Genomic DNA, 144,179 nt, shown 5'->3' with positions numbered 1-144,179 from the left:
ATGAATCAAATCTCCGTGTATCTGGCACTGATGAATTTGCGCACAAAACTAATACAATATCGCTCCATGGTGAGCCAATAATAACCTGCTCGGAGAATTTTCTTTGCCAACACATATCCGCTCATATGTGGTCCGCAGACTCCTGAATGTACTTCGAACATGACAGACGTAGTTTGTCTAGCATCTATACATCTTAACAATCCCAGGTCTGGTGTTCTTTTATACAAAACTCCTCCACTAAAGAAAAATCTGCTTGCCAACCGTCGAATTGTTCTCTTTTGATCCCCCGTGGCTTGCACTGGGTATATCCCCATTCTGATGTATTCCTTGATATCATGGAACCACGGTTCGCCATCAAATTCTTCTTCAATCATGTTGCAGTAAGCATGCTGATCTCGTACTTGAATGTGCAAAGGATCGACATAGGCTTTGTCCGGATGGTGCAGCATTGACGCTCGGGTAGCCAAAGTATCGGTGACCTCATTATGGACCCTTGGAATATGGCTGAACTCCACTGATCTAAACCGTTGACAAAGATCATGCAAGCATTGTCGATATGGTATGAGCTTCAGATCTCGCATTTCCCATTCTTCTTGAATTTGGTGCACCAGAAGATCTGAGTCTCCCAAGACCAGAACTTCCCGGACATTCATGTCTGCAGCTAGCCTCAAACCCAAAATGCATGCCTCGTATTCAGCCATATTGTTGGTGCAATAAAACCGAAGATGAGCCGTAATAGGATAGTGATGCCCTGTTTCAGAAATAAGCACAGCTCCTATTCCGACTCCTTTCATGTTAGCAGCCCCATCAAAGAAAAGTTTCCAGCCTGGTTTTTCGGCCTGTTCTAGCTCGTCAATATGCATCACCTCTTCATCGGGAAAATAAGTCCTCAGCGGTTCATACTCTTCATCGACTGGGTTTTCAGCCAAATGATCGGCCAATGCTTGGGCTTTCATCGCAGTCCGAGTCACATAGATGATGTCAAATTCTGTGAGCAAAATCTGCCACTTCACAAGTCTTCCTGTTGGCATAGGTTTTTGAAAGATATACTTCAATGGATCTAAGCGTGAAATGAGGTAAGTAGTGTAGGATGACAAATAATATTTCAACTTCTGTGCCACCCAAGTTAGGGCGCAACATGTCCTTTCCAGATGAGTATACTTAACCTCATAAGCCGTGAACTTCTTGCTAAGATAGTAGATGGCTTGTTCTTTCCTGTCGGTGGCGTCATGCTGCCCCAGTACACAGCCAAATGAATTTTCCAGGACAGTCAAGTAAAGAATCAAAGGTCTCCCTGGTTCTGGAGGTACTAGCACAGGCGGGTTAGACAAGTATCCCTTTATCTCGTCGAATGCTTCTTGACACTCATCAGTCCACTTGACCGCAACGTCCTTCTTCAGCAACTTGAAAATAGGCTCGCAAGTCGTCGTGAGCTGAGCGATAAACCTGCTGATATAGTTCAACCTTCCTAACAGACTCATCACTTCAGTCTTATTCCTCGGAGGTGGCAATTCTTGTATGGTTTTGATATTTGATGGGTCCAACTCGATGCCTCACCGGCTGACTATGAATCCCAATAGTTTTTCGGATGGAACACCAAATGCACACTTGGCGGGGTTAAGCTTGAGGTTGTACCTGCGAAGCCTCTGGAAGAATTTCCTCAAATCCCCGACGTGGTCGGCCTGATGCTTTGATTTTATGATTACATCATCTATGTATACCTCAATCTCCTTGTGTATCATATCATGAAATATAGTAGTCATCCCCCTCATATAAGTTTCCCCAGTATTCTTCAAACCAAATGGCATTACCCGGTAGCAATAAGTTCCCCATGGCATGATGAACGTCGTTTTTTCTGCATCTTCTTCATCCATTAGAATCTGATGATACCCGGCATAACAATCCACAAAAGATCCAATCTCACACTTGGCACAATTATCGATCAAAATATGGATATTGGGTAATGGGAAGTTATCCTTCGGACTTGGTTTGTTGAGATTGCGGTAATCGACGCATACTCTGATCTTGCCATCCTTCTTCGGTACAGGCACGACATTATCCAACCAAACAGGATATCGGGTGACCCGAATAACCTTTGCATCCAACTGCTTGGTAACTTCTTCTTTAATCTGCACACTCATATCAGTTTTGAATTTCCTCAGCTTTTGCTTAACGGGGGGAACGCCGGATCAGTGGGCAATCTGTGGACCACTAAATCAGTGCTTAAACCCGGCATGTCGTCATATGACCACGCAAAAACATCTTTGTACTTGATGAGTGCTTTGATTAACTCCTCCTGGATTTTTGGCTCGAGGTGGACACTTATTTTAGTCTCTCGGACATTGTCTATGTCCCCTAAATTGACGGCTTTTGTGTCATTCAGGTTGGGTTTGGGTTTTTCTTCAAAGTGAATCAACTCCTTACTAATTTCTTCGAAGGCTTCATCCTCATCATCATATTCTGATTCGTAATCACAATTTACTTCTTGAACTAATATTTCGGAATCAGATTGATTTTTAAAACTAGGCTGAGGATTCCTTATGCATGCCATGTCATTAGAACCAGCGTAAAAAGAACTGTATAGAGAAGAAAACAAAAGCAAAAAGGAAAACCATCAGGAATGATGAAGAAAGGGAAATTGTATTTCATTGAATGATAAAAGATAACAAGGTTTGCACACTCAAACAGACTGAAAAAATGAAATGTGGATTACAACCTGGAATAATCCGTACAAACTTAAAGGAAAATCAAAGCAAACTACCAAGACTCCTTCCGAGTAGGGAGAGGAGTAGCCTTCCAATTATTAAGCTTTGTTTTTGGCACGACAAATTGCACTTCCGCGTTGCTAGAACCCTCTCCAATTTCCACCATGTTCACACTGTCGAACAACTTCTCAAATCTTTCAATCAACTCCTTGTCAGGATTAATCACAGAACCGGGAATTGCTGTCACTGGGCAACTCCTTGTACCGGACTTGACAAATGATCTGGAAAGACGTGGGACCGGCTTTGGAAGGACCCATGTCCTCTGTTTCAATTTCCTGGCTCTTTTTATGTCTGCGGCTGTGGGCTTGAATCCCAGACCAAATGTTCCCAAGTTTTCAGGAAGAGACACGGGCTGTATGATGCCTTGCAACGCTGATCCCAAACCCTTTCCTGGTACAAAACCATTCTTCAACATTTCATACGCTACCATGACTGATGCGGCGTTTATCTTCGGATTCGGGATACATTTCCCCTCTGGAACTTTCTCGACTGACATTGCGTCAGAAACTTGGTAGACCCATGGTCCCTTATCATCTTCCACTTCAATGAATGGTGTAAGCACGTGATTTTTTCCCTATATGAGAATTACTCCCAAAAAATTCAAAAATAAAATAATTTTCCTTGGTGTGCAATTTTGTGATATTTTGTGATATTTTTGAATAATTATTTGTATTTGTCTGTGCATGTTTATTTGTTAAATTATTAAAAATACAAAAATATGTCGCATTTTGCATGTAGAATTTAATTATACAATTGTTAGTAATTAAATTTGTTTTACAAAAAATAAAAATTACAAAAATAGGCATCGTTTGCATTTTTAGCATTTAACGTCCAAATATACAATTTTATGCTTAATTATTACTTAATTGTGCATTAATTGTTATTGGGAGTTAATTTGCGCTTTTATAACTTAATTTAGTTCTTAATAATAATTTAAGCATTTTTAGAATTTAGTTTTAGAAAAAATAAAAGAAGAAAAAGAGCAAAAAATAAAGAAAGTCGGAATTGGGCCTCTTCTTCAAATTCAAGCCACAAGCCCAAAAAATACCCAATCTTCCAAAAACGACCCAGTCCATTTCAAACTGGGTCGACCCGGTCCATAACCCAATACCCTTATTATCTTGCATTTCAAAAATAAAACAAAAACAAAAAGAAAAACAAAATCAAAAAAACCTAACCTAAACACTAAACTTCCCGCCCCCCCTATCATTCTCTTCTTCTTTTCTTCATCTTCCCAAAAGCTCAAAACCTTCCAACCATGGCTGCCCAACATCGACCACCCTCCACCACGACCACCCCATCACACTCACACACACACGCACCAACAACTCCATAGCTGCCCTCCTCCATCGAGCTTCGTCATCCATGGCGAGCTCAAAGCTCGTCCATGGCTGCCCTCAACTTCACGTCCAAGTAGACCAGTCCGACGAGGTAGAACTCGACGTCCATGGCTGCTCGAGTTGGAGCTCGACGAACTGCTGTTGCTGCTCACGCAGCTGTTTCAGCTTCCTTCGTCCCCGTCGGCTTCGTCGCCGCAACTTCTCCTCCTTCCTCCGAGCTGCTGCTGCCGCGATGCTGCTCATTTTCCTCCTTCCAGTCACGACGAGGTCGAGCTGCTGCTGTTTTGAGTCGGCATCTGCTGCTTCACTTCATCGTTCCAACTGCTGCTACTATTTTGACGTTACTTCTTAAAGTCGAGTTCAAGCTTTTGTTCGAGCTTTGGTCGATATTTGTCAAAAACAGTCCATACATGGTTCGAGTTCGTCGTTGTTTATCTCCGGTTAGTTGTTCTAAGTTTTATTTTTGTCCATATTTTTGTTTGATATTTTCCGGATCCAAAATCGTTAAATGATTCAATTCTTGTTTTGTTTGTTCGTCGTTGAAATAATTTTTTAGTTTGTTCATGTGTTTTGTTGAATTAATTTTCAGATTTTAAATGGAAATTTAATTAGTGGTTTTTCATGTTTGTTTTATTGTTTAGGTAAAATTTGTTAGTCTAATGTTGGTGAGATACAAATTGAAGTTTAATTAATTGTTTCTTCAATTTGTTTCATGTGTTTATGTATTTTTAGAAATTGTTAATATTGTTAAGTTCAAGTTTAGGTTCATAATTATTTCTTCGTCGATCTTGTTATTTGTCTAAAAGAATTTAGTTGTGTTAGGGAAACATGTTGGTTTAATCGTTTGAATCCATCATGTTTGTTGTTTAAAATAGATTTCATTCATGTTCATACTTTGTTTGTTTGTTCTTGAATCCGAAATTTGTATAGCTTGATTTCTTGTTTACCATTTATGATAATTTCTTGAATTGGTCTCATAATCTTGTTTAAAGTTTAATATAGGAATTGTTTGTTGTAATGTTGTTAGAATTGATTTTAAGTTCAATATTATTGAATTTAGAAATCTAAATATACTTGTTTGATTGTTGTTGTTGAATCTGAAAATAGGTTTGTTTGTTGCTAAAAATATTGTTCAATCAAATTTTAGTTGTTCTTTGTTGTTCAATCATGTTCATGTGATTTGTTGTTGAAATGTTGAAGAAATCATGTTCATGAGATTTGTTGTTTGAATTTATGTAGAAATTGGTCATATTGACTATATTTTGGTTGAGTTTGATTAATTGATTTGTTATAGCTGATGGGGTAATTCGGTAAATCGCAGTACGTTTGGGGGTAAAGTAGTAATTGCAATAAGGTCGGAGGGGTATTTTAGGAATTGTACATTTTTAATTTTTTATATGAAGCATGGGGACAAAATGTAATGGGATGGATTGTGATATAGTTGTTTAATATAAAGGGAGGACAAGACAAAATTTAGTGGGAAGGAATCTTGTATTTATTTAGTGAAGCATGGGGGACAAAAGATAATGGGGTGGTGATGATATATTTATTTAATATAATGGGGATGAGTGGGAAGATAATGGGTTTGGTAGAGAAAATGGGTTGATTTTAATTGATTAAAAGATTTATGAGATGGGATATATATAGAAGTCTTGGACACAGATAGAGAGAAGAAGAGAATAGAGAGGAATCTTGAATATAGAGAAGAACGAGAGAGAGAAACGAATCTGAAAATAAGAGAGGGAAAAAGGGCTAAACATTTAAGAGAGAGAAAATTCCGAAAAATATTTAAACTTTCAAAATAAAAAAAAACTAAAAAAATCTTCTGCTTTCTTTCATTGTTTGAAATCAGAATTAATTATTGTTTAATCAAAGCTTGAAGCTTTTGTTTTTTGGATTACTGCTCCACTGGTTTGAAAACTCTGTTCCTGGGTTGTTACTGCTGCTGGACTATTGTTGTTGTGCTGTATTGTTATTACTGCTGCTGATTCTCATCTTCATTTTCTTTTGCTTCCGATATCAGGTACACAACTGACACGCTGGTTATTGTAATCCGAATATGAAGCATGAATACAAAAAATGAAGAGTTGAAATTCTGAATTAGCTTTAATTATATTCTGAATTTTATTTGTATGTATAATTTATTTAGTTTGCAAAAAATCCGAATCGTGTAGCTATTTAATACATATAGTGGAATATCCGACGATAGCTTAATGATTGAACTACCTATATATTGCCAAAAATAAATAAATGGTGTAGTAACTTCGTCAAGTAAAAATCAAACGAATAGGCCATCTAGTAAGAACTTGATAGAAATATTGTTTAGTTAAATAATATTGGTTAATTTCAGCATGTAAATGGTCTAGAATTTAAAATTAGATTGCCATATTTTTTTTTAATTTGACAAACTGAGAACATGCCTAGTATAATGTAACTAGGTAATAACATATAAATAAATTAAGATATTTTCTTTTTTTTATTTTGTAGAGACAAATTTAATAGGAAAAAATGTAGGCACTTTAGGATTATCCTTTTATAATAAATGAGATGGGCCTTGCCAAATAAAACACACAAATTGCGGGGCCCTCGATAAAAATTTAATTGATTACTTAGACTTCGGGATGGGCCGTTTAGCAAATTTCACGGCCTTCCCCAAAGTAATAAAGCGCTAATTGCTTTAGGCGCGAAATAATAATAATACATCCTTAAACACGGGTACGCATTTATGCGACCCAAATCCAAATCCCAAAACATTGAATAAAAATACGTTCCGGATCGTGGATGCATTTTATGTGACCCAATCCAAAGACATGTTTTTAAACGATGTTCACATTCTTTAAAAAATATAATAATAAAAGCGGCCAAAGGATAAAACTTGCACATAAGTTCTTAATTGTTTAAAAATCAGATAAGTGAGCCAAATATGACAATTGAGCGACCGTGCTAGAACCACGGAATTTGGGAATGCCTAATACCTTCTCCCGGGTTAACATAATTCCTTATCCGGATTTCTGGTTCGCGGACTGTAATACAGAGTCATTCTTTTCCTCGATTCGGGATTAAAATTGGTGACTTGGGACACCCTAAATCTCCCAAGTGGCGACTCTGAAATAAATAAATAAATCTCGTTTCGACTGTCCTTTAATTGGAAAAACTCCCTACGCCCCCGCGGGCGCAAAAAAAGGAGGTGTGACAGCTCTGGCGACTCTGCTGGGGACTAATAACCCAGAACCACTGGTTCAGGGTTCAAGAATTCGAGCTTAAAATAATTGTTATAGTTGGCTTTATTTATTATCTGATTTTTACATGATATATGCCTAATGTGCTAAATGATGTTTTTACCGCTTTAAAATTATCTGAATTGTGTATATAAAATGCTACGAAACCCTTCTTCTTTCTGAGTCTTCTGAATTTATGGTGTACACGTGCGCGTGGCCCACCTTTTTGTTAGAAGTCATACCAAATAAGACGAAGTTGAGACAAGTAACTAGGCCGGGCAGACTTTCGTGCTCCCGGTACGTTGCCCCCACTTCGGCTCAAGCTGTCCACTTGGGTAAGCCAGGGCTAGAACAATATGCCTCAAGTTTTTCACTTAGAATAACTCAGCTTCATGCCGGATCCCTAGTAGGAACGTTTGTTTGCATCACGTGCATTTGACTTTGGAGGCTCAACACAGGGGTTGGGTCTGTCTAGGACAGGTGTACCAAAAAATGAAAATGACCATCCTGATGCATCTTACTTGCTGCTACTTGCGCATTTATTTGATTCGGATTTGTGTGTTGACTGACTTTTGAATATCAGGAATAATATTTTAAAATTGAAAAAAAGAAATAGCGGTTAGGGAATTGACTGTTTATTTTTGAAAAAAAAAACCAATGCTCAAATACTGTCAAAACTCTGCCGAAATTTTGAGAAAATGAAAAAAATTTTATTAGTTTGTTTTATTAAAAGCAAAGAAAAAATAGAAAGAAAAAAAATCGTTGTTCTGTCTTATTTTTCAAAATATATATATATATATATAAAAAAGAAAATAGTTTGTCTTTCCCTGAAAATGACAATGAAAAAGAGTCTTACTTTTAAAATAGTTTTTTTTTATTCGTTTCTGAAAAATTCAAAATGAAAATGAAAAGAGTCGTGCTTTGAAAGTGGTTTTGTTATTTGTTGCTGAAAAAGAAAAAAAATCCTGTTTTAAAATAGTTCGGTTAGTTGGCCCGAACTACGCGGGTTTGATTCTCACCGGATGTGAGATACGTAGGCAACCCTCATCGGGTTCAACCCCCCCATTTGCTAAAATAGCCAAAAACAAATAAATATAAATAAAAAAAATGTGTTAAAATTTTAATTTTGTCATAAATAAGTCGGGTGGTGTCCAACCTCCCCTTATGCTAAAACAAAAGCCAAAAAAATATGTCAAATTTTAATTTTGTCATAAAGAAGTCGGGTGACGCTGTTTTATCAAGACATAGCCGAATGTTCCCGAAAGGGACGCCGGAAGGCTGACTTTGCATAAACAGCCACCTTTGGGTCATTTTTTAAGATTTGGTCCAGTTGACCCACACAGCCTTAAAAATCTTCGTCCCCGAGGCGTTGAAAGGCCGTGTTTGCAATATTGAGTTTTCTAATTTGAAAAATGATAAAAAGAGTCATAAAGAAGTCGGGTGACGCTGTTTTATCAAGACATAGCCGAATGTTCCCGAAAGGGACGCCGGAAGGCTGACTTTGCATAAACAGCCACCTTTTGGGTCATGTTTAGGATTTTTGGTCTAGTTGACCCACACAGCCTTAAAAATCTTTGTCCCCGAGGTGCTGAAGGGCCGTGTTTGCAACACCACGATTTCATTGTAATTTGAAAAAAAAACAAAGAGTCAGCGGTCAGGTGAATACCGTTTGGATTTTTTGTCAAAATAAGCCGAGCCAGCTTCGTCCGCGTCTTAAACCGTTATTGCCGAAATAGCCATAGAATATCTTTCAGTTGTCGAAAGGATATTTTCATAAAAGAACGGACAAGTTTGTAAAGTGTCAAAATAATCCTCCCCGGCCTCAAAATTCATGTGAGATTTGGAAGGGGCCACATTTGCAAAAATAGACGTTTGGTTGCATTTGTCAAACGGGGAAAGGAAGCTGGCCATTTGTTTTTGGAGTTTGTAAATCTTTTGATTAGAATATGTGGGTTGTTTGATTTTCGAGTTTGTAGGTCACCTTCAAACCTTTGAAACCCAGTTTGTTTTAATATGAAAAAAAAAATGATTAGTATTGTTTATCTTTTATTGGTCCGAACTACGCAAGGTCTGATTCATGCGGGGTCATGATACGTAGGCAATCTCCATAAGATTCGACCACCACTAAAAAAGAAAAAAAAGGAAGAAAGAAAAATAAAGGAAAGCGCAAGTGCATCGCATCTCTAATAGAACGGTTTAACTGCTTAGGTGCATTGCATCTCTAATATATGATTATCTGTCAAATGCCCTGACACTAACGTGATGGCTTCCCTTTGCTGTGTTCATATATAGAAAAGTGGTTGGTTGTGGTAACTCCTCCCTGCAAAGCAAATGACACAGAACCTCAGAACAGGGTGGGTCGGTACTGATGACCGACAACAATTGGTCGAACAGAACAATGGGTTGGTAGAAGAAGTGAAAATGTTGAGACAACATGTGGCAGACATGTATCAGGCATGGATAACTGGGAAAGCACCACCCCCACCACCGCCAAGCTTTTCAAACTCTGGCATTACCCATCCCCCATACTCTCCATCCCAACCCACTTACCCGAGTAGCTCCATCACTCGTCCACGCTACTCCCCTCCCCAATGCTACTTCTCTCCACGAGATTCCCAAAGACGGGCTTCACTATCCAAATACCCAGCTCCCCAGAAGGCCTATCCACCCTCACAAGCCTACCGGAAGCCCCCTGGATCAGGTTTCCGGCCCAATCAAGCATTTAGGAACGAAAGGTTGCTGAAACGAGGAAAGGCTCTCACCCCTATCGGAGTATCTTATGCAAGTCTGTTTGAAAGGCTAAAGCATGCTGGCTTGATTGAGCCGCTCCCCGCATATACTCCAGATCCACATGCAAGAAACTTTGATCCGGCAGCGCGATGCGCGTACCACTCCAATGTCATAGGGCACAACATTGAGAGCTGTCGTAATTTGAAAAAGGAAGTATAGAAAATGATCCAAGAAGGGCGGATTGTGATCAATAACAGTGACATGGAGCACTCGAACCCTATCGAGAACTTGTTGATGGAGGTTGATGATGTTGAAGCTGATAATGGTCTTGGCAATACTAATGCAAAGCTTAGTGGCTAAGATGTCAATTTTGATAAAGTGGGAGGACGCTCCGTTCCTTGGTTAGCAAGAGAGAAGCTGTTGGTGGTTTATTTTGTTGTCATTTCTATTGTCCGGATTATTCTTAGGGTTGTAATCCGAATATTGTCTTCTGTCAAACCTTCTTATCTTTCCGGTTTGTCATATCAGTTTGTTTAAGTTTTGTCAAGGCTGTGTTAGGATTTTATTCTGGTTGTTTTGTTTGTTTTATTATTCAAACCATTTCGCCGGTAGTCTAATACAAAAACCGGTCTTTTATTGTTTCCAGTCATCTTTTTGTTTAGTCCTTTTATCATTTTTGTTCAGCGCCGATTCTTGTGACATGACATGCGCTCACAGTTTGGGCCTAATCTTAAAAGTTAATCATAAAACCCTCGGAAGGTAATCAAATCATTTAAAGGAAATAAGAACGGTTTGAGATTACTTGAAGCCCGAGTCATGTGGAACTGGGGCAAGTAAAACATAAAGAAAACCGTTTAAAAGCAAGATTCACCAAATTGGCATGAGGGTTGTTCATGATAATAAGAGTGTCGCCCGGCAGTTCTTTAGAAATGACAAATGAAAAAGTAAGTGTTTAACATAATTGTCAAGTCCAGCACCATCGGAAGAGACTATAAATCTATGTTCAATTGTGTTGTTTGCACTTGGCATGTTTTGAAGACTGGAATGACGAAGGCATTTTGTTCTGCTACCTAAACACTTTATCCTTCGTTACCCCCTTTTGATCCTTATTTATTTTCTTTCATACCCCTCGTTCGGAATCAATAGCAACGACTAGGAAATACGAGCCTGGAAGGTAAAGAAAAAATCAAAAAAAAAACGAAAAAAAAGAAAAGAAAAGAAAAATGATAACAAAAAGCAAAGGAAAGTCAAATGAAAACAGAGGAATTGGGAACTACGTTTGACCTGATTCCTCAAAGAGGATACGTAGGCGCTTCACGGCTCGGTCATAAGGTGCATAATGGCCACAATGGTCACAGTGTGCCTGGTGTAATAAAAAATTTTAAAAAAAATAAAAAAAAATTAATAATAAATAAATAATCCCCAAACAAGAAACTGGGGCAAGAGTTGTGCTCGTTGTAAGCAAAATTGGTTCCGAAGGTTGTAATGTTAAACCCCAAATTTATTTTGTTTTTGAGCCTTTTATACCCTTTCTTTCTAAACCTATCCAAAAAACCACATTACGGTCCAAAGAAAGACCTTCTGACCAGTCTGCAAAAGATGTCAAGTCAGACAAACAAGAGTCTTACCGGTGAACATAACACTCTGTTCCACAACAGAAAGGACTCCAATCTCCAGCAGAGAGAGTCATACCGGCAACACTCCAAATCCCCAGCTGGAAAGTGATACAAATGAGAGAGTCTTATTGGTGAAAATCTTTACGGACACCATAAGGCGATGAAAGCTGAGAGAAAAACCCAAAATGAGAGAGGCTTGATAGTTAAAACCCTTCGGGCACTACAAGTCGAATAAGATTGGGAATCAGATGGGGAATTGCCAATTGAAGGTCTTGAAAGACGATTGACGGCAGAGGATAGGCCACAGGTGCATGTCATGACCATTAGAGTCGGTATTTGCGTTTGATAGGTTTTTATTTATAGTTTCTTTTGTTAAAGAGTCATCTTTTTCCGTTGTCTTTTATTCTGTTCCTTTTATCTTTTCCTTTCATAGAAATTTTCCCAGTAGAGTCTGTTTGGTCAGAACCAGTGGGAAATGACTTCAAAATAGGCCATCAGCTTTCCAAGATAAGATCTGACTAGTACATCCAAGTGGTATAGTCAGAAAGAAACAAGCGCGAGGCTAGTGTCAAGAAAGATATCCCCAACAAAAGGATTGACGAGTGTCAAGAGGGATATCCTTGCCAAAATCAAAGGTTATAAACCTCAAGGCCAAGGCCTGTGGACAAATCAAGGAGAGCAATGAGCATGATTTGGGAAATTCATGTAAGACTAAAAGGTCGGGAAAATGCAAGTTTCCAAGCCATGCCACGAAAGAAGAGGGATATCCCCAGCAGAAAGGGATTATCCCTAGCAAATAATATCATCCCCAACAAGTTGTGGAACGCAGAGCAAGGAAGGAGAAAGGGAAAAGCCATCCCAGTGGAGTATCACAACCAACTACCACGCTTTAAGCTAACAAATTTTGTTTAATTTGAAACAGGTAAAGGAAATGGCATCGATGTCGGAAATGCATGCCATAAGGGAGATTGTCAAACTGGGGCAGAAAATGTTCTTTTCAGTTAGAAAATTTTCTGGAAAATCAGGTACCCATTTGGGGAAGAATAAAGATAGCACCAAGGAAGTGGTCTTTGAACCAGGGTTGCCCCCAACATAATAAGTTTCCAATGGAGGAAGTTGTTCCCCAGCAGACAGAACCAAAGAGATGAAATTGGTGTTTAGAAAAAGCAAAAGCCATTGTCATCCCCATCAGCTTCCAGAAGAATGAAGCATCGATTTGAAGGGATAAAATTCCCAAAGCAGCGTTATCCTCAACAACGTTATCCCAAGAATATAACACTTTTATCCCCAGCAGTGTTAAGAGAAAATTAAAAAAAAAAAAAAAACCAAAAAAAATTTTTGAATTTGAAGGAGGGGAAGAAAGGAGACTCCCACAGTGGTATTATCCCCAGCAAGCAAGAACAAAGCATCGCGAAGGAAGGAGAAAAGAAAAGAAGAAATTACGAAGGTAAGTTTCTCAAATCATTGATCTTTACATTTTTCTCCTAGGATAAAAAGTCCTAGTCTGATGAATTTCCCTCCCAATACAATCTTGGTCCGATGAAATTTTCTCCCAAGATAAGATATCAAATCTTAGTCCGATGAAATTTTCTCCTAAGATACCAAATCTTAGTCCGATGAATCTTTCTCCTAAGACAGAAATCTTAGTCCGATGAAATTTTCTCCTAAGATAACAAATCTTAGTCCAATGAATCTTTCTCCTAAGATCACAAAAAAATAGACCTAGTTTGACGATTTATCTCCTAGAGTCACAATCTTAGTCCGATGAAATTTTCTCCTAAGATACCAAATCTTAGTCCAATGAAATTTTCTCCTAAGATATCAAATCTTAGTCCGATGAATCTTTCTCCTAAGATCACAACAAAATGGACCTAGTTTGACGATTTATCTCCTAGAGTCAAAATCTTGGTCCGATGGAATCTTTCTCCCAAGATAATATAATAAAATCTTAGTCGGATGAATCTTCTCCTAGGATCAAAATCTAGTCTGATGAAGTTTCTCCTAGGATAATTTGAAAAAAAAGAAGAAGAAGTTTGAATTTGAAAAAAAAAATATTGTTGAAGTCAGGAGCCCCCTGAAGAATAGAATGGCGATTTATTGGTTAAAGTCAGGAGCCCCCCTGGAGAACAGAATAGCGATGTATTGGTTGAAGTCAGGAGCCCCCCTGGAGAACAGAATGGCGATGTATTGGTTGAAGTCAGGAGCCCCCCTGAAGAATAGAATGGTGATTTATTGATGGAAGTCAGGAGCCCGCCTGAAGAAAGGAAAGGCGTTTTATTTTTAAAAAAGTTGTTGAAATCTCGCCAACCTAAAGAAAGGAATGGCATTTTTAAAGTTATTGGTTGAAGTCAGGAGCCTCTCTGGAGAACAGAATGGCGATTTATTGGTTGAAGTCAGGAGCCCCCCTGAAGAACAAAATGGCAATTTATTGGTTGAAGTCAGGAGTCCGCCTGAAGAAAGGAAAGGCGTTTTTAAAAAAGGGTTGTTGAAATCTCGCCATCCAAAGAAAGGAATGGCATTTTTTGAAAAGTTGTTGAAGTCAAGAGCCCCCTGAAGAATAGAATGGCGATTTATTGGTTGAAGTCAGGAGCCCCCCTGAAGAACAGAATGGCGATTTATTGGTTGAAGTCAGGACCCCCCTGAAGAACAGAATGGCGATTTATTGGTTGAAATTAGGAGCCCGCCTGAAGAAAAGAAAGGCGTTTTTAAAAAAAGGGTTGTTGAAATCTCGCCATCCAAAGAAAGGAATGGCATTTTTTGAAAAGTTGTTGAAGTCAGGAGCCCCCCTGAAGAATAGAATGGCGATTTATTGGTTGAAGTCAGGAGCCCCCCTGAAGAACAGAATGGCGATTTATTGGTTGAAGTCAGGAGCCCGCCTGAAGAAAGGAAAGGCGTTTTTAAAAAAGGGTTGTTGAAATCTCGCCATCCAAAGAAAGGAATGACATTTTTTGAAAAGTTGTTGAAGTCAGGAGCCCCCCTGAAGAATAGAATGACGATTTATTAGTTGAAGTCAGGAGCCCCCTGAAGAACAGAATGGTGATTTATTGGTTGAAGTCAGGAGCCCCCTGAAGAACAGAATGGCGATTTATTGGTTGAAATCAGGATCCCGCCTGAAGAAAGGAAGGCGTTTTTAAAAAAGGGTTGTTGAAATCTCGCCATCCAAAGAAAGGAATGGCATTTTTTGAAAAGTTGTTGAAGTCAGAAGCCCCCTTGAAGAATAGAATGGCGATTTATTGGTTGAAGTCAGGAGCCCCCCTGGAGAACAGAATGGCGATGTATTGGTTGAAGTCAGGATCCCCCCTGAAGAATAGAATGACGATTTATTGGTTGAAGTCAGGAGCCCCCTTGAAGAACAGAATGACGATTTATTGGTTGAAGTCAGGAGCCCGCCTGAAGAAAGGAAAGGCGTTTTTAAAAAAAGGTTGTTGAAATCTCGCCATCCAAAGAAAGGAATGGCATTTTTTGAAAAGTTGTTGAAGTCAGGAGCCCCCCTGAAGAATAGAATGGCGATTTATTGGTTGAAGTCAGGAGCCCCCTGAAGAACAGAATGGCGATTTATTGGTTGAAATCAGGAGCCCGTCTGAAGAAAGGAAAGGCGTTTTTAAAAAAGAAAAGGTTGTTGAAATCTCGCCATCCAAAGAAAGGAATGGCATTTTTTGAAAAGTTGTTGAAGTCAGAACCCCCCCTGAAGAACAGAATGGCGATTTATTGGTTGAAGTCAGGAGCCCCCTGAAGAACAGAATGGCGATTTATTGGTTGAAGTCAGGAGCCCGCCTGAAGAAAGGAAAGGCATTTTATTTTAGAAGTTGTTGTTGAAGTCAGGAGCCCGCCAAAGAAAGGAATGGCATTTTTTGAAAAGTTGTTGAAGTCAGGAGCCCCCCTGAAGAATAGAATGGCAATTTATTGGTTGAAGTTAGGAGCCCGCCTGAAGAGAGGAATGGCGATTATTTTCAAAGTTGTTGTTGAAATCAGGAGCCCGCCTGAAGAGAGGAAAGGCATTTTATTTTAGAAGTTGTTGTTGAAGTCAGGAGCCCGCCTGAAGAGAGGAATGGCGATTATTTTCAAAGTTGTTGTTGAAATCAGGAGCCCGCCTGAAGAGAGGAAAGGCATTTTATTTTAGAAGTTGTTGTTGAAGTCAGGAGCCCGCCTGAAGAGAGGAATGGCGTTTATTTCAAAAGTTGTTTATTTGAAGTTGGGAGCCCGCCCAGATAACAGAGGCATACATTTCAGTCTTTACATTTCAAGCATTGAAGTTGGGAGCCCGCCCAGATAACAGAGGCATACATTTCAGTCTTTACATTTCAAGCATTGAAGTTGGGAGCCCGCCCAGATAACAGAGGCATACATTTCAGTCTTTATATTTCGAGCATTGAAGTTGGGAGCCCGCCCAAATAACAGAGGCATACATTTCAGTCTTTACATTTCAAGCATTGAAGTTGGGAGCCCGCCCAGATAACAGAGGCATACATTTCAGTCTTTATATTTCGAGCATTGAAGTTGGGAGCCCGCCCAGATAACAGAGGCATACATTTCAGTCTTTACATTTCAAGCGTTGAAGTTGGGAGCCCGCCCAGATAACAGAGGCATACATTTCAGTCTTTAATTTTCAAGTATTGAAGTTGGGAGCCCGCCCATACAACAGAGGCATACATTTCAAGATCAAGTCATAGGACAATAAAACAGAGGGTTACAATAGGAATCCCCAGCAGGAAACAATAAAATTCCCCGACACTGGGAAGCAGAAGGTTGCAATAAGAGGTCCCAGCAAAAACTCAAATGCATGTGTCGAAAGAAAGAAAAGCATCGGAAGAAAAGCACCGGAAAAAAAATGCAAGCAGACAAGAAAGCAAGGCAACAAAAACAAATTGCAGTCTAGCCTAGCTTCTTGTTTTCTTTTAAGCACGGTGTAACAAGGAGATCGGTAAGCAGTAGCAATAGCATGCAACAATAGTAACATTGCAGTCCCACGGTAGTCCCAGCTACCAAAACTTCCCGAACTACATTGACCTGATTCCGGTTTAGCCCAGGATATGTAGGAAACCTTTGAAGCAAAGGTTCGGTCAAATCTTTTTCAAAAAAATGCTTCACACGGAGTACTCGGATGGACAAAAATCGCTCGCTTTATCTTTGCACGAAAACCCTTCGTGTCTTCGGGCAAAGAGGGGCAGCTGTAAGCACGTGATTTTTGCCCTATATGAGAATTACTCCCAAAAAATTCAAAAATAAAATAATTTTCCTTGGTGTGCAATTTTGTGATATTTTGTGATATTTTTGAATAATTATTTGTATTTGTCTGTGCATGTTTATTTGTTAAATTATTAAAAATACAAAAATATGTCGCATTTTGCATGTAGGATTTAATTCTACAATTTTTAGTAATTAAATTTGTTTTACAAAAAATAAAAATTACAAAAATAGGTATCGTTTGCATTTTTAGCATTTAACGTCCAAATATACAATTTTATGCTTAATTATTACTTAATTGTGCATTAATTGTTATTGGGAGTTAATTTGCGCTTTTATAACTTAATTTAGTTCTTAATAATAATTTAAGCATTTTTAGAATTTAGTTTTAGAAAAAATAAAAGAAGAAAAAGAGCAAAAAATAAAGAAAGTCGGAATTGGGCCTCTTCTTCAAATTCAAGCCACAAGCCCAAAAAATACCCAATCTTCCAAAAACGACCCAGTCCATTTCAAACTGGGTCGACCCGGTCCATAACCCAATACCCTTATTATCTTGCATTTCAAAAATAAAACAAAAACAAAAAGAAAAACAAAATCAAAAAAACCTAACCTAAACACTAAACTTCCCGCCCCCCCCCTATCATTCTTCTTCTTCTTTTCTTCATCTTCCCAAAAGCTCAAAACCTTCCAACCATGGCTGCCCAACGTCGACCACCCTCCACCACGACCACCCCATCACACTCACACACACACGCACCAACAACTTCATAGCTGCCCTCCTCCATCGAGCTTCGTCATCCATGGCGAGCTCAAAGCTCGTCCATGGCTGCCCTCAACTTCACGTCCAAGTAGACCAGTCCGACGAGGTGGAGCTCGACGTCCATGGCTGCTCGAGTTGGAGCTCGACGAACTGCTACTGCTGCTCACGCAGCTGCTTCAGCTTCCTTCGTCCCCGTCGGCTTCGTCGCCGCTACTTCTCCTCCTTCCTCCGAGTTGCTGCTGCCGCGATGCTGCTCATTTTCCTCCTTCCAGTCACGACGAGGTCGAGCTGCTGCTGTTTTGAGTCGGCATCTGCTGCTTCACTTCATCGTTCCAGCTGCTGCTACTATTTTGACGTTACTTCTTAAAGTCGTGTTCAAGCTTTTGTTCGAGCTTTGGTCGATATTTGTCAAAAACAGTCCATACATGGTTCGAGTTCGTCGATGTTCATCTCCGGTTAGTTGTTCTAAGTTTTATTTTTGTCCATATTTTTGTTTGATATTTTCCGGATCCAAAATCGTTAAATGATTCAATTCTTGTTTTGTTTGTTCGTCGTTGAAATAATTTTTTAGTTTGTTCATGTGTTTTGTTGAATTAATTTTTAGATTTTAAATGGAAATTTAATTAGTGGTTTTTCATGTTTATTTCATGTTTGTTTTATTGTTTAGGTAAAAGTTGTTAGTCTAATGTTGGTGAGATACAAATTGAAGTTTAATTAATTGTTTCTTCAATTTGTTTCATGTGTTTATGTATTTTTAGAAATTGTTAATATTGTTAAGTTCAAGTTTAGGTTCATAATTGTTTCTTAGTTGATCTTGTTATTTGTCTAAAAGAATTTAGTTGTGTTAGGGAAATATGTTGGTTTAATCGTTTGAATTCATCATGTTTGTTGTTTAAAATAGATTTCATTCATGTTCATACTTTGTTTGTTTGTTCTTGAATCCGAAATTTGTATAGCTTGATTTCTTGTTTACCATTTATGATAATTTCTTGAATTGGTCTCATAATCTTGTTTAAAAATTAATATAGGAATTGTTTGTTGTAATGTTGTTAGAATTGATTTTAAGTTCAATATTATTGAATTTAGAAATCTAAATATACTTGTTTGATTGTTGTTGTTGAATCTGAAAATAGGTTTGTTTGTTGTTAAAAATATTGTTCAATCAAATTTTAGTTGTTCTTTGTTGTTCAATCATGTTCATGTGATTTGTTATTGAAATGTTGAAGAAATCATGTTCATGAGATTTGTTGTTGAATTTATGTAGAAATTGGTCATATTGACTATATTTTGGTTGAGTTTGATTAATTGATTTGTTATAGCTGATGGGGTAATTCGGTAAATCGCAGTACGTTTGGGGGTAAAATAGTAATTGCAATAAGATCGGAGGGGTATTTTAGGAATTTTACATTTTGTATTTTTTATATGAAGCATGGGGGATAAAATGTAATGGGATGGGTTGTGATATAGTTGTTTAATATAAAGGGGGGACAAGACAAAATTTAGTGGGAAGGAATCTTGTATTTATTTAGTGAAGCATGGGGGTCAAAAGATAATGGGGTGGTGATGATATATTTATTTAATGTAATGGGGATGAGTGGGAAGATAATGGATTTGGTAGAGAAAATGGGTTGATTTTAATTGATTAAAAGATTTATGAGATGGGATATATATAGAAGTCTTGGACACAGATAGAGAGAAGAAGAGAATAGAGAGGAATCTTGAATATAGAGAAGAACGAGAGAGAGAAACGAATCTGAAAATAAGAGAGAGAAAAAGGGCTAAACATTTAAGAGAGAGAAAATTCCGAAAAATATTTAAACTTTCAAAATAAAAAAAAAACTAAAAAAATCTTCTGCTTTCTTTCATTGTTTGAAATCAGAATTAATTGTTGTTTAATCAAAGCTTGAAGCTTTTGTTTTTTGGATTACTGCTCCACTGGTTTGCAAACTCTGTTCCTGGGTTGTTACTGCTGCTGGACTATTGTTGTTGTGCTGTATTGTTATTACTGCTGCTGATTCTCATCTTCATTTTCTTTTGCTTCCGATATCAGATACACAACTGACACGCTGGTTATTGTAATCCGAATATGAAGCATGAATACAAAAAAATGAAGAGTTGAAATTCTGAATTAGTTTTAATTATATTCTGAATTTTATTTGTATGTATAATTTATTTAGTTTGCAAAAAATCCGAATCGTGTAGCTATTTAATACATATAGTGGAATATCCGACGATAGCTTAACGATTGAACTATCTATATATTGCCAAAAATAAATAAATGGTGTAGTAACTTCGTCAAGTAAAAATCAAACGAATAGGCCATCTAGTAAGAACTTGATAGAAATATTGTTTAGTTAAATAATATTGGTTAATTTCAGCATGTAAATGGTCTAGGATTTAAAATTAGATTGCCATATTTTTTTTTAATTTGACAAATTGAGAACATGACTAGTATAATGTAACTAGGTAATAACATATAAATAAATTAAGATATTTTCTTTTTTTTATTTTGTAGAGACAAATTTAATAGGAAAAAATGTAGGCACTTTAGGATTATCCTTTTATAATAAATGAGATGGCCTTGCCAAATAAAACACACAAATTGCGGGGCCCTCGATAAAAATTTAATTGATTACTTAGACTTCGGGATGGGCCATTAAGCAAATTTCACGGCCTTCCCCAAAGTAATAAAGCGCTAATTGCTTTAGGCGCAAAATAATAATAATACATCCTTAAACACGGGTATGCTTTTATGCGACCCAAATCCAAATCCCAAAACATTGAATAAAAATACGTTCCGGATCGTGGACGCATTTTATGTGACCCAATCCAAAGACATGTTTTTAAACGATGTTCACATTCTTTAAAAAAAATATAATAATAAAAGCGGCCAAAGGATAAAACTTGCACATAAGTTCTTAATTGTTTAAAAATCAGATAAGTGAGCCAAATATGACAATTGAGCGACCGTGCTAGAACCACGGAATTTGGGAATGCCTAATACCTTCTCCCGGGTTAACAGAATTCTTTATCCGGATTTTTGGTTCGCGGACTGTAATACAGAGTCATTCTTTTTCTCGATTCGGGATTAAAATTGGTGACTTGGGACACCCTAAATCTCCCAAGTGGCGACTCTGAAATAAATAAATAAATCCCGTTTCGACTGTCCGTTAATTGGAAAAACTCCCTACGCCCCCGCGGGCGCGGAAAAAGGAGGTGTGACAAATGGCACAATGGTGTTGTTGTGAGCGCACAAATTATCTTCGTCGTGCACCACTATTTCCTGTCTGTCCCATTCAAACTTGACCATCTAATGGAGTGTTGATGGCATCGCTTTAGCGGCGTGAATCCATGGTCGCCCTAATAGCAAATTGTAGGAAACAGCTATATCCAGCACTTGGAATTCCATTGTGAATTCTACTGGACCTATGGTTAGTTCCAGCATTATGTCCCCGACTGAGTCTTTGCCTCCGCCGTCAAATCCCTGCACACAGATAATGTTCTTATGGATCCTCTCATCTTCTACTTTCATCTTGATTAGAGTGGAGAGAGGACAGATATTCGTGCTTGAACCATTGTCAACCAATACCCGGGTAACCACAGCATCCTCGCATTTCACTGTCAGGTAAAGGGCTTTGTTATGCTCAGTACCCTCTACCTGCAATTCATCATCGGAAAAAGTGACTCTGTTTACTTCAAAAATCTTGTTGGCTATCTTTTCCAGATGGTTTACCGAGATCTTGTCAGGAAAATGGGCCTCATTCAGGATTTTCATCAGTGACTGATGGTGCTCATCTGAATGGATTAGCAACGAGAGTAATAAGATCTGAGTGGGCATTTTCCTCAACTGTTCTACAACAGAATAGTCATGCACTTTCATTTTCCTCAAAAATTCCTCTGCCTCTTCTTTAGTTACAGCTTTCTTTACCGATGTTGAATTATCTTTAGCTCTTCTTAACTCCTCGGGAGTAAAACACCTTCCTGAGCGAGTCAAACCTTGCGCTTCACAAACTTCTTCTTTGACTTCTTTCCCCTTCTAAATCACCGTCACCCGTTCACCATTCCAAGGAACAGCCTTGCTGTTGATTACTGGAAGCTGTGGTTTTATAATAACAGGCTCTGTGCGAGCACCCTTCACGAGCACAACAGGTTTACTTGCAACCCATGGCACTACCACTTTAGCTTTCTCTGGTTTCACTGCAACAATGCTTGACGACCCTCTCTCGGCTACCACAGCTGGCTTATCATCTACCCCTCTCAACTGGGCCACTGATTTCCCACTGGTTACTTTTTCCTTTGAGCTGGTTTCGCTAGAACGGATCATCATTACCGTCTGTGAGGGCTTCCTGGGCTCCCCCTCTTTGTGTATCAACTCAATCATGTGTGTCTCATGGTGAGCTGGCAGTGGATTCTGATTGATATTTGGCGTTTCTGGGGCTTGAACCTCGATCTGATGAGTATCAATAAGCTCTTGCACATCTATTTTTTGTTTCCAACACTTCTCTGTATCATGCCCAGGGGCCCCTGAACAGTACTCACAACTCACCGAGTGGTCAAGATTTCTGTGGGGAGGATTTGGCATTTTAGGCTCAATTGGATTCAACATGCCCAACTGCCTCAACCTGTGGAAAAGACTGGTATATGATTCCCCCAGTGGAGTGAAAGTCTTTTGCTTCTGTGACCTCTCATTCTTGAGGGCTTGGTTTGGTCAGAAACCTGTCCCGGGGGGATTTTTGTAGGCCGTTGGGGGTGGATATGTGTTTTGTGGAGCTGGGTATGGATTTTGTGGAATCGGCGCACGTCATTGTGCGTGTGCCGGGGTTTGGGTATAGGCTTGTGCATGATGGACGGAAAAATGGGGATCTGGTAGTGGGTAGTAGTGTTGTGGACAGCTATATGAAGTGTGGGGGTAATTTTGGTGGTAGGGTCGTGATTGGCTATAGTAGGGGGACGGGTCTCTAGATCCGAACTAGGCTCTGGACTCAACAGTCGTGACATCTTCTTTCTTCTTTTTCCCAAGTACACCCCCAGTGCCGCTTTGAATGGCCTGGGTGGTTGCCTTGATCGCTGAATAACTCATGATCTTGTTGGACTTAAGCCCCTCCTCGACCATGTCTCCCATTTTTACAACCTCATTAAAAGATTTTCCAATTGCGGACACTAGATGACCAAAGTAGGTCAACTCCAAAGACTGCAAAAAGTAATCAACCATCTCGCTCTCTTTCATTGGGGTATCTACCCTTGCTGCTTGCTCCCTCCACCGGAAACCATATTCTCTAAAGCTTTCACTGTGCTTCTTTTCCAGTTTGGTCCGGGATAGTCGGTCCGGAATGATCTCAAGATTATATTAAAAGTGACAAGCGAATGCTTGGGCCAAATCATCCCATGTGTACCACCTGCTATGATCTTGTCTGGTGTACCAATCTAACGCCGATCCACTCAAACTTTGGCTGAAATACGCCATCAGTAATTCATCTCTTCCGCCTGCTCCCCTCATCTTGCTACAAAAACCTCTCAGATGAGCCACCGGATCACAGTGTCTGTTGTACAAGTCGAATTTGGGCATTTTGAACCCCACCAGTAGTTGTACATTTGGGAACAAACACAAGTCTTTGTATGCTACACTTGTCTGACCTCCTAACCCTCTCATATCCCTGAAGGATTGTTCTATGCTTTTCATTTTTCTGAACATCTCTTCCTGTTCAGAATTTCTGGCCGATTTTTCTGCTTTCCCCGGTAGGTCAGAATGTGGATCATATGGATAGGTTTCGGGCGCTTTGAAGGTAAGCTCCGGGGGATAATACTGGTTGTCCTGAGCTTGGAACACAGGTTCACTCGGGGATTTATGAAGTGCAGCTAGTGGAGATGCCACAAAGACAGGGGTGATTGGCGGAAGAGGGTATGGAATTGATTTTGGTGGTGGAGCTTGTGGCGTATGAGAAGTAGTGTCATGGTAGTGTTGATAAATAGGAAAACCTAGATCGGTGGCGGGATGATCCTGAGACTGAGCTAATTGTGGGGTAAAAGCAGGGTTAGCAGGGTAAGCTGGCGGTGATTGCCCTTTGGACCAGGCCTGGTACATTTCGGCCATCTGTTGCTTAAGCTTGAGCATCTCCTCTTTCATTTTATTGACGTCCAACTCCTCTACCTCAACACTAGTGTCGACATCTGGGATAGACATGATTTCTGGTATTGGTCCCTTCGATCTGGTTTGGTAATGATAATGTGCCAGTATCCTCTAATTAAACTAACTGCTTGAATTCTCTGGAAAACAACAAACTTGTTAGTTTTTAGAGTTTAACACATATGCAATTACACGTTGGGATGCAATGCACCTAGGCAATTAACCATTTCTATCATGCATTTGCTTCGGTTGTGTGCGTCATTCCGGCCTCTCACAATTGTGCCTCTTCTTTTAAACTTTCTTTATTTTATCCTTCTTTATTTTTCCTTTTCCCTTTTAGTGGTGGTCGAATCCTATAGAGATTGCCTACGTATCATGTCCCCGCATGAATCAGACCGTGCGTAGTTCTGTCAGATAAGTGCGCAAGTAAATAAAACATTTTTGGGATTTTTAGTTTTTTATAAAAACAGATGCTTCGATTATAGAGACTCAATATTAACAAATTTCAAAAGACCAACAGACTCTGATGCAAAGACGAAGAACAGACTCCGAAATTAAGCTATCATATTCTGAAGAAATACAGACTCAAAACATAAAGAAAATACAAGCCCAACATGACTTCACAAACTCTGACAGAAAAGAACATACAGACTCAACGAAACTCATGAGTACATCAATGCTCCTAGTGCCCGCGGGACATCATTCAGTCTCGCCGCGGGCCTATATGCAAGATCCCTTTGAAGTCGGTCCAAGTCACTCATTATCTGCTTAACAAATGTCATCACTGCTGCGAAGAAGGTAGTACGGGTCATATCCTCACAGATCTGACATTTCATGACGATGTAGTTGGCGATATTCCTAATTCTCTCTCTTATGACGCCTTTCTCTCGTAACAAACGCCCAATCTGCTGGGCCCTGGCTTCCAAAGTTTGCTCGGCCGCATGATTTTTCTCCTGAAGTCATTGCAAATCTATTTCTAATTGTGCCAAGGCCGTGTAACAATGTTCCCTTTCAACCCTGAAGTCTTTTGCTTGCTTGATCATTTTGTTTTCTGTGACGATGACCCTCTTCTTTAGTCCTGCAACCTCGTTGTCATACTTTTCTCTCAGTTGCTTTATCAGATGTGCTCGTTCTGTCGAGTTTTCAGCCAATTGTTTTCGAGCCCTGGTTAATTCACTTTCTGCTTTCTTCAGATCAAAATTATATTTGCCCACTTTCTGCCTCAGGTTATCTATAATTTTTTCATCTTTGGCACTTCGGGCGGGACTTTCTGCCGCTATTTTCATTTTTCGAATCTGGGCCCGAAGGGCCTCATTTTCATTAGCTAGCCTCTTTTTCTTGCCCTCATCTGCAGCGATATGCAAATCTTTCTCAAATTTCAAATCCATAACTTGCTTCTCCAACTTGCCTATTGTAACCATGTACTCATGTTCTTTAGCCAACCAATCCCACTGTTCTTGCGACGCCTTGACGAACTCCTGGATATGGGGTGTTTTGGCCAGTCTCCCAAACTCGATTTCTTTCCTATACCAAGCAAGGTATCCCGGCAAAGCTTCACCTTTGGACCGATCATGTACACATGTATTTGCTATTAAGTATTGACACTCGCTCCAAATTTATCGGACTGCTACTTCATGAAATTGTCCGTTGGCCCGATCTTGACTACTTGGCCACTAAGATCTTCATCTTTCGGAACTATTTGACATCTCCCCAACTGCCTCAAAACTCGATAAGGGGCATAGGGCTGGATACTCCTGAGCCCCATCAAAAGGAAATGGGGTCCAGTGGCTGGCATATATATGATTTCATCCACAGGTAGCCATCCAAATGTCCACTCTATTTGGCTTGCAGTGACGGAACGGAGGCGTGCTATCCATTCTGTGACCCCTTCTGGTAAGCTGATTCCGTCAATCCTTGTAGAAAAGTCATCTATGCATGTTTTCTCTGTCGACCCATAACTCATAAATTGAGGACAACGACATAGGTATTCAATCATCCACATCTGCAGCAACACATTGCACCCCTCAAAAAAGTTTCACCCGGCTTTGCAGGCTGTGAGAGCGCAGAAGATTTCAGCTACTATCATGGGTGCGAGGGTGCTGTTGGCCTGAGTAAGTAAAGTGCTGACAACCCCAGATACTCGTATGTCAATGTTCCCGTCTTTTCTAGGAAACACTAGGAGTCCCAAAAAGGCTACCATGAATGCAAAACACCTATGTTCTTCCCACTTAAGGCGGTTTCCTTTGCTACAGGTTTTGTAATCTGGCTTGTTGAACCCCCTATGTGGCCATATCTGTTGTATATAAACCGCAAAGTACAAAAACCAGCTGTCAAGTCTGGGTTGTGGACCCTCCTACTTATTTTCAAAGAGTCTAGGAACCTGTGTACGGCTATGGCCCTTGGAGCAATCAGGTACTGGTGTCTTAGAGGAACCTTGGGACCCCCAATATATCCGGCTATCTCTTCCAATGTTGGGGTAAGTTCAAAATCTGAGAAATGAAATACATTGTGAGCCGGGTCCCAGAACACGACCAAAGCCTTTATGATATCCCCCCTAGGATTAATCTTCAGCAACCCAGTGAGGCCTCCCAGGTATAGCTTGACCGTGTCGCGCCCTGATTCACCCAAGTCATCCCACCACATCTGCAACTCCAAAGGGATCTTGTTCACTATTGTTACGTGTAAATTCTGACTTGTGCTCATTCTGCATATTTATTAGGGTGGTTAAGCAAAAATCACGATTCAATTGACTCAAGGATAACATGGACACTTTTCTATTTAAAATAAAACCCGGTTTTGCCAATACGGCCTTTCAACACCTCGGAGGCGAAGATTTTAAGGCTGTGTCGGCTAACCGGTGAAAGCCTTGAAAAAATGACCACAGGAGGCTGTTCTTGCAAAAATAGCCTTCTGGCGCCCTTTTAGGGACATTCGGCTATTCCTAACAAGAATGGCATCACCCTTATTATTTTCAAGTAAAAATTTTGTTCTTTTGGCTATTTTCACAAAAAGTGAAGTTGGACCTGATGGGGGTTGCCTACGTATCTCACACCCTGTGAGAATCAAACTGGCATAGTTCGGGCTGATAAAACAAACTTCTTTTGAAAACAAGACTCTTTTTCATTGGCAAATAAAACTATTTTTCATAAACAAAACTTTTTTTTCTTTTTCTCCTTTTTTTTCTTTTTCATTTTCTCAAAAATTCGGCAGAGTTTCGACACTATTTGGACATTGATTTTTTTCAAAACAGGCGATTAACTCTCTTTAACCCTCATACCTCTATCTCTCTTTCCTCGAAATATTCAAAAGCCGGTCAGCATGCCAGTCTGAAGCAAACAAATGCACAAGTAGCAAGTAAGATGCATCAGGATGGTCTTTTGTCATTTTTGGTACACCTGTCCTAGACAGACCCAACCCCTGTGTTGAGCCTCCAAATTTAAATGTACGTGATGCAAACAAACGTTCCTACTCGGGATCCGGCATGAAGCTGAGTTATTCTAGGTTCATAACCTGGGTATTTGTTCTAGACTGTGTACCCGAGTGGACAACTCGAGTCGAGGAGGGGGCTACGTACCGGGAACCAAAAGGTCATCCGGCTTAGTAACTTGTCTGAGTCTCTTTCTTATTTCAAGGTATGACACTAACAGAATAGGGAGTCCCGACCAGCGAGCACATCCCCAAAGATGAGAAGAGAAGGGTTTCGTAACAGTTTATATACAGTTTAGATAATATCAAAGCGGTAAAAGCATCACTTAGCACATTAGGTCCAAACATGTAACAAAATCAGATAAAGCCAAATAAAACAATTTATCTAAGCTCGAATTCTGAACGCTGAACCAGAGATTCTGGGTTCGTTCCCCAGTAGAGTCGCCAGAGCTGTCACACCTCCTTTTTCCTACACCTGCAAGGGCGTAAGGGAAGTTTTTCCAATTAAAGGACAATCGAAACGGGATTTATTATTTAATTCAGAGTCGCCACTTGGGAGATTTATGGTGTCCCAAGTCACCGGTTGAATCCCGAATCGAGGAAAAGATTGACTCTGTATTACAGTTCGCGAACCAGAAATCCGGATAAGGAATTCTGTTAACCCGGGAGAAGGTGTTAGGCATTCCCGAGTTCGGTGGTTCTAGCACGGTCGCTCAACTGTCATATTCGGCTTATTTATCTGATTTTAATACATGTTGAACCTATGTGCAAATTTTAACTTCAACCGCTTTTATTTATTTTTAAAGGAAAATTGCAACGTCATTAAAACAAGTCTTGAACCACGTCACATAAATGCACCCGTGGTTTTTGACATATTTTAACATTGTTGAGATTCGGATTTGGGTCACATAAATGCGCACCCGAGTTTAGGAAGGTGACATTATTAAAATACGCGCCTAAAGAGACTAGCGCGTTATTACTTTGGGGAAAACCGTGAAATTCGCTAAACGGCCCATCCCGAAATCTAAGTATTTTTATATATACATTTAATGAGGGCCCCGTAATTTATTTGTTTGTTTAGCGAGGCTCATCTCATTTTTATCATTCAAAAGGCAAACCTAAAAGCTACAGTGATTTTTTTTTTGACTTGTCTCTCTAAAATAAAGCAAAATGGTGTAATTAATTAACATGACTTAAGAAACCCGTTTTAAACAATTAAGACCCAAATAAGCACAAGGGCAGGCCACTCACAGGCCTGGGCCCAGGTCCAAATGAATTTAATGTGAAACAAGACCTGGGCCACCTTGTTCACACATTGAAGCCCAAACCGCCTAAATATAGGCTCTCAGCCCCTTTTCGACAAAATGAACCACAACTCCAATTTAAACAAGACTAAACACTTTCTGGAATTTTAGTTTCCACTTTTAATAATTCGTACCCCAGACAAGATTAAACGCAAAGATGGATTGAGTAAAATGCTCATGAGGTAACCTCAAGTATATGAACTACCACCCTGATTACATAGTTTGGCTATTTATATCCTTTATGTTCCCTAGCACACTCAGCTAGTATTTTAATCAAACTTAACTACTACTGAAATAGCTTCTTAAAATGACTTTATTGCAACTATATTACTTACTAGAATAACTTCATGAAGCAACCTGAAATGACCACTGGAGTTAACCTTAGCTAGTTAAGACATTGCTCTACTGAACATAAGTATAACTGAATGCTTAGCTAAGAGTATTCACACAAGTCTGAGAAAACCAAATACTCCGGTCCAAATACGGTCCAGTAAAAATCAGCTGGTCTAAGTAGTTTAGAAATGGTTCTAATTATACAGTCCTTAATACAATACAAATTAGATTAACTAAATATGTATACTACTCAACAGATGATCAAATACAGCCATATGCATTCCAAACGAGCATGGCTCTGGAAATATGGTTTCATTTCATTTAAATCTGTAGTTACATCAAGGTGAGTTCAAATTGTGTACCTGGAAATCAGAAATCAACAGGAAGTAGAAGCAGTTAGCTCAGCAGGGCAGTCAACAACTATTAGGAATTTCACACAGCCACAACACAACTATTCTTCAACCCAGGAATGATTCAATGACCCAAAAACCAAACAGAAACCAAAAGATTGACCCACAGTAGTACCCAAACAAACCAAATGAACTCAAAGAGACGACCAGAACCACTTGAAACTTTCAATAGGCTAAAGTTCAATCAGAAACCACTTCAGCTGGACTCAAAGTCACTCAAGATCAGTCTAGTGTATTTGAATTAGGAAAATGAAATCACTGAAGCAGGAAAAGAATTTCAATGAAACAGTGAGACTTCTCAGTATTTCTCTCTGTTCTTTTCAAGCTTAAAACTCTCCAAACTGATGCCTAAGAGACTGACTAACTCTCTAGTATTTTAAGTGTTTTCAAACTCTCAGATTGCTTAAAGAAGAACTGGCTTAAAATGTTTTCTCACCAGCTGATTTCTTCAGGACTGGTGAAAGTCCCAAGAACTCTCTCTATTTCTCTAATACTAACCCAAAAAACTGATCTCCCCCTTCTTCTCTTAGGTCCTCCCCTTTTAAAGACCAATGTTTAAACTCTTTTTATTCAAATTTTGCACTTTTCAGCCTGTTTATTCCCTCCCATGTGCGCCCATTTAACTTTTTATCATTACCCCTCATACCAATATGTTGTGTTCCCCACTAATTATTAAACAAATGCATTATTTTAATGGTACATTAGTACTTAGTGGACAGAACACTCAAACTACCCATTTCTTCAAGTTTTCAATTCCCAAATTACCCCCTGGAACCCCTGTGATTACTATCCTAACTTAACCCCTTTAATCTGTGCTACATCTTTCAACTATAACCAATTCTTAAAGAAGAAACCTAATCACTGATTAACTAAAGCTGAATTTAACCATAAGTTCAATTCCATCGGACTCCAAACTCAAACAGAACCACAGTCAGATTCAAACCACTAAACTCACACAACAATTGAACTCAGATCAGAACGAACAGTATTGCAACCAAGATGAAGGGTTTAAGGATTCAGGGAATAGACTAACACAATTCTACACTATACCTAAATACGAGCAGATGAAACTGTAAATACATTGAATGAACAACTAAATTCATACGCCAAGTCACGTCACAGAGTAGGGGACCAAACATCACATAAAAATGAAACAATTTGGCATAACAGCAAACGATTTGACCAGAACTACTGAACTACAATTAAACCGGATTAATCAACAAAACTATTTAACCATATGTTGACTGATAGAAGAAAACTGGACCAAGAAAGAGTCTGATGGAGAAGAAAGAAAGGAAAGTAATTGAAAAAGACAGAACTATAACGAAACTTAATCAGACAAACCATGAAACAACAAAAGAAAAAGTAAAGAAAAAATAAATACCTTAGAATTTCAGTCCCGGTTCCCATTTGTTTTAGTTGAAACTCCCACTTATGTTTGAAGCCGAGATGGACCTTAATCGAGTGTTCTCGACTGAGAACACACGACTAAGGTCGACAACGACCTCAATTCTTTCCCTTTAGGGTTCGCTCTTCCGTTTTGAGATTCGACCAACTCTGCTCTAATTCGCGCAAAACTAGTAGGGGACTTGGGACAAGGGTGGTCTAGTGGTCAAAAGGTGTGAGTTTGGTGGCCATTGAACGGATTAGGGTTTGGTTCGATTCTTCGATCTAAGATTCGAAGCGTCTGGAACTGATTCGAAGAAAACTGATTCGGGATTTGGAAAGAGGACGTCGTGGTGAGGTTGTGGTGTAATTTTGGGGCTGTTTGGACCACCGGAACCACCGTGAGGCGATTTCCGGTGGGCGGAGCACGGTGGTGAAGGGTGGCAGATGCATTTGGTCTCTGAGGTTTGGAGACGAAGAGGTGGGGAGTTTGGATTGGGGGGGCGGGGTATGGTTTTAGGAATATATAGTGGGGTGGGGATTTGATCTTGGCCATTGGATCATTCACGATCAACGGCCTGGATCACTTCACTAATGAGAAACGACGTCATTTGGTTTTAACAAGGGCTGGATCGGGTGGGGAACGGGTTTTGGGCTGATTTGGGGCGGGTATTGGGGTGGATTTTGCTTGGGCCTGGGTAAAATGAGAAATAGCCCAACAGATTTTGCCCCTCTTTTATTTAATCATTTCCATTTTCTTTTCTTCCAAAAATTAAAACTAAAACCCTAATTAAAATTTTTTTTAAAAAAATCCTAATTAACTTTAAAAAGATTAATTAACTTTAAATAATACCTATCACAAATAATTAAATACCAAATTAAATTAAAATTAAAAGAAAAATCACAAAATTTGACATTAAACACCAAAATGCACAAATACGTTATTTTTTGTGAAATTTTCATTTTTGTAAAACAACAATTTACTTAATTAATGTAAGAATGTAAAACTAAATTCTAAATGCAGATGCCATATTTTTTGTATTTTCAATGCATTAAAATGCATAAAATATGCAAACAATCTGCAAACAATCCGGAAAATTGCACAGTAATTCCTATAATAACACATAATTAAAGAAAAGGACCTAATTTTGAGAATTCTTTTGGAGTATTTCATGTGAGGCAAAAATCACGTGCTCACAACTTCAAATCGAACCCAGGAGTATTAGGGTTTCTTAACAAAAATGAATCGAGCAAAAAGGAAAGACTCGGGTGATGTTTAAACATGCTAAAAATCACAAAGTAATTGCTAAAAATCAGAAAGAAATCGTTTTTGCAAAGGGTTTTGAAACACTAGTCTGGAAAATGAGAAAATCGTTTGAAATCAAAGAAATCTTTTGAGGAAAACAGGTGAGAACCTTAAAAAACACATAGATCCATCACAGATCTAAAAAGATTGGAGGATTTAAAGCTAGGGTTTCCAGAGAAAACCCAAAGGAGGAGAAGAGAGCTTAAAATATCACCAGCCTTTGGCCGAAAAATGTAGAGATCTTACTCGAACGGCCATAGGTGGCCAAAAAACATGGCATGAGACCGGAGATGGGAGTGGACTGCCTCAGGGTCGCTTGAGAGCCTCCACTGGTGACACAGGTGTGAAACACGGATCCATAAGGTCGATGAGAGGTGGAAACTTCATGGTTTCCGACGAGGAGATGGTCGGAGAGGGGAGAGACAGAGCTTAGGAGACGAAGGTTCTAGAGAGAGTTGAGAGGATTCCGAGAGACAGGTGAGAAGTGAGACGAAGGGAAAAATGAGAAATGGGGTAGTCGTTTAGGGGTTAATATGGCAGTATTTATCTGGGCTGTTGATTTGAATTAATCACAGCTCAGATCGAACGAGGGTTGGGCTGGGTAAGATTTTAAGTTTGGGTTAGGTAACTGGCTAGTTTATTGAGTTAGGGGTCTGGGTTAATTAGGCTAGAATTGAAATTTATAAATGGCTAGTTGTTAAATACCCCATAAAAATAGATAAATAATTTATAAAAATGGATAATAATTATAAAAAATGAAATTGATGCTTAATAAACTAAATTAAAATGATTAATTAGTATTAAAAGTATAAATGACTAATTATTGAGTAAAAACATAGCACAAAATATATAATTAGGCCATAATTGCAAAGTCATTGCAATTATAACCAGATAGTGCCAATTTGGCTAATTTGTGAAATACATTTGGTCTTAATAGGACCAAAAATGATATATTAAATCAAGGAATGCTTTTGAAATCATCTGTAATGCAATTTATAATTAATTATTAGTGATAAAAATACTGGATAGATAAAAGAATGAATTAGTAAAATATGAGGAAAATTATAGAAAAATACCAATTGTTATGAAAACCTAATTTTGATGGCCTATATGCATATTTAAAATAATTTGAGAAAAAATTGGGTATCAACAGATTGGACCTGTTAAATACCTGCAGTTCTTTTACTGCTTCTGTTACCATCCCGGGGCTAAAGTCTGCCACAAAAACTGCTAAAACCTGTGATTTTATCGCAGTTTTAGGTTGATATGTGATGTCAAATTCACTTAGTTCTATGGCCTACTTGGGTAGCCTACCTGATAACTCTTGCTTATGCAATATATTTCGTAAGGGGTAGGCAGTCACCAGAGAAATAGGGTGACATTGAAAATAAGGCCTTACTTTTCTAGATGCCATAACTAGTGCTAAAGCAAATTTTTCTAAATGAGGATATCGAGTTTCAGCATCCAATAAAGAATTGCTAACATAATAAATAGGAGATTGTTTGTCTTTGTCCTCCTGAACTAATACGGCACTTACCGTCACTTCTGAAACAACAAGGTAGATGAGTAGTCTTTCTCCGTCCTTTGTTTTAGCCAGCAACGGCGGATTTGACAAGTATGCTTTTAGATTTCTGAGCACTTGTTGACATTCTTCAGTCCATTCAAATTGGCTTTGCTTTTTCAACACTAAAAAGAACTTAAAGCTTTTCTCTGAAGATTTAGAAATTGTATGCGGCGAAATCAGAAGACTTGATTTCTCGTTGTCGGGATATTTCGGAAGCATGCCTCGGGACCCCGAGGGCGAGAGGCCGCAACCAAGTTCCCGACCTTGGGGCTCGTTGGAGCCCGACTTGGAGCAAATGAAGACCGAAGCCAGGACGGAGGGGGAACCCCCAGGGCACATGGCTACATCTGACAGGACCGGCCTATCCAGAGCCTATGCTGAGGCGTCACGTCAAGCCATCCCATCTCCATACTTTGTAATTAACACCCATGTACTTGCAGCCGAGTTCCCCTCCTATATAAAGGGGACTCACGCTACCTTGTAACGGGCGGATGTTGCTCCATTTCTCCACTAAAGCAATAATATCTCTCTCTCTTTCTCCTATTTTTTTCGTTCTCACTGTCTCGAGGACGCTTTAACATCTATTGTCTTCTTACTTATTTCATGATATATTGCGCAACTTTGGCCGTAAAGAGCCTTGCTTGATCGTATCCTTAATTGTTATCATATTCCCAGTTAGCCCCGATAGCTCGAGCTCAATTCGAGTCCCGACCCTGAGGTCCTTATTGGCCGACTTTGCATCCGGGCAACAGGACCCTTCAGTTTGATTACTATCTTGTTTTAGCTCGCATTTGATCGTTAAGCTTCACGTTCTTGGAATCAACTGCTCTAACAACTAGCTCGGGAATAGATCACGTATTTTTAGAATCCCATTTCAAAATTTAATTGTTGTTACCATTTTCACGATAAACAATTTGGCGCCCACCGTGGGGCTAAAATAATAGTGATTATTTCTTGCTAGTTTCGTCACACAAACGCACATTATCTTTTAGACTTTTTCTTGCCCAAGATCTTTTGATTTCAAGTTAATGTCCGGCTCAGTAAGCAAAATCGAGAACGACTACCCTGAAAACCACGGCGAAAATAGTATGGCTGCCCTAGAGGTTAGCGCGACACCGCAGGACCTCGATAATGCATTTAGGTCAATTCAAGCGGATGCGGGCTTGCAAGGCGCACAACAGGTCGACAAAGCCTCGCGCACTGATGACAGCATATAGCGCATTGACCGACAAAAAGCTCAAAAAACCCTGACCCGGGTAGAACAGGAAAGTTAATCATCATGTTATTTTTGAAATGTTACAGGCATGGCAGTTGGTATCGCTCAGCTGCAAAGTCGCTCGGAGACTCCCAACGCAGTAGCGCCGGAGACACCTCCTTACGCCGAGCTGGTACCCGAGAGATCAAGTAACGATGGATCGGTAACCGACCCCGCCGCAGTGAGTATGCTTGGGAATCTCTTCGAAAGGATCAAATCAGGTTCGTGGAAGCTCTTATAGCAACCGTCTCCTAAGGAAACGGTCCCGGAACTCGGTTCACAAAAATCCAGAACGTTGAAACCCCCTAGTGCGACAGGACCTCAGGTCCCTATGGGCGCACCACCACTTATGCGAGCTCATTCAAAGGTAGCGACCTCCATGATGATGAGTTCGAGCCCGTCTCGTTGAGGAAGTTCGAAGAAACTCTCTCGAAAGAAACCATAACGCAGCGCCACCACCTGGCACCTAACCTCACAGACTTGCTTACCATACTAGCGTGGTCCTCCGCGGAAGCATGCGCCGACGCCATCAAAGCAGTACCGAGAGGGCCCGATACACCTGAGGCCAAACGAAGAAGAAATGAAATACCACGGGAAGCCGCACCCATTCCCTAATAGGACGAATGAGATCGCTCCCGATTTCGGATGATCGGGCAACACAGGCCTTCACCAGAGGCCTGAACGAAGCATGCCCGACGACTCCAGGACATTTCAAGAGAAGCCTGATCAAATACCCAGCCGAAGTCTAGTTGGATGCCCACACCCAGCACCAGCCACAAATCGGGGCCATGGACAACCATCCGGGAACCTCCTCGGGTTCGGTATATACAAGCAAACTCTCGTCAAAGAAGCTAATGTCAAACGAATGGAGGTATCATCCATGCACTGCGAATGGAAGGAACGACTCGAGATGCAACCTACCTCACAACAATAGGGAAATAGCCCGAGGATAGCACCCTCGAAGAACCTCTAATGGAACCATATTCAACAAGGCACAGCTAACAGGGAAACCCCGCCCAGCCGAGTACGATTTCAGCATTGCTATACCAAACATCGTGATCACCATAAGCGAAACCGGGAATGCCAAGTGGCTCAGACCTATTCGACCAAGACCCCTTAAAAGGAACTATGGCCCAACGCAGGAACCGCAGGGCGCGCGGGGTCACCGGCTCAAAAGAACGACAACTGTGCTATTCAATAGATATCGCCACCAAGTATCATCAAGCGGTCAGGCTCGAATCCATCTCCAAGGGAGGAAGGAGATCGAGAAAAATGAAACTGACAAGCCACGGCGTATTGCCACGATAGTAAAGAGGCGGCGACACCTTTCAAAGATCCATAAAATGCAGAGTGAAAGGGCTCATCGCCGGGGAAAGATGGGATCGGGGAATATACCCAAAGGACACCCTTGCATCCAAGGAAAGGGACGCTGAGACTTCGTCTCGGCCTCGTATTAATGCGATTGGTAACCCCTCCCTCATTGACCTATTTCAAATAAAACATGTGTTCATGAGTGCAGATAGTTCTATCAATTATACCGATGATGTCAGGCCAAAGCTAATGGGGCGATTCAGACTAATGAACCAAATCACTCCCACACCTCGAATCTTTGATGGATTCCAGACTCCGATCGTCATAACAATCAGGAAGGCCGCTCCCTCTATATAGCCCGCCTGAGCTCGGGCTGTAACGCCGAGCCTGCGAAACATGGATGTTTCATTTAAATGACAATGGGTACACCGCCCGGAGGCGACTTCAACCACACTCCGCCAAAGGGATGAAATTCCACGACAGAGGTGGGACTAAAGTATTCGACAAGGAGCTACACGCGACGAGAGGAAATCCCTCCATATGACCCATCACCGGAATGAATGCCTCCGCCCTCGAAGGGATCAAAGGGTGAGCAGAACCACATCTTCGGCCAAGCCTCGTTGAACACAGCAGAAGGCTGTATTAAGGGCCCGCGCCTCAAAATGGCAGAAACATAGCAAACCTTGAAACGTCGCCTACACATCCCATAGCAGGGAAGAACTACTCTGCTCCCTTATTGTTTCTTTTCTTTTGCTAACCTATATGCAGGCAGGCAGCCGAGGCATTCATAAGTTCTAACTCCACTCGGAGATCCAAGGCCTTTACGGGGCCCCCCGTGCTCTTTTCCCTCGACCGGACTTCTAACCTAAAGAGGGTCCCACCAATAAGATTATTAGCAAAGTAGCACACACCCCAGAAGAGGATCCGACAAAATCGCAGGCCTTTCTTCTATAGTTAGACGACGTGCGATGTCCTTCTCCTAAGGACACCGTCCCCTCAGAAGGGCCAAAAAATGGCAGGCTAAGTTTCAAAAAGGAATCATGTAAATGGATCAGATGATTAGAAGAGCCTCACCCACGCGGGCCGAGCTCACAACAATGAGACAACATGTATTTACAGCGTATATTTATGCCAAGTAATAAAGAATATCTTTTCGGCATTTCATACTTCGAAATGTCTATTTCGGCATATTCGCAGCAAAGGCCTCTCCGCGGAATACGTCCCGAGATACTCGGAGACTTAAACAGTTCAACGCCCACATGGCCCTAGGGTCGGAACCCCGGGCTCACAAAGCCCTCACAATGCAACTCCGAGTTCACGAGAAGCGGTCTTCAAGCTTAACAAACTCAATGACTTGGAGACTGTCGCCAATCGCCGAGCACTGGAAAATCCGAAACTGTAAGACCCCTAGCGGGCAGACTCGGCATAACCAGATCTATTCTACATCATACAAACTGTAAGACCTCAATAGACATGACAAATTGTAAGACCTCAATAGGCATGACAAATTGTAAGACCTCAATAGGTATGACAAACTATAAGACCTCAACAGGCATAAAAGCCCCGAAGTTTAGGCTAAACATCGCATTTGTAAGAATCCCTAAAGGGCATACCCTCGGTGTAGACGCCTAAACTATCGCTTGGGATCAAAAATGGCTACGGCCAAACGCACATGACTACGGCCAAAACAGCTGATACAGCCAAAATAACATGACTCGGGGACGCCCTACTGTCGTAAAAAATCGCATGCCACTACTTCGAATATACTTCGGAAAGAACCGGTTAAAATAAGCTTCCTCAACAGGCAAAAACAAGCTCCGACCACGTCGGCTCCAAACCACAAGAGCATCGATCTACTCAACTTATGAGCTATGAACCTTACGAGGTGCTTGAAACATCCCGACAACAACTTGAAATCGAGGTTCCTCTAGAACCGACGACGGGTCAGGAAAAAATACTCTAAAAAGACCTTAACGAGCGAAAATAAAGCCTACAAAAAAAACGCCCACGGGCAAAAATAGCGTAAGAGCCATTGTTGTCAGCTAAGCAAGCCTACGGGCCTCATATTGAAAGGTCTCTACGACCAAACAGCGTAAAACCCATTGTCGCCAGCTATAACAAATTTTGACAACTTGAGGATTAAAATGAGCTCGAATCGTAACTCGATTCGGAGACCGGATCCAAAATAGTTAACTATGCAAGCCTCTGGGCCACATACTGAAAGTTCTCAACGACCAAATGGCATAAGTTTCACTATCGTCGGCCAAGAAATCGAGGAAATTTAAGGGTCGATTATAGCTCGAATCGCAACGCAACTCAGAGACTGGACCCGAAAACTACAATATGCCTAAGGGCATGAGTGCCACTATCGCCGACCAGGAAAAAATCGAGGAAGTTTAAGGGTCCATAACAGCTCGAATCGTAATGCAACTCGGAGACTAGACCCAAAAACTGCAATACGCCTAAGGGTATGGCATAAGTGCCACTATCGCCGACCGAGTAAACCGCCGGGCAACACGCCCGTAAGGTCACTTCGACCTAGAGCATAAAGGGCCATCATCATCCGCCCATGCAGGCAGGAAAGAGCTTGAGGGTCAATTGAAGCTCGAGTCACAATGCGACTCGAAGACTGGACCCAAAACAGTTGGAACAACAAATGCCCAAGGGCAAGAGATGAAAACGATTACTACCTGCCTGCACGAGCACACAAAATTTGAGGACAAGAAGGCTCGAGCTGGAGCCCAACTCGGAGACTAAGCCTAAACAACCAGGCCAAGCACGGAGGCCCCAGCACCTGCACGCGCCAAGGATCGCACTTAAGAGCCCCCGGGTCTGTCCGATACGTCCCGGACCTATGAGGACCTCGCCAAACACCAAAACCAGCATGCTCGATCAAAAGCAACAACAGGAAAAAAAGTACAGAAGAAATAAAGCCTCAAGTTTCTTCTTATATATTACATGCGCAAAAAAATATGCATTCTCCATCTACAGGCATACCCTACGTATATCAGAGGCAAAGTGACAAAATGGCAAAATCTAAAGCGACAAAATGGAAAAGTCTATACTCTACGCTAAAGGGATACAGCTTGTCAAATTCGCCCTCCGCAATGTCAACAAGAAATAATCGAGCGTCATGCTCATCCGCCCTTGCTCGAGCCAATTCCTCCGAGAGGACGAAGCCCCTTGCACCGACCTCCTCGAGTACCTCTCTTTGGGATCTACATCGAGCATATTCCTCGATCCTCTACCCCCGGTCGAGGGATCCCGTTAGCTCGGCTTGGGCATCAGCAGCATCCTTCATACGAATTGTCATCTTACGATCAGCCTTTGTTCGGCTTAGTGGCGCTTCTGCCCGGGCATCAATTATCTTGCTCTGGCCTTTGAGAGATCAAATTCGAGTTTCCTAATCATATCTGTTTTAACTTTGGTTTTGTCATGAGCCAAACGGAGTTGGACCTCGAAGGCAGGAACCTTAGCCGAGGCACTCATCTCCTCCAAAGTTCGAGCCTGAACTTGAGCTTTTAGCTCCCCGCAAGCAACTTTGAGGTACTCCAAGGCCTCCGCCTTTCTCAACAACTGATACGGCAAAAGGGGTTAGCCTTAAGGTTAGAAAGGAGCGAAGCACGTACTACAGAAAGTTACCTGCTCCATCAAATAGCTCTCATAGTTTGAGCTCCGGTGCGCCTCATATTTCCAATGCTGTAGATCAACTTCCTTCTCCTCGCTAAGGAGCCTAAGGGATTCGCCCTCATCCAGAATTTTCTGAAGCTTGGCCCCTTGACGGAGAAGCCCAGACCTAAGACTATCACAGGCTTGCATAAGGAAGGTTGAATAGAGGGAGGAGGGCACGGGGCATAGGGAAGCTGTACATGAACTCACCACAAAGTGAAGCCGACGGACTTCCTCGAAGTCGGAACACACTCCTGTTGATCTTGCCCCTGCAGCCCTAGAAGAACCGACCTCAGGCACGGCGTATTCGCTCAAAGGAACCACCAGCCGGGAATTAGGCGCTCTGGGAGCAGTGGACCCAGGTGACACCCCTTTCTCGGAAATGTGAGCCGGACCAGCACCACTAAAGGCTCCATCACACCGCGGGTGCCCCATCCCAAGGAACCGCCCGATATCTGCAAACGGCGAATCCAGCACAAATGGAAGGTGAAAATATTACCTTGGGTATGTGAAGGCAAGGCAAAGGCAGCATATGCACATACCTTTGTACTGCACTTCCCATCCGATACGAAGTACAGCTCGCCACCTACGTTTGTCATAGGACGAATGGGTCACCAGCTTCCGGACCCAGCTGGGCAGATCATGGACTTCACCCGGCGTCCACGAAGTTGCTGCAATAAGGGAGACAACATTATTGCTAGACAACATTATTGCTCAGCTGATTTTCGCTATAGGCGAAATCTGAAAATGCGCCAAACGCCTCACTCACATGCATAATTCCACCCTTCGAGAAATGGCAAAAACTCCACAGGGATAATGTCGGTCATCCGGACCCGGATAAACCAACTGGCCCACTCTCGATCCCCGCTTTTCTCGTCATCAATAATAAAGGGCGTGGAAGAGAGACATTTCAGAGTTAGCAGGCCTCGACGATGAAAGGGCCGATATAGCCTGACAAGGTGATCAAACGTGAATTCAAGCCCGGCCTTCTCCGTGAAGAACCTCATCATCAACACCGTTTGCCAAAACGATAGATGAATCTGTGCCAAGGTAACCCGATACTTCAAGCAAAAATCAAGCACGACCCTATCAGGGGGGCCAAGGGTATAGGTATACGCTTAAGAATCCATCGGTAGAGTCCGCAATGCCCTCATCTGGGGAAAGCACCTGTAGTGTTATCCCATCGCTCCACCCGTAGTATCTCCTCGCTATCTCTAGGTGTTCCTCTCTTATCAAGGACGCCATCTCCAGAGCAAACTCCCTCGGTTCCTAAGCACCAGGAGCAGCACCCCTCGTCCCCTACCAGATCGGCCCCGAAGTGGTTTCCATGACTATGGTGAAACTAACAGGTCAAAGCAAGCAAGCAAGCACCAACACTTTTTGCGCCTAAAGAGATGAAGTACCCCGTGCCAAATCAGAAAGGCGACTATCTAAAAGTAGTGAATTATTGCGAAAAAGCCGAAGCCACCCCACATATATGCGAGAAGCAGCGACGATTCGCATACTCGAGGCAGGCCCCAGGAAGCCAACAACCTCGATACAGATCGACGGGTCAATACCCGATCCAGAAATCATCCTTCAACGAGGAGTCAAGACTCAAGGGGCCGTTCGTATTATCTCCGAGCTCAAGATAGCACTCTACGTCAAGAACCCCCGGCCTAAAGAAGTCGGACTTCGGGAAGCTTTAAACGCCAACACTTGATGCAAGGCATGTACCTGGTCTCGTGATCCCCTCTTTTTAAAAAGAAGAATAAACACAGGAAGCTCCGATCACGAAAGCTCCACAAAGGTCTGAGGAAGCGCCCGAATATAGGCAAACTCCTCAGCAGAAGTCTATCATATACATTCTAAAAGGGCTATCTACATCAAGATCAATAGGGGCCCCCGGGTACCCGAAGATGACCTTCATCCAGGGTAACATTCCCAAAGGCCCCAGAATTCGACGCATGATCTCCATACAACTCGGAGGGCCTCAATAGCCCGGACCTATAAGATCAATCCAAGATTGGTCCGAAGTACGACGATGGGTTCGGATGAGAGCTATACCAATTAGCAGAAGACCAGGACGGACGCTCACACCCAAGCCTGATATCAGCAGCCAGCAAACAAAACAAAGCGTTCAAAGGGTTCCGAAGGGAATGAGAGCATACAGAAACAAAGCAAAGTTCGAAAGCAAAAATCAACAGGGTATATTCTTATTCATAAAAGTTTATGTACAAACAGCCCTCGAGGGGTCATTGCATACAACTTGCAAAAGCCTATAGGAGTCTACGCCTAAAGCGAAGGAATGGAAAAATGTACATGCGATGAAACCCGGCGCCCGGTCCGCCCTTGAGAGTCTATTTCCGGTATCAGCATCCTCGGGCACCGCACCCTCGAGCACGTATCCTCGAGGGTGACTCCTTCGATCTCCACCTCTTATAGGTTCCCAGCTCAATCCCCCGAGGGATCCCCGCCGGAGAAGATGAAGAAGAGGAAAAGGAGGGGATGTAGAGCAGGCAGAGAAAAGAGACATGGCCCGCCGAAGCCAAAGGTTAAAGATTCGGCGAGCCCCAGCTTCAGCGGCCGGTAGTGCCACTTTATCCCTTGGTAAAGAAAAAGCCCTAGGGATGAAGTGCCATACCAGGATCGGGTAGGAGAGTGAGCAGTGGTACATAATTCGAACAGTTATCTACATAAGGGAGAAACTGACTCCCCATCCATCATCACCTCGGCCCAGTAGCAGCAGCAAGAGACAGCATACCAACGACTGCAACAATAGCGAAACAGTACGTTTATGTTCGACGAAGGGAAGCCCCGGTAGAAGGCCACAACACAGTCTAAGGAAACTCCTCCAAACGGCCTTAAGGTCAAGAGCCCCTAGTATGATGTTCAGGGGTGAAAGAAGATGATAAGAAGGGAAAGGCAAGCGAGCCAACGGAAGCACTGGGATAGGAAAAGCAAAGCCAAGGTACCCCTGTTTATAGGAGATTACAACACGGTCATCTAGGCTTTGGAAAGCTGACCGACGGACGCAGTTAATGCATCCATGGAAAATCGAGCCAATGGCGGTACCTTCACCTTGAAAAACGAGAATCAGGAGTGCAATGGATGAAGTTGAAAAGCACGAGCCCGTGGATGTCCAATCACCATGAAGCTCAGGCCAGGAGTCGCATCATCGGTACGTCGTCGCCGAAAGAAGCTCAAGGAGTCAAGTGTCAGAATCATTTCCCATCTCTTCATTATGGGAAATACGGAGACTATCTGTATGCGGCGAAATTAGAAGACTTAATTTCTCGTTGTCGGGACATTTTGGAAGCATGTCTCGGGACCCCGAGGGCAGGAGGCCATGACCAAGTTCCCGACCTCGGGGCTCATCGGAGCCCGACTCAGAGGAAACGAAGACCGAAGCCAAGATGGAGAGGGAAGCCCCCAGGGCACATGGATACATCTGACAGGCCCAGCCTATCCAGAGCCTATGCTAAGGCATCACGTCAAGTCATCTCATTTCCATACTTTGTAATTAACGCCCATGTTCTTGCAACCGAGTTCCCCTCCTATATAAAGGGGACTCACGCTACCTTGTAACGGGCAGATGTTGCTATATTTCTCCACTAAAGCAATAGTATCTCTCTCTCTTTCTCCTATTTTGTTCGTTCTCACTGGCTTGAGGCCGCTTTAACATCTATTGTCTTCTTACTTATTTCATGTTATATTGCGCAACTTTGGTCGTAAAGAGCCTTGCTTGATCGTATCCTTAATTTTATCCTATTCCCAATTGCCCCCGATAGCTCGAGCTTGATTCGAGTCCTGACCCCGAGGTCCTTATTGACCGGCTTTGCATCCGGGCAACAGGCCCCTTCGGTATGATTACTGTCTTGTTTTAGCTCGCATTTCATTGTTAAGCTTCATGTTCTTAGCATCAACTACTCTAACAACTAGCTCAGGAATAGATCACGTATTTTTAGAATCCCATTTACAAATTTAATTGTTGTTACCATTTTTACGGTAAATAAAAATAAATATTCCCAATGCTGTTATCCTACCTGTCAACCTCTGCACTTCTTTTTTGCTGGTGAGTATATCCAGTATTTCTTCAATAGCTTTAATCTGTGCTGGATTTACTTCAATTCCTCGGTTAGAAACAAGGAAACCTAAGAACATACCTGATGACACGCCAAATGCACATTTCTCAGGATTTAACTTCATATTAAATTTGCGGAGAATCTGAAACATATCTGACAGATGTTGGATATGATCCCCCACCTTTTGTGATATAACTAGCATATCATCGATATAAACCTCCATGATTTTTCCCAAATGTTCTTGAAAAATCTTAGTTACTAACCTTTGGTAGGTGGCTCCAGCATTCTTTAGGCCGAAAGACATAACTTTATAACAGTAAGTCCCCCTGTCTATAATAAAGGAAGTTTTTTCCTCATCTAAATGATCTATTTTTATTTGATTATATCCTGAATAGGCATCTAAAAAAACTTAATAGTTCATGTCTTATAATAGCATCAATTAGTTGATCATGTGTGGTAATGGAAAAGAATCTTCATGGCAAGCTTTATTCAAATCAGTATAGTCTACACAAACTCGCCACTTACCATTCTTTTTGGGTACCACTACAGTATTAGCTAGCCAATTAGGATATTTTACCTCACAAATAGATACAATTTTTAAAAGCTTTTGTACCTCATCCTGAATCACTTGGTTTTTGAAGGATCCTTGCTTCCTTTTCTTCTATTTGACAGGTGGATACGTCGGATTTTCATTCAGCTTATGGGTCATCACCTCTGGTGGTATACCTGTTATATCTGAATGCGACCAAGCAAAGCAATCTGCGTTAGCTTTTAAAAATTCAATTAACTTACTTTTCATCTCTAGACTGGGGTTGGTTCCATTGTAAACATTTTTGTCTGGCCAATGTATAAACAGAACCACCGCTTCCAGTTCCTCAATTGTTGTTTTGATGTTTTCATTCTCTTCTAGCTTTTGGATAGTATCAGGCCTTGAGTCTACATCCGTTTGTCCATCTGCAGTTGAGGTTTGTGCTACTAAACCCTCAACTGAATTCTGTAATTGTTATTTTTCATCTGCAATGTCATTTTTTGCGCTTGAATCTGCCACTGAATTAATGCTTCGGGAAGCCTATTGATCACCACAAATTTGTCTTATTCCTCTTTGCGAAGGGAACTTGATAACCTGATGCAAGGTAGATGGAACAACATCTATCTCATGAATCCAATGTCTGCCAAGGATCATATTGTACGCCATAACCATATCTATTACTTGAAATTTCGTATCTTTAACTACTCCTTCTGTGAATGTGGTGAGTATTATCTCCTCTTTTGCGGCAACTCTTGAATTGTCAAATCTAGATAAGGTACGTGCTTTGGGTACCAACTTGTCATCAGCTTGCATCTCGTTTACCACTCTTAAAATAATGATACAGAGCTACCTGGATCAATCAAAACTCGTTTTACATTAGTATCATGTACAAGTAAAGATATTACCAGTGCATCATTGTGTGGGATTAACTCGCCATCTGCGTCTGCATCATCAAATGTTATATTGTCTTCTTCCAAAACTTGGGCGAACTTGCTTCCCGTGGGTAACTGTGATTTTTGATGCCTTTTTTGTAGCCGTATATGTCATGCCATTGACCTCCTCCCCTACACTTATAACATTAACTGTTCTTTTTGGTGATGGAGGTTTTGGTGGCTCCTATCTATTCTTCATATATGCTTGCTTACCCTTCTCACTAAACAAAGCGGTTAAGTATCCTTGTTTTAATAAGTGCTCTACTTCACCTTGTAGCAATCTGCAATCTGCTGTTTTGCGACCATGATTATTATGAAACTCGCACCAGAAATCAGGGTTTCTTCTATTTGGGTTCGATCTCATTTCCTTTGGCCATTGCACCTTATCTCCCATGCTTTTTAAAACAGGTACCAACTCAGATGTGCTAACATTGAAACTGTAACCACCAATCATTGCTTTTGAACTTCTGTCATTGTCCCACGCATCTCGCATGTCTCGCTATTTTCCAAACCTGGACGATGAACCCGAATCTCTGTCCCTTGTTCTGGAATCGTACCTCAAATTCTCTTGTTTTAAACATGAATCCCTTCCTGCTGGTCCCATGTAAGGTTCGTACCTATTCTTACCGAACCTTTTTTCAGTTTCTGGTCGACTCGAACTTACTCTTTCATCTCCCCGGGACTGAGTGATAGTATCTTCTTCTATCCGCAATTGCGTGCTATACCTGTTATAAATATCATTCCAAGTTATTGCATGGAATTATCATAAGCTTTCTTTGAGTCTCCTCGTGGCTTATAGGCTCTTCTCATTTAAATTACTTGCAAATGCCATAGCCGCCCAATTGTCAAGTATGCATGGTAGCATCATTCTTTCATGTTGGAATCTATCCACGAATTCCCGGAGTAGTTCCGTATCTCCTTGTTTTATTTTGAAGATGTCTTCCATCCTCTTCTCAACTTTCTGAGCTCCCGAGTGTGCTTGTTTACCTTGAAAATGGTAATTACGATTAGATTTGATTTTGTGGTTCTAAAAATATGTGATCTATTTTTATGCTAGTTGTTAGGCAATAGATGCTAAGTAAGAGATTAGAAAATGAGATAACAGCTTGTAGGTAGTGTAATAATCAAACCAAATGGCTGGAGATCGGGCCCTCGAGCTTGCATACACGGGGCCTCGAAGTCGAATCGGATGCCCTTTTGAGGGCAATTGATGGAGGATTAACAGTTATGATAGCTTTGATGGAAGTCTTTTATGACCACTAATGAGCAATAAATAAAGAACAATAAATAGAACACAATGAATATAAGGAATAAATGAGATCAAGAGAATATGTTAGAGAGCAGAAAAATGTTCTTGTATATTTAGTATTGAGTATCAGCCCCTTTACAAAATGACAAGGGTCCCCTTTATATATGAGGGGGAATCCCAACATAGTACAAATGCATTTATTACAAAGATACATGGTTAATACAACTATTTAATGCCACGGTTTGGCCTTGAGCTAGCCAAATAGACTAGGTTAGCTTTAGTCACATGCCTTGGGAGCCTCCCACTTTTTCACCATAACTATCGATCTACACTGCTCGAGGCTCGAGGTCGATAATCCCTCGGGTGTTAATCACAACCATAATCTCGAGCCTATGGAAACGTGCTTATGAAGCATCATAATGCCAAAAATTGGACCTTTCGATTTTATTGTATACAGATAGTCTCCATGTTTCTTAGAGTGAAATGATAAGAAACAACTTTGATATCCATCTCCTCGAACTTCCCATGATGATGTCATACTTACGATGAAAGCCTTTGTGATAACTGAGGCGTCCTGTCGGTTCACCTTTCCAGAATCATTCAATGTACTACCAACTCATATTCTCCAAAGTGATAATATCATCGCCAGTACAGTTCCCAAAATGCATTGATTGCGCATGTCGGTACATTTTCAAAGTCATTGATTGTTTCATTGGTTACGCTACCACCATTTCTATAAATGGAAGCCTTTTTGAACCAAAACTTCATTCAAATGTTCTTCAACAGCCTTTTACCCCTTCCTTCTCTTCATCCTCATCCACTTTTATCTTCCATGTTTGAGGCCTGTGGCCTTAAGGTCATATGGCAGTGTTCTCATCAGTTACGCCATGGCCGTTTCCCAAAGCTTTCCCCTACTGAGCGGGATTGTACTGATTTGTTGTTGTTGTTGTTGTTGGCCCGAGGTAATGAGAGAGAAATCTCGAATTATCTTTGTATAAAAGGATATGCGGACTACGAACTTCTACTCATCTCCCCTAATTACCCGGTGTGGCATGTCGCTCCTTTTGCTTTTCGCGGAGTGAGGTGGTGCCATCTACTAACTGTTGCATCCCGCACCGGTAAAACGTCTCAAGAAGTGGCTTCACAATAGTAGTGCTGGCGAGACTTATACTCGCTAGATTTTTCACCCAGGCACTTCTTCATCTTTTACTACTTCTTCATCATCTTTTTCTGGTTTTTCTTCATCTTTTTCTTCTTTTTCCTCATCATTTTCTGCTTCTTCTTTAGTCTTAACGATACCATTTGAAAGATAGAGAGGAGACCCCGAGAGAACGGTTCTCGAAGACACTGCCCCCGAGTATGTACCCCCCAAAACAGATTAGGCTTGTAGCTGTTATATATTTTCTTTTTTCTTTGGCTTCTCTATTTCTGTGTAAGGATCCTTCATGGGCTTTTGTAATCATGTGTAAGGACCCTTCGTGGGTTTTTGTAATCATCATTTATTAATGAAAAAGTGTTTCTTTAATTTTGTACCTGATTTTACTTGCGTTTATGAAGAATCTGAGTGCTTGACTCTATTGATTGGTCTGAATACCGGGTCCGGGTATAGGTGATTCCCCGATCCTTGATTGGTTAATACGATATCCTATGAAGCCTTTTATCTTTCCTCGGGCTGAGGTCGAATTGAATTGATACGAGCTTAGGTTGTCGGGACCCTCAACTTTGAGTTGAATGAGAGTAGGGCTTCAAATTTTAAGAACGAAACTTAGCCTTTCAGACCCCGTCGATAGTCCTCGAGGGGTCACTTGCTCGGATGCCTGAGAATAAAGATAGCCTTTAGGCTTTCAAAGGCAGTCCCGAATGAGAGTTCGCTCAAGCTCGGGCGACTTGAGAACTTATTTCAAATTTAGAGCGAAGATAGCCTTAAGGCGTTATAGATAGATACCGAATGAGGGTATGCCTGGACTCAGACAGTCCTTGGATTAAAATAACCGAGGGGGCATTTAACTTGATCCAAAGGTGAGAAATAGCCCTAAGGCTTTATTAGTAGTTTTCGAGTGCAAATTGGCTCGGGCTCAGGTAGCTCGAGGGCCAGAGGGTCGGGTAGATGTCTCGCATTTGCAATAGCAGAAATCCTCGAGGTAGGGTACCACTTCGAAGTCAGGCCTATATGAGTAGATTTTTAGATCTTATATTCTTTTTGACAGAAGTCCTCGAGATCGGGTACCATCTCGAGGCTTGTAATAATATTAATGGCTCCTTAGAGCCTATCTTCTTCTTGATAGAGGTCCTCGAGATTGGGTACCATCTCAAGGCTTGTAATGATATTAATAGATTCTTAGAGCCTATCTTCTTCTTGACAGAGGTCATTGAGATCGGGTACCATATCGAGGCTTGTAATGATGTCAATGATTTCTTAGAGCCTATCCATTTTTTGACGGAGGTTCTCGAGATAGGGTACCATCTCGAGGCTTGTAATGATTTTGATGGCTCCTTAAAGCCTATCTTCTTCTTGACAGAGGTCCTCGAGATCAGGGTACCGTCTCAAGGCTTGTAATGATATTAATGGTTTCTTGGAGCCTATCCTTTTTTTGATGGAGGTCCTCGAGATCGGGTACCATCTCGAGGCTTGTAATGGTTTTGATGGCTCTTTAGAGCCTTTTTTCTTTTTTGATGGAGGTCCTTGAGATCGGGTACCATCTCGAGGCTTGTAATTATATCGATGGCTCCTCAGAGCCTTTCTTCTCTTTTGACGGGAATCCTCGAGATCGGGTACCATCTCGAGGCTTGTAATGATGCGGGGGTCTTTGATCCCCAAAGCGTCGCACGATAGTGTTAATTGCATGACATGGTTATGAAATGACCAAGGCAATCCCGCTGATGCATCTTCTCTAAGCAAAAAATGGCTTAGCCAGGATTTTTAATTCGCCTTTGAGGCAGGCAGATAGTCACTGCTTTCTCCATATATAGGGATGTCTTCCCTCTTTTGAGGATTCCGCTATTGAGTAGTTATCCTCCTTTATAGAGTTTTTCTTTCCTGCGTTAGGTTCTTCACCATTTCAACTTTGAAGCCCTTGCTCAAATTCCCGATCCAATTTCCTAGTTTTACCACAATCATGGCTGCTACGCCAGGGTCCGCTCGGTAAGGAGAAGGGAGTTCCGCCTCTGGTTCCTGCCTGGTTGGTGATGCACCATTAGTGCCAGGTGAGCTAACCTCCAGACATTTTGTTTCGAGGGGCACTTTCCATCAGAAGAACCTCCCAATGTTCGGGGTCATTGGGAGTATGCCTCGAAGTTTATTTCTTTAATAGGAGAGGGGCACCTTGAGTTAGTGAGGAAAGATTGTGGATGGGGGAAAAGGTAGTACTGTGGGTACCTTCCCCAGAAGAGAGTATCAGGGATCATGCCGAGGGGTTTCTAAACGTATACACATACCCCTTTACGCTGGGACCCCTTGATAGGGTCGTGCTTGGCTTCTGTCAAAAGTACCAGGTTACCTTGGCACAGATTCATCCGTCATTTTGGAGGATAGTATTGATGATGAGGTTCTTTGTGGAAGAAGCAGGGTTTGAATTCACTTTTAGCCATCTTATCAGGTTGTACCGACCTTTTTACCATCGAGGTCTGCTAACCCTACGATGCCGATCCACCACGCCTTTCGTTGTTGATAATGAAGAAGACAGGGATCGGGGATGGATGAGCCAATTCGTCCGAGTATGGACTGTTGATATTATCCCTATAGAGTTTCTACCATTTCCTGAGGAATGGAATTTTACACGTAAGTGGTACACTTGTGCCTTCGTAGTTTTGCTTATGGCGGAGGCGAGCTCCATAAATGCGCCTTTCTTTCCCTTCCTGCAGCAATTTCATGGATGCCGTGTGAGGTCCCCGATCTGACGGATTGAGCTTGGAAGCTGGCGACCCACTCGACTTATAATGAGCGTAAGTGACGAGCTTTGTCTAAGGGTAGATGGGAAGAAAAATACCATGGCATGTTCTATGTGATTTGCTCCTTTTTTGAAAGGCACTTTCTTTTTACGCGTACTAACTCCGTCATCGTAGGCATTGGGGAGTTCTTTGAGGCAAGATTGTGCCCTCTAGGAGAGGGAGAAAGATCGTCGGCTTTAGGGCCGAGGGACAATAATAATAATAATAATAATAATAATAATAATAATAATAAGCAGAATGGGCCTTCACAGGGCGACGATGATTATAACAAGACGAGTTTAGCCCGGAGGCTTAGAGAGGGTGCATCAACCGAACCCCCAGTGCCTGAGATTTCTGGTTTTAGAAAAACGATCCCTCCTCTGTTGCTGTCTTCTTTTATCATCGAAGGTACTTTGAGGAACGAGGGTTCTCAGCCGCTGACTTCTTCTCCCATCGAAGGCACTTCGAGGGATGTTCGACGCTAGGGGTCGCATATATCGGGCGATCGTATCCTCACCGGGGGTGGTTCTACCGGGGTTGATAGAGCCAGACCAGTAGATGTGCGCTCAATTTTCGAGGAAGCTCAGTGGCTCTACTCTGAGGTGAGTTTTGGCCGATCGTATTGGTTTTATAGTTTGGTAATTTTTACTTTCTTATCGAGTTTCTCTTTTATAGGCCTTTAACAAGCTTAAGTCTGAGTTGCTCCGTTGTGAGACCAGGTTGCGAGAGGGGGGTTGATGCGAAGAAATCCCTCAGGCTCATTTACGATGAAAAGGAAGACGAGTTGGCACACTTGCGGTATGAGGCGAGTCGAAGTATGAGCTATGAAAGCTACCTCGAGGAGCAGGTAATATTTGTTTCGAGGGACTGCGTGTTTCCTCTTCTATCTTCCGAGGCTACTGTTTTGTTTACTTCAGTTGCAGAAAAAGACGGAGGACCTAGATTGCCTTAGGAGCAAAGTTGGTCAAGCCAAGTGCGAGCGTGATGAGCTAAAGGCTCGGGTGGAAACTCAGGTAGCAGCTAAGAAAGATGTTTTGGCCAAGGCTTCCGCCCTTGAAGTGCAACTTCGCAATGCTTATGAGAATAGCTTTGGTCCGAACGGACATGATTTCAAGGCTCAAGTCTGAGCTCTTGAAGATGAAAGTCGAAGTCGTGGATGCCCGGGCTGAAGCCAAAGTAATCCGAACTAAGGCTAGTAAGAAGGTGGATGTTTATTTGATGGATGTTGCCGACGCTCGTGCTAAGCTAAGAGGGGCTCTCGACTAGGAGGGTAGGAATAAAGAGTATGTAAGGTGTAAATCTCGGAGGGAAACCGTCGAGGAAATTCATGTCAGGGGCTTCGATCTCTCGAAAGAGATAAAGTAGGTGAAGGCAGAAGAATATGATGCTAAGTTCCTTCTGTCCGATGTCGAAGATGGTGAGAAAGAGGCCGACGGACCATAGTCCCCGAGGGGGACGTAGATTAGGCCTCTCCTTTCTTGTTTTATGTATAGTGCTTTCAAAGAACTTTGTAACTCACATATATGTATAAAAGGAATCCTCACGATTTTATTTTTCATGCATTTCCTTTTGCCTTGATGTTTCTTAGTCGTTAGCCAGATGAATTAGTCTTCGAGTTAAAGAAATCCTCAGATTCATAATATGAAGCTAGGGCTCATTAGGCTGGCCCGTAGGCTCTTACGCGCTTGGTCGGCATGACTTTTTAGTATAAGCCGGTGTTTGAGCTTTTATGCTTTTTCTCTTAGGCATATTTAGTTAACTATTTCGGGTTCAGTCTCCGAGTCGGGTTTCGACTCGAGCTCATTTGACCCTTAAGTTTTTGAATTTAAATCTGGCCCTTAGGCTCTTACGCATTTGGTCTGTACGACCTTTTATATGGGCTAGCGGCAGTGGCTCTTACGCATTGGTTCAGTACGACCTCAAGTATGGGCTGACGACGGTGGCTTTTATGCATTGGGTCGGTACAACCTCTAGTATGGGATGGCAGCAGTGGCTCTTACGCATTGTGTCGGTACGACCTCTAGTATGGGCTGGCAGTAGTGGCTCTTACGCATTGAGTCAGTATGACCTTTCATATAGGCTTTATTTTTCCCTCGTTAAAGACCTTTTTGAAATTGTGTTTGCCTGACTCTTCGACGGTTTGATAGAAACCTAGATTGTGAGTCGTTATATGGCGATGATCGAGCACCTCGGGAGGTTTTGCTCGGTGGCTGAGTGTTTCGAAACCCATAGTTTGGAGCTGACATGGTAGAAGTTCTTTTACCTATGTTGAGGGCAGCATGTTTAACCGGTTCTTTTTAAAGTATCTTCGAAGTAATTGAAGGCCTGTGATTTTATAGCGACTGTCGGGCGTCCCCGAGTCACGTTAGTTTGGCTAGTACAGCCTTGTGACCGTAGTCATTGTGTTTGGCCAGAGCCTTTCAATCCCCGAGTGAAGTAGTTTCAGCATCTATATCGAGGGTATGCCTTTTTAGGGGTCTTATAAGTTCGATATATAGCCTTAACTTTAAGATCGGGATTATGTCTTTCGTAAGGTCTTACAAATTTTTACATGCCTTTGAGGTCTTAAGTTTTGGTTACTTGGTACAAGTATGGTTCATGCCTTGCTTGAGGTCTTACAGATATTGTTGTTGCCTTATATAGGTCTTACGAAACCGAGGCTACCCATATAGGGTCTTATGGCCTCGGGTTTTTGATAAGTCGATGGGGGTGGCGATTGGCGGTAGTCCCCGAGTCGTCGAAAGTTTCTTGGCTCGGGAGCCATTCCTTGAAAACTTGGTATTGCCTCATCGAGGGCTTACGAGTTCCAATCTTCCGACCTAGAGGTCATACATCCTCGAGTTTTTGACGCCAGTCCCCGCATGCTCGGGATGTTTTTTGGCTTTAGAGCCATTTTATAAACTTGATGTTGCCTCATTGAGAGCTTAGCTTCGATTTTTTGACGCCAGTCCCCGAGTGTTCGGGACATTTTTGGCACTGGAGCTGTTTTTGCAAAAAATACCGAACTCCTTAGAAATGCGAAATGCTTTGACGGAGGGGAAAGTATTCTTAGATTACTTGGTACAAGTACACATGTTTTTGCTGTTAAGGGCTCGGTTATTCTATACGGATATGGTTCGTTCAACCGTTTGGCCCGATACATCATTTTCCTGTCGAGACCTCGCTCAGCACATCTTGGCTTCTCCGAGGAGGTGACCTTCTGGCAGGATGCCCCCCCCAATATTCGAGGTTGATTGAAAAAGAAGCCTTGAATATTTGTTGAGTCTTCCTTGGGTAGCATATAGATGTTGCTTCGTTAAAAACCTTGCCGGTAAAACCTTTTTTGGGATAAAAACCTGATCGAATGAAAAGAGTGAAATATATACTTTTGGAACCTAAGGCCTTCGAGTTGGAAAGCTCTTTGGTCGTTTCGATCAGATACCTACACTCAGGTTAGTATAAAATGTAACTGAAAAAGGGAGATGATCATACCTTAGTGCTGACGACGTTTCGGACCACGATGTGATACAATCATTTGTTATAAGGACCCGGTACGGTCCTTCGTTTTGTTTAGTCAGGCGTAGCCAAAAATGTAGCTTGCTATCGCTATCTTACTGTTTGCTTATCCTTTGGCTCCTTTGATGGTGGAGGTATTAGTATTGGTGCCACATCATGCACTGCGAACATCTCTTTTGCCGCATGTTGTTCCCCATACACAGTTTTTACCCCATCCTTTGTCAGGAATTTCATCATTTGATGGTGGGTGGATGATACTTCTCTAATGCAGTGTATCCATGGCCTCCCGAACAAGGCATTGTACCTCATGTCTCCTTCGATGACATGGAATTTGGCATTTTGGGTTGTGCCGGACACATTGACTAGGAGGGTGATTTCTCCTTTCATTGTTTCGCTCGCCATGTTGAACCCGTCGAGGACTCGAGAGGCGGGAAATATTTGGTCAAGCAGTCTGAGTTGCTCTACCACCCTCGACCTGATAATATTGGCCGAGCTACCTGGATCCATAAGTACACGTTTAATTTGAAATGTATTTACAAGGAAAGAGATTACCAGTGCGTCGTTGTGAGGCTGAGACAAGGTCTCGATGTCCTCATCACTGAATGTGAGAGCGTCCTCATGTATGTAACCTCGAGTTCGCTTTTCTCTAGTGATTGATATTTTTGTTCTTCTGATCATGGGTTCTTGTGGAGCATCAATGCCTCCTAAGATCATGTGGATGACATGTTGCGGCTCATTTGTTTCATTCTTCTTGGTTGCCTCTCTTTCCTGGAACTGATTTTTGGACCGGTCGCTAAGGAATTCTCGGAGGTGACCTTTGTTGAGCAATAGGGCTACTTCATCCCGGAGTTGCCAGCAACCTTCGGTCCTGTGACTGTGCATGTTGTGAAATTCACATACTAAGTTATGGTTTCTTTGAAAAGGATCTGATTGTACAGGACTTGGCCACCTGGTGTCTCTGATTTTACTGATGGCGAATACGATGTCTGAAACGTTGACATTGAAGTTGTATTCCGACAAGCGGGGCGCCTCTGTTGGCCCTGTGTGCCTATCGAATCCAGCCCTGCTAACGAGTCCTCGAGGATTCTGGTCTCAATCCATCCTCCGTTCGTTGTGGGGTACGTTGCACCTTGGGGAATTTCTTCTATCTTCAGTATATGGTTGGTATCTCTCCTTATTCGGCTTTGACTCCTTTGTCGGAAGCCTGCTAGGGTATACTAAGCCCGAGGGGGCTCCTAGTTGGTCGTCTTCGACCCTGATCTTTGATTGGTATCGGTTGTGGACGTCCGACCAAGTCACGATGGGATATTCGACTAAGTTCTGCTTCAGCTGCTTCGAAGCTACTGAGCGCTTGTTCAAACCTTGAGTGAAGTCTTGCACCGCCCAATCATTGGAGATCGATGGTAGTTCTATTCGTTCCATCTGAAAGCGAGATACGAACTCTCGCAGCATCTCGTTCTCCCTTTGCTTGATTTTGAAGACGTCGGATTTTCTTGTAGCTACTTTGATGGCACCATCATGTGCCTTTATGAAAGAAACTGCCAGCATGGAAAATGAATCTATCGAGTTTGGGTCCAGGTTGTGATACCACATCATTGCCCCTTTTGAAAGCATTTCTCCGACTTTTTCAGTAGGACGACTCGATCTCGTCGTCCTTCAGGTCATTGCCCTTCACTGCACAAGTATAAGCAGTGATGTGCTCGTTGGGGTACGAGGTTTCGTTTCACTTCAGAAGGTCGGGCATTTTAAACTTCTTGAGAATGGGTTTTGGGGCCGCTTCTTGTGGGAACGGCTTTTGTACAAACTTCTTTGAATCTACACCTTTCAGAATCGGGGGTGTGCCCGAAATTTGATTGACCCTAGAATTGTAGGTCTCTACCTTCTTGTCGTTGGCTTCTATCTTCTTCTCGCCTGACTCGATCTTTTTTGTGAGGTCCTCGAGCATCTTTATGATGGCGGGGTCGGCTACCGACCCATTGTTGCTTGATCTTTCTGGTACCTGCTAGGCTCGAGGAGCCGTTTCCCGAGCCACCGTGCTGGGAGTCTTTTAGTGGCTTTGCAGCTGAGCAATTGCTAGCTGTTGTGCTTGTAACATTTCGAAGATGACGTGAAAGCTAACCCCTTGTTCTTCCTGAGCCGTGTATTTTTTAGCGTCTTCTTGATCTTCCTAGTGTATGCTCTTGTTGGTGTGGGAGCTTATTTCGATGTGAGGAGCGTTGCGCGAGACCATGTCCACGGGAATTAGTTCTGGTGCATTCTCAGGATTTCGTGGTGGTACACCAACACCCGGAACATCCACACCATTCTCTCCATTGTTCTCACGATTGTTGTTTTCACGTGCGTTTTCTGAGTTAGACATTTTGACCTGAAATCAAATATCTTGGACAAGAAAAAGTTTGAAAGGTAACTTGCGTTATGTAGTAAACCAGCAAGAAAATAATCACTATTATTTTTAGCCCCATGGTGGGCACCTGTCGCGCCCCCGTTTTTTTCCTAAGCGGAAATCGGGTTTATGACATTTGGAGAGACAACTCATTCCTTTTGGGAACTGGGTTTGAATTTGGAGAGTCGCCACCTAATGATTAGGGTGCATTAGGACACCAAAAGAGTTCGATTTGAATAACTAGAGATAAGGTAAGGGCTTGAAATTATTCTAAGGGGAAGGTGTTAGGCACCCCTCAAAATCCATTAGTGTGGTTCCCGGCCAGACAATTATTGTGAATTGAGGTGCAATTAACGTATAAGCAAATAAGGCTCAAATAATAGAGAATTTCAACACATAATGGTTTGAAAGTAAACAAGTTTTGAAAGAACAATTAGAAAAGCTAATTTTTTTAGAATAAGGAGTTAAATTGCTAAAAGAATAAAGAATAAAGGAAAGGGGGTCCTGGGTTTATTAAAAATATGGATCACCCCACACAATGTCCGGTAATCACCCCTCAATGAGGGTCTACACGTGACATTATCGCGTGGTCATCATATTCATATCTACCCTTCCCACCCCATTAAGGTATTAAAGCGCGGATTGGTCTCGATTACTTATTGCATGTTATTACCCGTTCCATTCCTATCAATCCCGGAGACACTTAGGACTACTAATCCTAAAAGGGAGGGATGCTGGGCTTATTTGGAGTTTCAAAGGTAAAAATTCTAAGGCGACATACAAAAACACATATTGCATATGAAAGGGGAAACACATAAGCATATAGGCTCAAGTATACCTCCTCGAACAAACACATAAAGGGGTCGTTTGGTAGGGTGTATAAGAATAGTGCGGAATAAGGTGTATTAGTAATGCATGTATTAGTAATGCAAGCATTAGTTATGCAAATATTATTTCTTATCTATTGTTTGGTGTGGTGTATTAAAATTATAATGCATTGCATAATTTTTTTAAAAAAATAGTTACTTACAAAAATGCCCTCCATATTCTCTAGTTTTAAGGGACTTTAAGGATAATTTTGTCTTTAACCATGCTAATGCATGCATTAAAGCCTTGGTATTACTAATGTCATGGTTTTCTATGCATTACTTATGCATAGGATAATGCCAAGTATGGTGTATAACTAATACAAGTATTAGTTATACACAAGTTGAAAAAAGGTACCAAACAATGTATTAGTAATGCATAGAGCTAATGCTTGCATTATTTTTTCTAATACCTTCTACCAAACGACCCCAAAGTAGCATGTCTTACACATACTGCTTAGGTCTGATTGAAAAGTATTAAAGACGAGGGAGATGAGATTGTTGAGGCAGTTTTAGTTTATTGCATAACTCAGATAAGAAGTCCGAATCAAGCCTGCCTGCTGGTTGTAGTGATTAACAGATTCAGTTTTACAGTTATTATTCTAAGGTTTGCCTAAGTGTTTAGACGGGGTCCTATAGGCATGATATCTACTGCATTTAAAAGGTGATGAGATAGTAGAAGCTTGAAATAAATTATTCGAAATCCTATAAGCATGTTTGTTAAACCTTGTTAAGCGAGGGAATTAAGTTATTAAGAGAAGAAGAATGAACAAAAAAAAGTGAACTGGTTACAGGTTCTGCAGGTGGTAGTATCTACTATTACTGACTTTAATTCCTAGGAGCATGTTATCTAACATTGACTGCGAATGATAGCAAATCAGATTGATTTAAGAAACTCCTATAGGCATGATTTCTATGCATTACTCGTTTTAAACCTGATAGGCATGACATCTAAATGAAGTTTGAATATGCAGAATTAAAAGTACCTTATAGGCAGGTTTTCTACATGAAGTTGAATATGCAGCATTAAAAGTACCCTATAGGCAGGTTTTCGTGAAGTTTGAATATGCAGAAGTTAAAACACCCTATAGGCATATTTTCTACTCTTGCATGCATAGTTACCCAACCCTTTTCACTAGCCAGCCCCAAGTGTTTATTACAACTTATTATAAACCAGAATAACAAATTACATCAAAACAGAAAAATACAAAGAAAGTACAATCAGAGGAGGCCTGATTCTTGACTTCATCTCTGAGTTACGAGATAAACCAACTCAAAGACCATTGATCCAAAGCCTTTCTCCAATTTGAGTATGTCAGAGTTCCCTAAGAGACTAATGGGACTCTGGGCAATGCTCACACCCAAATTGTATTACCAGAATAGGGACAATTGCAGTGTGGAAGTGTCAGCCCTCAAGTGTCCAAGTTCATAGGGAGCTCATGGGTCCCAAGGCAAGGCTCACAAGAGGGGGGGCAGAACTTAAGTCTAAGAGAGAGTGCAAGTTAAGAAACAGAGTAAAGAAGAGGGAAAGAGGTGTTGGGAAACAGTTACAGAGTTAAGAACTTCACACAAAGGGGTTCAGGTATTGGGGATTACAAAGAGCCTATGCGCTTAGGCATTAGTTAATTCTGGGCATGCATAATAATAAGGAGTGCTGTTATGCTTACAAAATCAATCAGAATACACAATCACATAATGGTAACATAAAGGTTATGATCCCAGGGGAATCACGTTTGAGTCATAAACAGTAATACTTATTACTGTCGTGCCTCAAATAAACCATCAGCATCAAACACATTGGGGTAGGGGTTTAGGACACATAATAGATTCAAAACAAGTAGAAGGAAATTACAACATGCTAAATTAAGTACTGGACTAACACAAGCAGTAGGCAAACAAGAAGGCAAAAGTATTAAGTAAACATATTGTTATGATGATGAAATCTTAATCAGAACATACCAGTTCAAAGAAGCAAAATATAGTAAAAGCAGGTAGCAGGACTTTGAAGATAGGCCACAGAACAAGTAGCAAGAGAGAATATTTTGAGTGTAAGTGATTTCATAACTAAGTGTGTTCGTCTGTATTAATGAAAGAGCAGGGTATTTCTAGTTTGAAGACAGGCAGAAAATAAGGCAAGGATCATAGTTTAGCAGTAATTATGGAACTATGTACCAACTAAAATCAAATCAGTATAAGGACTTCCTTTAATTAAGGAGTTAAAATCAAACGGCAATGGGCAGAAAACATTTAAGGAAAGAAATCAAGTAAGCATCATGTGCAGGGTAGACAATTAGGGGTGAGTGCATAGAGGTTTAATTAAGGAAAGAATCTTTGAAATACTCGGTTAGCCAAATAAGGTAAGAAAACAAAGTAAAGTTGCAGCATATGGAGACAATCGAAAATCAGTACATAGCAAATCAGGGAGTCAAGGATTTCAAAATCACTGATTTAAGGAGAGTGGCATGGGTTCCCAAGAATAAACAAGTAAACCAAGTTAAAGACAAGAGAATCGAAAGTCTAAGGGGAAGTTTTCAAACCAATTCAAAAAACAGGGAAATCAGTAAAACAAGGAAAGAATCAATTACACTAGTGCAATCAGAATTACACGGGAGGTTTGAAATCAGTCCAAAATTGAAGGTCATTTTAGAGGGGAATTTAGCATATAAAAGAGTGCATAAACATTAGGCATGCGAGGCTGAACTTGTGACAAAGAGAATAACAATCACAAAATCAGTAGATAGTGAATTATCGCAACATGGTAGTCACATAGGTCAACTTAGTAATAGGGAAAAAGGGTATCAGATGAATGCAAAAGTTCGGGTAAAAAGACTTTTTCTGAAAAATATAATCTAGTTTCGATGCTTGCAAGAAACCAAATCACATAGAGAAACAGAAGTTGAAACAAAAAAGACTTCGAATCAAGTCGAGCTAATTCAAACAGATGAAGCAGTTTTTAGAAGTTCAAATAGGTCCAGAGAAATTAGGGTTTTGAAATTAATCGAATTCAGAGTATGACGAACAAGTAAATCACATAGAAAGTAGTCTCAAGACTCGAATGAACCCAAAATTTTAGGGTTTTCACCATTAATCGAGTTCTAGAGATGAAAAGCAAGTAAATCGGACAAATACTAACAAAATAGATTCAGAAATCTCAAAAGGTCAAAACCCTTAACATGCAAACTCAAGTAAAAGAACAACATAAGGAAACACAGTAGAACATGTTAGACAATCAGAGAAAGCTTCGAAATAACTTAACAGAAACTCAAATCGGAAAAGATAAGGGTTCTTGAAGGTAGAGTTTTGAAGAAACCTTGAGAAAGCGTTTAAAAGTTTAGAGTAAACACAGATCTAAAGAAATCGGAAGAACCTCAAAGGTTAGGGTTTCAGAAGAACCCCAGATGGTGAGAAAGGCTTGGAAACCATCGATCTAAGCAGTAGAAGTCAAGAGTTCGACTTGAATAGCCATGGCTGGCTGGAGCAAAGTCAAAGATGACCGGAGACAGCCATAAGAACTGAAACTGACCAAGGTCTGGGCCGGGCTTTCCCGATCTGGCCTTGAAACCATAGTACTCGAACACATAGAAGTCAAGGAAAGTGGATACATGCCTCCAATGGCTTCGGAGGCCATGGATTTGGGGGATTTTCAGGTGGTAATTGAGGGCGGCAGCTAGGATTTGAGAGGGGATTGAGAGACGATTGAGAGAGAAGGGGGTTTAGAGGCGGCTGTAGGCGAGAAATGGTTAGGGTTTGGGGGTAGTTGGGAATTAATTTAGGAAAAGGGTTGGTGGTGGCCGTATTGAATGGGTAGGTAGGGGATCCGGGCGGGTTGTTCTAATTGGTCATGGGTTAGGTATGGCTAGGATTTGGGCTGGGTAATTGGGTTTAAAATTGGGGTTCAATTCAGGCTACGATTGAAACACAATTGGGCTATATTTTAAATAGTCACTCTTCCCTTATTTATTTTATAAAAAATAGTAGAATAATTTCTGGAAATAAATTTAAGGTACTAAAATGATTAATAACACATAATTGTCAAACTAAAAATATTGGACCTAATTTTTATAGACCTAAAGATAATTAATCTAAAAGAGGCTAATGTTGTAATTATATGCAATTTAGCTTTAAAAATACTAAATAAGTTTGTAAAAATATGCAAAAATTACATTAGCTATATTTTAGTATAAATATGAGAGTCCAACAAATGAATCACCAAAAATGATAATTTTGGGAATAATTACTGGGTTTTATTCTTGATAAGATAGGGCAATAAATTGATTTAAAAATCTTTAAAAAATTAAGAAAAATAATAAAACATTTGGACATACTTATAAATGCATACATATTCTATTTTGAAAGTATTTTTCATATTAAAAATATATAGGGAAAAATTGGGTATCAACAGCGCCAAACTGTTTACCTTGAAAATGGTAATTATAATTTGATTTGATTTTGTGGTTCTAAAAATATATGATCTATTTTATGCTAGTTGTTAGGCAATGGATGTTAAGTAAGAGATTAGAAAATGAGATAATAGCCTGTAGATAGTGTAATAATCAAACCAAATGGCTGGAGATCGGGGCCTTGAGCTTGCGTACACGGGGCCTCGAAGTCGAATCGGACGCCCGATCGAGGGCAATCGATGGAGGATTAATAGTTATGATAGCCTTGATGGAATCCTTTTATGACCAATAATGAGCAATAAATGAAAAACAATAAATAGAAAACAATGAATATAAGCAATAAATGAGATCAAGAGAATATGTTAGAGAGCAGAAAGAATGTTCTTGTATATTTAATATTGAATATAAGCTCCTTTACAAAATGACAAGGGTCCCCTTTATATATGAGGGAGAATCCTAACATAGTACAAATACATTTATTACAAAGATACATGGTTAGTATAACTATTTAATGCCACGGTACGAGCTTGAGCTAGCCAAATAGACTAGGTTAGCTTTAGTCACATGCCTTGGGAGCCTCCCACTTTTTCACCATAACTATCGATCTACACTGCCTCGAGGCTCGACGTCGATAACCCCTCGGGTATTAATCTCGACCATAATCTCGAGCTTATGGAAACGTGCTTATGAAGCATCGTATTGACCGAAAATTGGACCCTCCGATTTTACCGTATACAGTGCTTTTATAAACAAATATGCAAGCTCAGCAAAAGAATCAATAGAGTTTTCACGTAAAAGAGAATATCATGTTAGTGCTCCCTTTGTGAGTGTTTCACTGAATTTTTTGACCAGCACTGATTCAATCTCTTGCTTAGTCAAATCATTGCCTTTCATGCCGGTTGTAAACGCGGTTACATGGTCTCGTGGATCGGTTGTCCCATCATACTTCGGGATATCGGGTATCTTGAACTTTTTTGGAAGGAAAAGGAGCGACACTTGGCTTCCAAGGTTGTTGAGAATATTTATCCATGTCTACTCCTTTGATTATAGGTGGAACACAAGGTATCTGCTCTATGCGATCGTTCTGCTCCTTGAGCTGTTTCTGCAAAGTTAGTACTAAACTTTGTAAATCAGAATTAATTGGAATACCTAACCTTCCATCACGAGATTCACTAGGAGTTCCTCCACCGCCGGAATTGGCAAGTCCCTAGCATGGTTTTTTTATGGTTGCGGTGTATTCGGAGGTGGAGTCGATAGTACAGTTGGCAACCCACTAACAAAATCTTGAAGAGCATTGTTGACCTGTTCAACGATCAATTGCTTTAATTCTTTATCAATAGCTTGATCATCCTCATGTTGGTCATTCATATGTGATTCAGATCTGTCAGGTGTCCCTTCTCGGGATTGTCGAGGAGAGTTTCGTGGTGAAGGGACTGGAGTGACATCCCCTTGTTGATTTTGCTGGTTCAACTGATGTTGTTGATTTTGTTAGTTGTTGTTGTTAACGTTCGACATGATTTCTTGACAGAAAAATGAATTTGGAAAGTGAAAAGATTATCAGATTCCCGATAATGGAACCAATTTATCTAACCAAAAAATAGGAATTTCGATCAAACCTATTTTTAAAAGTACTCGGGTTACTGATAATCAACGAAATTGATATTCTTGTAGTAAGAGAGAAAATTAGAATAGCAAAGCAATCAATAGAAATCGAAAATAAATAACTGTATTCCAATAACAATCAAAACGTATCCATACAAATGACATCTCTTTTCCTTATATAACCATCTCTAAGTACAACGTCCTTTTCCTTTTATGATCGAGTCATTATGAGCATTAATGACATTAATGAAACGTTATAATTGGTAATCGTAACGGTTTTGTGAAGATTTTGTAACGTTTGTAACCATTCATGCTCATTAATTGAAGATCAATGAATCTGCCCTTTTTATGGTCTTGGTTCATTCCACCGGTGCCTCTTTAAATTGCTAGAGAGACTCGAGCAACCGTTTCTTCTTATCTCTTAGACGTTTTGCTCGTACCTATTAAAACTCGCGTTTTTTCAAATATTCTTCTACAGCTGTTGGTTTTTTAGTGATCCACATATCTTGCCATGTCAGTCACATAATTAATTTCACGTATAATATTTATTTTCTCCAATACAGGTGCTCCATTATATATAAATATTACTCATATAAAAGATTATTTGTAGTTAGTACAACAACAACTTGCAGTATCAGCTTACACAACTTTTTTTCGGATAAGTAGGAGATTTCAGACCCTTAGGCATATAGCTTACAAGCACCTTATACTAAGTTCTACTACTAGTATTTTCCAGTACATCGATATTTTCGGTTAAGTATTTTGTTTTAGTTTTATTTTTGCGTCTCACTTCCACGTGTTAATTGGGGGCAAAATAGGAACTAAAAAACACACACCAAAAGTTCCTTTCTTCTTGTTATTATATGCTTTTCATCCTTCATAAATTTTCTGTTTTTTCTTCTCCTTGTATATGCCGAGCAGATTAAGGGACTCTACCAGAAATTGGAGACTGTAATGTCCCGTGTTAATTCGCATACAAATTTCAGTTTAAGGGTTGAAACTAGGGTTTTTTCTTCAGAACAATTTGACTGAAACTATTGTTGTTGTTTCAGGCAGTTGAAGGACTTTAGGGTTTTTTTTTGAGGTAACTTCTTTTCTTCCCTCATTCTGTATATTGTATGCATTTTTCTTTAAGTGAATATTCAGTTAATTATGACACATTTTACTTTTGGTTTTTGTTTCAATTTGTCTCTTCAGTAGTTACATGCAGAAGTTGGTTTTTGGTTAATGTGTGAATTAGATGAAATGTCGGTAATTATATTTATATTTTCAGCATTGCGACCATAGAGTTTCACATCCTGATATGGAGCTTAAATGTTACTACTTTCTACTGTTGTTGATTTTTGTTATATTCCTTCAGAATTTACTTGCAGACATTAAACCCTTGTGCTTAAACAAATATAGTTAAATTGTAGCACTTTTCTTTTCTAATATTAACCAAAAACCATGTGGTGATTTCTTCCCACCTGCGTAAACCTTAGTAAGCAGAGTTACCCGGTAGAATAGTAGGCGCATGCAAGCTGGCCTAAACACAACCTATTGAATTATGGATGTTTAGGCATTTGTGCTTAAAGCTAATTTTTGTTGAAAAAGTATTTGGATGTAGGAAGTAAGTAATTTGTCATTGTTTTGAAGAATAGGGCATGTAGGTGAACAGGGGGCAGACCTAGTGCATTAGTTTTGAGTTTGGTAGAACACAGTGGCTTTGGCCCAGACCTCTATTTGTATTAACAAATCCACTTAATATGCATAAATAAGCTATCTCGAACCAGTTGCTTTCTTGTCTTAGAATCTAGAACTCATAAGCATAAAATCTTAGATCCGCCTCTAAGGTGAACTGGGGGTGGATGGGAAAGCTTGGTTAACTGGTGCAACTGAATGAAATGCTTCACAGGATAACTGTTTCGGTAGACTGTTAAATATGACATATTTATGTAGACTTTTTGTTATTTTGTATAGCTTACTAGTTTCTCTGCACGTGCGTTGCACGTGTATGCTAAGATATATAGTACACATTGTCGTAAAATAATATTTTTAGTAAGTGTACATGAAAAAATATAGTATAAGTTTTGTGCATGATCAATGTGAATCATCGTTAGGTGAATTATTCCTCCTTAAATACATATGAGTTGCATACTTATTTCGTTTTTATGAGGTAAAACATGTAATTATGTGTATTTCATCTAATATTTCCTTATAGACGATATTCCTCGTGTATGTTCCTTCCATCCACTTTGATTTTTCTGTCATAATCAGGACTCTTGTGGTCGACATTGATATATATCCATCTTGAAAGTGAAACATAATTCATGTGAGAAAATACGTTGTGGCAGATAAAATTCAATATGGGAATTGTTTGACCCTGTGGTTTGGACCTGTAATATGATTCTAGGACATAACAAGTAACCAATATATTCTAGGAGAATTACCTGCGCATCAACAAGTAAACCATTCGTAATCTTGACTAACTTTATCTCTTTGGATTGTTTTATTACTTTATTTGGTATTAATGCAATATCTTTAATTTCTGTCTTCGTGGTATCACGCCTGTATTTTAGTTTCTGTTATTAAATTGTCTCATATATTTAAAGGAGGAAAAAATTTGCACAAAATAATATGAACGAAATTATGATCAGAGTAATATACAGAAAAATGTAGACATCATGATTGTAGCTCTGTTAAAGGATTCACGCATAAAACAGCGGTAACTGAGTGAATGGCTGAGCACAGAGGTTACCCAATCATAATGGAGGGGAAAGGGCTAACAACAGGTAAAGAGAGTGAAAATAATTTTTTTAGAATTAACTAATTACTTGCTTGTAGTACATGTAAATTTTCGTGTGAGGATATTACAGTTTTGCAAATGGTAAAATCACCATCAAAATCGGATAATCAAATGGTATGAAAAGGAATAAAGTTAAGACAGGAGCATGCTTATCATATGCTAGTGTATTCTTCAAATTTTTTACAGCAAAGTTTGGCATATGTAACCTAAACTTAGAAGTCAGTATGATAAAGTTATGTTACCAAATTGCGTAAATCTGTTGCTTTTTGAATTGTCGGATAGATTAGCACATTACTAACATGAATAGTTGATATTCCAAAATTCCCTAGTTAAATAAGGAAAAAATTTAGACTAGATATAAAGCTAACGATTGGTTTATCATCTTTCATCTTTTCAAGAATTTCATCGATCTTTTCCCGTAAAATTACCCCATAAAGTAACAACTGTATAATTAAATCTATATTTTAAAATTTCCAATTAAATTAACTGTGGTTTGTTATCCATATATATATAGTATGTGAAATGATCATTTTTCATTGAAATTTGTGATTTTAGCTTGTTTTTCATTTGTAACTATTATCTTTCTTCTCCTGCTACACCCTTCTCCAATAAGCGGTTCATTGTAACTAACCATGCAACCTGTATCTAAAAACATGAGATTAAAATTATTGATAAGAATCAAGTATTTATGTACGAAAATGATTTGTTTATTCCTATAAAGGTTTACCAAAGATAGTTCCGAAGAATAGCATGAGTATATAGTGGGTTCCAAAATTTAACTTCCAGTTTGCAGAATCTTAATCAAAGCACTATTATATTAGCATGAGCATAAAAAAATATTCAGATTCCTTTAATAAGATTGACTGTTTACAACACTTATATCTACACACACGGATATGGGTAGAATTAATATAGAATACTTTAATTTAGGCACTTTTTGTAAAGTGGACATGAACAGAATTATAGAGCAAAAGCATCTAATTTAATAGTTTTATAACATGTCACGTGCTTCAGTTTAAATAAGATCCTTTCAAACGTGGCCGTTTAAAAATAATTTTCAAACAATAGGCTGCATTTTTCCTTGTAAAAGAAAAGGTTGCAAGATCACTGGGCTGTTGTAAAAAAGGTTGTAGGCATTTAGACCATACAACGTCAAACAAACCATCATCAACGAATGTTTTGTCATTGTTATGCTTTAATTTTAGGGAAGAAATTTTGTACAGAACATGGTCGCATAGAGCTTTTCCATAGCAGATAGCAGCAAGAGAAAGGCTATTACAGCAAATTTTAACCCCAAATCCTTCTTTTTGTTCTCCATGAACACACCAAATACCTAAGTTTTATTGATTTAGAGTTGTCATGCTAACCATTTATATTGCAAATAAATCATGAGGATTATGAATATTATGAAGAATTTTGTAAAAGTTTCAATCACCAAATTGCACAACAATAAACAAAGGCAAAAGAGAAATATAGAAAAGTTAGGCTGTAAAAATTAGAACTAAAGTAAACTGTATTCAAGCCATGAAAATTAATACTCAATTAAACGCTAGTCATCTCCAAATTCTAACCCTTTCATTCAAAAATCTGATAAGCAAGTAGATTCTAGGAAACTATGAGAAATAGATGACTAATGAACAAATTGAACAATTTGGCGAAGGAGAATTTGATTCCAAACCTGTTGATTTAACAGAGAAGAGCGAGATTGATAGAGGATACCATAGGGGCTCAAATTTTTAAAGACAAAAAAATTTAAACAGTGCAACTGTTGGGATATGATCGTTAGTTCTCTTCACATCTATCACCGAGCAGAGGTGACGCTTGAGTTGTAGCGGGTAATTGTAGGGTTTTCTTTTTAAAAAAAAGTTAGTATGATAAGGGTAAATCTGTAATTTGACTTTCAACTTTCAACTTACAGCCAAATCTGTAATTTGGCTTTTAATATATTATGATTAATGGATGGTGATTGATATCACACTCTTCGTTTTTTTTAATCTTTATTAATAGTTGTCATCAGTAGATCATTAGTTTTCCATGCCTGTTGTTTATAGTGTGGATACTGTGTAATTATAAGGATAGTCTGAAATAATTTATGGTTTATTGTTCCCAGCTGAACAGATGGCTAGTGAGACTCGGTCTGGGAGGAAAAATAAGCATACTGAGTGCAATAAATCAAAGAACAAACAATCAGATAAAGGATCAATAAGTTCTGGCTCCGGAAAGACAGATAGCTTAAGAAAGTCAGTTCGAGAAACGAAGCAAGCAGCTTCAAGCCCATCGAGTACAAGGAAATCCGAGCGTCTTGAAAAGCAGTCACCATCCCCGCCAGCTGTTAAGAAGAAATCTGGAGTAATTGAGAAACAGAATACTCCGAGCCCTTTAAGAAGGTCTGACAGGGGCAAGAAAAATACCCCATCTAGTTTGTCAAGATCTAGTTATGTAGGAAGAGGACCCGATTCATCTAATGTCAAGAGGAAGGAACAAAAAGAGAAAAGTGTGAAGGAGCTGATAATGGAATCTGAAAGTGTTAGCACTAGGAGGGAAAATGGTGCAGCTTCTGTAGGCTTGAAAAGGAAGTTAATGGATGCCCGGAGTTATAAGGCATTATTCAAAATGCAAAGAAAGAGATCTACTGCAGCAGGTAGACTAATCTCTCTGTTGTAATTCTCATCCTCCTATAACAAGCGCTATTGTTTCTTGTCAATGTTTTCCTTGTTTCTCCTTCTTCTTGTAATAACAGAACGCATTATGAAGTACACTCTCTCCTGGAATGCTGGGAAGCGTAAAAAGACTTACTGAATTGACTATAGCTTTATCATGGCAAAAACTAACTAATTATCTCCACCACCATGTATCAGCATAATTCAAAGTCAGTTATTGTGCCATGTCATTAGTGTGTATTTAATAGACACGTCTTCCACTAACAATAGGTTTTCAACAGGTCACACCCTTAGATAAGGTGTCTAAATGAAAAAAGTGGATAACTTCGAGGCATATATGTGCTCAGCCTTTACAATTTCGATGCTAAGAGTGAAGGTTTAAAGATAACTGAATTGGTATAGTCTTAACTTGGTGTTTTGGAATTGCTGAAATTTCTATACTGATGTAGATGTTTGTTTCCCCTGACCAGAAATTATTGACAAGTTGGAAAGACCAAAGAAGTCATCAAGAGTTGATAGCATTGCCAGTGATGAGACTGACTCCAAGCTAATCAATGGGGATAATGAATCTCAGGAAAGAGTTGTAGAAGAGTTGAAAGAACATCCTGATGGGGTTGCTTCTTCAAGGTCCATTTCTAGCTTAGAAGCGTCTGATGCAGATGCTTCGGTAAATGATGTTGAGATATTGCCAGATTCAAACCGCAGATGCTGCTCTAAGGGAAAATCTGCTGCTCTTCCTGCAGAAAATGGTTTGGAAGTATCTAAAAATGGTTGCAGTGTGGGAGAAATTTCTGGTGATTCCGAAAGGGTACCAGAGGGTTGCTCTGTGATTGAGGATAATTTGCATATCCCTGACTTGTCATGTTCCACTTCTACAGGTGGTGATATTATTCTGAAAAGTGGTGAACTAGGCATTGGTAAATGTTCCGAAACGCATAAAAATGCATGTGACTTGGCTGAAGTTTCTCCTCCACCACTTGCTGACCATGAAAAGCTTGGTTATGGTGGGACTTGTGCTTCATGCTCTAGACGGATAAGGTGACTTTTCCACTCTTTCTATTTACATTTTGTTTCTACCTATACTGCCTTGCTTTACTAACTTGACTTTAGCCTGGTGAATCATCACATTTAAAACCTAGAAGCACAGTGTCCTTTCAGATATTTTAGGTGTCACATATGCTAAAGACTCAAACTTATTACATACCAATTGATGTTGCACTTCACTTATAAAATATTCTGGAGATATCCAAAATTTCTCTCTTCTTAGTCTTTTTGTAGGTAATGTAAGAATATTATTGATGTAAACCAGCATTAGGAGAAGAATACATCCAAAAAGTAACTTCACAATGTGTGTTAAGAACTGAGGAAGTCAACCAAGACGTCCAGCTCTAACACATTTACTGTGGCCCCATTGCACTGAAAACTAAGCAAAAATATACACCATCTGTTTAAGATTAACTACATTGCCCTTCTGTCTTCAAAAACTCTAGCATTTCTTTTTCTTCATATGGTCCACCAAATCACAGCAGGGACTCTGATCCTGATGCCCCTAGAGGATTTCACAATATCCATTATATGCCAATAGAGAGGGAAGCCACAATATCTCTTGAATGTGTGCAGATCCTGCAAGTGTATCTTGACCTTAGTTGTGTGGAAATGCTTCCAAGTATTTTCTTAATACTGAAATCAATTGGTGTGAGGATGTTTAAGGAAGAAAAAAATAGTTTCTCTCTGTGTGTCTCTCAGGGATAATGTGTTTGATCATCCAGACTGCTAGTCCCTTTTCTTAGGCATCAGTTTAGAAACGATATAAAGCAGTATGCTTCCTAAGACCAAGTTGAAGTGACCCCATTGACCCTTTTTGCGATAAAACAAAAAGTTATTGGCAAAACTGTGGCACTTAGGAGAGCAGCTCAAGACTGGACTTGGGATGTGCACTTTAGAAGAGCAGCTCAAGACTGGGAGATTGAAAGCTTGATGGAAATGATAGCCAAAGTGGAGGCTTACAATATTGATGGGAATGCTTCAGACATGATGAGATGGGACAGTAAGGGTAGTTTCACTGTCAAAGAATGTTATAGGCAACTCAATTCTCGGAATCAAGTTCTTGATGCATGGCCTTGGAAGCTGATATGGAGGACCAAATTACCAGTGAAGGTCATTGGTTTCAACTGGACAGCCTTACATGAAGCTTGCCTAACTCAAGATAATCTCAACAGAAGAGGGTTTCAACTGGTTAATAGATGTTATCTATGCAGGAGGAACCAGGAATCTATCAGTCACCTCTTCCTGCACTGTCCAATAGCCATTGATATATGGAACATGTTCTATAGTATTTTTGGGATAATTTGGGTCATGCCACAAAATCTGAGAGACGCGTACTTGAGTTGGAGTCTTTGGCCAGTTGATAAGTCCATCAAAAAGATTTGGATTATGATACCTGCAGTTATTTTTTGGTGTCTATGGAATGAGAGAAACAAAAGATGTTTTGATGGCATCTCAACTCCAAACCACTCTATTAAAGCCAAATGTTTAACCAATCTTTTTTGCTGGACAAAGCTGTTCTCAATAGTTAGTACTGAACACTTTTTGGAGTTTATTAGCTCTCTTGTCCTAGATTTAGACATTGTATAGGGGCTAGCAACTCACTTTTTGTTTTTGTATATCTACTTCTTGTAAGTAGCTTCTTGTACTCTTGCATCTTCTTGATGCCTTTTAATACAACAATTTATTTCATCAAAAAATAAAATAAAATGTGGCATTGTGCCCTATACAACAAGAACAACATCAACGATGGCTCAACGCTATAGCTTTTGGCTTTTGGCTCAAATTCAAGTGCTTATGGCTTTTGGATTTTTGGTGTAATTTACAATATGTTAAAAATGAAGATAGTATGTTAGAGTTCATAGATTTAATACAGGCATAGGAGCATATTCTGGTGGAAACCTTTTGTTTGTTTTCGTACAGAAAGGGTTTCAAACTTTGTAATTAGCCTGGCACTAGCTTAGTGCAATGCTTCTAATGTTGTGCTATAATACATCATTTACCTGTTCAAAAAAAAAATAAAGTAAAATTGCTCAGAGAATGAGTGCAATAAAAGTAAAGTAAGCCTCACGCAGAATTTCTAGCACCTTACTGCTAGTGGTGGCAAAATGGTTAAAAGAAAACAGTTAACCACCCATATTATCCACTAAAAAATGGCTTGGATAATGAACTTTTTAAAAACGGGTCAAATATGGATAAGAACCATATTATCCATTTAGAAAATGAATAACCAATGGGTCTAACTTTTATATTTGTCAAGCCTCAAATTGGGGGTTCCTCAAGTTAGGGAGACTGAATTCTCCCAAAAATGATCATATGCAAGAAGTCATGGATAATATAATTACCTATTTTGTAAATTCTCTACTTTTTGGTATACTTCCTGTATACGGGAGTTCTCTCCCTTTTGATTAATACAATTTACCTTATCAAAAAAAATATGGTTACCTATTTTATCTGCCGGTTAACGTTAACCCATTTTTTATCCGTATTAAATATTGGTCGGGTCGGATAATTTATCCATTTTTTCATTACCCCTTTTGACCTGAACCATATCTGACCCGACCTGCCCGTTTGCCACTCCTACTTACTACTGCTCAAAGAGCTTACAAAGTGGAGAAGCAAAAGGTAATTGCTTACATAAAAATGGATGCACCAAGCAAAGAGATTAAACAGACATCTAGATTTTAAAAAATGTGTAGGAGTTGCTGTTCCTTCAAAACATCTCTGTTTCACTGTAGCTTCAGTATCATTAGCTAAACCAAATAAATCTGGAAACTCATCTTTGAGAGGTATGTGCCTAGCCGTTTATCCCTCCAGAATAGGGTGTTCTCACCATCACCAACCTGTAACCTCACCCTTGACTGCAGCCACAACTTGCTAATGTGTTTCCAAGGCCCACACAATGAGAGTTTGTCGTCTTTGATAACAAATTAGGGGTTCTTACACCAACTACTTTCTATATCTCACACTTGTCACTATACTGACATACAATCTCTAATCAAACGAACAAACAAAAAGGACTCCTGACAAACACTAAACCTAACAGAAGTGTACCAACAACGATTAAACCTTAATACCAATTAGTTATTTCGCCTATTTTACACTAAGTTCTTGTGAATTCCTAGAGATTATAGGTCCTTTTGAGACATTCTCTCAACATGATTTTATCTTTTAAAGCATTCAATCATTACCGTGCCACACCTATGGGCCTTTGCAATTGACAAAAGCATTCGGGCAACATTATTTTATTTTATCCTTTGTGTTCCATTTGGGCCTTATGTCAGATGTTATCATTTCTGGTAAAGACTTAATTAACTAAATAAAAACTTTGTTCTCCTCTAACAACTTACAGTGCAAGAAGAGGTCCTGAGTGCGAGCACATCGCCACCCCATTGTTAAAAAGAATATCACGTGCTTGGCCATGAAAAAGAAACAGGCTGCATGTGAGGTGTGTTTTAAAGACATAATTAAGTAAATAATGGTGTGTTCTCTTTAATACCTTAAGCTTTTAGATGAGATGGTCACACACTTCAACAATTTCTAATCCTGTCTTATTTTGGATAACAACACATCCTTCTTAACATTGTACTTTCCACCACACACTTGTGGATATGTTGGGTGGTAGATGTCCAATATTCACCTGCATAACACTTTGTGCACTTTCATTTCAGTCATCCTATTCTTGTTCTCTGTGTTACATCTTCATGTATCATGCATCTTAGCTTAGATATTTGAAATTTAAGCATCGAGCAACTGTAATTTATCTAATGTTTGCCTCAACTTCAAGTTGATGAGGTTTGTTAACCTTCTTTAGAGTTCAGTCTGATAAGACTGTATACCTCCCTGCAAGGGAAGTTGCTCATTTTTTTTTTTTTTTTGCATCATTGGTCTTGGATTTCTAGGTTTTTCTAAATCATCCTTGATCTTTTATTCATCATAATGCTAGATGTATTATTACTTTTGGGACTTGGATAGTTTATCAGGTTAACAGTCTGTACTTCCATCTGCCAGAGACAAAAGTATGGTTTAAAGTTTTCTATTATTTTCTTCTGCAGTTATTTACTATTTCTCATTCATAACTTGCAGGGTAAATCATGACTCACCAGAAGCGGAGCTGTGCTCATGTGCTGGAATGTCAGGCAGGGATTACTATAACCTATCTAGGCTCAAGGTTCGTGCTGTAAGACGTGGAGAAGTAGAAGCAGCTTATATTCATAGTAGACGTAGTGGTTGTAAAGACCCAATAGACTATCTAAAATTACTATAGGATCCATATACAGTATATGCAACAGTTTTTTCTGTGACTGCAAAAGAAAGCTAATGGCTATAAGATTTGGAGATTATTGGTCATAAAATATATTTGGAGCCTATAAGACCTACTGGACACGTAACCTAGGCTATACAACATATGACAAAAACATAGAAGCAGCTGAATACAACACATTTTGTACTGTAGCAATTTGAGAAACTTTTTCGGTTGTCAAAATGCTGGGAAGAAAAAAATGGTCAACTAGCTGTCAGTTACTGCGATTATTCGTTTCTTCTTTGTAGTATGAGCATCATCGTGTCTTTACCACTTTGTCCTAACAGTAACGAGACATGTTTTTTTTAATAGGATTTTTTTTTTGAATTAGGAAACAATGAGACATGTTATATCAGTTCTCCTCGTTTATTGTCACTGTTTATGCTCCACTTCACTGTTTATTCTTTAATCACATGTCAGAATGAAGGGATTTTCTGTTATGTGGTTAGCAGCTGTGCATATCCTTTTTTGCCAAGCATTTCAGAGTTATTTTATTGTAATTAGTTTGCTTCTCAATATTTTATAATTTTCTTGTGCTCAAATGCGTTCCGTTTTAGGATGGAGTTGGTTCTGAAGCTGCAATTCCTTTGGATTCTGGAGAAGGATGCAATATGCAATTAAATCAGGCACTTGCAGTTTCTCAAAGGGGTGCTGATGAAAAAATGTGCGCCGTATGCAAGCAAGGTGGAGAGATACTGTGGGTACCATTTGCAACTATGCACAATTAATTTGATGGCCAATAAAGATCTTTCAAACCATAACTGAGGAAAAAATCGGCTCTATCTAAAAAGCATTTGTTTTTGACTTTTTTTTTTTTGATAAGGTAAATTGTATTAATCAAAAGGGAGAAAACTTGTTTTGACTTTTTTTCTGTTTTTATTTTGTTCCCTAGACTTTTTCTAGTTACTGGATTGTGGATGCACCCAATAATGATTGTTCCATTTGGGTAATGCATTAATAATTGTCAAGTAGTACTAAAGCCCTGACTTAGAATGGCCATGTGTATGTCTTGATATTTATCATTTGTACTTGACATACTTTTTAGGATCTGTGATGGAAGAGGTTGCAAGAGATGCTACCACCTCTCTTGCCTAGATCCTCCATTAGATGATTTCCCACCAGGAGCTTGGCATTGTTCCTGGTGTGTCAAGAAAAAGATTGAATCTGGTGTACATTCAGTGACGGAAGGAGTAGAATCAATCCAGGATGTCAGAGAAGTGGAAGTAGCAGGTACCAAAGGTTTGATGGACAAGTATTTACATGCTGTAGACATTTGTACGGGAGCTGGATGACTATGTGATATGAATAGTTTTAACGTTTGTCATATCTCTTAATGTTGCTTTGCTCCTGTTAATTCTCGTTCTTGATTATTTTGTTTTTTCTTCTTTGCTTTTATGTTAGGAATGCATAGGCAGAAGCAGTATCTTGTTAAATACCAGGGTCTTGCTCATGCACACAATCATTGGGTTGCAGAGACACAATTGCTTATTGATGCACCATTGCTTATTGCAAACTATAATCATAAGAATCAGGTCAGAATTATTTCTTTGAAGATTTTCATTTTTTTTTTTCTTCTCTTCATATTTTCTGCCAACTTAAGTAAATGGATCATTATTTGCCAAACACATGCAAAGAATGATATCCATCTAGCATAACAAATACTTTTTATAGTTTTCACGAGTAGTGACTTTTTCCATCATTTTAGGATGTGAGGTGGAACTCAGAGTGGACAGTGCCACATCGTCTCTTGAAGAAAAGATCATTGATGTTCTCCAAGCTGCATTGTCAAGATGCAGATGATAATAGCAAATGCCTGTTTGAGTGGCTTGTGAAATGGCAGGGCCTTGATTATGAGTATGCTACATGGGAATTGGGGAATGCTAATTTACTGAACTCACAGCATGGTGAAAGCCTTATCAAGGATTTCAATATTCGCCGCGAAAAGGCAAAACGAAGAATTGACAAGGTGTTTATGATTTTCGTGGTAGTGCTAAAATTATTCTATGATTTCACTTCTTTAGTCTGCTAATGGATAAGTATCTATGCCTTGTACTAGTTGGTGTTGTAACTTATAATCCCAGCATTTTGCTCTACTGTTTATGCAACCTCAGTTTCCTGCTGCCTGTCGGCAAAAAGGGTATAGGACATCTCTTAACTAAACATAAGAGGTTGGCCGTTTGTTGAGGATATTTTGAGTGATCAGTCCAGAAGAAACTTGCTATGTGTTTGTGTGCCTGAAGTCATATATTGGTAGTACTCGTCAACTTTGTAATACTAATTGTATGTCTTCTTCTGCTGCTGCAGAATCATAAGGGGCCACTTGTCAAACTATCAGAACTTTCTGCTGGAGGTTCACATATAACAGATTCTAGTCTGCTGAACAATGTTAACAAGCTGCGGGAGTGTTGGTTGAAGTGCCAGAACACTGCTGTCTTTGATGACCAGGTGAGTTCATTCTACAGGGAATGCTCTTCTAGGTGGGTAATGAGATATTGCTAAACATACTATATAATGTGAATAAATAATGGATCACTATTATATATACACGTCAAAGCAGTAGAAAAGGATTTGAATGTCGAGTTTGATTGATTGTTTTGAAGTTGTCATTTGATGCTTTCTTCACCTTATCTAGGACCTTATTTCTTGTGTATTTAGTTTCATTTTAAAATCTTCCTCTTCATTTATCCGCTCTTGTGATGGCTTGTTTTTTCTTGTTGGCTTTTGACGAACTGTTTGGAACTTCGTTAGCATCCATTTCTAAAGGATACTTCATGGGGTGAATCCTTTCTTTTGTGATTGCTAAAACTAGGAGATGAGCCACCGGTTATCCTTCATTGATGTTCATGCATAACTATTTACTTACCTAGTTCACATCCAGAGAGTTCGTCTCTTTTTGGTCCAACTGATGATGCAGCATTTCGTCTGTCTTCGAACGGTTGTACTTGGAAATTTCACGTTGAGCTATGTAACTTACTTAAAAACTAATAAACCTCAGAATGGTTGTTACACTGATTTCTGTCTCTCATAGAATTTACTAGAAAAACTGCTTCCTGAAGGATTACTATGTTGTGGAAGGCTGTAGTTGAAGCTAACTGAAAGTGAATATGTTAGCCTTGTAAAAGAGGTGAGAGACAAGTGCTCATCTAAGCAAAACTCACAATGGTTGAGCCATAGGCAATTTGGCAGAGCAGTCTCTTTCTCCAAAAGGAGTATTTACTGCAAAACAGGAGGTCCTTGCGATCTGTGTTATCAAAGCTGACAAGTGAAGAAAAATCCATGACATCTGTCTATGTGCATATCACAAAAGAATAAAAAATAAAAAATATATATGTAATTCAAGAATAATAACTATAAACCCAAACAACAATTATTAGGACTAAAGAAGTGAAAATATCATTATTAAGTGAAATAGTTGTTGATTATTGTTGCACTTTAGAAGAACCATAGGTGATAAGACTCGAGCCTTAACGCCTAAACTAATAAGCTGTTTAGTCGAGCCAAATCGCTCAACGTGTTATGCACCTAGATCTGGAACCTGAGTACGCCTTGACCGAGCCTTTGACGACATTACGGAAGCTCTCTTCCTCGGCTTAAGAATTCTTCACCAAGTTGAAGTCCTCTCCAACAATTCATTTTGCTTAAGACATCTATATCAAAGTGAATTGACAATATTTAATCTCCCCGTTTAAGACTTCTGCTTCCTTGAATCCTTTACCTTCGGTTAAACACGAGAAAACTAGAGCTAGCCCATTCTTCCCTTTTTTTGGATGAGTTGCTTGCCATTCTCCTCTTTCTCCGCTGCTTCTAATGTTCCTCTTTTGATTATTCGTCCTACCATCAACATCAAAATCAAATAGCAGTAAGATTATGTTTGTAAACCTATAATTGTAGTTGGACTTCACATATCAATTCTCTATAGTTGCGAGTCTAAATTCTTTCTCATAGTACTGCTAACTTGCATTTTTTACCATTAGTTCTTTAGTTCAAGACAATAACCTGAAATGTGATCATCTATGGGTGCATAAGAAAGGTTTGACTAATATGACTAATTGTTTCTGCAGGATCGTACAATGAAGATGGTTTTATTTATTCTATCTATGTCAGATGTCTGCTGTCCTTTCCTTGTTGTCACACCTTCAAGTTTGCTTTCCCAGTGGGAAGCTGAATTTAGACGATGGGCACCAAGTATTGATGTTGTAGTGTACAGTGGAAACAGAGATTCTAGAAGAAGAATCAAGTCATTGGAGTTCTATGACGAAGGGGGTTTCATGATGCTTCAAGTGCTTTTATCATCTCTGGAGGCCGTCATTGAGGTTTGTCTAAAAATAGATTATTTTAGAATTAATTTAGATATCAGGACTTCGACAGATAATCAGGGCCAAGATTCCTAATTAAGTAACCTGTTATGATGTTTTCATCAGGAATATTGAACGTTCCGCTAAAGATGTATCATTTTGGTGAAATGTTCTCTGTTTTACTTTTCAATCATATCATATTTAGTTGATTGTTATTTTAGCTCCGACTTTCTTGGGGATTCATGTTTCTCAGAGAATGAAAGCGGGAGTCTATTGGAAATTGACTTGTATTTATGCAGACGTGCTTCTTCGCAAGAAGTATAAACTCATTCAAGCAGCTTATGCATTTGCATGATTCTTGCAGCTCCGAATAAAAGTTTCCTCCTTTGGCTAATTTTAAATCCCAACAAAGTGATAAAATTTATTTATTATTTATATAGGATGCTTGGTGGATAATACATGACTATTTGTTTTCATAGAATAGGATTTCACCTAATTTTTGGGGGTCAGTTTGTGATGATGTAAATGAAAGGAAAATAATGACCAAGTATATTTTGACTAAGAAATGCATTTCTTTCTTACCTATTCCTTATTTTTGCGTTCATCCCAATACCTTCCATCCTATCTAAGTGTGGTACTTGTAGAGAGCCAGTGTTGTGAAGAGCGTGAAGCGAGGAAAAACAACAAGCCCCTTTTCGCTTAAAGCGAGAAGCGAAGCGCTCGCTATTTTGAAGTGTAGCGGAATTTAACAAAAAAATATTAAAATAAATACTGCATAGACAACACATGTTACTGTAAGCAAATGTTCAATACTTCAATGTAAAAACTAAAGAGTAGCATCAATTAAAGCACAAAATGAGCATCCTATTCTTCTACAACAATGCAACAAAATGAAGAAGAAGAAGAGGAGGAGAAGAATGAGAAAGAAGAACTGAAGGGAAAAAAAAAATTTGCCAGTATTTTGCTGATATTTGGACGCTGAAACAGTGAAAGAAAAAGGAGGAGGAGGAGGAAGAAAAAATCACATACCTGGGACCAAACTTGATGATCTTGAAGTTGAAAAGTGTAGAAAACTTGAACCCTAGGTTGCCTCTTTCTTCCTCTGCTGCTGCCGCCCGATGGTGTTTTAAAAAAAGACAGCTTTCTAAATTAAATACGTTGGCAGCCCAGTTATAAAGCGCTCGCTTCTTACGCTTCGCATCGCTTCATTGCTTCTGGCTTTTTCAGGGGAAGCGAGCGCTTTTGTAAATCTGCTACGCTTCAACTAAGAGAAGCGCCAGATACCTCGCCTCGCTTCGCTTCCTCGCTTAAAGCGAGGAAGCGCTCGCTTTTTACAACCCTGTAGAGAGCTGCTTTTGGATTAAGATTAAGATTTCATTTTTATAAAGATATAATAAAATGAATATGTATATTAGCCCTGTTAATGCAAATAGAGCTTTGTATTTGATGTCTCTCTCAGTTTCTTTCTCGTGCAAGTTCTCTTGTATTTTCAGCATTGCAGATTTTAATTAAAATTTGCTGCCTTTGGACTCAAGGCTCCTCCTTAGTATCCTAGCCCCCTTTCAGGTCAAGCAACTTTTTACTTTAAAAATTAATTTAGACTTCTTAATTTTTTGGGTTCATAGCTAGGTTAAAGTTATGTTAGGAATTAGTCAACGAACTAGCTACTTCCAATTCAGTTTTGGAATCTCTGTGTTGGGAAGTTTTCGTATTTTTGTAATAGCAACGTGATGCTTCAGTTTGAAAAGGTTTTCTGGCCATACTACCCTTATATTGCATTGAATTCCTTGGTGCCAAACGGTGCAAATTTCTTCTTTATGTGATTGTGTCATAAAAAAAAAAATTTGGGTGTCGTCATTGTGTCATTAGGTGTGTGGCTTTAGAGTTCAAGAATAGTTTCTATAAGTTGTCTGTTGCTTCTTTTCTTGTTATGTTGTGTTTGTGGCGAGAAAGCCTTTGATGCCATTATTAACGGGTTTTCAGTGCGTTGTTGACTTAATAGAGAGGCCAACCATTACTCTCTGATTCTCATGATTTTATGATACTCATGATTTTGTGATAAGGAAAAAGTTCGAGCACAAGCACCCTTGGGTAACAGTCCCTTTTCCTCTCTGCACCTGGTGTAGTTGTTCTTTCTTCTGTATTTTGGCTTCCTTAGTCCGTTCTTATCTTTATATATTCCTTGATCCTAATTCAAGTGATGTTCTATGCTTCATGCTGTGAACTTTTTGATAATAAAGCTGTTAAGTAGTTAACCATAAAGGAAATGTTATATAGTTGGGCAGGTTTCCGTAGAAGAAGAAAGCAAAAGGCGTGGAAGTTCGCCCCGTTAGCTCTCATGTGGATAGTTTGGGGAGAGAAATAGGAGAGCTTTTGAGGGGATTGAGTCTACTTTTTCACATCTTAAGAATAGTATTTTTTTTCTTTGATCGCTTTTTGGTGCACTCATATAGCCCCTACTTGTATAGAAGATTGGGTGTCTTTTGTAGAGAATCATGTTCTGATGTAAATTCTCTACTTTTTGGTATACTTTCTGTATACGGGACTTCTCCCCCTTTTGATTAATACAATTTACCTTATCAAAAAAAAAAAGTAGTTAGTCATGTATAGTGTCCCACAACGGGAAGTAGATACCTATTATTATGTAATCGCTATATATAAATAGGGCGTTGTACAACACTTTAGATAATCAATAATATTTTCCCCCGTGCTTTCTCACAAAAGCCTTGATAGATCTTTGTAGAACCTTTTGGTTTCGGATTTTCATCAGTTTAACAAGAGAAGTTGTCATTCTCATCCATTCTAAGTTTTATTGGTATAGCAAGAGAAGTTCCCATTCTTATGCATCCTAAATTGTGGGGGGGGGAGCTGGTGGGTCTAGGAGGCTATGGATTGTGGTTCCAACACTATCATGTGGTTGCTGAGCTGTCTATACTTGAAGTAGAGGCAGCATGTGGCTAAAGTCCTGCTGGGAGGTGGTGGGTCCTGGTTTTCCCTAAAGTATGTCGATAGATTGGGTGGTGTACACACAACCTGTAAGTTAGGAATTGGAGATTCTGACGTTGACGCACATCATAGAGGCAGAGGTTGAAGAGTTGGTTAGAGTATTGCGTTTTGACTTTTGTACAAATGAAATTGTTTGTTTGATGCTCCTTTATCATTTACACTAAACCTGTTTGTTTGTTCTAGCATCTAAAATCTGTTGAGGATGATGGTCCCGTGTGACCTATACGTCTAAAATCTGCTATTCAACCTGTCATTAATCATAAGTTTGATAAAACCTGTTTATAGTATGTGATGATTCAAACATTTCCTTGGTGATGATAACTGGATATGTAAGCTTATAATTTTTGTCAACAGTTGGTTTGAAATTGGCGTGATGGAGGAATCATGTGAAGGAAAAGGGGTATTGGTTGTGCTTGTGTTAGAATCTATATTTTAGTACGGGGAATTGGATTGTAGTTATTGTAGAGGTATCCATGTAATAAACGCTAGATCCATGTAATAAACGCTAGATCTGGATTATAATATTGTTTGTTTTCTTTCTTAGCTGGATGTTTGCTGGTCTACAGTGGTGATGAGGGAGACGGGGTTTGCACCATTGTTGACTATTAAAAATTGTAATTTTTTTTTGGTGTAATAAGTGTAACTAAGGCAGAGCATGAATCTATTAAATAGTAATTCGAGTGCACGCTTGCGTGACTCGACACCTAGTATCTGACTGTAACTATAGTCCTGATGGCCTTATAAAAAAAGGAAACTATATTTCCTGATGGCTGATGAACTTCCTAAATCCTAGGTTTGGGTAAGAAGATGAAACTTGCAGAAGTCACTCACACATGACGTTTCAAATTCTGCCCTAAAGTTTCTCTTTTGTGATTTAGATAGATTGTAGTCTTTTTATTGAATGGATTCTTCATTTGTTTCCCCCAAAAGTGGGAAGTTTCTAATTCTTGTGTTTCCCCAAATATTTGAAAGTTCTTACTGCTTCAAAGTTCTGTAGCCATGTCGTTTTTATTCAGTCTCTTATTTCTGCAGGATGTAGAAATGTTGAGCGGTTTGAATTGGGAAGTGACTGTTATTGATGACTGCCAAAACTTAGGAATATCTGCTGGTGTGGAGCAAATTAAAATGCTTTCTACGGGTCTAAGGGTGCTTCTCTTTAATGGTCCTATGAAGGTATCTTCCGCATCTTGCCTTTTTCCTTAATAGAACTGCTTTCATTTAATACATCGTCCTTACTAGACCCTCTAATTTTAACAGATCACCTCATCTGAGTACATTAATCTACTCTCTTTGCTCCAATGTAAATTTGGTTTGGACAAGACTGGTGGCTTGGCATCTGATATCAGTGACCATCTTGGAAAACTGAAAGGACTCTCAAAGGTCACTGCACCTTGCAGCAAGCCTGAATCTTCCAAGTTTGTGGAGTATTGGGTTCCTGTTCAGATGTCTGACTTGCAGCTTGAGCAATATTGTGCTACATTACTCACAAATTCTAATGCTCTTCGCACTTTCTATAAAAGTGATCCTGTTGGGGCTCTCCGCGATACTCTTCTCTCTGTGCGAAAGGTTAGGTGTGTCATTTCATTTGACATTACTACATTTTTGGATGATGGTTGTGTTGTTATCATTTTCTTTGTTCTGTTTTCCTTTGGAGGTGGGCAAAGGTGATTGGTTCTAGCGGCAGTGAATGTTGAGAAAAAGGGAGTTTCTAAATAGAAACATTAATCTTGAGGATTGTTAAATAACTAGCTTAGTGGCACCCAAGAGTATGGCCTAGTGGTTTAGTAGCTAAGGAAGTGGGAGGAGAACCATGTGGTCTCATGCTCAAATACTAGCTGAGGCAAAAAAAAAATCTAGGTAATTTCTTCCCATTTGTCCCAGCCTTCGTGGGTAGAGTCACTTGGTACCTGTGCTGGTTATCTCTAGTCGAGGTGCACCGGAGCCGGCTCTGAGACCACTTTAAAGAAATTAGAAAACAAAAAAAGTTTGCTGAATGGCACAATGGAAGTGAAAAGCACTTTTTTCAAATTAGGATTTACGTAGAACTGTTGGTGTTCCATTTCCATAGACAATATTAACTTTCATTGTTCATCCTCCTGGTCAAAAGTCAATGAAAGCCACTCCTATAGTGATAGTTATCTGAATTATATGTTCTTGCTTTTGTTTGTAGTGTTGTGATCATCCATATATTCTGGATCCATTCCTGCAACCCTTCAATAAGGGGCTTTCTCCTGCTGAAATTCTTGAAGTCGGAATAAAAGCAAGTGGAAAACTACATCTCCTTGACAAGATGCTCTCAGAAATGAGGCTCCGACAGCACAGAGTGGTTATCCTTTTTCAGGTATGTATTTCCTGTATCTTGTCTGAGGACTGACTGATTATTCTTAGAATCATATTTGAGTTCCTTTATAGAATGGATCAAGTAAGATAGACAAATTTTCTTAATTTTTCTTTCATTAAAAGGAATAGCAGGTCTAATTAACTCACATCTCAAAAATTTATGAAATAGTGAACTTTCAACTAAATAAAGCAATATACTCCCTCCATCCCATTTTATAGGAAGGTGTTTGATGGGATATAGAGTTTAAGAAATTAATCAAGACTTTTGAAACATAAGCTAAATATATGCATTTCCGTATCAAAAAATAAACCTTGTTGCTAGCATTGTCAAAAGCAAATTAGAGCATTTTAAGATCAAATCCATAAAAAGCAACTTGTTGCTAATCATTCTTGAAAGAGAAAAGGGTCAAATTTGTTCTTGCACTATCTGAAATTGCTAATTTTTGCCTCCCCCCCCCAACCCCAAACTAGACTTTTGGTCTAATCTTATCCCATAAAACGTCTTGTACCCCTAACTGAATTCCAACTTTAAACCAACTTCAAAAGTTGAGGGGTGAATTTGAGCCTTTTTTTTCTCGAAGAATTTTGACACATGGAGTCCACCAATTTCACCATGGAGCTTCGTCAATGGTAAGAGCAAATATGAGAATTTTTAACAGCAAGCGTATGAATGAACCAAATATGAATTTGGGTTTGGGGTTCGAGCCCAACCAATACATATTCTTTCTTTATGAAGAAAGCAAGCATATGAATTGGACTAAAAGTTTAGTGGATAGAAAAATTGAATAATTTTGGATAGTAAAGGGCATCAGGACCTTTCCCCTTCTTGAAATAACAAATCCAGTTTTCGTTTCATCAATCGCATGAAAAGCTAATTTTTTTTTTGTATTATCCAATTATGATTAATCTAATGACAAGTAACAGCTAAAAAAATTCTAAATTATTTTTGGCATATCCAATATTGGAAGTTTATGAAACTCTATATTTAAGATGATGAAGTAATTCATGTAAAATACTTTGATATTTCTAATCTATACTATATTAAAGTACGAAGACCCTTAGCGAAATGTCGTTCGCCTTTTTTACCCTTCTAAAATAGATTTCACATGGGACAAATATGTAATTAATAAGTTATTTTCCTAACATTTAGGACTTTAAAATCAACTAAAATTTGGTTATTAAAATCTTTCCTTATTGAATTAGGTAGAAAGGTCCTAATATTAAGGACTTTAAAGTCACAAATTATTTCTCTATTTGAATTATGTAATATAAATATAATATTGTACATGTTAATTTTTGAATTTTAAAATCAACTCATAGGCAAATTATTAAAATTTCTAAAAGATCGAGAAAATTCAACACCAAATTAACTTGAGTCCATACCATTAGTATCATATTTTGATAAATAAATAGTTAATTAAGACGTCTAAGCCAAAAATAAATATTTTTTAATATTTTAAGTATATTTTATATATGCATATTATATGGTGAGAAAGATAACATAAATGTGTTTCACTTGATTTGTTATTCAATTGGTTAAATCACCTTTTTAACATTTAATAACTAATAGTTGATTTTAAAGTTCTAAATACTATAAAAATAATAAAATATAAATTTATTCACTGGTAAAATCTATTTTTAAAGGTGAAGATGGATCAACATGTTAACTGTAATACATCCAAGTTAATTTTTTTAATATTTAATATTTCAAAATTAACTGAAAAATTATTTACTAAATGCTTATTTATTTGAAGTAGGTAGGAAGTCTTTAAAATCAATTAAGATTTCAATTATCATATCTAAATCATTTCATTATTTGAACCGCGTTGCATAACAACTTCAGAAACATATAGGGCCAACATTTTCATACACAAATCTTTAAAGAAGCGTGATTAAATTATTTTTATATTTTATTTCAAGTATTAGGTCGCAAAAATAACAACAATTTTCATGAAATATTTTCACATAAGGCCTCATAAAACACAATAAGTTATCTTAACTTCTGAGGGAAATGACTTCTTCATATATTGAACTTGCTAAATAAGAACAACGTTCATCATTTTCAGGAATTTCTTTAATATTTGTTATATATTTTTAAGTAACTCAAATACATTATCTAATAACATTTAGATAATGTTATCAGATAACTTAAATACGTATTTCTTAATTTAAAAACTTGTGTGCTCATTAATATGGTTATACTGTAAGACTAGTATTTAATAAAAATATCTTCTAAGAGTTGTTCTAGGGATTAGAGAAAACAAAGGATTATGTGCAACAATAATATATTCTGCAAGTTGAGGACTTTTACCTGTGGTAAAAGGTTTATGTACTTATATATTTTGCTAATTAATTATTGTCCATCTTTTTGTTATAATTGAAGGTTTTACCAGTTTAATTTTTACTCCCTCCGTCCCAATTTGTGTGGAGGTGTTTGACTGCGCACGGAGTTTAAGAAATAAAGGAAGACTTTTGGAACTTGGGGTCTAAAACAAACCATAAAATTTGTGTGGCTAGAAATCATCTCATGAAGGGTAAAAAGGAAAATATAAAGTAGAATTGTTACTAAATATAGAAAGTTGTCATTCTTTTTGGAACTGGCTTAAAAGAAAAGAGCGTCACATAAATCGTGACGAAGAGAGTAGTATACCTTGAATAGTACCTAACATGGGTGAAGCCACCTTTAGCAAAGGGTGGTCAACTAACCACTCTTCGCTGAAAAATTACGAAAAATTACACTGTGTATATAACTAAATTATTAATTTTAGATATATAAACCTTTATTGAACACCCTTTGGAATTGTTTTTCTACTTCTTTCAAGTTTGAACACCCTTGGAAACATTTCTGGCTTCGCCACTGGTACCTAAACTAGTTACCTTCCTAAGGATTATAGTTTTACCCGACGACGATCTATTTTCCCCTCACCCCCTCCCTATCTTATGTGTAGTTCTGCATATTGTACATACTAGCCTATCTTGATTGGGAATTCGATCGAGATATGGTCATACCTTTAACCTTAGAGGTTCTCTCTTATAACTTTGTTGTTTTTACTTGTAGCACCACTTCCACAAGTACCAAAATCTTAGTTCTGTGTCATCATAATCTAGTGTATGATCTAAATCTATATTTCTTGTAATTTCAATTCTTCATATTTCTCCTCTTTAACTTTAACATTTTCCTTTTCTACCAATATTAGATTGAGAAGAAGATGTGAAGCAAATAACACAATTAGAATTAAAACATTACAAAGAGATGGAAATTCAGAAATTGATATAATTGAATGAAGTTTGAATTGACTCGTTTCAAGTTGCTCCCTCAAACTTTAATCCCAAATTACCGATGAATGATCATAGTATAATATATATATATATATATTGAAAGCTAAGAGCCTTGAGAAGTTTTGAGATTGAGAGAGATAATAGAATGATGGAGGTGGTGTGATTTAGGAATTTAAAAGGTGGGGGTATTTATTAAAAAAATTTGGGGAGCCTATTTGCAATTCTTGAAACATAAAAAACAAATGGAGGTGAGGGGGGAAATGGTTTGATGGCCGTGTGGGAGAAGGGAGAGGGGGCGGGGGGGGGGGGTGAGTGGGGTTAACAGTCAAATTGACTAGGATGTGAGTGGGATCAGTGGGAGGTGCAAAGTGGAGGGGGCATAATGGTCAAGTCGACAATTGGGTGGGGATATTGGGATCAGTGTAGTCAAAGCCAAAAGTGCAAAGATCACCCGCGCCTATTGAAGCTTTAGGCGCAAAGCGCAATAAAAGCGTGGGTTTTGTCGAATAAATGTGTCGATGAAGAAAAAATAAATTAGAAATGCAATGCACAAAAATGTAACTATAAACATAAAAACAATTATTTGAAATTGGACACAAGAATGAAAACACTTTAAGTGAGCTATATGTATGTTGTATTACCTTAAAAATAGAAGGTAGCGGTGGAAGCTCCCACACCTTAGCACCAAAACGCCTACCTAAAGCGCCAAAGCAGACAACTTGGGCTTCACCGAGCTTTAGGGTTTAAGTGAGTGTCAAGCAAGCCTTTCATCACTCTGTAGGATTTTTATGTAACTGGGCTGGTCCGGTATGAGTTTGGTTCTCATTTCACATAACTGGTCCTGGGTCCAATTCACGATTCAAATTGGAATAGTTTATGCCTCTTACTTTAGGGGTTGATCTGGTTAAAAAATGGGTTGGGTTGGGCTGGGCCGGGCCGGTTAAATGATCCAATTTTAGAGATTAGAGGCGCTGGATTATGGGTCGACCTAGACCCTTGAAAGGCTTATAAAAGGTTTTGAGATACATGATCCTTTCCTAGGGTTTGATTGTGGCTGTGGCTGCGGCTGCATTTGTGGTCGTCCCTGTATGTGTTCTTTTGTTAGGATGATACGAAGAGAATCCGTTATGTCTTGGGCCACCAACTCTGCGTTTTCATTGGGTTTTTAACTTTTTGTTTCTTCTACAATTTGGAAAGAGACCCAGATTCTTTTAGAATGTAGTGGACTTGTCTGACCCTGACGTTTCTCTAATAAAGGCCTATATCGGTTATTGGGTCTCTCCTCTTTTCCATTTGCTTATGGCTCCATCATTAGATATCTAAGTTCAATAATGTTTCAATGTAGCTGGTGAAGTTTAATCATATTTTGAGAACATTCAATTAATTAAAAACCAGGTTTATTGAATATTAAATCACAATTACTTTATAACGATCTGTGAAATACAAATCTGATAACAATCACACATTTTTAACTAAGAAATGAGATGTTTTTTGAATATTCTAAGTAACTAATCATCATATATAATATTTATGCATTTTCAAATCCCAGTAACTACACTCGTAGCTTATCCGTAGCCCTGAACCTAATATTTAAGTCGCTGCAAATCTGACACTTTGGATCAGCACCTGTGTCGATGCCATGTAGGTCAAGCAAACATCTTAAATATGACCACTGTGAAGGGGCTGTTCTCTTTATTTTAGGCTTTTCTTTTTGTATACGGTTTACATCCCCCTTGAATGCTATTATCCGAGGCACCATTTAACTTATCAAAAAAACAAACTAAAAGAACTATCACCCAACTACCTTGAGAAGTCGTAGGGTGCTGCCTCGGGTTGTTTCTAGATAAAAATGGCAGCCCGATGCACTAAGCTCCCGCTATGCCGGACCACAAGGGTCTATTGTATGCAGTTTCCCTACATTTCTGCAAGAGGCTGTTTCCACCGCTCGAACTCGTGACCTCCTGGTCACATGGTAGCAGCTTTACCAGTTACGTCAAGGCTCCCCTTTAAGGGTTGTTTCTGGATGCAAAGCTATTATTAATAGCCTATTAATATTTGGTAGTTACATTATGTTACCTTCTCACAAAAAAAAAAAAAAAACTATTTGGTAGTTACATCACCTATGGAAAAAATTACATAGTCTGCCCTCCTTTTGTGAAGTTTCATGAATCATCATGTTGGTTGTCCTAAATATTTGTCTGATAGATTCTGCGCCTTCTTTTACACTTTAAAAATAAATTTCACATTGTTCAACATTGTAAATTAAATTATTTTCCTAATATTTAGGACTTGGTTCCTTATTTGAATTTTGTATAAAGTCCTAATATTTAGGAGTTCAAAATAACTTAAGATTTTACCTTACATAAATTCTTTCCTTATTTGAATCATTTAATATAACTATAATACATTTCATATTTAGTTTCTTATTATTTAAGATTTTGATATCAACTAAAATTTTATTAATTGATTCCTTACTTGCTTCAATAAACTCACCTAATCAAAATTGTACTCAACATTTGCACGTCCCATGGTGGCAAGAAAATCTAGCTGAGCATCATAGAAACTATTGGGCTAATTTATGTTGTAATTTAAAATTATTTAAATTTGAATTACCTTATATGAATTAACAAATTTTAACGAGTTACTATAATGATAAGAACCAACAATAAGTCTTTGAATTAATTATTTGCCAAAAAAATACAATTCAATTATTTTTTCAAATGCATCTTCTAAGTAAAATTATTTTTTAAGTTGACAAAACTCTTACAGCTTGTTTGGATGGTTGTTACCTATTGTATTGTATCGAATTGTTACTTTAAATACGATGTTTGTTTTGGTTGTTACTTAAATTTTATTGTATCGTATCGTTAAATCCGTCATTACGTAAAGACGAAATGTGCCACTTTATGTAACGACCGATTTGGTGTGGTTGCGTCGTTATCTTATCTTTTTCTCCCATCTCACCCTTCATTATTATTTGATAATTTATCATTTACCCTACCTTTTATATATAATAAATTTATTCTGTCTCATAATTTTTCTTTATAATATTGCAAGTTTATTCTTTTTATTGCTGGTGTGTGATATCATGAAACAACGGAAAACGGTACAATCTATCCAAACATTATATTCATCAAACGATACAGTACAATACAATACATTATAAAACAATGTGTAACAACTATCCAAGCAAGCTGTTAGATACGTTTGAAGTAATAGGAAGAAATTTGTAGACCAAATTGTATTCTAATTAAATTATCATTAATTGTTATTATTATTATCATTATATTCTTGCATTCACTCCAACAAATGACAACTCGATGTTTTTTTTGTTTATAGAGCTAGCTAAATGCAATTAACATTCATTATATTTAAATTATATTTAGGAACTTACATTTTCTAATTTAATTTTTATTTTATAACTCAAACACATTATTTTTAAAAGTTTATATAATTATTTACACATTGATATGGGGACACGCGCAAAGCGCGCACGCTAAGACTAGTATATATATATATATACAATTCATTCTTTCTATAGATAACGCAAGAGAGAACTTATGACCTCGCGGATGGAGAGAGATTCGAACCCCTAGTATTTCTATAAATACTTCGGTTCTCAAGACCGACTCCTTCAACCGCTCAGACATCCATCCTCTTTGTGCTTTGCCCGCCCTATCCATCTATGTGCGGGCAGGTAGGGGCTTATCAATGTGATTCGCTACGCTTGCCTGCGGCTATCTGCTGATACTATTGCCTGCCGGTTAGCGAAACTTCTCCGGTAGTACAAATCGCTACGCGTCTCCTCTTTCTATATGATAGTGTGTGTGTGCGCGCGTGTATATGCTTACATGCGCACATACACAGATAAACATACACGATAAGTGGACCTGCATCCTGATTGATGTTCTGTGGAAGTGTTTTGTCACTTTTGCCTTTAATTTCTTCGCCTGATTGTTAAAATCTTCGTTCCTGCCTTTAATTAATGCAGTCTATTGCTGGCTCCGGGGCATCAATTGGTGATATTCTGGATGATTTTCTGCGTCAAAGATTTGGTGAAAACTCTTATGAAAGAGTTGAGACGTGTGTTATTCATTCCAAGAAACAAGCTTCTCTTAACAGGTTTAACGACAAGAAAAGTGGGCGCTTTGTTCTTTTATTAGAGAATCGTGTTTGCCATCAAACCATTAAACTATTGTCAGTTGATAGTGTTATTATATATGATAGTGACACAAATCCCACGAATGATTTGAGACAACTACAGAAGCTGTCAATAGATTCGCAGTCTAAGCACACATATGTTTTCCGGCTGTATTCAAGTTTTACTGTAGAAGAAAAAGCCCTATTCCTTGCTAAACAGGACCTGAATCTTGATAGTAACTTGCATATCATAAATCGGAGCCCCAATAACACCCTTATGTGGGGAGCCTCAAATTTGTTCAGTAGATTGGATGAGTACCACTCTGGAGGCAGTCCGACCTTAATTTCAAATAACTCATCAGGACAGTTGCGTTTAGATGATGTTATTAGCGAGTTCTCTGCAATAATTTGTAAAAGCTCTGACTACAAGGACACATGCCATTCCATTATTTCAAAAGTTCAAATGAGCATGGGAACTTACAGTGTTGATATCCCGCTGTTTGGTGAGAAAAAAATGGAGTTGAAAGTTGGAGAAGAACCTCATGTTTTTTGGAGAAAGCTGTTGGAGGGAAGAAATCCACTGTGGAGAAATTTAAGCATTGCAACCCCAAGGAACAGAAAGAGAGTTCAATACTTTGATGAATCCCCAGATCCACCTAATGGAAATGATGATATAGGAAAGAAGCGCAGGAAGGCGGTAATGAACCATAGTGTGGATGCAAACCCCACTCACCGCACGCTTGAAAGAGGTGAAATTGTAGCTCCCAAAGGAGCTATCACTTCATTAACCTATTTTCAATATATTTCCTGTTAGTGTTTGTTTGTTATTCCATAAGTTTAAATATGTCAAGAAATATCAGCTGCTAATTCTTGGTTCGGTCCAGGTGTTCATGAAAAGGATGGTATTGGTGCGAAGCATGTTTCTAGGTCTCCGTCTCATGTCTTGCATGAGGTAAACCTTGTTGGGCGGCCTGAAGAAGGACGCATACAGCAGAAAAGCCTTCATATCCATCTGAAAGCTGAGTTTGCAAAACTGTTTGAAGTGCTAAAACTTCCGGTATTCATTTCCTGCCTGCCCTTTCTTAGAAGTTATAATTTTTTGAGTTATATGTTGTCTTTGGAGCATATATAGGCTCTTTGATGAACAATGAAAAAAATAGAAATCTTTGCTTGTCCAGATTAATCATAATGAGTGGGTTCTGGAAGGTCATATTCTGAATCTGTGAAACATTTGTTATGTATAAAAGATAAAGCTCTTCATTTTGGGAAATCATACCTTTCGTATTCATGGCAAAAGAGTTGTAAGCATTTGTTGATAGCTTCTAGTGAATAAGTATGATATTTATTTTTTGATAAGGTGAATAAGTGTTATATTAACCTGTCAAAGGTTTAATCGTTTTTTCTATGAGTCCTGGTCTTGTGATTGCCTCTGGATTAGCAATTTTTCTTTGATTAAACTCTCTCTTCAAGTAGATATATAATACTGCAGTTTTTGGCACAATGGTAAGCACCATTACATTCTTTCTGCATTTGCGGTACTCGTACATCCAAACCTGTTTAAATCTTGGAAACCTAGTATGGTCGTTAAGACCGCCATCGCGCTGTGCTCAGGGAGGGTTAACTGCCCTAGTTAATTTGCCAAAATGCAGAGAGTGATACATTTATTATGTCAAATGGTATAGGACATGTGTAGCATGAGAAAGGGTGTTCTTCATTTGCTTGTACCATCTGTCGTAAAGGTGTATGTCGTAGTTGTTAAATGGGTTTTTGTATCTTTGTTTTAGTAGCTTTAAGTTTAGTAACAAAGAATCAGGAATACATGAGTGATATGCATCTTGCATTTTTCATCTTGGGAACTCACATGACAGGACAGTGTGCTGCTGTAGCTCTTTTTTCTAACACTTGCAGCATCTGCATTTTTGAGACCACTTCAAAATTAGCCAGTAAACTAGTTCATCTTCCCATAAAATGGGTAAAATTGTTTCTACAAAACTAATCAAGGGCACAAATTTTGCTATTTGGAACTTCTTTCATTGCTGTCTTTGTGATAAAGGGCAGCAACTTTATGTTTGTGTTTTATTCCTCAAATTTTTGGATTTTACAGAACTCCAATAGTTTAGCTACTTTGAGGTTTTATTTTCTTATATTTCTTTTATTATCCGAAGAGTTCTGCTGCTAATTCTATAAAGGCTGTCATTGATTTCTTATGGCTCTATTGAAGGCCTTCCACCTGGTTCTTTGCTTGGTGTATGCTTTTGATTTCTAATTGTTTCCTTAAATGGTTTTTTTTCGTAAATAATGTGCCGTCTTGTTTGTTTATCACCATCTCATCCTGTAATTCAATCCTCATGACAGTGGTTTATTGTTAGTATCTACAAATCTTAATAATAATACGAACCAGGTTCTGTGCCACTACCAAATTCCGTACTGCTAATTGGTTATATCAACCACGCTTCAAGCTAGAACAACTTGGTACTCTATGTAAATGAATAAAAAGGATATTTTGCGGAATGATTGCCATAGTTGTGGCTTTTCCTGCTTGTAAACACTCTATAATATACCAAAGGAATAGGTAAGCCAAGGTTTTTCCTTCTAGTCTTTTGCTTGCTGGCCAGATGACCAAAATTTAAATGCAGGACGATGTCAAACATACTGTAGAAAAGTTTCTGGAATATGTCATGGAGAATCATCATGTTAGTAGGGAATGTGCAACAATTTTACAGGCTTTCCAGTTATCTCTGGTTAGTATCTTCTTGCCTCACTGCCCATATCATCTGCTTGCATCCTTTTAATTATGTTATTTTGTCAGTGGAATTTATCCTTCTCTTCATGGACAATCTTAAAAGTTCAGGTGAAATATAATCACGTCATAATAACTAGGAATCCTAAAAAATGAGGTACTTTTTTGTTTCATGCGGCTCAAAGTTCCTATATAAGGAGCCTGTTATTAATCGTACCGTCAGTAAGAAGTTTTGTGTCTTATTTCTTCTAGTTAAACTCGGTATCGGAGTTTCTACAATCTTGGTAGAAATCTAAGTAGCTTCTTTGGAGGCCGCTCGACCAAAGTTATTCTTTACTTTTTTAGTTTACTATCTTTGTTTATTTTCAATGATTCTTTCAGGGAGACTACATCTCTTGTTGTGTCTGTCTTTGGTGTTCTTTGTTCCACTCACTTCTGGTTCATCTTGTCAGGATGAATACAACAGTGAAAATCTCGTCTCCAAACTCCGCACTTGCGGCTCTTGTTTCTACTGCCTCACTTTGACGTATCAGTCCAGTTTAGGTTTCAAACTGGCATTCCATATTTGTCTAGTTATCACTCTACATCAACTAACCTGTCGAGTTGTCAGATCCCATTAAGCTGGCAGTATGCATGTTCTCGAATTCAATCATGTCTTATAGATTGATGGTAGTGCTACAGCCAATTTAGTTTGATGTCAAGCTCAAGTCTTATTAGATTATCATTAAATTAGCATTCAACTTTATCATATATATTTAGTGTGCTTCTTGCTTCAAGAAAAACATGTCGATGTGATTCTTTTTATTTGACGTTTACTGTGAATTATCAGTGTTGGGTTGCAGCTTCAATGTTAAAGCAAAAAATTGACAAAGAGGAGACATTCTTGCTGGCGAAGCAGCACTTACAGTTCGGATGCACCGAGGAAGAGGTAAACGGTGTTTATCTGAAGATCCATTCCTTGAAAAAGATGTTCTTGCAGCAGTTGGATCAAAATGATAATGCTTCAAGTTCTTCTAAGTCTTCTTTATTAGCTGCGCGATCTGTTCCAGAAGAGCCATCGAAGGGAAGCATGTCACAAGCTGTAGAATCTTCCCAGCTGAATGTGGAAAATGAAATGGTTGAAGGATTTAAAGTTAAAAACTTATCCATGGAATGCATTGTCACACCTAAAGAAGAACTTGTGGATATTGAAAGGGAAAAATTCATTAAGGAGGTCCAGTATAGATGTGACAGGCGAATGTCAAAGCTGGTACAGAAGCAAAAGGAGGAAATCAAAGAGTTCCAGAAAATATGGGAGAAGAAGAAGGAAGAGCTTGAGCTGGATTACAGAGTGAATTTTTCTGTTATTCGGTCTATCTTTGGTCAGAATGCTGCAATAAAGGATAAACAAAAAATATTAGAAACTGAATTTTCAAGCAAAATACAAAAGCTCAAATGCCTCAAGGACCAACAGCTTAAAGAGCTTGAGGTAGAACACACTGCTATGAGGTACAAGGAAATGCAAAAGGCGGCTTCTTGGTTGGCGGAAGCAAATTCCTTTAGGGGTGTTGGATCTAATCCTATAGATGACATAGGGTGCTCTCAGGAAAATGTAAATGTCTCTCATAATCGTCCCAAGACTGTTCACCCTGTATCTGGACAACATGTTGAGGAACTGAATGGTAATATTGTGGATAGAACGCAGTGTGACAGGGTAGCATCTGAACTACCTACGTCTACTTCTGATGAGTCAAATATTCTTCCTATTGAAACTACAGATGTTTTAGCAACACCAGCAACAGAAGAGCAAGTTGAGATTGCATCCATGGCTAGAGTGTTGGTTGCTAGATTGGAGCAGCCTAATGAAATAGGTGATTTAGGTGGTGGTTCAGAGGAAATTGGAGCATTTGGTGCTACATCTAATCAGCCTAATGAGGTAGGTGACCCGGATGTGCCTGCATCTACTTCCAATGAGTCAAATATTCTTCCTGTTGAAACTTCAAATGTTTTAACAACGGCAGCAATGGAGGAGCAAGTTGAGATTGCTTCCACGGCTGAAGCATTGGTTGCTAGATCCAAACAGCCTAATGAAGTAGTTTATTCAGGCGGTATTTCAGAGGAAATTGGAGCATTGGTTGCTACATCCAAGGAGCCTAATGAAGTAGGTGATTTAGGTGGTAGTTCAGAGAAAATTGGAGCTTTGGTTGCTGCATCCAAACATCCTAATGAAGTAGGTGATCCAGATGTACCTTCATCTACCTCTAATGAGTCAAATATTCGTCCTATTGGAAATACAAATGTTTTAGCAGCACCAGCAGCAGAGGAGCAAGTTGAGATTGCGTCCACGGCTGGAGCGTTGGTTGCTAGATACGAGAAGCCTAATGAAGTAGGTGGTGGTTCAGAGAAAATTGCTTCTGTATTTCCTCTTCTTTCCGAAGAACATACTGAAGTTCCACTAGGGAATCCAACTAGAGAGCATATGTTGGAAGTATCTGGAACAGGTGTTAATGTAGTTGTGGAGAATGATCATTCAGAAGTAAATAATGTTATTGAAGAATTGAATACAGAACATGGTAGTCTGGAAAATAATTCTCATTTACCAAATGATGAAGAAAACTCGAGAGATGCAGTTAGCTCCACTGATAGAAACCAAATTTCTCTTGAGGAAGTGGTAGTGGACTTGCGTTTGGCAGCAGCAGTTCCTACTTCTGATGGTGGTGGTTCTATACCTCAAAATCAAGTAAGTGCTCTTTGTCTTCCCAATTTATGAGGTGCTTGTGTTGTGTTGTTTCTGTAGAACATCTGGATTCAGAATCTGGACACATGTATATAAGCTCTCCCTAGGAAAGTTTTAACTTTCTAGTTTTATTCCAAGCCGTAAAACAAGTAATTGGATCATTTTTTCCTGGTGAATTGCAGTTCTACCATTCAAAAAATAATATGTGTGATTTGCCAACCCAATGCATTTTTTCCCGATACTTTGTAGAATTTTTTTGGCTGTTCTGTTATGGATGGCTTTGCACTTAAACTGGATCAGCTAAATCAGTACGTATGTTTCCAGTCTTCAGGATATAATGAAACACTCACTCATGAGATGCCACTCCAAGAAAATCAGAGTGGAACACAAGCTGATGTTGATGCTGGCCAATGTGGACCCAACAGTTCTGAAGCCGTGTTAATTAATAGCTCCGAGCGACAACAGCCAGCTTCTGATGGTTTTTCTCTTGCTGCTCACGAGCCACCAAGCGGCACTGCACGTCAAACCCATGATGATAAAAGGAATTTTATCCCAAACATTGGGTCTTCTCGTCATTTGGATGGAGAGATGATGGAAACTTTGCAGGCTGGTGGTAATTCGGGAGAGTGTCCATCTGTCGATGTTGAGATGTCGCCTCTGAGCTGTGATCGGCCTAATTTATCAGAAATCAGTAGAGTGGATCCTCGACCCATTTCAGAACAGGGTGCATCTTCTAAGAGATCTGAAGCTTCTGTTCAAGTGCCAGGTTCCGCTGAGCTTCCTAGTCAAGCAGTCCTGCAACATAACACTAATGTTGCCTTCGTCCAAGGACCTAGGAATATACCAGTTCATCCTGCCCATCAGATGGCCGCTGGGAATCCAATTCTTCCTTTCAATGCTGATCCTCTGCATAAAGAATGGGAAAGGATACATAAAGAAAGAGAACAAGCCACTAAAATTCTTGAGGACACGGTTAGTTCCAATTTCCTTCGTTGTGAGTATTTGCTCCTAGTCCTTCTCTATTTTCTTCAAGCTCTTTTCCTCTTTTTGAGCAGAAATTGCGTTTGAGATCTGATTGCGAGAAGGCGATAGAGGAATTGGTTGCACAAATCCGTAAAAAGTATGATCTTAATCTTCAGGAAACTGAGGCAGCATTTCTTCGGAAGAAGAATGAACTTGATACGAGTCTGAACAAAGTTCTCATGAATAAGCTTTTGGCAGACGCTTTCAGATGCAAGTGCATGAATCTCAAACCTTCGGGGCTTCCAGGCATCCGTCAAGGTATGTAATCATTGTTGGTTATGCATTTTTAGGAGAGTAGTTAACTTTTCCTGTCAGAATTTTGAACTGACACTTGTGTCCAGATATTATCTAGAATACGTTATTATCAGGGTGATAAAAGGTAGTGCTAGTTGGCAATTTTTACTAGGTTATACAAGTCAGGTTTGTGATTTCTCAAGTAAAAGTTTTCTTTGTGTACTGAAGCTTCGTATTTTTTTTTTTTTTTTTTTTTTGCAGTTGTGCCTTCTAGTTATATGCAGCATCTACATCAGGTGTCACAGCAGCCTAATTTGAGGTCTTCTCCTGTGACTGGTTCGTCTGCAGCTAACCAGCAAAATTTAGCCCCAGGTATTTTGAGAGCTTCTCATGCCACCAGTTTGTCCTCAGCTGGCCAAGCACAGGTTGGGCAGGAGCCTTCTGTCCCCTCTTTGCCAGTTATTAATCGTTCAGTAAATTCTGGTGGGATTCCTCAGCCTGCATTTAGATCTACACCTGTTACCGGGTTGTCTTTAGCTGGCCAACAAGCACCCATTCAGCAGACCGCTGCTGTTAGTCGTTCACCAGCATTTACTGCTGGAATTCCTGGCAGGCCGCCTCTCATCAGTGCAATTACCCCTTCCACTGGCAATCTCAGGGTAGCTGGTGAGATCCGTGCTCCAGCCCCCCATCTGCAGCCTTTCAGAACTCCTACATCCATGTCTACGAGCAGCCCCTCAACGCTTGCACATGGTTTGCAAAATCAACCGCTATCCACTAACATGGCTGCATCATCACCCTCACTTCCCCAACTTGCTTCTCTACAAACAACATCCTCCCCTTCACAGTTAGCTACAGATCTTTCTACTGTGGTAGATCTCTCTGCTTCTCGGAGTATGAATTCGCAGCATGACATTGGCAGGTTGCCTGCTCCACGAAATCCGCCTATGTCTGCGCGGGAACTGCTTTTGAATATGGAGAATCGACCTCATGCAAACAGGCGGAACATTATGCCACCTCTACCAGATATGAGCTCTAACTTTGATTCATTGGACCTATCCGACTTTCAAACGCTGGATAGTGTACAGGGAGGTTCTACTTCTTCAGCCATAGCTACTAATGTAACTGATGTTGTTTGTGTGTCTGATGATGAGTGACTTGTTGACGATGAAGTTTATTTTGTTGTCTGTGGGTCAGCTTTATCATGTGTTTGTAAAAATGGATCTAAAGAATAATTATTTATAAAAAAGAAAAAAGAGAAAGGTAAAAGGAGGAAGCTTGACAAGATTACATGGGCTTGCATCCCCCCCCCCCCCCCCTCTTTTCCTCTGGGGTTCCATGAATGCAGCTGTAAATGGTCCATTCATCTTTCTGTATTATACTAGGGACGGTATCATCTGTTCATGTGTTTCTTTTGTTGTGTTTTTCTTAATCAATGTTTGGTTTGCTCATACTTAGAGGCATTTGGTCGATGTTTGGAAAAATAGTGAGTATTTGAATTTGAAGTTAAAAAGGAAGGTTTATAGAAGTAAATATTGCACTATACTAGTCAGTGTTTTAAAAGGCGTTTTCGGGGTGAGACCTGGGGCTAGGCGCACCAAAAATGTCCTGAGGTAATGGTGTGGGGCGGAAGTCTCAAGAGGCGTGTGCCGGGGCGTTCCCGGGTGTATGTACGTTCGGGCGTTTGAGGCGCGTTTTTGCAGTAAGGTGTAAGCTCAAGAGATTTTTTCAAATTAAAACAAAATTTATTGAATAATTCCTTCATATAATACCCAATTTCTCAAAAGTCAGCTTGTAAGTGCTTTGACCGTGTTTCCGGGGCACAGTTGAATATAGATATCATGAACGCGAGGTGCAGGATACCAGACCGAGAAACCCGGGCAACCATTCCCCTATGTGCCAATCGCTAGCGCATCCAAGGCCCCGGCGCCCAGCTCAGCTGGAGAGGCCTTGATCTGAGAAGTGCTAATTCGATTCGGATAGACTTCATTCTTCTGAAATGTATTAAATTTAAAAGTCAAGACCTTTGTTATTGATTGAAATCCTAATTTATGGTCTTTCTCGATTCTTTATTTGTCTACCAGTCTGCTAATATCTTCCAAAAACAACGAATATTTAATTTTTTTTACAAATATAAAGGGAACTTCATTCTCTTTCATAGCATCAATTTCAAAGTTCAAATATTTCAAAATTCTCTTTTACAAATATTCAATCTTTTTTGTTCCTCCATGTAAAGAACTTTATTTTTTCAATTCATGTTACTTGTGCTTGTAAGTAGCGCATAATAGATTGTTTTGATTAGTTTTTTGTGGGGATGGAGCACATCTATATATATTTTTTGCACATTTATAGTTTTCTTTAATTTTTATACAATTTTACTTGTTTATAAATATTTACTGTAATTATATTATTTTATAGAATATTAAAAATTAAATATCTACGGGGCTTACACCTTGCCGAGGCATATGTAAAATGCCTCGCCTTACGCCCACGCCTTTTAAAACACTGATACTAGTATATGTATGGCTAATTCTGTAAGTTCCTCGATAGTATGGTGCGTTCTGATGCCTGTTATATTTTTGCCCATTACCCGTAAACAGAGCATGGTTTCCAGGCCAGTGATTGAAGATGTTAGTTTTCCTGCATATGTAATCTAAACACTAGTTAATGTGAAAAAATACGTTGCCACTTTACGGAGCTGATTTGGAACTGAAGAGGCGCATAATAGATTGATATGAGAATCATGATAGATCGTGAATTTCATGAGTTGTCATGTAACTGAATCATTTTACAACCACTGAAGAAGGATCCTCAAAAGTATGAGCAAAATGCACCTTGCTTCGCGACTAACTACAGCAGTGAGACTGAGGTAATGAAAGTTTAGTTGCTGAAAAAGAATAAATTCCCAGTTCCAGTTTAGATCTCAATATGAATAGATTAGTTCCCAGTGAACACTTTATCATATTCTAAGCAGCATCTTTAAATTACTTTTCTTCCTGCGAGAATTGCTTATTGCTTGGGAAGAATGAGGCTAAAGAACAGATGATATGGCCTAGGGATAAGTAGGTAAATAACACGATCCGGTAAATTGAAGTGGGGAAAAATGTACGAATTATTCCAAGTATTTCCACATTTTTTTTCCTATTCACTCATGATTTGGCCTGGTCGACCCAATCATGATATTGAAGGAGGGGACTTTTTCTCGAAAAAAAAATTCTTGCAATTACGAAAACCACAACATACGCACCCCTTTTCTATTTATTCTATCTAAGAAAAAAAATTCAGCATAAACCACGACTCCCATTTTTGCATTTCTTTATCTATCTTTTGCCAGGTTAAAGAGTCCCGCTCTCCATATTCTTGAGAAAGTTTTTCAGCTTGCTCAAAAGTCAGCAAGTGCATGTTGTTCAGATATATATTGGCCTTGTGAAAGGCGATACTCTTTTATTATCTCCTACGGACATTATAGATGGTGAAGCAATTATGAGATTGCTTCAGAGCTACGACCAAGTATACCAACGGTTCGCTCCCCTGCATGTGTATTTATGTGCTTAAGAGCACAATTTTTTTTCCCCTATTAATCTGGTAATTGCTTTTGTAAAGTTAGATTTCTTGTAGTGATATCAATTCAGGTAAAGCCAAAACTACAGAAATATCAACTTCTATGGAATTACCCAAATGAAACGATAGACAAACCTCAATGGGAAGGAGTAGGGACGGAGTGTAGCATTCTGGAAAATTTCGTAATATTTAAAGTCCATTAGAGGCTTAACAGACATTAAAATCCTTGTTATGCATGCCAAATTATAGAAACAAATAAAGTTATACTGTAGAAGCGTATAAAAGTGTTTGTACTGTGGTATGAAAGTGTATGAGTGGATATAAAATACTTAAGGAACGAAAATGGAAGTTGGAAAAGTGAAAGAAGTCTATGGTGAAGCGATGGATTTTTTGTAAAGGAAAAAGGGGCCTTTGGATAGAACTTCAAGAATCCTTCCACCCAACATTAACCCCATCAACTAAGGTAAGATTTACCCTTATTTTTAGTGTTAAATACAAGTTTTAGAACATCTACTAACATCAAATAATCATGGAATTTTTCTGGATTTTTAAAATCTACCAAGAACATTTGGAAGATTAATGAATATTTATGGTATGAATAAATGCTTAAAAGTCATTGGTTGGTGGCTGGAGGTCATAATGTGTCATCTTAGCTTGGCATTAATTGTGGTTGATTATTTGGTGGAAAAGATGACGGATAGTGGTGTTGGGACTTTAATGTTAGTTTATAAGGATCTAAATAGATGTAAAAACACCACTGTTGAAGTTTTTTAAGCGATTATTCATGATATCACCTAAATGGGTTAATTTAAGAAATTTAGAGAAATTAATGTAAGTATTGGCTACTTGTGGATTAAAAGGATATTGTTGAGATACATTGTTGATGCATGTGAGCTCGCATACGTAGATTGTGACTCATTGGCGTCGTTGGATCATTTAGGTTAAGATTTGGAACAGCAATTTGAGGTACAACGAGGCTTATTACTAGAGCTGTCAAAACGGGCTAGCCCAACCCAATCCAACCCAAGCCTCGTGGGCTTTTAAATTTTCTGGGCTAGGGCGGGCCGACCCTCCATCTATACGGGCCTTATAATGGACAGCCCAGGCTTAAGAGGGTCGGGGGCTAGGGCGGGCCGGCCCTTTAATTTTTTTAGAATTTTTTTTTTTTAAATCGTTATATATTTTTCCGTGGCATAATCTCTTAATCATATGAACGATTTTTGTTTATTTAGAGTGTACAAGAATCTTGGTATTTGACAAGGAATCTCGTAATTGAAATGCAAATTCTCTATATCTCTAGCTCTTCTTTTTTTAATGTTACATAAATATTTTTTTAGTACTTTCCTTTCACTTTCTTTAGGTTCAGGATTGCTTCAATAAGTTTATATGTTAAGGTTTTTTAATTTAGGTTTAACATTATTTTTTGATTTCATCATTATAGTCCAAAAAAATCTTAAAATTAATAAAATCTGCTAGCGTTGTTAATTTTCTTTGGCTATTAAAACTTGATCTTTTTCTACTGAAGGACAATTTAACAATTAATAATATGTTGCCAAACTGATCATTGGCCACTTACAGTAATATTTTCTTTTTGAAAAAATTATTAATGACCACTTAAAACTTTTCTAGTTCGTTGTTAATTAAGCAAAAGAAAAACTAATCTTGTCAACTGCATGCATATCAAAATATAAATTCTAGTTGATATGGAAAGGTAAATAAGCAATCTAAGGTTGGAAAATGAGGATTATATTTAAGATTTTTTTAATTTTTACTTTTCTAAATATTTAAATTTGAATTTAATTAATTTTTGGTCCACGGGCCGGCCCAGGCCCAGGCCCAGCCTCGGTCAAGCCTCAAGGGCCAGCGGACTAACTTGGCCTGGGCTTATAAGCCTTAGTTTTAAGGGAAATTTTCGTTCCTATACCATATAGGAAACTATATTACCAAATATGTTTATAGTTTGCATATTACCCTTCATGCTAATAGTATTTCTACATAATATAGACAATGCATTAAATAAAGAATCATTATAGCTGTAGACTTCCTTATTTAGGCGTGCTAAAATTGGGGGATTAAATATTCTTCCAGATCTTCCACAACGCAAATCACGCACATTAATCTTCTTCGTCAATTTTGTTTCAAATTTAGCGTCTCTGCTTTTTTGATACATTGTGTTTTAAACTTTTTTCTGATTTCACAAATCAAAAACGACTAAATCTTCTACAATTCTTCTACATCAAATACAATTATGTCCAAATTTCAGTAATACAAAGCAAAGGAAAAGAGAGCAGCAATTCCACAATTGACAGCCATTAAAAAGCTTTGAAGCTTTGAATTCAAATTTGGGTTTTCAAAAATCATTATTTGTTTGGATTGGATGTTATTGCAAATAATTGGGAATATGGTTTGGAGTTTATATCTCAATTTTGAGGGGTTTTGGTGAAGATTAGACTTGGTTTTGGCTGAATTTCGGATTGAAACTCGAAGAAGAAGAAGAAGAAGAAGAAGAAGAAGAAGAAGAAGAAGAAGAAGAAGAAGAAGAAGAAGAAGAAGACATGACATACATTATATTGCAGAAATTGTAGAAAAATTGTATTCCGTTGTTTATTTATTTTTCTTTTATTCATTTAGCTATTGTATGAAAGTTGAACAACATTGTATAAAAATTATATTTAAGTGATATTATATTATAGTTGTATATAACTTAGTAGAAATAATGTACGAAAAGTGTAGATAATTTGTACATAAGTTGTATAATATATAATTAGTTGTATGAAAATTATTTTTACTATGTATAAATCAGATACAAAATATACAAAAGACATATTGTATAATTTTGTATAAAATTTGTATGTAAGTTTAATGTTATTGTAGTTGTATTTCACTGGGTGGAAATAATGTGTGAAAGTTGTAGCAAATTGCAAATAAGTTGTATTCTTCTATAACGGGAGATGTTGGCATATCAAGTAACTTTAGTGTTGCAGACGAACATGCATGAAAATAAAGATAAATTCTGTTATGAACAATTTGTAGATAATTTGTAGAAATATTGAAATTTTGTATTTTCATATTAATTTTTCAAATGATATGCAGTTTTATTGTAGAATAAATATAGAAAACAAGCCATTGTGAGTCTTATTTGACTCATTCCTCACATTCAACTTATTCTACAAATTCACGCCTCTTTAAATACAATATGACCATACTTTCTTAAATTTAAAGGTATAGCAATATATATAACTTAAAAAATATATTCTCCTCTGCACAAGTTAGCTCTAAAACAGACGAAGTGGAATAACAAGCTCCCATCAAAACTTTTAACACAAAAACACAAATCTCAAATTTTATGTTATTGTAGTTATATTTAACTAGGTGGAAATAATGTGTGAAAGTTGTAGAAAATTATAGATAAGTTGTATTCCTCTATAAAGGGAGATGTTGGCATATCAAGTAACTTTAGTGTTACAGACAAACATGCATGAAAATAAAGATAAATTCTGTTATGAACAGTTTGTAAAAATTTTGTAGATAATTTGTAGAAACATTGAAATTCTATATTTTCATATTAATTTTTCAAATGATATGTAGTTTTGTTGTAGATTAAATATAGAAAACAAGTCATTATGAGTCTTATTTGACTCATTACTCACATTCAACCTATTCTACAAATTCACGCCTTTTTAAATACAATACAACCATACTTTCTTGAATTTAAAGGTATAGCAATATATATAACTTAAAAAACATCTTCTCCTTTGCACAAGTTATCTCCAAAACAGACGAAATGGAATAACAAGCTCCCATCAAAACTTTTAACACAAAAACATAAAAGCTCAAAAATAAATAAACAACAGTCTACAATTTTTCTACAATTGCTGCAATATAATATATGTCATGTCATCTTCTTTTTCTTCTTCTTATTCTTCTTCTTCTTCGAGTTTCAATCTGAAATTCAGCCAAAACCAAGTCTAATCTTCACCAAAACCCCTCAAAATTGAGATATAAACTCCAAACCATATTCCCAATTATTTATAACAACAACCATTCCAAACAAATAATGATTCTTGAAAATCCAAATTTGAATTCAAAGCTTCAAAGCTTTTTAATGGCTGTCAATGGTGGAATTACTGCTCTCTTTTCCTTTCCTCTTATATTACAGAAGGAACCCGAAATCATAACCATCAAATCGACCAAGCTTGTGCTCATCTTCCCCGGGCACAAAAACATTGGAACAAGATTGCAGAGGTGCCTACGGTGCCTTGGCTATGGAAGAAATAATGGGATTTTGATACATAAATCATGGGTGTGGGAGGAAAACGTGGGTGAAGGTGTGGGAATTGGAGAGAGAAACGTGGGGGGAGTGGTATTAGAAGGAATATACAGTACCATTAAATTAGGAGTATAATTAATACCTTTAAAACCCACTAATGGTATATAAATGGTAATTAGGTATACTAAATGTAATTATATCAAACCTTAAACATTGAGGGTAATATAGTTTTCTATATGGCATAGGAATGTAAAAATTCCTAGTTTTAAATGGTCTAAAAAATCTCAACCCAGCCCTACCTAAATAGCGAGCTGGGTTGGGCTGGCCTCACGGGCCAAGCCCATTTTGACGGCTCTACTTATTACCCTCAGATCTTTTCTCCGCATTTGTATCGAAAAACGATTTAGAAATAAATTTGAAATGTGCATCCTAACTTTGGGTACGAGCGGGTTATATTTGAACTTGTTTGTCACTCGAAAATTGTTTGAACTTGTTTCCTTAGGAATATTAAATAGTTATAGCTAAGCCTTAGTTCTCTGTGGGATTTGACCCTAGACTCATAAGCCAGGTTATATTTGTAGCGACCGCTTATCCTTTTTAGGATTAGAGTTGGGCGTGATCAGAAACCTACTTTTATTCAGCTAGATTCATCATTGCTTCGATAGGTTAAAAGTTCTAGTTTACTTATCTTGTCGGAATTTTATTAAATGTGGGTAACAAAATATATTTAACAAATTTTGTTTTTCGAATTAGCAAGTTCACACACAAAGTTTTGATATAGTATTAGATCACTAAAATAAAAATTATATTTCATAAGATATGTTAAAGAATATGCTCTTTAAATTCACACGAAATACATGTGCAACGTATAATCACTATCTGTATTAATATACATTTTTAAGAGGACGAGAATTCGATCCTAAACGTAAATCAATAAGGCACTTGAGAACTTTAGTGGGATAGAATTTATTCTTTTATTAAGCTAGCTAATGTGATCAACACATTTCTTCGTGCTCTTATTTCATATTGTTATCAAATAAACTAATTAGCTTGGCTTTAAATAATTTGGTTATTTATCATTGATATCAGTGTTAACATATTTTAATGTCCAAGCGAACATTATCCAACAAAACATCCTTTTTTATACAATGATCTTTTGATTTCTATTGTAATACCTCTCTCCGTTTTTTATATATAATAACTAAAATATAATTTTTAATATAATATTTATATAATTTTTTAAAAGACTTTTTACTCATTTAGATAGGATACACGCGCAATGTGCGTACTCTAATCTAGTAATAATAAAAGGGGGTAAAAACTGACAAATATTTTGGACGAATAGATTTTAGTGAAAAGATAAAAATTAATAAAAATAAAGACAAGAAAAAGAAAGTGCTAGAGTAAGGGATTGTTACTAGAGAGAACAAAAAAAGAATTAAAAACAACAAAAATAAAATAAAATAAAATAAAAAACTAAAAAAGAGTGCAAAATTTTATTAAAAAGAAAAAATAAAGTAAAAAAATAACAATAAAACAGGAAAAAGATAATTAAAAAAAAGTAAAAAAGAGTGACAATTATATTTTGGATGAAGAGATTTTACTGGAAACAACAAAATTAAAAAAATAAGGAATACAATAAAAAATTAAGACAACAAAATAAAGTAACAAAAAGTAGAGGTGTTCGTCGGTCGGTACTATAATGTATTTAGACATTTTAGTTCGGTATTTTTGGTATTTGGTTTCTTAAAATATTATACAATATCATACCTAATTAAATTCGGTATGGTTGGGCTTATCTCCTTTCGATTTCGGTTCGGTTTATTCGGTTTGGCAACTTCGCTTTGTTCAGCTCGAATATTAACTAGTGCATAAAGCCGCAGACTATAATTGTGACGACCCGGCCGGTCGTCTTAAGAATTAACGTCCCGATCCCCTATTAACTACTTTCCCCAAGTTTATTTCTGCTAATGTGATTTGTCGGGATGTTCGGTTTTGAGTTTTGGGGAGTTTTGGGACACTTAGTCCCTAAATGAGAGCTTAATTGTTGGAAAGTTGATTGTAGTCGGAACAGTGTGAAGACGACCTCAGAATGGAAATCCGATGGTTCCGTTATCTCTGTTGGGTGATTTCGGGGTTAGGAGCGTGTTCGGATTGTGTTTTGGAGGTTCGTATCTAATTTAGGCTTGAAATGCCGAAAGTTAAATTTTGAAAGTTTCCGGTTCGATAGTGAGATTTTGATACGAGGGTCGAAATGGAATTCCGAGAGTTGCAGTAGTTCCGTTATGTCATTTGGGATGTGTGTGCAAAATTTCAGGTCATTCGGAGGTGGTTTGGTTGGGTTTTTGATCAAAAACGTAATTCGGAAGATTTTGGAAAGCTTATGCTTAAATCCGATGTGTTTTGGTTGATTTGATGTCGTTTGAGGTGTTTTGAAGATTTGTACAAGTTTGAATAAGGTTTTAGGACATGTTGGTACCTTTGGTTGAGGTCCCGAGGGCCTCGGGTGTATTTCGAATGCTCAACGGATTATTTTTAGTTGTCAAAAAGTTGCAGAATGGCAAGTTCAGCTGTTGCAGAATTGCAAGTTCAGCTGTTCCAGATATTTACCCTTCGCGTTCGCGAAGAGTCAGTGGGGAGGTGGGGGGTTGATGGAATTTTGCCTTCGCGTTCGCGAGGAAGTCTCCGCGTTCGCGAAGGGTGGTGATATTTGAGCATCGCGTTCGCGGGAAGGGTATCGCGTTCGCGTAGAAGGAAGTAGTCAGTTGGGTTCGAGGTGGAATTGCTCTTCGCGTTCGCGAAAGGTTTAACGCGTTCGCGAAGGGTTGGTCAGTGGAAGCATCGCGTTCGTGAGAGCAGTGTCGCGTTCGCGTAAGAGGACTTTTGGTTAACGACTTTTTGTGCTTCGCGAATGCGAGGCCTTGACCGCGTTCGCGAAGAAGGAATTAATATACCTGGGTAAAAAGGGTTATTTCGCGAATTTTAGCCTAGTTTCCTCCATTGTTAGGCAATTTTAAAGCTTTTTGAAGAGGATTAAAGAGGGATTCAAGGGAAATTACTTGGAGGTAACATTTTTGACTTCATAACTCGTTTTTATGTGATTTAATACCTGATTAGTGGTGGAAAAATTTGGGAAAAATGGGTAATTAGGGTTTGAGTTTAAAAGGCCTTTAAATGAGGGTTTGAGAGGCCATTTAGACTTCAATTTCAGTGTTCTTGTTATGTATAGACTCGTGAGAGTACGAGGTTTCTGAAAATGTAAATTTTACCCGATTTCGAGACGTGGGCCCGAGGGACATTTTGGTCATTTTACATAATTTCGCATATTAGCTTAGAATTTAATTGTAGAATCAGTTACTTGAAGTGTTGTTTACATTATGCAATTGAATTGAATAGATTTGGGCCATTTGGAGTCGAGTACTCGTGGCAAAGACGTGGGTGTCGAGTTGATTTTGAGCCGATTCGAGGTAAGTGGATTGTCTAACCTTGTGTGGAGGACCTTCCCCTTAGGATTGGTATATTTGGTAATTGAAATACCTTGTACGTGAGGTGATGAATGTGTACTTGTGCTAATTGTTGGAAATCCGGTTTTCTTAAGTAATTACTAGTATGTTTCCTTTTCTATTTCTATTTCTTGCATTATTAAACATGTTATTAGCTTAGGAAAGCATGTCTAAGTGACTTAATTGCTTTAATTGATTCAATCTGCCTTACTTGAATTCTGTGCAGCATGCTAGGCTAGAATCACTTATTGCCTTAATATGAAATTTTGTCATTTCTGTATACCTCTTGTTGTTGCTGTGTATTTACTTTGGGACTACGGATGTGGGATTCCGATAGCTCCCCCTTGTCTGTTTACTTTGGGACTGCGGGTTAGATTCCCGATAGATCCCCCTGCATATTTACTTTGGGACTGCGGGTTAGATTCTCGATAGATCCCCCTGCATAGTAATATGGAACTACAAGAATGTACCTGGTAGATTCTCCCAGTACTGGGTATTTATATTTGGGACTACGGGTCGGGATTCGGTAGATCCCCGCACATTGATAGTTGGACTACGGGACGAGATCCCGGGAGATCCTTTGGACATATATATGATGGACTACGAGACGGTATTCCGGGAGATCCAATGGGCAGTTGTAATTGGGACTACAGGACGATATCCTAGAAGGTGCCCCGGTTGTTATCTCCGTGTTGAGCTTTATTTCTTTCCGTGGCTTGTTTTGTCTCTGTTCTAGTTGTTGTTGTTGTTCTGTCAATTCTATGTTATTTCTTACTATTGCACTTATTTATACTGTTTTATTCCACACTGTTAACCCTTATATTGTATTTAACCTAAGTAGGGCCCTGACCTTCCTTGTCACTACCCGATCGAAGTTAGGCTTGGCACTTACTGAGTACTGCTGTGGTGTACTCATGCCCCTTCTGTGCAGATCCAGGTACTTCTACTCAGTCCTACCATCCTTGAGGGAGGCGACTACTTAGAGACTTCGAGGTACATCTGCCGCGTCCGCAGACCGATGAATCCCTTTCTATTCCTGCCTTTTAGTATTTAGCCCTTCTGTACTTTCTGTTCTTATTAGACAAATTCCGGAGTTAGAGCTATGTAGACTTTCTTTTCTTAGCTTGTGATTCATGGGTTTCCGAGTCTTGGATTTATGTTTGGTGTTGAGAGTTAAACATGGTGTACGCCGAGCGGCACATTTAAACACTGTTATTGCTTTATTTTTGTTTTTAAATTGTTTTACTTCCGTAAGTTTGGTTATTTTCCGCAAGTTTAGGCTTACCTAGTCGTAGAGACTAGGTGCCGTCAAGATGGTTCACAGAGGGCAAACCGGGGTCGTGACAAGTTGGTATCAGAGCTCTAGGTTCATAGGAGTCATGGATCATAAGCCGGTTTATTAGTCTTGCTGATCGGTACGAAGACGTCTGTACTTATCTACAGAAGGCTATGTAACTATTAGGAAAACAATTCCTCTTCATTTGATTTCCTTGTCGTGCGATATTTTTGACATCACAATTCTAAACTTCTGTCTTCTATTCTCTCACAGATGGTGAGGACACGTGCTACTCGAAATGATCAGGCACCCGCGCCCCCTACTGCAGCCGTCAAAGGTCGGGGCCGGGGTAGAGGCCGAGGACGCGCACGTGGTGCAGCCAGAGCACCTGTGCAAGCTGCCGCCGAGGTACCACCAGCAGATCCAGCCGGAGTTCAGGCACCTGACACGCCTACTGCTACTACTACTCCAGCTCTTCAGGAGACTTTGGCACAGTTCATGAGCATGTACACCACCTTGGCTCAGGTAGGGTTGCTTCCCCTTGCTGCCGCCATATCCCAGGCCGGGGGAGGAGCACAGACTCCCGCCGCCTGCACTTCTGAGCAGTGAGTGCATGTTGAGCAGGTCCCTGAGATTATCCCTGTACCGCCTGTAGTGCCAGCTCAGCCCGAGGACAAGGCAGCTGCTTCCGAGGATGAGCAACTGAGGCTTGAGAGGTTCAAGAAGTACAAACCTCCTGTATTCAGTGGTCTAGCATCGGAGGATGCTCTGGGATTTCTTGATGAGTGTTATCGCATTCTCCATACCATGGGTATCTCAGGATCGAGCGGGGTTTCTTTCACTACCTTCCAGCTTCGAGGAGCTGCCTATGAGTGGTGGCGCACCTATGAGTTAGACAGTCCAGATGAGGCTGCTTCACTGACTTGGGCTCAGTTTTCAGATCTGTTCCTGAGGGAGTATGTTCCTCATAGCCTTAGGGACGCATGACGCGCAGAGTTTGAGCATTTGCACCAGGGTGCTATAACTATTTCAGAGTATGCTGTCCATTACACCAGTTTGGCTAGGCATGCACCAGCCTTGGTTGCTACTGCTTGCAGAGTTCGCTGATTTATTGAGGGCCTTATTCCCAACATCAGATCTAGCATGGCTCGGGAGTTGGAGATGGATATTTCTTATCAGCAGGTGGTGAGCATTGCTAGGAGGATGGAGGGTATGCATGCTAGGGACAGAGAGGAAAGGGAGGCCAAGAAGTCTCGAGAGTCGGGCCATTATTCTGGTGCCCATACCCCAGCTGTAGGTCGTCATGGTAGGGGTTATATGAGTTGCCCTGTTCATTCAGCTCTTCCAGCAGCCAGTAGTGCTCCAGCTCCTTCTAGGCCTCAGGAGCCTTATTATGCACCTCTGGTTTCTTGCGCGCCTCCTGCGCGGAGTGCTTTCAGAGGTCAGTCCAGCAGACCTAGCCCTAGCCAGTCACAGCTACTACGTCCTCCTAGAGCTTGTTTTGAGTGTGGTGACACACGCCATATGGTGAGGGATTGCCCCAAACTTGGGAGGGATGCACCTTCACAGACTTCTCAGCCACAGCGTGCCCCGCAGAGTTCTCAGGCTATGGTTACAGCTCCAGTTGCTACCCCACTTGCTCAGCCAGCTAGAGGTGGAGGTCGGGGAGGTAGAGGTTGCCTTAGAGGGTGAGTCCAGGCCAGATACTATGCCCTTCCTGCCCGTACCGAGGATGTTGCCTCTGATTCTGTCATCACATGTATTATATTGGTTTGCCAAAGAGATGCATCGGTTCTATTCGATCCAAGCTCTACTTACTCTTATGTGTCTTATTATTTTGCTCGCATTTGGGTGTACCTCAGGATTCTTTGAGTTCCCTTGTTTATGTTTCTACTCCTGTGGGAGATTCTCTCGTTGTAGACCGCGTTTATCGGTCGTGTTTGGTCGCTCTTAGTGGTTTTGAGACCAGAGCCAATCTATTATTAATCAACATGGTTGAATTTGATATTATCTTGGGCATGGACTAGTTTTCTCCCCATTATGCTATTCTTGATTGTCACGCCAAAACCGTGACACTGGCTATTTCAGGTGTACCACGTGTTGAGTAGAGAGGTACTTTAGATTACACCCCTAGTAGAGTTATTTCTTTTCTTGAAGCTCAGTGTATGGTTGAGAAGGGGTGTGATGCATATTTAGCTTATGTGAGAGATGTCAGTATTGATACCTCTTCAGTTGATTCAGTCCCAGTAGTACGGGATTTTCCCGATGTATTTCCAGCTGATCTTCCAGGCATGCCGCCTGATAGAGATATTGATTTTGGCATTGATCTGTTGCCGGGCACTCAGCCCATTTCTATTCCTCCGTATCGTATGGCTCCTCCTGAGTTGAAGGAGTTGAAGGATCAGTTACAAGAATTGCTTGATAAGGGTTTTATTCGGCCTAGTGTATTACCTTAGGGTGCTCCTATTTTGTTTGTGAAGAAAAAGGATAGGTCTATGCGTATGTGTATTGATTATCGCCAGTTGAACAAGGTTACAGTGAAGTACCGTTATCCTTTGCCTCATATTGATGATCTGTTTGACCAGCTTCAGGGCGCACGGGTGTTTTCTAAGATTGATTTGCGCTCAGGTTACCATCAGTTGAAGATTCGGGAACCATATATCCCGAAGACTTCTTTCAGGACTCGGTATGGCCATTACGAGTTCCTTGTTATGTCATTTGGGCTGACCAATGCCCCAGCATCCTTTATGCATTTGATGCACAGTGTATTCCGGCCGTATCTTGACTCGTTCATCATTGTTTTTATTGATGATATTTTGGTGTATTCCCGGAGTCGGGAAGATCATGAGCAGCAACTGAGGACTGTGCTTCAGACTCTGAGAGAGAAGAAGTTATATGCTAAGTTCTCGAAATGTGAGTTTTGGTTGGATTCAGTGTCATTCTTAGGCCACGTGGTATCGAGTGAGGGTATTCAGGTGGATCCGAAGAAGATAGAGGTCGTGCAGAGTTGACCCAGACCATCCTCAGCTACAGAGATCCGTAGTTTCTTTGGTTTGGCGGGTTACTACCGTTGTTTTGTTTAGGGGTTTTCATCGATTGCAGCCCCTATGACCAGGTTGACCCAGAAGGCTGCCTCATTTCAGTGGACGAAGGAGTGTGAGGCAAGCTTTCAGAAGCTCAAGACAGCTGTGACCACAGCCCCAATTTTGATACTACCTACAGGTTTGGGGTCTTATACGGTCTATTGTGATGCCTCGAGGGTTGGCCTCGGAGCGATGCTGATGCAGAACGGTAGGGTGACTGCCTACGCGTCCAGACAATTGAAGATACATGAGAAGAACTACCATGTTCACGACATTGAGTTAGCTGCCATTGTTCACGCCCTGAAGATTTGGCGCCATTACTTATATGGTGTGCCTTGTGAGATTTATACTGACCATCGGAGCATGCAACATTTGTTCAAGAAAAAGGATCTAAATTTGAGCCAGACGAGGTGGTTAGAGTTGCTAAAGGACTATGATATCACTATTGTGTACCACCCGGGCAAGGCCAATGTCGGCATTATGTTGATACCCAATTTTTTCTTTTGTATTTTTACATGCAAATACTTTCAAAATAGTATATATATGCATATATAAGTATGTCCAAGTGTTTCAATAATTTTCCTAATTTCTAAAAGATTTTTAAACTGATTTATTGCCCATTTTAGCAGTACAAAAACCAATAATTATTTCCAAAATTATCATTTTGATGAATAACTTACTTTATTCTCATATTTATACCAAAATATATCTAGGGTAATTTTTATACATTTTTTACAAATTTATTTGGTATTTTAAAAGCTAAATTGCATATAATTGCAATTTTAGCCTATTTTAAGATTAATAGCATTTTATAATTATGAAATTGGTTCCAATATTTTTAAATTAATATTATATATCACTAATTGACTCAGTACCTTTAATTTATTTTAGAAGTCATTTTACTATTTTTATAAAAAAAATAAAAAGGGAAAAGTGGCTATTTAAAATCTGGTCCATTTTGCTTCAATTATAGCCAAAATTGGTTCCCCTAATTGACCCAATTTCAAACCCAATTTCGGAATAGCCCAATTCCATTTAACCCAACCCTTAACCTATTTAAAACTACCCGACCCAAACCCATTTTAATCCAGGCCGTTGATCAATCTGATTAATGGCCACGATTTCCCTTTTCCTTTTTTAATCTGTCCACACCCCTAACCCTAACTCATTTCATTCTATCAGCCGCCTCTGAATACCTCCCCTCTCTCAAACTCTCTCGAAGTTTCTTGAAACCCTAATCATCTCCTACTGTCTTCTACCTTCGGCTCACCGGAATCCATGGCCTCTTAGGCCATGGATGGCTTAAACTCATCTCCCTCTGCTCTTAACACTTGGTGTTCAAAAATTTGAGGTCTGACCTCAATGGTTTCCATTCAGATCCTCTCTGATTCAAGGTTCTATGGCCTCTCTAGCCTTGCTCCGGCATTATGAGCCTATTTCTGACTTATCCGACTCAGATCAAACCTTTTCCAAGCCTTTCTCGCTTTAGGGTTCCTCTGAAACCCTAGCTATTCGAGGTTTTCTCTGATTGTTTTCTTAAATCTGTTCTATATCTGTGCTCTACTTGAGTTTTTAAACGTTTTCCCTAATTTTTCTTTCAAAAATTACTTCTTTCCGATTTAGGATTTTTCTGAAAAGCTTAAAATGTTTCTCTGACTTTTCTTCTTCTTTTCTTTGTGTGTATTTGTCTATATTATGTTCTTATGTTTTCTTTTCTACCATGCATGTTCTTCTACTGTGTTCTTATGTTTTCCTTTATCATGCATGTTGTTACAACCCATATCCACATGTGTTAGTTCATGCCATATATTAGTTAACATAAATCCAATAAGGAATTATCTTTGAGATTATAAGAAGTCAATCCTATTGGTCTTAAGTGATACAAGAGTGTATAAGGGTGATTAACCAGTATTAGAAGTTAAACGAATCAAGGATGTTGTAACTCGTATTTTCAGGTAATCTAGCGGTGCTTAATACACTCAAGAGGTCATTTATTAAGGTATTTTAATCATATAATATCCGTATCATAAGTCTTGAAGTCAAACGAGTTATGAAACAAAAGTCGACAAAAGTTGTCGCAACTTAGGTTCATAATTTTACTTAAACATTAGGTCAAATGTTTCTAATCTTTTCTCATAATTTACAAGGAATTACGGGGTGATATACCCACCAAATTAAATATCTATGAGTCTAGTTTCCAACGCATTAAACCGTTCATCGATACAATCTCGGAGTAGAGAGATATTCCGCGTTTTCGCGAGACTGCGCCAAGCACCTCTCTATGGGGCCCACTAAGTCGGTTTAAGATATTTGGACCTATATAGGATGACTACAACCCGTTTTAAGTAATTTATTTTCACTATTTTCAGACCTTAGAACCCTAGGAACATCCTCTCAAGGTTCTCTCAAGATTCAAGACCCAAAAAAGGGCAAACAACACAAATCAAGTGTCGGGAATTCCGTGGCGCTAGTAAGTCTCTTGTTCTTCTTGTTGTTGCTCATTTTTGTGTCGTTCCAGCCCGTGTGGGAGGTTGTTTTAAAGGGTTTATGTTCTGTAAATACTCCCTCATGTTCTTAATATCAATCCTAGGTGATTTCAAGCCTTCTAAAGTGATTCTAGTGCCGAAAAACACTAATTGATCGCTAGTTTCATTTTTTTTGTTGTGTGGCAGCATTGGAGGGATATTTCATGGAAATTTAAGGTCAAATTGGAGTTGTTCTTTCTGTATAAAGGTAAGGAACCTCTTACTCTATATGTATTTAAGATTATCCAAGTTGCGGCTAAGCCATTGAAGCTAGAACTTGTGAGATATATATCGAAAGGTTTGGTAGTAATGTTATTGTTTTGTGGACTGTTTTGCGTTGTTGTTGGGCTGCGTATTTTACTACTATCTTGTGGATTGTTGGAGGAGGAAGGGTGTGGGGAAACACCATATATATGTAGGGTTATGGGCTGATAGTTATTCGTAACATTTCCAGATTGTTTGACACGACTATGGTGGTCGTCGTATGTATGGAGTGATTAGGCTGTGTGTGGACTATATTGGGAGGCTCAATATGTTTATTATTGATGTTGTTTGGGCTGTTTGGTGACTATTTTGAATGGTGTGAGGTCATATATATAGGGGAGGTGCTGTCCGTTTCATCGTAAAATAGGTTGTGGTCGATACATAATAGTTATGACGCTTAAATGATAACGATAGTATCGTTTCTCTTATTGTAGACTAAGGAGTTTTGACAATTGCATAGCTTGAGATTGGGGAAGTATATACAAGGTATGTGAGGCTATCCCTTTCCTTCTTTTGCACGACTCCGATTGTACATAATGTAATGAACGAGCTTCCAAGATACTCTACTCTTAGAAGCTAGTAGTACTTACATTGTTTTCCCTCTTATGGAACGATTGATGTTAATGTTGCTTCTCTTATTCTTATGTTATCAATGTTATTGGTACTTCCTGATTCTTATAAGGTTCATAGTGAAGAGTTAGTCCTAATAACGTGTACAGAGGATACCGACCTTACGTCACTCCGAAAGGTTTAGAATGTGATTCCATGAGTCGAGCATGCATTATATATATGTATCTATTTTACTCTACCGAGCCACGCTATAGTTGGCCGGGTACGGCACCTATTGTGCAACCACTGATCAGTTGGGTTTTACCAAGCTCCACGTGGCCAGGTACGATTCTACCGAGCCTATTATGGCCGGGTACGATATGATGATGATGATGCCCACAGAGGCGAATGCTTTAAAGGTTTATGTATTTATACATATGTATCATGCATTTCATGTAAGTAGCCCTCAGAGGTACTAAGATGTTACAGGTGGTATATTCTTTATCCTTGCTTACATTACTGATCGTATTTATGGTTCCTTGCCTTACATACTCAGTACTTTATTCGTACTGACGTCCTTTTATTTGTGGACGCTGCATGTCGTGCTGCAGGTCCTGATAGACAGACAGGTGCAGCTCCCCACCACAGTAGACTGTCCAGTTCAGCGGTGATTGGCGAGATCCCTTCTCCGGACTTGCCTTGGTCTTGGTATGCAATTTTTGTTATAGACATTATGGGTATGTCGGGGCCCTGTTCCGGCTATGTTGCAACACTTATGTTCTTTTAGAGGCTCATAGACAAGTGTCGGCTCATGTATAGTTTGGTATGCCTTGTCGGCTAGTTTTTGTTGTATAGTCTTTCATAGTAGCGTGGTAGCTCATACCTTATATGTAGTTTCTTGATTGTCTGGTCATCCCCTGCTATGTATGTTCATGCCGTCATATTTTATTGTTGGTTGTCCATGATCTAGGTCTACCATTTATATTGATCTCTTTAGCCTTAAAAGATAATAATGAAGGTTAGATGAAATGTACGTTGGTGCTCGGCAAGTGTGGTCAGGTGCTAGTCATGGCCCTTCAGTTTGGGTCGTGACACATGTTCTTCTGTGCTTTGTTTTCTACTGTGTTTTGTACCATGATCGCATGTTTATCTTGCTGTATTTTCCTATATGATCTTTTGCTATGCTTTTACGGTATTTTTGTGCTCTTCTACTGTATGTATTTCCTACTGAGTTCTTAAGTTTTGTTTACCTTCTACTAAACTCTGTTTAAGTCCCTTCTAAAAGGTTTTCTTAAACACGTTTCTTTTACTGTCGTGACTATTCTCTCATTATGCTCCTACGCTATGTCTGCTTTGACTATTATTTGTATTTGCTTGTCTTCCCATGAGATTCTGAAAAGAAATCTCTGAGCCTGTTGCCTCCTTATCTCTGTATTTGACTCGAGTCGGAACCCTAGAATTTGGGGGTTTCCTCCGAGTTTGGTCATATGATCAAACTATGCTTCTGTTTGAGGACCCTTGACTCTTTCAGACTTATTTCTGGGTCTATGAACTAAGTGTGAACTTCTTTTGTTTGCACACAATTCTGATTCTCCTACACTAGACTCTTCTATTGAATAGCATGACAAATTTCTTCATGTTTAACGCGTCTGTGTGCTTTTATATATGAGGAATCTTTCTTCAAAATGGTTTTCCAACTTGTGATTGATTCAGAATTCCTTTTAATAAGTTTAATTGATTGGTACTGATTTTCCTTAAGTCGAAATCCTTCCCATCTTTCTGAACTAGTTCATTCATATGAAATCCTCAATTTCTGATTTACTAGCTGTTAACTGATTTCCTTTCCTTATTTGCACAAACCGTGTACTATTAACACTTTGTCCTTAAATAAACCTCTATGTATTTACCCCTCTTGTACTGCTCTGGAAAAGTGTTTGATTGACCCATTTCCTTAATTATTTTGCCCGTTTGAAATCAGAATCCCTTAATTAAAGGGAGACCTTTTGTAATTGATTTCCAAACTATTTTTCTTACCTATTTCTACTTGCTTTCTGCACTATAAAAGGGCACGACCCTTCTGCACTTTAGGACACCTTTAATTCAATACTTCTACACTTCACACTTTACAATTCTCTTCTAAACTCATAGCATTCTGATTGCTCGTTTGCACTTTGGCTTTACAAGACTACTGCTTTCTCTTTGTTTGTTTTTCTCTGAAATTGGTATGTCCTAATTTTAGTTTTAGCATCACCCCAATGTGTGTACTTAAAGTTTTTATATCCATGGCTACCTTACTGCTTATGTAGAGTTCAATATTTAACTTAATATGCCTATGTTCTACTGCCTGTTTCTATTGTGAATCTTTGCTCCCTACCCCATTACCCCTATGTGTTTGTAAGTGGTGACTTAGGGCATGGCAACATGAGTTGTTGCCATGACTTGAGTTCTGAACCAGTAAGGTCCTAACCTCTAACAGGCTGGAGGGTGTGCCAGCATATCCCATTGCTGAGTATGCCCATCAGCCTGCTTCTCTTGTGTTCTTGCAAATTCGCTACTCCTCTATACCCCTATATGCACAGATTTTTAAGTTGTTCCCTTTTCCACCCTTTCCCCTTTCAGAATTTCACTTCTGCACTTGCACTCTTTCCTAGCTTCTAGGTTCTGCCCCCCTCGTGTGAGCCTTGCCTTAGGACCTTGGGTTCCCTCTGAACTTGGACATTTGAAGGCTGGCCCTTCCACACTGCACTATGTTCTTAATCTGGTAACATTTGGGTGTGAGCTCTGCCCGGAGTCCATATGAGGCTCTTAGGGAAATCTGACACATCCAAAGATGAGAGAAAGGCTTTGGATCATGATCTTTAGAGTTGGTTCATCTCATATTTCAGACATAGAGTCTGAATTAGGCTCCTCTTGGTTGTACTTTTAATTTTGCTTTTCTTATTTCATTCCGGGCTGTAATAACTTATAATAACTATTGGGGATGGCTAGTGAAAACGAAGGGAATCATGCCTGCAAATGGGTAGATATCATGTTCATAGGGAATCATTGTACTTCTGCACTTCTGCATTTCATATAGATATCATGTTCATTGCAAATTCCCTACTACTCTATACCCATATATTCACTGATCTTTAAGTTGTTCCCTTTTCCCCCCTTTCCCCTTTCAGAATTTCACTTCTGCACTTGCACTTTCTCCTAGCTTCTAGGTTCTGCCCCCTCTTGTGAGCCTTGCCTTGGGACCTTGAGTTCCTTCTGCACTTCTGCATTATTATACTTCTGGGACCTTGGGAATTATTATACTTCTGCACTTCTGCATTTCATATAGATACTATGTCTATAGGTTTCTGCACTTCTGCATTATATAGAGACCATGTCTATAGGTTTTTGCACTTCTGTATTATATAGAGACCATGTCCATAAGTCATTTCCGAAATTCTGCATATCATATAGATAATATGCCTATAGAACTTCCTGCAATGTGCATGTGCATCTGTCATTTGGCAAACCTGTTTATAGGAGTTAAATAACTAACTGCCTATAGGATTTCTGCATGTCAATAACAATGTTTTTAAAGTCAACAATGCCTAGAAAGCATGCCTATAGGAATTAACAACCTAGTATGAAACGTTTTCGTTCACCTATAAGTCTAAAATCGGCAATATTATTGTCCAACATCTGCAGAATCTTTTGTCAAAACTCGTCTTCCCTGAATAACTGACGACCTCTTCTAAAATCAGTACACTTCATCTTTTCTGAAACCAGTAGATATCATGCCTATAGGTTTCGTCTAACACTCAGGCAAGCCTTAGGATAAAAGTTATGACTGCACCAGTTTTCTTTGTTAATTACGACCAACGGGCAGGTCTAATTCGGACTTCTTATCTGAATCAGACCCTAATCAGCCTGCTTTCCCCTTTTAAGTTTTAATCAGACCCGAATCAGTACATGCAAGACATGCTAAACTAGATGCTTTTCTTTGATTTGAGGAGGTTTATTTGAGCCATACCTGTTTATGTATTTTCCTAATACTTGCTATACATGTTTTGTTTGTCGCCTTAGTATTTTTACCTTTTGAAACCACCAATAAGCCAACTTTTCCACCATTATAGGATTAGTAGTCCCAAGCACCTCCAGGGCTGATAGAATTGGGGCGGGTAATAGCATGCAATAAGTAAAGGAGACTATTCCGCGCTTTAACACCTTAACGGGGTGGGAAAGGGTAGATATGGATGTGATGACCACGCGATAATGTCACATGTAACCTCTCGTAGAGGAGCGATTACCGGACATTGTGTGGGGTGATCCATATTATTTATAAACATAGCCCCCCCCCCCCTTTCCTTTACTTGTTTATTTCGTTGTTTACCTTTCAAAATTTTAAACCGTTTTTCTCAAATTTCAGTTTTCCTTTCATTTCTTTTAATTTTATCTATTTGCAACCCTTATGTGAAAACCCCCTCATATTTGAAACTCATAATTGCTTACTTAAAGTCACAATCATAGTATGGCCGGGAACCACACTAGTGGATCCTGAGGGGTGCCTAACACCTTCCCTTCGGGATAGTTTTAAGCCCTTACTCGATCTCTGGTTTTCCTAAATCAAACTCTTCTTAGTGTCCTAATGCACTTTAATCGTTAGGTGGCGACTCTTCTCTTTTAATACCCGTTAAAAGAGTTGTCAATGTCATAAACCCTATTTCGCGAGAAAAAAAGGGGGCGCGATAACATGGCGACTCTGCTGGGGACATTTAGGCTTTTACCATTTTAGATTATTATTGTGATTTATGCTTCTTTATGCACAATTATTTGTTTATTTCTTTTAAGCATTCAATTTTCTTTTCGATTGCGAAACTTACTCCTCTCTTGTTTCTTTCCCTTGTCTCCTTTACTGCTTTCCTCTACTACACTCTTTTATGACTGTTTTAAATTATTGTAATTATTACTTTATGAACATGCAAATATGTGACAACTTGTTTAATCATTGCATAAACATGTTTTCAACATCATATTCCACTCCTGCCAAACAAATACCATAGCAACGCTTATAATGAGTGGTTGCGCTCTTCCGATATTTTCACCCTTTAAATCCGGCAAAGGCGTATTTGCGGTAAAACCAGTCGATCAACGGTGTAGTCGACAGTTTCGTGCCTTTCCCTCTTGAGTTGTCCGCTCAAGGGTACCAGTCTAATACCCCATAGAAACCTTACTCTATTTAATTGTGCATGCATTATGGTCAAACTTAGCCGAGCCAGTTATGTTATCCGCATAATGACTCTTTAAGATAGCCTCATCCAAAGTCCACTGGGTTTTCCAAAAAACCCAAACGGACACTACCACATTCTGTGCATTTATTTGGAGAATTAAATGCTTTATGCCAATTATTGGTATTTAATAGTTGAGTCTGGTGGGGGTAAGGGCCTGACCCTTTTGTCTTGTAGAAACATGAGGCATGGAGTCCCCAGATTCGGCACGGTCACAAACATCCACCCAAGGTTGCTAAGCTGGTGGGAGGATCTTCATTCCAGTGATCAGATTCTTGTCCGAAAATACCTAGGAAATCTACCTTCTCTCCTGGAGGTCCAACCCAACAACAAAATCATAGAAGCTGCTACTCTGTTCTGGGATTGTGATAGGTTTGTGTTTCGCTTCAGGGAGATTTAGATGACACCCCTGCTAGAGGAAATAGGAGTATTGACTGGTATACCATGGGAGACTCCGGGTTTGTTAATGCCGGAAAATCGCAAGGGTAGAGGTTTCCTCAAAATGATGGGCCTAAAGAAGAATCCAGACTTGACATGTTTGAAGGAGTCTTACATTCCCTTTGATTATTTGTACAAAGGTACAACAAATCCTGTCGTACTTATCCGGATGAGTTTGCCCTTACATCGTTGGGGCATATTCAACAAAGGGTCTTTGTCTTCATGTTCTGTTTCTTGGGGATGATAGTGTTTCCAATGAAGAAAGCAAGGATCCACACCAGGCTAGCCATGGTCACCAAAACTTTGATGGAGGGAATTAGGGGACAACCTTTTAGCATAGTGCCCATGATCATCGCAGAGATATACTGAGCCCTGGAAAAGTGTCAACAAGGAGCCCCACACTTCGAGGGTTGCAACTTGCTACTCCAACTATGGCTCATGGATCATCTCCAAAGGGGTGAATATTGGCAAGAGATTCAGCATAGAGACTGGGACGATCATATAGCCTTCCATCAACCAAGGCGAATGAACTACATGCCCAACATGTTTGCTCATCCAGAAGATGCCAAGGGATGGGTGGAGCTGTTTGAAAATCTGACGGAGGATCAAATACAATGAGTGGTTCCCTACTGAAGAGTTCATCGCCCGATCCAGGGACGCACCATTTATGATACTGATCGGTTTGAGAGGAACCTACCCTTATGTCCCTCTTCGGGTTATGAGACAGACTGGTAGGAAACAGGTTATACCAAGGGTCGACAAGATAAGTCACTTCCAGGCCGACTTCCAAGCTGATGACAGTCCTTATAAGTGCCAAGCTCAGCATATGTGGCATTGCAAGATCATCATGGTGAGAGACACTATCGAGCTAGACAAATACCATGTTGGCTGCACCCCATACTATTCAGGATGGCTGGAGGACAATCACAATGTTCTGGGCCAACCTGGGTTTGTTCGAGGTCATAGAATCATCGATGAAAGGGCTGGAGCACATGTCAAATACAACCAACTGCGCAAGAGGATTCGGGAATGTGAAAGCGAACACTGCAAGATTCAAAAAGCCCACCAAAAGCTGATTGAAGAATAGAAAGACATGGCTGTCAGCGCCAACAAGCGACTAGGATACTTGGAACAAGGTCTAGTGGAGCTGGAAAGGAAATTCATCAAGAGGATCGAGGACTGCCAGAATGTTGAGGGAAACGAAGGTGAACACCTGGCTAGAGCCTACTTGCTGCTGGGACTTCGTGAGCTGGTGAAGTTGTTCGATGGAGCCAAAAATGTCGAGTCTGGGGAAGGTCCTTCTGGGACCAAGTAGATAGGAGTCTTTACTTTTCGTTTTATGAATATAATAAGGCCCATGGCCACTAGTGACATTTTATTTCCTATTATTTAGCGTCGTTTTGGGATTCGTCTCCTTTTTATCAATAAAATGAGGCATTTAGCATTATAAGATATCCAAATCAACTTGTCACTAGGCCTACCTTGGGCACAAAGAGTTTCCCCAAATTAGGACACGATTTACATTCTTGCACTATGTGTTTAAATATCGCAATATTTTTTCTTATAATCCTCACTGACTTGTTACCTTTTTGTTTTATTTTTGTTTATTTATTCCCCTCCTCCAAGGTTAGTTCGTGCACTCTGGCATCGTCATCATATTCCACAAGATCAAAGGGACATCCACCCACTCCTCCTCCAAGTCCTGTCAAAAACAAGAACAAAGAAAAGATGGAGGATATGAACAACTCAACTGAACGGGTAGAGGTCACTCATGGTACTTAGGTCTCCAAAGAAAGTGTGTCCCAACTCAAGCAAAAACTGTTGGAATTTCAGGAGGAACTTGATCAGGTTCGGAACTTGGCGAGCTTATCATTTTCCCTCACCACCCCAGATGTAAATTTTCCAAACGCTCAGAACCCCACATCTCCACAAAACATCCCAAAACCACAAAACCATCCCGCTCATCACCACCACTGCAACACCTGTCATACTTCTAACAATACTCCACTGCTCATCCCAGAACCGGTAAACTCCACAAATGACCATTTCCACACTCATAACACCCCCATCTACGTGGAAACCATGCCACACCCCACCAAACCCATTTCAAGCACACCCGAGTCTGATGATAAAGACTCACTCATCAGGAGTTTGGCTGAAGAGCTTAAGAAGTTGACTAGCCGAATTCAGGGCGTCGAAGGAAGCAAAAGAATTGAGGGGCCAAACTATGAAGATCTCTACATACAGCCCGATGTTGAACTGCCCGAGGGGTACAAACCTCCGAAGTTCGAGATTTTCGATGGTACAGGATATCCGAGAGTTCATTTAAGAACATACTACGATAAGTTGGTCGGAGTAGGAAAGGACGAAAGGATCCGCATGAAACTTTTCATGAGGAGTCTGAAGGGAGATGCTCTGTCTTGGTACATTAACTAAGATCCGAAGAAGTGGTCGAACTGGGTAAGCATGGCGTCCAATTTCATGGACAGGTTCAGGTTCAACACAGAAAATGCGCCAGATGTATTCTACATCCAGAACCTAAAGAAGAAACCTGCGGAGACATTCCGGGAGTATGCTACTCGCTGGAGATCAGAAGCTGCTAAGATCAGACCGACTTTAGAAGAAGAACAAATGAACAGGTTTTTCATCCGAGCTCAAGACCCACAATACTATGAAAGGTTGATGCTAATTGAAAGCCAGAAATTTTCCGACATCATCAATCTAGGTGATAGGATCGAGGAAGGCATCAAAAGTGGTATGGTCACAAACTTTGAAGCCTTGCAGGCTACTAACAAGGCTCTACAGTCTGGTGGCACATCCAAGAAAAGGGACGTGAGTGCCGTAATGGTTGCACTGAGAACCAAATCCCCTATCAAATACCAAACCTACCCGATGCCTCCACTCACATATCAACCTACTCCAAATTACCAAGCACCCTCGCCCTCTTACCAAAATCCACCACCTACTTACCAATCACCTCCACCTCCCACATATCAGCCTACTTCACCCATATATTCCCAACCCGCACATGTCTACCAAGCCTACAATGCTCAACCCTCTCACTATCAATCACCTCCCACTTGCCAAAACTTTCCTAGATCCCGACCGAATTTCGACCGCAGACCTCCCAAACAATATACCGCCATTGCTAAACCAATTGAACAGCTGTGTGAAAGGCTCAAAGTTGCTGGTTATGTCACCCCTATCTCTGCTATAACCCCTAAAAACCCTTACCAATGGGTCAATCCAAATAAATCCTATGCATACCATTCCGGCATGAAAGGACATGCCATTGATGAATGTCGTTCTCTGAAAGATAAGATCCAGGCATTGATTGATAACAAGATTATTGTAGCAAATGAGCCTGCTCTGAATATCCGCAACAACCCTCTGCCCGACCACAAGGGTGGAGGCATTCACATGATTGAGATGGAAGATGATTGGGACCCCAAGGGATCGATCGGTTTGATCGCAGAAGGTGACGATCCAAAGAAACCGACAGTCACCCTTAATATGATTGTAGTCCAGATCCAGCCTTCTGGGAACACCGAGGTGAATATGTCCATACCACTTGAGTTTGAAGCGCCTTCCACCACAAAGACACCAACACCAATTGAGGTCGAGTTTGGGTCTCCAGCAAACACACCTGCGCCGTTTGAAGTTACAGTTTTACTGTCCAAAATACATGCTCTGTTTGGGGTAAATGCGCCCATTCCAGTTGCAATGTCGTCTATAACACCATTCCATACAAAGGCCATCCCTTGGGACTACACAACTGAGGCAAGAAGGAAAGGGAAAGCCAAATCCGGAGAAACAGTCGCAGCGCAGGGTATGACAAGAACCGGCAGAGTATACACCCCGGAACATTTAGCTGAATCAAGCAAGCAGGCCTCTGGATGGCCGACCATCACTGAAGCTAGGCCCGATGATCTCTGGAGAAAAATACAAGCAAAGGAGTACTCAGTCATTGATCAGTTGAACAAAACACCAGCACAGATCTCTATCCTAGCCTTGCTGCAAAGCTCTGATGCACATAAGAACGCCTTGTTGAAGGTGATGAGTGAGGCATATGTACCAAGCAACATCACTGGAGGAGAAATGGAAAACATGGTAGGGAAGGTATTGGAGAGTCACAAGATCACTTTTCATGAAGATGAGTTGCCACCAGAAGGGTTGAGTCACAACAAGGCATTGCACATCACTGTGCAATGCGGGGATTATTTCATCACCAGAATCTTGATTGACGGAGGGTCCAGCCTCAACATTTGTTCGTTGGTAACACTCAGGACATTGGGAAAGGGGCTGCATGAGATCAAGGATGGGGCCATCAATGTCAAAGCTTTCGACGGTTCCCAAAGGTCCACTATTGGGGAAATTAGCTTGTGTTGGCAGATGGGGCCTACTTGGTTTAATGTTGAATTTCAAGTAATAGACGTGCCGGCATCTTACAACTTGCTTTTGGGACGGCCTTGGATTCATGCCGTTGGGGCTGTAGCATCAACCCTACATTAGGCAGTGAAGTTTGAGTGGAATTACCAAGAGGTGATCATTCACAGCGACGGTAGCAATCCCATATATAGTCGCCAAACTATCCCAGTGATTGGAGGTAGAAGAAAGATAGACAGAGAGACCTATCACCACATCGAGCGAGTCAACGCTATTGATAAGGATAAATGGCGGGACAACAAAATCGAAAGCATATTGAACTGGAGCGGATATGAACCTGGCAAGGTACTTGGAAAGAACCTTCAAGAAATCGCCAAACCTATCAAGCTACAGAAGCATGGCACCACTTTCGATCTGGGATACGAGTACACTTGGGAAGAGTTCAACAATTGGTCACCACCATGCGCGGACCTTACTACCCACTAGAGCAGCCGATCCCCTATTTGGAACAGACTTTCCAGTCAGCCAATGTTATATATGGGTCAGAAGAAGAGGAAGCACTGGCAGCAATGAGGAATTTATTCGTGGAAGATGATGACATGGATTGTTGTGTAATTTTCAAGAAGGAGGGGGAGGAAGGCCCTTCTATACAGGCTGTAAGCCGAGGAGAATGCCTCAACAATTGGACCATCAGAACCACCAGAGCCCAGAAAGCCTCGGGGTAGCAAAGCTGAACAAAGCATCATGCACTATCTTTCATTTTTACTAGTTGATTTTCCTTTCGCATTTTTGAATTTTCACAATAAGATCTTCAATATTCAAAACAGTTATGGAATTTAGCAAACATTTTCTCTATAAATCTTACTCTTATTATTTTTCTCTCATTACTTTACTCATACAACATTACTTTTACTTATCTTGATGAACCAATGACTGTGACATGCAACGAGACAACATAACAAACGGACATAGATTTAGAGGAAGATGACATACCAGAAGAGATTGTTAAAGAGGTTGAAAATTTTGAGAACAGACCTAAGTCCAACCTGGATGAGACCGAGATTGTTAACCTGAGAGATACAGAGAACGTCAAAGAAATGAGAATCAGTGTCCACTTATCGCCATTAAAAAAGAAGGAATACACAGAATTTCTAAGGGAATATGAGGACATATTTGCTTGGTCGTATGATGACATGACTGGTCTGAGTACATCTATTCTGGCTCACAAACTGCCAACCGATCCAACATGTCCGCCGGTAAAGCAAAAGCTCAGAAAGTTTAAGCCTGACATGAGTCTGAAAATCAAGGAAGAAGTCACTAAGCAAGTCAAAGTCAAGGTTCTCAGGGTAGTAGAATACCCAACATGGTTAGCCAACATTGTGCCAGTACCAAAGAAGGACGGGAAGGTCAGAGTCTGTGTCGACTACCGGGATCTCAAACGCGCCAGTCCGAAAGATGACTTCCCCTTACCGAACATACACATCCTGATCGACGATTGCGCCAAGCATGAGTTGCAATCATTTGTATCTTGCTTCGCTGGATATCATCAGATCTGGATGGACGAAGAAGATGCTGAGAAAACGGCTTTCATTACGTCGTGGGGAATGTACTGTTACAAGATGATGCCGTTCGGCCTGAAAAATGCAGGGGCCACCTACATGAGGGCCATGACTACCATTTTCCATGATATGATACAAAAGGAGATCGAGGTGTATGTAGATGACGTCATCATCAAAACCAAGAAAGCCACTGATCACATGGAAGATTTGAGGAAGTTCTTCAACAGATTAAGAAGGTACAACCTAAAACTGAATTCCGCGAAATGTGCATTTGGGGTTCCTACCAAAAAACTACTTGGGTTCATTGTAAGTCGTCGAGGAATAGAACTAGATCCATCAAAGGTTAAAGCCATTCAAGAATTGCCACCGCCAAAGAACAAAAAGGACGTGATGAGTTTTCTGGGAAGACTCAACTACATCAGCCGGTTCATAGCTCAATCTACTATCTTCTATGAGCCAATCTTTAAGATGTTGAATAAGGACGTCGCTACCAGATGGACTGATGACTTCCAAAAGGCCTTCAACAGAATCAAGGAGTACTTGTCAACACCGCCAGTTTTGGTCTCGCCCGAACTAGGTAGACCCCTATTACTCTACCTTGCAGTGCTAGATGGAGCATTCGGTTGTGTTATTGGGCAACATGATGAAATAGGGAGGAAGGAGCAGGCCATCTACTATCTTAGCAAGAAGTCCACCCCTTACGAGGCCCGGTATTCTCTGTTAGAACGCATCTATTGTGCTCTGACTTGGGTAGCTTAGAAGTTGAGGCACTATTTCTGTGCTTATACCACGTATCTCATATCAAGGATGAATCTGTTGAAGTACATCTTTCAGAAACCCATGCCCACTGGCAAGCTAGCCAAGTGGCAAATCCTGCTAATTCAATTCAATATTGTCTACGTAACTCAGAAAGCAATCAAGGGACAGGCTTTGGCAGATTATTTTGCCGAGAATCCCGTGGACGGAGAATACGAACCCTTAAAGATGTATTTTCCTAATGAAGAGATATCATTCATAGGAAAAGACATTGCAAAATCTTATGACGGTTGGAGAATGTTTTTCGATGGAACAACAAATTTCAAAGGAGTTGGCATAGGGGCAGTCCTAGTGTCAGAAATCGGTCAGCATTATCCGGTATTTGCCAAAATTAGATTCCGAGGACATGGTTGAGTACGAGGTCTGCATCTTGGTATTCAAGATGGCCATTGATATGAACGTCCAAGAGTTGCTAGTGATCAGGTATTTAGACTTGCTTATACATCAGGTCCGAGAAGAATGGGCGACCAAGAACTCCAAGATACTCCCTTATCTGCATCATGTGCAGGAGTTGAGAAAGAGGTTCACAAAGACAGAATTCCAGCATGTCCCCAGGGTCCAGAATGAATTTGCTGATGCATTGGCTACCCTATCATCTATGATACAGCATCTAGATAAGAACTTTATTGATCCCATTCCGATAAAGATCCATGATCAGCCAGCTTATTGTGCTCATGTCGAAGAAGAAGCAGGCAGAAAGCTTGGTATCAGGAAAGCCTTGGTTTCGTGATATCAAGGAATACTTGGCAAAAGGGGAATACCCAGAGCTCGCAAATGCTATTCAGAAGCGCACGCTCCAGAGGTTATCCAACAATTTCTTTCACAACGGGGGAATCATGTACAGGAGGACTCCTGATTTGGGATTACTAAGGTGTGTCGACGCAAAGGAAACATCTAAATTACTAGAAGAAATCCATGTTGGGACCTGCGGGCCACATATAAATGGCTTTGTCTTAGACAAGAAGACACTTCGAGCTGGTTATTTTTGGATGACTATGGAAACGGACTGCATCCAGTATGTCCGGAAGTGCCACCGCTGTCAGATACATGCAAATATGATAAAGGTGCCTCCAAACGAGCTTAATACAGCAAGCTCACCATAGTCGTTCGCCGCTTGGGGAATGGATGTTATCGGACCAATCGAACCTGTCGCATCAAATGGGCACAGGTTCATCCTAGTGGCAATTGATTATTTCACCAAATGGGTTGAAGTAGCATCGTACAAGGCAGTGACTAAGAAAGTTGTGGCAGACTTTGTCCACGACCGTATCGTTTGTCGGTTCGGAATTCCAGAATCAATCATTACTGATAATGGTTCCAATCTCAACAGTGATTTGATGAAAGCCATGTGTGAAACCTTCAAGATCAAACACAAGAATTCTATAACCTACATACCTCAGATGAATGGAGCCGTAGAGGCCGCCAATAAGAATATCAAGAAGATACTAAGGAAAATGATAGAGAAGCATAAGCAGTGGCACGAGAAGTTATCATTTGCTTTATTGGGGTATCGCACCACAGTCCGTACATCAACCGGGGTGACTCCCTATATACTAGTTTATGGTACAGAGGCGGTCATTCCTGCCGAGGTAGAAATTCTTTCCTTGAGGATCATATAGGAAGCAGAACTCGACAATGCAGAATGGGTGAAGAGTTGTTATGAGCAGCTAGCTCTTATAGATGGAAAAAGAATGAACGCAGTTTGCCATAGTCAGCTTTATCAGAACAGAATGTTCAGAGCCTTCAACAAAAGAGTCAAGCCAAGACAGTTCACACCAGGGCAGCTAGTGTTAAAGAAGATTTCCCGCATCAGGACAAGGCCAAAGGGAAGTTCTCTCCTAACTGGCAGGGTCCGTACATGGTCCATCGGGTTCTAACAGGAGGAGCCCTCGTACTTGCAGAAATGGATGGAGAAGTTTGGCCGAAGTCGATCAATTCAGATGCAGTGAAGCGATACTATATACAACCTGTATGCTTTCCTTTATGATGTAACTTGAATTACGCCTGACCTGATTCCCGTTTGAGAGGGGATACGTAGGCAAACCTATGGGTTCGGTCACATTGTAATAAATTTCCATTTCCCTGCTATTAGAAACTGGGGCAGAATTTTGAGGAGGACCCTCAAAATTCCAAAGCCGATTCCAGCCATTTATCATTAACAGCTGTCAGAAGCAGCAGCCCAGTAAACTGGGGCAGAATTTTGAGGAGGAACCTCAAAATTCCGAAATAAGAGAAGTTGTAATGTCTTGAACCACGTCGTAGTCGTATGTTCATCTAAGGAAAACTCGATTATGTATTTATGTTATATATTTTTTACTAAATCATGCATGTCTGTTACCAAAGTTGCTTTGTTTAGCAATGCTACCCCAATGATACGCACAGTATCACCGGAACAGAGTCGAGCAAGTCAAGCAGAGCCAGCGGGAATACGAACTAACCTCCCCCCTTTACAAAACTCACGATTTTCTTTGGATGCAGGCACTTGAGTTGCAAAATCATCAAATATATTGTACACTCACAAGACTCACATTACTCAGAAATACTACTCTCAGAACCGTTGCACTTACTCACAGCTGCTATCCGCATGAATTGTCCCCAACAGTCGCAATAACGCAATCCGCTATCAGCTAAGAAAACTCTTTTGTCATTTGCCATTTTACTTCCTGCATAAGGCTACCATTCTGCCTTCCGAGGTTAAGCTCTACCTCCATCTGCATTTTCTGCATTGCATAAGGCTACCAGTCTGCCTTCCGAGACTAAGCTTTGTCTCCATCTGCATTCTCTGCATTGCATAAGGCTACCATTCTGCCTTCCGAGACTAAGTTCTGTCTCCATCTGCATTCTCTGCATTGCATAAGGCTACCATTCTGCCTTCAAAGACTAAGCTCTGTCTCCATCTACATTCTCTGCATTGCATAAGGCTACCATTATGCCTTCCGAGACTAAGCTCTGTCTCCATCTGCATTCTTTGCATTGCATAAAGCTACCATTCTGCCTTCCGGGACTAAGCTATGTCTCCATCTGCATATTCTACATTGCATAAGGCTACCATTCTGCCTTCCGAGGTTAAACTCTACCTCCATCTGCATGGTTGAAATATCGCCACTTCATTTATACCTTGCATCGGCTGAAAGATCGCCGCTTTATTTATATCTGCATGGCTGAAGTATCACCGCTTCATTTATACCTTGCATCGGCTGAAAGATTGTCGCTTTATTTACATCTGCATGGCTAATATATCGCCGCTTCATTTATACCTTGCATCGGCTGAAAGATCGCCACTTATTACATCTGCATGGCTGAAATATCGTCGCTTCATTTATACCTTGCATCGGCTGAAAGATTGCCGCTTTATTTACATCTGCATGGCTGAAATATCGCCTCTTCATTTATACCTAGCATTGGCTGAAAGATCGCTGCTTTATTTACATCTGCATGGCTGAAAGATCGCCGCTTCATTTATACCTTGCATCGGCTGAAAGATTGCCGCTTTATTTATATCTGCATGGCTGAAATATCGCCGCTTCATTTATACCCTGCATCGGTTGAAAGATCACCACTTATATACATCTGCATGGCTGAAATATCGCCGCTTCATTTATACCTTGCATCGGCTGAAAAATCGCCACTTATTGCATTTCATCGGCTGAAAGATCGCCGCTTCATTTATACCTTGCATCGACTGAAAGATAGCCACTTATTGCATTTCATTGGCTAAAAGATCGCCACCTATTGCATCTCATGGGTTGAAAGATCGCCAAATTTTTCAAAGGCGTCATTGTTAAGAGGCACCATTTTCATAGCCCGAGAACGCCATTTCATGGCCTGCGGACCCCTTTTATCTTTTGCATATCATTATTCAAAGGCATCATTCTCATAGCCCGAGAACATCATTTCATGGCTTGCAAATCCTTATCATGCGCTTCATGGCCCAGGATGTCATGGTCTGAGGACGTCATCATAACCATCCAAAGACAACATTCATGGTCTGACGGGAACTTGCATCATCTTTAATTTTTCGCACAACATACACTTGTGTTGCTTATTTGTAGGTAAACCGGCTAGCAACAGCCGTCTCAGCAGGAGCAATCTCACTCCAGTTCCCGCAGCCCTGTTAGACTTTAACCATCCATCCCAACCTAAGTATCACGTCCGTCTTTGAAGAAATCTCTATCGGCATATTCCGTCGACGGATCCTGAACTATATATGGCCTGATTTCTATAAGACCAGGGATATGTAGGCTGCTCAGGAACCAGAGCACGGTCAAGTTTTTCAAACCATTTCATTCGGTCAAATTGGCCATCATATCTTTACCCGACAACTCTTTCATCCTTCCCGGGTAAAAAGTGGCAGCTGTTGATACCTAATTTTTTCCTATATATTTTTACATGCAAATACTTTCAAAATAGCATATATGCATATATATAAGTATGTCCAAGTATTTCAATAATTTTTTTAATTTCTAAAAGATTTTTAAACTGATTTATTGCCCATTTTAGTAGTACAAAAACCAATAATTATTCCCAAAATTATCATTTTGGTGAATAACTTACTTTATTCTCATATTTATACCAAAATATATCTAGGGTAATTTTTATACATTTTTTACAAATTTATTTGGTATTTTAAAAGCTAAATTGCATATAATTGCAATTTTAGCCTATTTTAAGATTAATAGCATTTTATAATTATGAAATTGGTTCCAATATTTTTAAATTAATATTTATATATCATTAATTGACTCAGTACCTTTAATTTATTTTCAGAAGTCATTTTACTATTTTTATAAAAAATAAATAGGGAAAAGTGGCTATTTAAAATCTGGCCCATTTTGCTTCAATTATAGCCAAAATTGGTTCCCCTAATTGACCCAATTTCAAACCCAATTTCGGAATAGCCCAATTCCATTTAACCCAACCCTTAACCCATTTAAAACTACCCGACCCAAACCCCTTTTAATCCAGGCCGTTGATCAATCTGATCAATGGCCACGATTCCCCCTTTCCTTTTTTAATCCGTCCACACCCCTAACCCTAACTCATTTCATTCTATCAACCGCCTCTGAATACCCCCCCTCTCTCAAACTCTCTCGAAAGTTCTTGAAACCCTAATCATCTCCTACTGTCTTCTACCTTCGGCTCACCGGAATCCATGGCCTCTCAGGACATGGATGGCTTAAACTCATCTCCCTCTGCTCTTAAACACTTGGTGTTTGAAGTTTCAAGGTCTGACCTCAATGGTGTCCGTTCAGATCCTCTCCGATTCAAGGTTTTATGGCCTCTCCGACCTTGCTCCGGCATATCCAAGCATTATGAGCCTATTTCTGACTTATCCAACTCAGATCGGACCTTTTCCAAGCCTTTCTCGATTTAGGGTTCCTCTGAAACCCTAGCTATTCGAGGTTTTCTCTGATTGTTTTCTTAAATCTGTTCTATATCTGTGCTCTACTTGAGTTTTTAAAGTTTTCTGTAATTTTTCTTTCAAAAATTACTTCTTTCCGATTTAGGGTTTTTCTGAAAAGCTTAAAATGTTTCTCTGACTTTTCTTCTTCTTTTCTTTGTGTGTATTTGTCAATACTATGTTCTTATGTTTTCTTTTCTACCACGCATGTTCTTCTACTGTGTTCTTATGTTTTCCTTTATCATGCATGTCTTTTGTGCTTTGTTTTCTACTGTGCTTTGTACCATGCTCACATGTTTATCTTTCTGTATTTTCCTATATGATATTTTGTTATGATTTTCCGGTATTTTTGTGTTCTTCTACTGTATGTATTTCCTACTGAGTTCTTAAGTTTTGTTTGCCTTTTACTGAACTCTGTTTAAGTCCCTTCTAAAAGGTTTTCTTAAACACGTTTCTTTTACTGTCGTGACTATTCTCTCATTATGCTCCTACGATCTGTCTGCTTTGAATATTATTTGTATTTGCTTGTCTTCTCATGAGATTCTGAAAGAAAATCTCTGAGCCTGTTGCCTCCTCATGTCTGTATTTCACTCGAGTCGGAACCTTAGAATTTGGGGGTTTCCTCCGAGTTTGGTCATATGATCAAACTAGGGTTCTATTTGAGGACCCTTGACTATTTCAGACTTATTTCTGGGTCTATGAACTAAGTGTGAACTTCTTTTGTTTGCACACAATTCTGATTCTCCTACACTAGACTCTTCTATTGAATAGCATGACAAATTTCTTCATGTTTAACGTGTCTGTGTGCTTTTATATATGAGGAATCTTTCTTCAAAATGGTTTTCCAACTTGTGATTGATTTAGAATTCCTTTTAATAAGTTTAATTGATTGGTACTGATTTTCCTTAAGTCGAAATCCTTCCCATCTTTCTGACCTGGTTCATTCATATGAAATCCTCAATTTCTGATTTACTAGCTGTTAACTGATTTCCTTTCCTTATTTGCACAAATCGTGTACTATCAAGACTTTGTCCTTAAATAAACCTCTATGTATTTACCCCCCTTGTACTTCTCTGGAAAAGTATTTGATTGACCCCTTTCCTTAATTATTTTGTCCGTTTGAAATCAGAATCCCTTAACTAAAGGGAGACCTTGTGTAATTGATTACAAACTATTTTTCTTACCTATTTCTACTTGCTTTCTGCACTATAAAAGGGCACGACCCTTCTGCACTTTAGGACACCTTCAATTCAATACTTCTACACTTCACACTTCACAATTATCTTCTAAACTCATAGCATTCTGATTGCTCGTTTGCACTTTGGCTTTACAAGACTACTGCTTTCTCTTTGTTTGTTTTCTCTGAAACTAGTATGTCCTAATTTTAGTTTCAGCATCACCCCAATGTGTTTACTTAAAGTTTTTATATCCATGGCTACCTTACTGCTTATGTAGAGTTCAATATTTAACTTAATATGCCTATGTTCTACTGCTTGTTTCTATTGTGAATCTTTGCTCCCTACCCCATTACCCCTATGTGCTTGTAAGTGGTGACTTAGGGCATGGCAACATGAGTTGTTGCCCATGACTTGAGTTCTGAACCAGTGAGGTCCTAACCTCTAACAGGCTGGAGGGTGTGCCAGCATATCCCACTGCTGAGTATGCCCATCAGCTTGCTTCTCTTGTGTTCTTGCAAATTCCGTACTCCTCTATACCCCTATATGCACTGATTTTTAAGTTGTTCCCTTTTCCCTCTTTCCCCTTCCAGAATTTCACTTCTGCACTTGCACTCTCTCATAGCTTCTAGGTTCTGCCCCCCTCCTGTGAGCCTTACCTTAGGACCTTGAGTTCCCTCTGAACTTGGACACTTGAGTGCTGGCCCTTCCACACTGCACTATGTTCTTAATCTGGTAACATTTGGATGTGAGCACTGCCCGAAGTCCATATGAGGCTCTTAGGGAACTCTGACACATCCAAAGATGAGAGAAAGGCTTTGGATCATGATCTTTAGAGTTGGTTCATCTCATATTTCAGACATGGAGTCTGAATTAGGCTCCCCTTGGTTGTACTTTTAATTTTGCTTTTCTTATTTCATTACGGGCTGTAATAACTTTTAATAACTATTGGGGATGGCTAGTGAAAAGGGAGGGAATCATGCCTGCAAAGGGGTAGATATCATGTTCATAGGGAATCATTTCACTTCTGCACTTCTGCATTTCATATAGATATCATGTTCATAGTGAATCATTATACTTCTGCACTTCTGCATTTCATATAGATATCATGTTCATAGGGAATTATTATATTTCTGCACTTCTGCATTTCATATAGATATCATGATCATAGGGAATCATTATACTTCTGCACTTCTGCATTTCATATAGATACTATGTCTATAGGTTTCTGCACTTCTGCATTATATAGAGATCATGTCTATAGGTTTATGCACTTCTGTATTATATAGAGACCATGTACATAAGTCATTTCTGAAATTCTGCATATCATATAGATAATATGCCTATAGGACTTCCTGTAATTTGCATGTGCATCTGTCATTAGACAAACCTGTTTATAGGAGTTAAATAACTAACTGCATATAGATGACTTACCTATAGGATTTTTGCATGTCAATAACAATGTTTTTAAAGTCAACAATACCTAGAAATTATGCCTATAGGAATTAACAACCTAGTATGAAATGTTTTCGTTCACCTATAAGTCTAAAATCAGCAATATCATTGTCCAACATCTGCAGAATCTTTTGTCAAAACTCGTCTTCCCTGAATAACTGACGACCTCTTCTAAAATCAATACACTTCATCTTTTCTGAAACCAGTAGATATCATGCCTATAGGTTTCGTCTAACACTTAGGCAAGCCTTAGGATAAAAGTTATGACTACACCAGTTTTCTTTATTAATTACGACTAGCGGGCAGGTCTAATTCGGACTTCTTATCTGAAAATATGTGATAAATCATCCTGCTTTCCCCTCTTAAGTTTTAATTAGACTCTAATCAGTATATGCAAGACATGCTAAACTAGATGATTTTCTTTGATTTGAGGAGGTTTATTTGAGCCATACATATTTATGTATTTTCCCAATACTTGCTATACATGTTTTGTTTGTCGCCTTAGTATTTTTACCTTTTGAAACCACCAATAAGCCAACTTTTCCACCATTATAGGATTAGTAGTCCTAACCACCTCCGGGGCTGATAGAATTGGCGCGGGTAATAGCATGCAATAAGTAAAGGAGACTATTCCGCGCTTTAACACCTTAACGGGGTGGGAAATGGTAGATATGGATGTGATGACCACGCGATAATGTCACGTGTAACCCCTCATCGAGGAGCGATTACCAGTCATTGTGTGTGGTGATCCATATTATTTATAAACTTAGGACCCTCCCCTCCTTTCCTTTACTTGTTTATTTCGTTGTTTACCTTTCAAAATTGTAAACCGTTTTTCTCAAATTTCAGCTTGCCTTTCACTTCTTTTAATTTTATCTATTTGCAACCCTTATGTGAAAACCCCCTCATATTTGAAACTCTTATTTGCTTACTTAAAGTCACAATCATAGTATGGCCAGGAACCACACTAGTGGATCCTGAGGGGTGCCTAACACCTTCCCTTCGGGATAATTTCAAGCCCTTACTCGATCTCTGGTTTTCCTAAATCAAACTCTTATTAGTGTCCTAATGCACTTTAATCATTAGGTGACGAATCTTCTCTTTTAATACCCGTTAAAAGAGTTGTCAATATTATAAACCCTATTTCGTGAGAAAAAAAGGGGGCACGATAGCCGATGCTTTGAGTCGCCGGGCAGAGAGTTTGGGGAGTTTGGCTTATTTACCAGCATCGGAGAGGCCTATGGCTATGGATTTTCAGGCCTTAGCCAGCCAGTTTGTGAGATTGGATCCTTCGGAGTCCAGTCGGGTTCTAGCTTGCGTGGTTTCTCAGTCTTCCTTATTTGATCGTATCAGGGAACGGCAGTATGATGACCCTCATTTGGTTGTCCTCAAGGACAAGGTTCAGCGTGGTAATGCCAGAGATGTGACTATTGGTGATGATGGGGTATTGAGGATGCAGTGTCGAATTTGTGTACCCAATGTTGAGGGGCTTCGGGAGTTGATTCTAGAGGAGGCCCATAGCTCATGGTATTCCATTTATCCGGGTGTCGTAAAGATGTATCAGGATTTGAGACAGCACTATTGGTGGAGGCATATGAAGAAAGATATAGTTGGATTCGTAGCTCGGTGTCTCAACTGTCAGCAGGTGAAGTATGAGCACCAGAGACCGGGTGGATTGTTTCAACAAATAGAGATTCCGGAGTGGAAGTGGGAAGGGATCACCATGGACTTTGTAGTTGGGCTCCCACGGACTTTGAGAAAGTTCGATGCTATTTGGGTGATTGTGGATCGGCTAACCAAGTCCGCTCACTTTATTCATATGTGTACTACTTATTCCTCGGAGCGGCTAGCAGAGATCTATATCCGGGAGTTTATTCGTCTGCATGGCATCCTGGTTTCCATCATTTCAGATAGAGGTACCCAGTTCACATCACGGTTCTGGAGAGCCATTCAGCATGAGTTAGGTACTTGGGTAGAGTTGAGTACAACATTTCACCCTCAGACGAACGGACAGTCTGAGCGCACTATTCATATTCTTGAGGATATGCTCTGTGCGTGTGTGATTGAGTTTGGAGGGTCTTGGTATCAGTTATTTCCATTGGCGGAGTTTGCTTACAACAACAATTATTAGTCCAGCATTTAGATGGCACCGTATGAGGTTTTATATGGTAGGCGGTGTAGATCTCTGGTGGGTTGGTTTGAGCCGAGTGAGGCTAGACTATTGGGCACAGATTTGGTTCAGGATGCTTTGGAGAAGGTTAAGGTGATTCAGGATAGACTCCATACAACCCAGTCCAGACAGAAGAGTTACGCGGACTGGAAGGTTCGTAATGTTTCCTATATGGTTGGAGAGCGGGTTCTACTTTGGGTTTCGCCTATGAAGGGCGTCATGAGATTTGAGAAGAAGGGGAAGTTGAGTCCGAGGTTTATTGGCCCTTTTGAGATATTAAGGCGTGTTGGGGAGGTTGCTTATGAGCTTGCCTTACCTCGTAGCTTGGCTGGAATTCATCCGGTATTTCATGTTTCGATGCTCCGGAGGTATCACGGTGACCCGTCTCACGTGTTAGATTTCATTTTAGTCCAGTTGGACAAGGATCTATCTTATGTTGAGGAGCCAGTGGCAATATTGGACAGGCAGGTCAGAAAGCTGAGGTCAAAGAACATTGCATCAGTGAAGGTTCAATGGCAGGGTCAGCCGGTCGATGAGGCGTCCTAAGAGACCGAGCAGGATATGCACAGTCGTTACCCTCATCTTTTCACTACTTCAGGTATGTCTCTATGCTCGTTCGAGGACGAACGAATGTTTAAGTGTAGGAGGATGTGACGACCGGGCCGATCGCCTTAATAATTAACGCCCTGATCCCCTATTTACTGCTTTTCCCAAGTTTATTTCTGCTAATGTGATTTGCCGGGATGTTTGGTTTTGAGTTTCGGGGAGTTTTGGGACACTTAGTCCCTAAATGAGAGCTTAATTGTTGGAAAGTTGATTGTAGTCGGAACAGTGTGAAGACGGCCTCAGAATGGAAATCCGATGGTTTCGTTAGCTCCATTGGGTGATTTCGGGGTTAGGAGCGTGTTCAGATTGTGTTTTGGAGGTTCGTAGCTAATTTAGGCTTGAAATGCTGAAAGTTGAATTTTGGAAGTATCCAATTCGATAATGAGATTTTGATACGAGGGTTGGAATGGAATTCCGAGAGTTGCAGTAGTTCTGTTATGTCATTTGGGATGTATGTGCAAAATTTTAGGTCATTCGGAGGTGGTTTGGTTGGGTTTTTGATCAAAAACGTAATTCGAAAGATTTTGGAAAGCTTAGGCTTGAATCCGATGTGTTTTGGTTGATTTGATGTCGTTTGAGGTGTTTTGAAGATTTGTACAAGTTTGAATAAGGTTTTAGGACATGTTGGTACCTTTGGTTGAGGTCCCGGGGGCCTCGGGTGTGTTTCGGATGCTCAACGGATCATTTTTAGTTGTCAAAGAGTTGCAGAATTGCAGGTTCAGCTGTTGCAGATATTTACCCTTCGCGAAGGGTTGATGGAATTTTTCCTTCGCATTCGTGAGGAAGTCTCCGCGATCACAAAGGGTGGTGATGTTTGAGCATTGCGTTCGCGGTAAGGGTATCACATTCGCATAGAAGGAAGTTGTCAGCTGGGTTCGAGGTGGAATTGCTCTTCGTGTTCGCGTAGAAGGAAGTGGTCAGCTGGGCTCGAGGTGGAATTGCTCTTAACGAAAGTTTTAACTCGTTCGCGAAGGGTTGGTCAGTGGAAGCATCGCATTCGCGAGAGCAGTGTCGCGTTCACATAAGAGGACTTTTGGTCAACGACTTTTTGTGCTTCGCGAACACGAGGCCTTGACCGCGTTCACGAAGAAGGAACTAAAATACCTGGGCAGAATGTTTGCAAAGGGTTATTTCACGAATTTTAGCCTAGTTTCCTCCATTGTTAGGCGATTTTGAAGCTTTTTAAAGAGGGTTGAAGAGGGATTCAAGGGGAATCACTTGGAGGTAACATTTTTGACTTCATAACTCGTTTTTATGTGATTAAATACCTGATTAGTGGTGGAAAAATTTGGAAAAAATGGGTAATTAGGGCTTGAGTTTAAGAGGCCTTTAAATGAGGATTTGAGGGGTCATTTGGACTCCGATATCAGTGTTCGTGTTATGTATAGACTCGTGAGAGTACGAGGTTTTCTGAAAATGTAAATTTCACCCGATTTCGAGACGTGGGCCCGATGGGCATTTTGGTCATTTTACATAATTTCGCGTATTAGCTTAGAATTTAATTGTAGAATCAGTTACTTGAAGTGTTATTTACATTATACAATTGAAGTGAATAGATTTGAGACATTTAGAGTCGAGTACTCGTGGCAAAGACGTGGTGTCGGGTTGATTTTGAGCCGGTTCGAGGTAAGTGGCTTGTCTAACCTTGTGTGGGGGACCTTCCCCTTAGGATTGGTATATTTGGTAATTGAAATACCTTGTACGTGAGGTGACGAGTGCGTACTTATGCTAATTGTTGGAAATCCAGTTTTCTTAAGTAATTACTAGTATGTTTCCTTTCATGTTTCTATTACTTGCACTATTAAGCCTGTTGTTAGCTTAGGAAAGCATGTCTAAGTGACTTAATTGCTTTAATTGATTCAACCTGCCTTACTTGAATTCTGTGCAGCATGCTAGACTAGAATTACTTATTGCCTTAATATGAAATTTTGCCATTTCTGTATACCTCCTACTGTTGCTATGTATTTATTTTGGGACTACGGATGTGGGATTCCGGTAGCTCTCCCTTGTCTGTTTACTTTGGGATTGTGGGTTAGATTCTCGATAGATACCCTGCACATTTACTTTGGGACTGCGGGTTAGATTCCGATAGATCCCCCTGCACAGTTATATGGAACTGCGGGAATGCACCCGGTAGATTCCCCCAGTACTGGGTATTTACATTTGCGACTACGGATCGGGAATCCGGTAGATCCCCGCACATTGATAGTTAGACTACGGGGTGGGATCCCGGGAGATCCTTCGGACATATATATGATGGACTACGGAATGGTATCCCGGGAGATCCACTGGAGAGTTGTAATTGGGACTACATGACGGTATCCTGGAAGGTGCCCCGGTTGTTATCTCTGTGTTGAGCTATATTTCTTTCTGTGGCTTGTTTTGTCTCTGTTCTAGTTGTTGTTGTTCTGTCAATTCTATGTTATTTCTTACTGTTGCACTTATTTATATTATTTTATTCCACACTGTTAACCCTTATATTGTATTTAACGTCAGTAGGGCCCTGACCTTCCTCGTCACTACACGACCGAGGTTAGGCTTGGCACTTACTAAGTATCGTTGTGGTGAACTCATGCCTCTTCTGCGCATATTTTTCATGTGCAGATCCAGGTACTTCTACTCATGCCTACCATCCTTGAGGGAGGCGACTACTTAGATACTTCGAGGTACATCTGCCGCATCCGCAGACCGAGGAGTCCCTTTCTATTCCTGCCTTTTAGTATTTAGCCCTTCAAGACGAATTCTGGAGTTAGAGCTATGTAGACTTTCTTTTCTTAGCTTGTGATTCATGGGTTTCCGGGTCTTGGATTTATGTTTGGTGTTGAGAGTTAAACATGGTGTATGCCGAGCGGCATATTTAAACATTGTTATTGCTTTATTTTTATTTTTAAATTGTTTTACTTTTGCAAGTTTGGTTATTTTTCGCAAGTTTAGGCTTACCTAGTCGTAGAGACTAGGTGCCGTCACAATGGTTCACGGAGGGCAAACCGGGGTCGTGACATGTGCGTATGCTTAAGTAAATTATTCAAAAATACAAAAATAAAAATATTATAGTATAGTGAAAAAATATGAAAACCAAAATGTTAAACCTAGATATGAGAAAGGTTGAAATGTTAATAGGCACACCAAAGAAAAGGGGAAAAGGCAAGTATAGTGGGAAAAAGGTGGTAAAGGTTAAAGAAAACTATAAAAATAATTAAAAGTAAAACTTAGAACTTTAATATTAATGTTATAATAGATCATACGTGTATTGTATAACTTAGTATTTATTCTGGTACGGTGTCAGTATTTCGGTATTTTATTCTTAAATATCTAATGCTATTTTTTCTTAAAAACTTAAACCAAATACCAAAATAGAATACCAAATACTAATTTTTTCGATTTCGGTAAGGTAATTCGGTATTTACCAAATTATGCACAACCCTAACAAAAAGTGAAAGATTGTTACTAGAAAGAATAAAAAAGAAGAAAAAATAACTACAAAAAAATTTAATTCAAAACCACCACCACCACTAACATACTAGTATAATCCCACAAGTTGGGTCTGGGAAGGGTAGTGTGTATCCCGACATTACCCATATCTTGTGCAGGTACAGAGGCTATTTTCGAAGACCCTTGGCTCAAGGGCAAATGAAAACAAGCAGCAACAACAACACTAGCAACAATGATATAATAAGATAACTAAAACGAAAGATATAACAAGTAGAAATATTACTCTATGAACAAAAATACAAGACTAATACTAATACAGCTGGTATGGCAAAGCAATACATTAAACTATCCACAAATTTTCTACTTTAATCCTCGACCTCCACACCTTCCTATCAAGGATCATGTCCTCAATAAGCTGAAGTTGCGCCATGTCCTGCTTAATCAACTCATCCAGTTCGTAGGCCTACCTCTACCTCTCTTCATGCCACCAAGGCCAATCTGTCACACCTCTTTACAGGGCATCTGCGCCTATCCTCTTCACATGCCCTTACCATCTTTACCTTACTTCTCGTATTTTGTCCTCCACTAGGACCATTCCCGCCTTGTCCCGAATAACTTTATTCCTAATTTTATCTCGTCTTGTATTCCCGCGCATCTATCTCAGCATTCTCATTTCTACTACTTTCATCTTCTAGACATGTGAGTTGCAAACACTCTACCCCACATAACATAATCG

General features: G+C 39.5%; 1 protein-coding gene across 4 annotated transcripts; it reads left to right on the top strand.

Moving 5' to 3' along the window:
* Positions 1-64,011: 64,011 nt before the first annotated feature.
* Positions 64,012-99,117, top strand: LOC107803116 (uncharacterized). Of its 4 annotated transcripts, none has more exons than XM_075249279.1 (21): positions 64,012-64,099; positions 64,201-64,232; positions 68,044-68,574; positions 69,064-69,631; positions 73,724-73,808; positions 74,498-74,637; positions 74,986-75,170; positions 75,342-75,472; positions 75,646-75,906; positions 76,245-76,385; positions 78,002-78,253; positions 82,274-82,414; positions 82,499-82,807; positions 83,412-83,582; positions 90,852-91,749; positions 91,885-92,057; positions 93,637-93,741; positions 94,570-96,459; positions 96,781-97,428; positions 97,512-97,737; positions 97,975-99,117. In XM_075249279.1, the coding sequence occupies exons 3-21, from the start codon at positions 68,052-68,054 to the stop codon at positions 98,868-98,870; spliced, it is 7,743 nt and encodes a 2,580-aa protein (XP_075105380.1). In that variant the 5' UTR covers positions 64,012-64,099; positions 64,201-64,232; positions 68,044-68,051; the 3' UTR covers positions 98,871-99,117. The 4 variants fall into 4 exon arrangements, with proteins under 4 accessions (XP_075105380.1, XP_016482222.2, XP_016482223.2 ...); XM_016626736.2 differs by having other exon boundaries at positions 74,986-75,179; XM_016626737.2 differs by having other exon boundaries at positions 64,028-64,232.
* Positions 99,118-144,179: the final 45,062 nt, after the last annotated feature.

Source organism: Nicotiana tabacum, chromosome 3, assembly GCF_000715075.1.
Source record: "Nicotiana tabacum cultivar K326 chromosome 3, ASM71507v2, whole genome shotgun sequence".
In the NCBI taxonomy this organism is placed as follows: domain Eukaryota; kingdom Viridiplantae; phylum Streptophyta; class Magnoliopsida; order Solanales; family Solanaceae; genus Nicotiana; species Nicotiana tabacum.
This window is presented reverse-complemented; position numbering and strand designations above follow the sequence as displayed.

Bases quoted from the DNA above. Each gene is read 5' to 3' on its own strand.
- LOC107803116 (XM_016626736.2), top strand. From the start codon at position 68,052: ATGGCTAGTGAGACTCGGTCTGGGAGGAAAAATAAGCATACTGAGTGC. The intron at 82,415-82,498 runs GTATCTTCCGCA...TAATTTTAACAG, and splicing joins TCTTTAATGGTCCTATGAAG to ATCACCTCATCTGAGTACAT. The intron at 92,058-93,636 runs GTATTCATTTCC...ATTTAAATGCAG, and splicing joins TTGAAGTGCTAAAACTTCCG to GACGATGTCAAACATACTGT.